The sequence below is a fragment of the Anomaloglossus baeobatrachus genome, chromosome 3 (assembly GCF_048569485.1).
Source record: "Anomaloglossus baeobatrachus isolate aAnoBae1 chromosome 3, aAnoBae1.hap1, whole genome shotgun sequence".
NCBI classification, from domain to species: domain Eukaryota; kingdom Metazoa; phylum Chordata; class Amphibia; order Anura; family Aromobatidae; genus Anomaloglossus; species Anomaloglossus baeobatrachus.
This window is the reverse complement of record NC_134355.1, coordinates 29,227,779-29,371,957: the sequence shown is the minus strand read 5'-3', so window position 1 is coordinate 29,371,957 and position 144,179 is coordinate 29,227,779. Positions and strand designations below refer to the sequence as shown.

Here is a 144,179-nt window from a genome sequence, read left to right as displayed (position 1 = left end):
GTAAAGAAATACAGACCCCAGACCAGGCCCTTGTAAAGAAAAACAGAACCCAGACCAGGCCCTTGTAAAGAAATACAGACCCCAGACCAGACCTCTATAGAGAAATACAGACCCCAAACCAGACCCTTGTAAAGAAAAACAGACCCCAGACCAGACCCTTGTAAAGAAATACAGACCCCAGACCAGACCCTTGTAAAGAAATACAGACCCCAAACCAGGCCATTGTAAAGAAATACAGACCCCAGACCAGACCCTTGTAAAGAAATGCAGGCCCCAGACCAGAGCATTGTAAAGAAATACAGACCCTAGACCAAACCCTTGTAAAGAAATACAGACCCCCAGACCAAACCCTTGTAAAGAAATGCAGACCCCAGACCAAACCCTTGTAGAGAAATGCAGACCCCAGACCAGACCATTGTAAAGAAAAACAGACCCCAGACCAGACCATTGTAAAGAAATACAGACCCCAGACAGAGCCCGGTGAAGAAATACAGACCCCAGATCAGACCCCTGTAAAGAAATGCAGACCCCAGACCAGACCTCTATAGAGAAATACAGACCCCCAAATCAGACCCTTGTAACGAAATGGAGACCACAGACTAGACTCATCAAATTACTACAGACTTTACACCACACTCCTTGTTGAAATATAGACAACAGTCAGGACCCTTGAAAACAATAAATGCCGTATATCAGCCCTCTTAACGGGAATTTTTCCTATGTAATCTGAAGACAGCATGCTGTAGGGATTAACACACAGAATTCAGGAATCCTTGTCCTTGCCCATGGGGTTGATTACTTGATGAGTGTTTTAGCACCAGGACCTTATCATTGCTGAACTACATCACCTCATGCCTGGTATCTGGACACTGCCCCTCCTCTGATAAGCACCTCACTGCTACTGTACAGTGTCTACACAGAGCCTGGTGTGGGCGGGGGCAGCTTTCTGAGCTCTGCTGCATGCTAAATCTAAAAACTCTGACTGTGTCAGAACAGCTGCAGCCAGTAATCTAAGTGATACATTGTTGTATTCAGGGTCTCTTTGCCTACATCATGCTGTTCTCAAAAACTGATGACAAATTCCTTTTAAATAATACAGACCTGGAAATAATGAGTGAGAAAAATACAGACCCCTGACCACACACCTTAATTAAGTACAGAACCCAGACCGGGCCCCTTAAAAACAATGTCCAATCCTCTAAATGAATACAGACTAAATAGATATATACAGTCCCCAGACGAGACCCACTAAATAAATTCTGAACTAAGACCAAAAACTGTAAGTAAATCCAGACCCCAGACCAGACCCACTAAACCAATCCAGATGCCCCTAAAACATGACTGAAAAAGGGGCAATCATGATTGAAAAGGCCTTCAGAAATAAGAAGGGTGAGAATATAGTCAAGCAGGAGACTTTGTTGAAGGTAGAACAAGTGGAGCACTCACTACCTGCCATTAAAATGTTAAATTTATTGTGGTTCCATAATAACAGGGAAAATTGACTAACAGGCGTTTCGCTTCATGCTTCCTCTGAGGGATCCAGGAGACTTGTCTGCTCTTCTGAGAGTCCTGGAGTTCTCTAGAATTTTAATTATCTATAAATATAATGATAATTAAAGGGAGATTATATGTGCATGTAAACATAACCAGTTTGTTCCTTCAGCCATTTCGCTTCACGCTTCCTCTGAGGGATCCAAGAGACTTGTCTGCTCTTCTGAGAGTCCAGGAGTTCTCTGTCATTTATCATTAGAATTATCTATACATTTAATAGTAATTAAAGGGATTCTCTCAGCAGAATTTCACAATTTATATGCACATGTAGTTCTTTCAGAGACAAGTCCCACCACACCTTTACATAACCAGTTTGTTCCTACAGCCGTTTCGCTTCACGCTTCCTCAGATGTATCCTTGGAGACTTGCCTGCTCTTCTGAGTTCTCTATAATTCTAATTATCGAAATACAATGGCAATTAAAGGGAGATTATATATGCATGTTAACTCTTTCAAAGACAAGTCCAACCACACCTTTAAATAACCAGTTTGTTCCTACAGCCGTTTCACTTCACGCTTCCTCAAAGGCATCCTGGAGACTTGCCTGCTCTTCTGAGAGTTCTGGAGATCTCTAGAATTTTAATTATAAATATAATGATAATTAAAGAGAGATTATATATGCATGTAAACATAACCAGTTTGTTCCTTCAGCCGTTTCGCTTCGCGCTTCCTCAGAGGCATCCAGAAGACTTGTCTGTTCTTCTGAGAGTTCTGGAGTTCTCTATAAATCTAATTATAAATACAATGGCAATTAAAGGGAGTTTATATGTGCAAACTCTTTCAAAGACAAGTGCAAAAACACCTTTACATAATCAGTTCGTTCCTTCAGCTGTTTCGCTTCACGCTTCCTCAGAGGCATCCAGAAGACTTGCCTGCTCTTCTGAGAGTCCTGGAGTTCTCTAGAATTTAATTATCTATAAATATAATGATAATTAAAGGGATATTATATGTGCATGTAAACATAACCAGTTTGTTTCTTCAGCCGTTTCGCTTCATGCTTCCTCAGAGGCATCCTGGAGACTGCCTGCTCTTCTGAAAGTCCTGGAGTTCTCTATCATTCCAATTATCTATAAATACAATGGTAATTAAAGGTAGTTTATATGTGTAAACTCTTTCAATGACAAGTTCAACAACACCTTTACATAACCAGTTCGTTCCTTCAGTCGTTTCGCTTCACGCTTCCTCAGAGGCATCCTGGAGACTTGCCTGCTCTTCTGAGAGTCCTGGAGTTCTCTAGAATTTAATTATCTATAAATATAATGATAATTAAAGAGAGATTATATGTGCATGTAAACATAACCAGTTTGTTCCTTCAGCCGTTTCGCTTCACGCTTCCTCAGAGGCATCCAGAAGACTTGCCTGCTCTTCTGAGAGTCTTGGAGTTCTCTAGAATTTAATTATCTATAAATGCAATGGTAATTAAAGGTAGTTTATATGTATAAACTCTTTCAAAGACAAGTCCAACAACACCTTTACATAACCAGTTCGTTTCTTCAGCCGTTTCGCTTCACGCTTCCTCAGAGGCATGCATCCAGAAGACTTGCCTGTTCTTCTGAGAGTTCTGGAGTTCTCTATAATTCTAATTATCTATAAATGCAATGGTAATTAAAGGGAATTTATATGTGACAAAATAACATATATCAAGTATTTGCCATGTGATATAATAGGTCAAGGGTGGCGTCCTGTGTATCCGGACACACTCTGAGTTTTGTTTATCTGCAAAGCCTACTCAGGTAATGTTGGTATCCTGCCTCTGTATGGCGACCCACTAGCTTGCTCTATGTTCTTGTGATAAGCTATATTTTAGGCATTATATTGTCACATTTGTAGTATGATTAGTACACCAATTGTTGGTGATCTGGTCGATCTAATGGTAATTACCATTCTTATATAATGCATATCCTTATGCTGTATTAAATCTCATATTGTCTGGCCTGTTTTTGCAATAGGTATAGTAGACCGCCTTTTTATTGATTGCCTTAATGATAACATCATATACCGCTGCGTTATTGGCTGGTTGTCCAATCAAATGGTGACTGCACATAATAATGGCAAATAATATAATCTATCTATATATGACCCTATTGGGTCTTGCAGCCCAATTTTGATTGGACGTTGATTGGTTTCCTCGGCGGTGATTCTATTGTCATTAATTAATACTGGCAGGTTGTGACAATCATGGGTTTGGAGCCCTATTATCACTATTGATCTTAATGGTCAATTGTTTGGGTTTGTGGAGATATCGGATGTAATAAATGGCATATTATCACTTGAATTTCTGAATATCTCCATAAGCCCTGCTGACTACATATATATATATATAATTTTGATTGGTGATCTGTGACTCCACCCTTGACCTATTATATCACATGGCAAATACTTGATATATGTTATTTTGTCAATATGGTCGCTGTATATGGCAGTTCTTCCTCTAATTTATATACCACAAGTATGATCTACTATAGTCAGTAATGTGTCCGGATACTTATGATGTTTTATGGTGTTTTTACTTTCACTTGATCAATAAAATTTTGCACAATTATTGGACTGTTTGATCGCCTCTCCTTTTTGTTTTTTCCTCTTGATATTGCGATTGTCCCTGATGGTTCAGATAACCCACATAATATATTGTATAGTATCCCATTGGATATGGGATTTATTATAAAATAATATATGGTTACTATTTATGTGGGTATTCGTTATGGTCTCTATGTATGTACTACAAATAGCTCTTCAGCCTCAGTTGAATATCCCAGACCAGACCACTTAAAAAACATACAGACCCTAGGCTGGACCTCTTATATAAATACAGACCTTACACAAGACCCTTTAATAAATACAGAGGCAAAACTGATTGGAGAATAGAGTCAGAGTGACAGAGGCTTCAGACCTACAAATAGCTCTTCAGCCTCAGTTGAATATCCCAGGCCAGACCCCTCCAAATAATACAGACCCCAGGCAGGACCTCTTATATGAATAGAGACCTCCCACAAGACCCCTTTAATAATACAGAAGCGGCGTTGGGTGGGGAACAGAGATGGAGTGACAGAGGCTTCAGATCTCCAAAGAGCTCTTCAGCCTCAGTTGAATATCCCAGGCCAGACCCCTCCAAATAATACAGACCCCAGGCAGGACCTCTTATATGAATAGAGACCTCCCACAAGACCCCTTTAATAATACAGAAGCGGCGTTGGGTGGGGAACAGAGATGGAGTGACAGAGGCTTCAGATCTCCAAAGAGCTCTTCAGCCTCAGTTGAATATCCCAGACCATACCCCTTAAAAATACAGACCCTACGCAGGACCTCTTATATAAATACAGTCCTTACATAAGACCCCTTTAATAAATGCAGAGGTGACGCTGGGTGGGGAATAGAGCTGGAGTGACGGAGGCTTCAGACCTACAAATAGCTCATCAGCCTCAGTTGAATGTCTCAGAACAGACCACTTAAAAAATACAGACCCTAGGCAGGACCTCTTATATAAATACAGACCTTACACAAGACTCTTTAATAAATACAGGGGTGACGCTGGGTGGGGAATAGAGCTGGAGTGACAGGGGCTTCAGATCTACAAATTGCTCTTCAGTCTCCGTTGAATATCCCAGACCAGACACCCTTAAAAATACAGACCCTAAGCAGGACCTCTTATATAAATACAGACCTTACATAAGACCCCTTTAATAAATACAGAGGTGACGCTGGGTGGGGAATAGAGCTGGATTGACAGGGGCTTCAGATCTACAAATAGCTCTTCAGCCTCAGTTGAATATCCCAGACCAGACCCCTTAAAAAAATACAGACTCTAGGCAGGACCTCTTATTTAAATACAGACCTTACATAAGACCCCTTTAATAAATACAGAGGTGACGCTGGGTGGGGAATGGAGCTGTAGTGACGGAGGCTTCACATCTACAAATAGCTCTTCAGTCTCAGTTGAATATCCCAGACCAGACTCCTGTCAGTTAAGCAAGAAGAGACAGCGCTGGGTGGGGAATAGAGCTGGACTGACGGAGGCTTCAGATCTACAAATAGCTCTTCATCCTCAGTTAAAGGGAACCAGTCATCAGAAATTTAGCTTGAAACCTAAAAGTTTCCCCTTCTGCAGCTCCTGGGCTGCATTCTAGAAAGGTTCCTGTACTTTTTGTGGCCCCTTTTAAACCAAATTAAATACTTTATAAACTTGTACCTTTTGCTATGTAAATTTTGTAAATCGTCCATGGGGGCGGGCTCTCTGCTGACCGTTGCTGTTCCTCCAGCAGATTTACGCCGCCCCCAACGCTGAATTTCATATCTCAGGAGTCAGACGCCACCCCTGGGCGCCCGTGGTCCCGCGCATGCGCTGTGCAACTGTAGCGGGACTGTGCACTGCGTGCATGTGTGACGGCTGGTGACGTTTTGCGCAGGCACGAGGTTATGGGCGGCGCTGTGAGTGTCATCAGCAAGTGCCGCCCATAACCTCGTGACCGCACTTTCCCCTCTTCCTCCAGCGTTCTGCGCAAGCGCTTGCTGGCCAGATGACCCGACGTCACCTCTTTCCCATCTTGCCCTGCTGCAGGGTAAGATGGGAAGGAGGTGACGTCGGGTCATTTGGCCGGCGAGCGCTTGCGCAGAACGCTGGAGGCAGTGGGGGAAAGCGCGTCCACGAGATTATGGGCGGGCACTTGGATGCAATCACAGCGCCGCCCATAATCTCGTGCTTGTGACACACGTCACCAGCGGTCCTGGCGTGGGCGGCACCTCGGGCGCAGTGGGCGGCGTCCTGATGGATGAAATGGAGCGTGGGGGGACGGCGTCAATGTGCTGGAGGAACAGCAACGGTCAGCAGAGAGCCCGCCCCCATGGACGATCTACAAAATTTACATAGCAAAAGGTACAAGTTTATAAAGTATTTAATTTGATTGAAAAGGGGCCACAAAAAGTACCGGAACCTGTTAGAAGCAGCCCAGGAGCTGCAGAGAGGGAAACTTTTAGGTTTCAAGCTAAATTTCTGATGACAGGTTCCCTTTAAATATCTGAAACCAGACCCCTGTCAGTCAAGTAAGAAAAGGTAGCGCTGGGTGGGGAATAGAGCTGGAGTGACGAAGGCTTCAGACCTACAAATAGCTCTACATCCTCAGTTAAATATCCCAAACCAGACCCCTGTTAGTCAAGTAAGAAGAGGTAGCACTGGGTGGGGAATAGAGCTGGAGTGACGAAGGCTTCAGACCTACAAATAGCTCTACATCCTCAGTTAAATATCCCAAACCAGACCCCTGTTAGTCAAGTAAGAAAAGGTAGCGCTGGGTGGGGAATAGAGCTGGAGTGACGAAGGCTTCAGACCTACAAATAACTCTACATCCTCAGTTAAATATCCGAAACCAGACCCCTGTCAGTCAAGTAAGAAAAGGTAGCGCTGGGTGGGGAATAGAGCTGGAGTGACGAAGGCTTCAGACCTACAAATAGCTCTACATCCTCAGTTAAATATCCCAAACCAGACCCCTGTTAGTCAAGTAAGAAGAGGTAGCACTGGGTGGGGAATAGAGCTGGAGTGACGAAGGCTTCAGACCTACAAATAGCTCTACATCCTCAGTTAAATATCCCAAACCAGACCCCTGTTAGTCAAGTAAGAAAAGGTAGCGCTGGGTGGGGAATAGAGCTGGAGTGACGAAGGCTTCAGACCTACAAATAGCTCTACATCCTCAGTTAAATATCCGAAACCAGACCCCTGTCAGTCAAGTAAGAAAAGGTAGCGCTGGGTGGGGAATAGAGCTGGAGTGACGAAGGCTTCAGACCTACAAATAGCTCTACATCCTCAGTTAAATATCCCAAACCAGACCCCTGTTAGTCAAGTAAGAAAAGGTAGCGCTGGGTGGGGAATAGAGCTGGAGTGACGAAGGCTTCAGACCTACAAATAGCTCTACATCCACAGTTAAATATCCGAAACCAGACCCCTGTCAGTCAAGTAAGAAGAGGTAGCACTGGGTGGGGAATAGAGCTGGAGTGACGAAGGCTTCAGACCTACAAATAGCTTTTCAGCCTCAGTTAAGTATCAATTCCTGATTTTTTTGTAATGGAGGAACAAACCAACCATGTAAAGGTGTTTTTGGACTTGTCTATGAAAGAGGCACATCCTGATATAAATAGGTGTGTGATATCCTGACTATTCCCTTTAAAAGTGAAAAAACCCTTTAAGAACAAAGCTTCCATCCTAGTATTGCATGTAATGACATAGAAATAATATATTATTGGATGCGCATCTGATACTTATTACGGAAAATTATAACATTTCTAATTCAATCCTGAAAAAGGGAAAAATAATAAAAGTAACAGCGGGTTCAGTCGAGGAGAACCCCCCCGGATATAACGAGGTGCCGCCAGACCTGAATCCTCGGGCTGTGAGATCAAACGCTGACCTGTGACCCCGCAGATCAGATATTGCTCTATGATACTTAGCACCTATTACCCAGCTGCTCATTAGGAGGCGCCGCTTCTCTCCACTAAATCTTACAGGACGGGGGGTTCACTTGGATTCTGTGGAAATTAATTTTGGTTACAATAATCTTTTCTCCTTTTTATCCTCCCCCCCCCCAAACTGATAACAGATGTGAGGCTTTCTGGTGTGTAGACGTGAACGCCACCGCTGAGCGGTCTCCATACACCTCCACGACTGGCACTATTAACCCTGTGATGTCAAAGTAGGCTTCTATGTTATCACGGACTAGAAAAAGGGGCATAAATCATTTTATACAACAGGGACACTGATATCAGAGAAAGAAATAATTCCACAATGAAATGTATGAAAACAGAAAATATGAAATAAACCAATTTTTATATCTGCTGCCATCTAGTGGCCAAACCAATTGTACTGCAGAGAGCAGGATCACATATAGCCCACAATGGACTGGTGATGTCACAGAGTGAGGGGCACTGTTATCTATGAGATTGGTGATGTCACAGAGGGAGGGGCACTGTTATCTATGAGATTGGTGATGTCACAGAGTTAGGGGAACTGTTATCTATGAGATTGGTGATGTCACAGAGTGAGGGGCACTGTTATCTATGAGATTGGTGATGTCACAGAGTGAGGGGCACTGTTATCTATGAGATTGGTGATGTCACAGAGTGAGGGGCACTGTTATCTATGGGATTGGTGATGTCACAGAGTTAGGGGCACTGTTATCTATGAGATTGGTGATGTCACAGAGTTAGGGGAACTGTTATCTATGAGATTGGTGATGTCACAGAGTTAGGGGCACTGTTATCTATGAAGGATTGGTGATGTCACAGAGGGAGGGGCACTGTTATCTATGAGATTGGTGATGTCAGAGTGAGGGACATGGTTATCTATGGAGGACTGGTGATGTCACAGAGTTAGGGGCACTGTTATCTATGAGATTGGTGATGTCACAGAGTGAGGGGCACTGTTATCTATGAAGGATTGGAGATGTCACAGAGGGAGGGGCACTGTTATCTATGAAGGATTGGTGATGTCACAGAGTGAGGGGCACTGTTCTCTATGAGATTGGTGATGTCACAGAGTGAGGGGCATTGTTATCTATGAGGTTGGTCATGTCACAGAGTTAGGGGCACTGTTATCTATGAGATTGGTGATGTCACAGAGTAAGGGGCACTGTTATCTATGAGATTGGTGATGTCACAGAGTAAGGGGCACTGTTATCTATGAGATTGGTGATGTCACAGAGTGAGGGGCACTGTTCTCTATGAGATTGGTGATGTCACAGAGTGAGGGGCATTGTTATCTATGAGGTTGGTCATGTCACAGAGTTAGGGGCACTGTTATCTATGAGATTGGTGATGTCACAGAGTAAGGGGCACTGTTCTCTATGAGATTGGTGATGTCACAGAGTAAGGGGCACTGTTATCTATGAGATTGGTGATGTCACAGAGTGAGGGGCACTGTTATCTATGAGATTGGTGATGTCACAGAGTGAGGGGCACTGTTATCTATGAGATTGGTGATGTCACAGAGTGAGGGGCACTGTTATCTATGAAGGATTGGTGATGTCACAGAGGGAGGGGCACTGTTATCTATGAAGGATTGGTGATGTCACAGAGTGAGGGGCACTGTTGTCTATGGAGGACTGGTGATGTCAGAGAATGAGGGGCACTGTTATCTATGAGATTGGTGATGTCAGAGTGAGGGACATGGTTATCTATGGAGGACTGGTGATGTCACAGAGTGAGGGGCACTGTTATCTATGGAGGACTGGTGATGTAACCGAGTGAGGGGCATTGTTATCTATGAGATTGGTGATGTCACAGAGTGAGGGGCACTGTTATCTATGAGACTGGTGATGTCACAGAGTGAGGGGCACTGTTATATATGAGATTGGTGATGTCACAGAGTGAGGGGCACTGCTATCTATGAGATTGGTGATGTCACAGAGTGAGGGGCACTGTTATATATGAGATTGGTGATGTCACAGAGTGAGGGGCGCTGTTATCTATGAGATTGGTGATCTCACAGAGTGAGGGGCACTGTTAGCTATGAGATTGGTGATGTCACAGAGTGAGGGGCACTGTTATATATGAGATTGGTGATGTCACAGAGTGAGGGGCGCTGTTATCTATGAGATTGGTGATCTCACAGAGTGAGGGGCACTGTTAGCTATGAGATTGGTGATGTCACAGAGTGAGGGGCACTGTTATCTATGAGATTGGTGATGTCACAGAGTGAGGGGCACTGTTATCTATGAGATTGGTGATGTCACAGAGTGAGTGGCGCTGTTATCTATGAGACTGGTGATGTCACAGAGTGAGGGGCACTGTTATCTATGAAGGATTGGTGATGTCAGAGTGAGAGGGCACTGATATCTATGACATTGGTGACGTCACAGAGTGAGGGGCACTGTTATATATGAGATTGGTGATGTCAGAGGGAGGGGCACTGTTATATATGAGATTGGTGATGTCAGAGGGAGGGGCACTGTTCTCTATGGAGGACTGGTGATGTCACAGAGTGAGGGGCACTGTTATCTATGAGATTGGTGATGTCACAGAGTTAGGGGCACTGTTCTCTATGCAGGACTGGTGATGTCACAGAGTGAGGGGCACTGTTATCTATGAGATTGGTGATGTCACAGAGTGAGGGGCACTGTTATCTATGAAGGATTGGTGATGTCATAGAGTGACGGGCACTGTTATCTATGAAGGATTGGTGATGTCACAGAGTGAGGGGTACTGTTATATATGAGATTGGTGATGTCACAGTGAGGGACACTGTTATCTATGGAGGACTGGTGATGTCACAGAGTGAGGGGCACTGTTATCTATGAGATTGGTGATGTCACAGAGTGAGGGGCACTGTTATCTATGAGATTGGTGATGTCACAAAGTGAGGGGCACTGTTATCTATGAGATTAGTGATGTCATAGAGTGAGGGGCACTGTTATCTATGAGATTGGTGATGTCACAGAGTGAGGGGCACTGTTCTCTATGAGATTGGTGATGTCACAGAGTTAGGGGCACTGTTCTCTATGCAGGACTGGTGATGTCACAGAGTGAGGGGCACTGTTCTCTATGAGATTAGTGATGTCACAGAGTTAGGGGCACTGTTATCTATGAGATTGGTATTGTCACAGAGTGAGGGGCACTGTTATCTATGAAGGATTGGTGATGTCACAGAGGGAGGGGCACTGTTATGTATGAGATTGGTGATGTCACAGAGTGAGGGGCACTGTTATCTATGAGATTGGTTATGTCACAGAGTGAGGGGCACTGTTATCTATGAGATTGGTGATGTCATAGAGTGAGGGGCACTGTTATCTATGAGATTGGTGATGTCACAGAGTGAGGGGCACTGTTGTCTATGGAGGACTGGTGATGTCACAGAATGAGGGGCACTGTTATCTATGAGATTGGTGATGTCAGAGTGAGGGACACGGTTATCTATGAAGGATTGGTGATATAACAGATTGAGGGGCACTGTTATCTATGAAGGATTGGTGATGTCACAGAGTGAGGGGCACTGTTATCTATGAAGGATTGGTGATGTCACAGAGTGAGGGGCACTGTTATCTATGAAGGATTGGTGATGTCACAGAGGGAGGGGCACTGTTTTCTATGAAGGATTGGTGATGTCACAGAGTGAGGGGCACTGTTGTCTATGGAGGACTGGTGATGTCACAGATTGAGGGGCACTGTTATCTATGAGATTGGTGATGTCACAGATTGAGAGGCACTGTTATCTATGAGATTGGTGATGTCACAGAGTGAGGGGCACTGTTATCTATGAGATTGGTGATGTCACAGATTGAGGGGCACTGTTATCTATGAGATTGGTGATGTCACAGATTGAGGGGCACTGTTATCTATGAGATTGGTGATGTCACAAATTGAGGGGCACTGTTATCTATGAGATTGGTGATGTCACAGAGTGAGAGGCACTGTTATATATGAGATTGGTGATGTCAGAGGGAGGGGCACTGTTCTCTATGGAGGACTGGTGATGTCACAGAGTGAGGGGCACTGTTATCTATGAGATTGGTGATGTCACAGAGTTAGGGGCACTGTTCTCTATGCAGGACTGGTGATGTCACAGAGTGAGGGGCACTGTTATCTATGAGATTGGTGATGTCACAGAGTGAGGGGCACTGTTATCTATGAAGGATTGGTGATGTCATAGAGTGACGGGCACTGTTATCTATGAAGGATTGGTGATGTCACAGAGTGAGGGGTACTGTTATATATGAGATTGGTGATGTCACAGTGAGGGACACTGTTATCTATGGAGGACTGGTGATGTCACAGAGTGAGGGGCACTGTTATCTATGAGATTGGTGATGTCACAGAGTGAGGGGCACTGTTATCTATGAGATTGGTGATGTCACAAAGTGAGAGGCACTGTTATCTATGAGATTGGTGATGTCATAGAGTGAGGGGCACTGTTATCTATGAGATTGGTGATGTCACAGAGTGAGGGGCACTGTTCTCTATGAGATTGGTGATGTCACAGAGTTAGGGGCACTGTTCTCTATGCAGGACTGGTGATGTCACAGAGTGAGGGGCACTGTTCTCTATGAGATTAGTGATGTCACAGAGTTAGGGGCACTGTTATCTATGAGATTGGTATTGTCACAGAGTGAGGGGCACTGTTATCTATGAAGGATTGGTGATGTCACAGAGGGAGGGGCACTGTTATGTATGAGATTGGTGATGTCACAGAGTGAGGGGCACTGTTATCTATGAGATTGGTTATGTCACAGAGTGAGGGGCACTGTTATCTATGAGATTGGTGATGTCATAGAGTGAGGGGCACTGTTATCTATGAGATTGGTGATGTCACAGAGTGAGGGGCACTGTTGTCTATGGAGGACTGGTGATGTCACAGAATGAGGGGCACTGTTATCTATGAGATTGGTGATGTCAGAGTGAGGGACACGGTTATCTATGAAGGATTGGTGATATAACAGATTGAGGGGCACTGTTATCTATGAAGGATTGGTGATGTCACAGAGTGAGGGGCACTGTTATCTATGAAGGATTGGTGATGTCACAGAGTGAGGGGCACTGTTATCTATGAAGGATTGGTGATGTCACAGAGTGAGGGGCACTGTTATCTATGAAGGATTGGTGATGTCACAGAGGGAGGGGCACTGTTTTCTATGAAGGATTGGTGATGTCACAGAGTGAGGGGCACTGTTGTCTATGGAGGACTGGTGATGTCACAGATTGAGGGGCACTGTTATCTATGAGATTGGTGATGTCACAGATTGAGAGGCACTGTTATCTATGAGATTGGTGATGTCACAGAGTGAGGGGCACTGTTATCTATGAGATTGGTGATGTCACAGATTGAGGGGCACTGTTATCTATGAGATTGGTGATGTCACAGATTGAGGGGCACTGTTATCTATGAGATTGGTGATGTCACAAATTGAGGGGCACTGTTATCTATGAGATTGGTGATGTCACAGATTGAGGGGCACTGTTATCTATGAGATTGGTGATGTCACAGAGTGAGGGGCACTGTTATCTATGAGATTGGTGATGTCACAGATTGATGGGCACTGTTATCTATGAGATTGGTGATGTCACAGATTGAGGGGCACTGTTATCTATGAGATTGGTGATGTCACAGATTGAGGGGCACTGTTATCTATGAGATTGGTGATGTCACAGATTGAGGGGCACTGTTATCTATGAGATTGGTGATGTCACAGATTGAGGGGCACTGTTATCTATGAGATTGGTGATGTCACAGAGTGAGGGGCACTGTTATCTATGAGATTGGTGATGTCACAGAGAGAGGGGCACTGTTATCTATGAGGTTGGTGATGTCACAGAGTGAGGGGCACTGTTATCTATGAGATTGGTGATGTCAGGGAGTGAGGGGCACTGTTATCAGTGGAGTATTTAGTGATGAGCTTAAGTGATCTCTGGAAGGCCAATGATGTCACATAATGAGGGGTGCTCATATAATTAATAATTACATTGAATTACTGTGAATTAATGGAGATGTCACTGATTGATCGAAGGAGGAATAGTGTTGTCACAGAGTGAGGGCAGTGTTATTTGGGAACCACTGGGGAATACACTTCCCATCTCAAATTCTAAACTCCCAAAAAAAGCACCCATCCCCCACACTGGGAAGAAAGTAGAAAAATCTATGCACTAATTGTGTGGGACCCAATTCTTCAAAGTGTTTAAACTAGAAAACTGACATTCAACACTATGGAAAGGTCCAAAATAATTGAGATTTTTGGTGCTTCAATGCCATTTTGGGGCCTTCTGGTGGAGTTGGGGGCCATGTCACAAATCTTACTCCAGTACTTACTAGAAGCATTCCCGGTGAGGCACACACCACTAAGAAAATACGTTGATTTAAGGGTACTTTACACGCTGCGATATCGGTATCGATATCGCTAGCGAGTGTACCCGCCCCCGTCAGTTGTGCGTCACGGGCAAATCGCTGCCCATGCCGCACAACCTCGAGTACACCCGTCACACGGACTTTCCTGGCCTGCGACGTCGCTGTGACCGGCGAACCGCGGCCGCCCAATAGCAGAGGAAGGGCGGAGATGAGCGGCCGGAACATGCCGCCCACCTCCTTCCTTCCGCATTGCCGGCGGCCGCAGGTAAGGAGATGTTCGACGCTCCTGCGGTGTCACACATAGCGAAGTATGCTGCCGCAGGAACGACGAACAACATCGGTACTCACCAGACAACGATATTTGGTGTTTGAACGACCTCTCCAAAACCAACGATTTTTACCACTTTTGCGATCGTTGAAGGTCGCTCATACATGTCACACGCTGCGATGTCGCTAACGGCGCCGGATGTGCGTCACAAACACCGTGACCCCGACGATAAATCATTAGCAATGTCGCAGCGTGTAAAGTAAAACGTGGATTTCTCTGGCATTAAACATCGGTCTGCAATGTCAGTCATTACATGTCTCACACTCGTAACACCCCCTTTCGTTTACAATAAGCTCTGGAAGCAGATTTTTGGAAAGCTCTATGGCTGGTGTAGAGATCCTTTCTTCTCATTTAAATATTTAGAAACAGGTACATTTCTCTGGCATTAAACATTGGTTCGCAGTGTCAGTTATTACATATCTCACACTGATAATGCCTTCTTTCATTTACAATAAGCTCTGGTGGCAGATTTTTGGAAAGATCTATGGCTGGTGTAGAGATCTTTACTTCTCATTTAAATATTAAGAAACACGTACATTTCTCTGGCATTAAACATTGGTTCGCAGTGTCAGTTATTACATGTCTCACACTGGTAATGCCTTCTTTCATTTACAATAAGCTCTGGTGGCAGATTTTTGGAAAGACCTTTGGCTGGTTTAGAAATATTAACTGCTCATTTACATATTAAGAAAAACGTGGATTTCTTTGGCATTAAACATTGGTTCGCAGTGTCAGTCATTACATGTCTCATACTAGTAATGCCTTCTTTCATTTACAATAAGCTCTGGTGGCAGATTTTTTGGGAGATCTATGCTCGGTGGAGAAATCTTAACTGCTCATTTACATATTAAGAAAAATGTGGATTTCTCTGGCATTAAACATCGGTTTTGCAGTGTCAGTCATTAGATGTCTCATACTCGTCAAGCCTTCTTTCATTTACAATAAGTGTGACGCCCTGGCAAAACCAGGTAGTCACAAATAGGCCCCCACACTACACATCTCCCTCACTAGGAAACACACAGCCAACCAGAAACCCTAGACAACCCCCCTTAGGGAAAGATAGACACACCAGTGGGCGTGACCAGGTGGTTGGGACACGCCCACCCAGGGGTCCAGACAGCCCAGGGCGGGAAAGTAAGCAGAAAGTGTTGAGAGCTCAGTTTGGAGAGGAGTGTGGGCTGGAGCTAAGTGTAGCTCCAGCAGGAAAGTTCCAGTTGAACGGTACCAGGGTAGGAGCCCTGATGCCACTGGCTAGGAAGCAGACGGTGGTCTCCATCAGCAGGAGACAGGAAGACGGCTCGGCAGAATCGAGGTGGACCGGGACATGGTTGTAGCCCGCCAGTACCGACACGGGGAACCGACCCGGAAACCGTAGCACAAAGGGGGTACTCGGACCCTGAAGCCAGAACCGGAAACAAGCGGACTGGTTAATTCACCGATTGAGGCCAGGACTAGGTCCTGTCCCACCCAAAGTCCCTCATAGAAGACAACAGCCCACCGATAGGGATAAGAGGTCACCGCCAGGGCCCATAGATCCCACGGGCCAGCCTTTGCGGGCACGGCTCCATGGGCCATATTCAGCCGGGAGCGGACTCCTGAGTTTCATGCTAGGAAGTCCACCTTACACAAAACAGTGCAGAGGAAAGGATAGAGACCACCAGCCGGGCGAGGGACCCGAATGCAACTGGCCGTGGCACCGGCCACCATCACCTTGGTTTACCAGAGACTTGTGTGGTTTATCAACTGTGAGTAACCAAAACACTCCCTGTGGTCATTATCCCCTGCTTCGAGCCACCGGGTCCTGGGGCCACCATCCCTACCCACGGAGGGGTTAACAACTGGCTGCACAACATTTCCCCCGGGTGCCCTCCAACAGCAGCCGTGGTGTCCCACTTCACCACACACCGTGGGTGGCGTCACAAACTTACTACGGCCTAGCCCGTACATCTAAGTCTCCCCCCTTTTTATTCGGCGTGCCCACGAGACCCCCGGGTCTGGAGACCCTCGATCCACCACCCCTGAAGGCCCGGATCCGAGCAGCGCCGGCTTCTGGCACGGGGGCGGCACATAAGCTCTCGTGGCAGATTTTTGGGAAGATGTATGCCAGGTGTAGAAATCTTAACTGCTCACTTACATATTAAGAAAAACGTGGAACTCTCTGGCATTAAAAATTGGTTCGCACTGTCAGTCATTACATGTCTCATACTCGTAATGCCTTCTTTCATTTACAATAACCTCTAGTGGCAGATTTTTGGGAAGATCTATGCCCAGTGTAGAAATCTTAACTGCTCATTTACATATTAAGAAACACGTGGAATTCTCTGGCATTAAACATTGGTTCGCACTGTCAGTCATTACATGTCTCATAGTCATAATGCCTTCTTTCATTTACAATAAGCTCTGGTGGCAGATTTTTGGGAAGATCTATGCCAAGTATAGAAATCTTAACTGCTCATTTACATATTAAGAAAAACGTGGAACTCTCTGGCATTAAACATTGGTTCGCACTGTCAATCATTACATGTCTCATACTCGTAATGCCTTCTTTCATTTACAATAACCTCTAGTGGCAGATTTTTGGGAAGATCTATGCCCGGTGTAGAAATCTTAACTGCTCATTCACATATTAAGAAAAACATGGATTTTTCTGGCATTAAACATTGGTTTGCACTGTCAGTCATTACATGTCTCATAGTCATAATGCCTTCTTTCATTTTCAATAAGCTCTGGTGGCAGATTTTTGGGAAGATCTATGCCAAGTGTAGAAATCTTAACTGCTCATTTACATATGGATTTTTCTGGCATTAAACATTGGTTTGCACTGTCAGTCATCACATGTCTCACACTGATAATGCCTTCTTTCATTTACAATAAGCTCTGGAAGCAGATTTTTGGGGAGATCAATGAGAGCCTCATTTTGGTTGTTCCTCCCTAGATTACATCATTACCTTGGCCGCAGACTAAATTTTATACGCATGTCCACACAATCTGGAAATCCTTCCAGTGATTCCTCCCTATTATGACAATCTCCTAATAAATGGAATCCATAACAAATGATTTCCATGCTCAGATGCAGATGTCCTCTGTTCCTCTGTAAGATATTATTTGATTAAAGTGTTACGGTGCCTCGTTATTAGGAGCCTTGTGGGTGGGGAGGTGCGAGGCGCATGAGGACAATCACTACCTTCAGGTCCAATATTACAATATGTACTGGTTCACAGAAAACACAATGATCGGGGAAGATTTTTATAACCAGTGAATAAATAGTGACGGTTTATGCTAAGACAAGAAGAGATCTTAGGATCCGTAAGGAATTAATGTGCAAAGTATATTGGGAAAACCGTGTCACTTTCCAGTATACAGAAAAATAATATTTATTTTGCTGAAATTGGAGACCCATTATTAAAATTTGGGTTGTAAATCTGACGTCAGTAGAAAATCTGTTTAGGGAATGAGTCATTAGAAAATTTATAAGTAAATTTTCTGTAGGTAACAACAGTCACCGATCAGTAGGACGTGCACCGGCCGTCGCTGTGAATGACTTCAGCACGTCTGCGGCCACAGGACATCACTAGTCTCTCACATTGCTCTGGTGGGATTTTGGTCCACTCTTCTTCCAGTCTCTTCCACAGTTTTTTGACTGTTGGGGGTTTCTTGGCGATAACTTTGTCACCGAGGATTTTCCAGAGGTTTTCTATTGGGTTTAGATCAGGACTCTGAGCTGTGGCCATTTCGTTTTCTCAATGTTTTCTGTTTCCAGGAACTGCTTTACCCATTTTGCTGTGACGGGGGCATTGTCCTGGCTGATTGAGTGATGAAGGTAAGTAAGGAACCGCGTGTTGTTGTAGAAGGTTCTGATCCACACTTGCATTTACTCTGCCGTGTAGCTCCATGAGAGGTCCAACTCCTGCTGCAGAAAAAATTCCCCAAACCATCACACTTCCTCCACCACCTGTCACTGACTTCTTAACACACTTCGGGTTCAGTCCACCAGTTTGTTGACGAACAAAATGTTTCCCATCAGACCCAAGTAATTAAACCTTGCTTTCATCACTAAAATGAACTGTGGACACTTCTCCACACAACATGCTACCTTTGATTCTTTCTGCTAATGAGAGTCACTGCAGAGTGGGCTTTCAGTCCAAATTCTCTTAAACGTCGTGACACTGTATGAGGAGACAGATCCTGTTCAGTGCTGAACTCGTGAGCAATTCCAGCTGCAGTGCTGAAGTGATTACCCATGGAGATTCTCCTCATTATCCTGTCCTCTCTTGCATTTGTCTTTCGAGGGCGACCAGTCTTCTTGGGGGACTGGAAAGAGTTTGTGATGTTGTAAAGAAGCAATAATCTCGAAATCACAGACTTGGAATAACCAACTTCTCTTGCTATGGTTGATAGGGTCACTCCTTTGGCCTTCATCTGGACAACCTGCTACCGGAGGGTTTCAGTCACTTTGGAACAGCAAAGTCATTGCAAACTGGAAAGTCAGGCTAATAGTTACATAGGGTTTGTCAGATAATTAAGGAAATTAGCACCAGGTGCAGATTACCACCAATAACTTGCAGGGATCTGAAAGTGTTCTCTAATTTTGATCAGTATTCTTTGTTTTTTTTCATTTATCTCATTTCCTTTTTTATTATTTGCTTTACAATAAATTCAATATATGAAATAAGCAAACAATCCTGCGAGTTTCCTCATGTTAGGATATAATTACATAGGATGACACAGTGACCGCAACATTTAGGAAATTGTGTGTTCTCTAATTTTGATCTCCACTGTATAGAGAATGATAGAAGTGTTATCAGTCATTGTAGAGAAGGAAGAGAAGGTGAGCTGTGATATCACCAATTGTGAATGATGAATCCTGTGCTATCAGCTGAGTACAGAAGTGCTACTTTTTATTGTAATTCTGCCTCTGATGATAATGAGGCTACTGAAAACTCCTCCTGGAATAATAAGAAGTATGAGTCTAAAATAACCCCAGTGGTCGGTATAGATTGTGATATGTAAAAAATATTGCCAAAAGCTATAGTCAGTCTTGTAGGAATCAAACGAGGGATTTTCTTCTGGTCAGCTCCAACTTTTGGCTTGAGGAAGACCAAAGCCCCACTGCTTCATCCAAGGGGGCCAGGCTTAACTGTGCTTTGTAAACACAGTAGTGGAAAAGGGGAGAGGCTTCTGCTGCAGACAGCTGTTTGAGAAGGACAGACAGATCAATAGTAGGAGGAGGACATGGCTAATCTTCTGCCACTCTTGAGTTTTAGCCATCATGGGAAAGGAGGAGAGTAATGGAGGACTTGGTGACATGGACCATCCTTCCCTCGGGTGTGAACAGAGAGCTGGAGCCCATTCTTTAATAGGATGGCAGTCTGGTTGAAGAACTGACATTTATCAGCCATGAATGTCTCAAATTTTAACTTTTCCCCAAAAGCCATTTTTCTTTTTGGTCAATAACAATATTGACGCCATTTTTGCGTCATTTTTTTTATAAGGTGTTCTTTTTCTTAAAAAAAGAAAATAAATAAATAAAAAAAAATAAAGTAAGAATAGCCTTATGCTTTCCATAAATCCCTCTCCTACGTATGACGTCTCGAGATACAAGTTTACTTCCATGTGTGAGGGAAGGACGAGGAGATCGTCTCTGGATGTCATTATCCAGCCCCAAGGATTCTCTTCTCTCTTCTTCTAATTGATATTCTTTGTTGAGACTCGAGGACATCTTCCCGCGGGACCAAGACAGGACGGCCCATTCCAGAGACAGAAAGCAGATGACCCCTCTTAAAATAAGAAGAACCGTCTGGACCAGGAAGGAGGCGCAGATAGAGTGTGTGGGCTGAGAGGGGAGCCTCGGAATTGTGGGGCTGAGAGGCCCCGCGTCTTTCTGTACTCATTTTTTAGTTTTCTTGTTGGAATTGATAAGGAAAAACAACCAAGAAATGTATAAGGCTGCAAGAGTTCAAAGGTAGCGGGAGTACAGGGGTGGAGAGGTAGCGGAAGTACAGGGGTGCAGAGGTAGCGGGAGTACAGGGGTGCAGAGGTAGCAGGAGTACAGGGGTGCAGAGGTAGCGGGAGTACAGGGGTGCAGAGGTAGCAGGAGTACAGGGGTGCAGAGGTAGCGGGAGTACAGGGGTGCAAAGGTAGCGGGAGTACAGGGGTGCAAAGGTAGCGGGAGTACAGGGGTGCAGAGGTAGCAGGAGTACAGGGGTGCAGAGGTAGCGGGAGTACAGGGGTGCAGAGGTAGCGGGAGTACAGGGGTGCAGAGGTAGCGGGAGTACAGGGGTGCAGAGGTAGCGGGAGTACAGGGGTGCAGAGGTAGCGGGAGTACAGGGATGCAAAGGTAGCAGGAATACAGGGGCGCAGAGGTAGCGGGAGTACAGGGGTGCAGAGGTAGCGGGAGTACAGGGGTGCAGAGGTAGCGGGAGTACAGGGGTGCAGAAGTAGCGGGAGAACAGGGGTACAAAGGTAGCGGGAGTACAGGGGTACAAAGGTAGCGGGAGTACAGGGATGCAGAAGTAGCGACAGTACAGGGGTACAGAAGTAGCGGGAGTACAGGGGTACAAAGGTAGCGGGAGTACAGGGATGCAGAAGTAGCGGCAGTACAGGGGTACAAAGATAGCGGGAGTACAGGGATGCAGACGTAGGAGTACAGTGGTGCAGAAGTAGAGGGAGTACAGGGGTGCAGAGGAAGCAGGAATACAGGGGTACAAAGGTAGCGGGAGTACAGGGGTACAAGGTAGCGGGAGTACAGGGGTGCAGAAATAGCATGAGTACAGGGGTATAAAGGTAGCAGGACAGGGGTACGAAGGTAGTGAGAGTACAGCGGTGCAGAGGTAGCAGTTGGCCTTCATGGAAAACTCATCAAAAGAAAACCTCTCCTGCGTCCTCACCGTAAAATTCAGCATCATAAGTCTACAAAATAACATCTAACCAAGCCTCATACATTTTGGAGACAAACTAGAAAAAACACACACTGCAGCCCCTCCAGTCATTAGCTGCTGCGCACACCACACAGTATAGCAGCACAAGGTTCAGTATCAAGGGATCACTTGATTCCACATACATCAGAAAAGAGAAAGATGACAGCGTCCTCTTGGGTTAAAATAACTTTTCTTCCTTTATTCCATCAGTATACAAGGAAAGCGACGTTTTGACAAACAAAGCTTGACAACGACAAACCTGTCGAAACGTCGCTTTCCTTGTATACAGATGGAATAAAGGAAGAAAAGTTTTTTTCACCCAAGAGGACGCTGTCATCTTTCTCTTTTCTGTGACATTTTGGAGACAAGTCCTGTGGACTGATGAGGTTAAAATAGAACTCTGACCACAATGATCAAAGGTGTGTGTGGAGAAAAAAGGGCACAGAATTTCAGGAAAAGAATATCTCACCAACCATTAAGCATGGGGTGGATCAATCATGCTTGGGGTTGTGTTGCAGCTAATGACACTTGGAACATTTCACGGGTAGAGGAAAGCATGGATTCAATGAAATTTCAACAAATTCTTGATGCAAACATAACACCATCTGTAAAAAAAACCTGAATTTGAAAAGAGGAGAAAAGAGAAAAAAAGAGGAGAAAAGAGGATGGCTTCTTCAAATAAATAAAGACTCTAAACACACATCAAAATGCACAATAGATAACCTCAAAGGTTGAAGATTTTACAATGGCCCCCTGATCTGAAGATCATTGAAAATCTGTGGCTGGACGTCATGGCTAGGCATGCAAGACAAGCCAGGGGTCTCACAGAACTGGAAAACGTCTGCAAGGAAGAGCAGAGGATGCAAGACGAGCCAGGAATCTCACAGAACTGGAAGACATCTCCAAGGAAGAGTAGTGCATGAAAGACAAGCCAGGAATCTCACAGAACTGGATGACATCTCCAAGGAAGAGCAGGGCATGCAAGACGAGCCAGGAATCTCACAGAACTGGATGACATCTCCAAGGAAGAGTAGTGCAAGCAAGACAAGCCAGAAATCTCACAGAACTGGAAGACATCTCCAAGGAAGAGTAGTGTCTGCAAGACAAGCCAGAAATCTCACAGAACTGGAAGATGTCTCCAAGGAAGAGTAGTGCATGCAAGACAAGCCAGGAATCTCACAGAACTGGATGACATCTCCAAGGAAGAGCAGGGCATGCAAGACGAGCCAGGAATCTCACAGAACTGGAAGACGTCTCCAAGGAAGAGTAGTGCATGCAAGACAAGCCAGAAATCTCACAGAACTGGAAGATGTCTCCAAGGAAGAGTAGTGCATGCAAGACAAGCCAGAAATCTCACAGAACTGGAAGATGTCTCCAAGGAAGAGTAGTGCATGCAAGACAAGCCAGGAATCTCACAGAACTGGATGACATCTCCAAGGAAGAGCAGGGCATGCAAGACAAGCCAGGAATCTCACAGAACTGGAAGACGTCTTCAAGGAAGAGTAGTGCATGCAAGACAAGCCAGGAATCTCACAGAACTGGAAGACATCTCCAAGGAAGAGCAGGGCATGCAAGATGAGCCAGGAGTCTCACAGAACTGGATGACATCTCCAAGGAAGAGCAGTGCATGAAAGACAAGCCAGGAATCTCACAGAACTGGATGACATCTCCAAGGAAGAATGGATGTAAATCCCTCAAACAAGAAGTAAAAGACTCTTGTCTTCTACAAAAGGCATTTACAATCTGTAATACTTGCCAAAGGGGGTGCTACTAGGTAGTAACCATGCAGGGTGCCCAAACTTTTGCATGCCACTGTATACTGTGGATAGGCGATGATGACTTATTTCACTGGACAATCCCTATAAGTCCAGTGTTCTTCCCTGTATTTCTTCTATTGGCATCTTTTTCTTACTGGAGGTGTATGGCACTGTTTTCCTGCACTGCCATCTAGTGCTTCAAACTGCACCAAAGGCCACTGCAGCCTATGAGACAGGATATGGGAGATGGAGAAATGCTGCCACCTGGTGGTGCAAAGTGATTTCATGGCTGATACAACTATAGTATGGAAATGATAAACTATTGAATGAGGACTTGTATTTTTGCCATTGTCTTGGTTTATAGATATTATACATTAGAAGCTGCACACCAGAGACCCCTCCCGTCAGTTTATACAGGTATACAGATATACAGTATATAAAGCCATCAGTGATCAGCCGTATGTGTGTGAGCCTGCTGCAAGGGGGAGGGGTAACAGATGACGAGGTGGCCGAGTGGTTAAGGCGATGGACTGCTAATCCATTGTGCTCTGCACGCGTGGGTTCGAATCCCATCCTCGTCGCAGGTTCTTTTTTTTCCCACTTTATTTTTCATTGGAGCGTTAACGATCTACAAAATATGAATGGACTTTTAAGGAGCATTGGTGCAAAACTGACTAAAGATTAAAGGGACGGGGTCTTGTTGAAGGTGTTGTCCGAGAATTACCAGATTCTGCGCCCTTGTCGGCCATTGTCTTTATCTGATATTACAGTTAATATTTCTGCACTGCAATACCAGTTACACCTCATTGTCAAGAGAGGCGCTGTTGCAGGAAAAAAAAAAATAGAATCCTAAGAAGCTCCGAAAGTTGTGTGTGAGTGGTAACAAGGAGACTTCCCACCTCCTTATTGGTCTTCTCAATGAGATCGGTGGTACGAGGTACTTTTACCTATTTCTACGGACAACTTTAGATAACATTTCTGACCTTGAGCAATCAGCACTTCACTACTTTTTATCTACTCTCAAAAATTCAAAAAGGTCCATTCAAAAGCATATATATATATATATAAAAAATGTTTATTTTCTTTATTTTTTTTATATATATATATATATATATATATATATATATATATATACAGTGCCTACAAGTAGTATTCAACCCCCTGCAGATTTAGCAGGTTTACACATTCGGAAGTAACTTGGCATTGTGACATTTGGACTGTAGATCAGCCTGGAAGTGTGAAATGCAGCAAAAAAGAATGTTATTTCTTTTTTTTTTTTTTTTTTAAATTGTGAAAAGTTTATTCAGAGGGTCATTTATTATTCAACCCCTCAAACCACCAGAATTCTGTTTGGTTCCCCTAAAGTATTAAGAAGTATTTCAGGCACAAAGAACAATGAGCTTCACATGTTTGGATTAATTATCTCTTTTTCCAGCCTTTTCTGACTAATTAAGACCCTCCCCAAACTTGTGAACAGCACTCATACTTGGTCAACATGGGAAAGACAAAGGAGCATTCCAAGGCCATCAGAGACAAGATCGTGGAGGGTCACAAGGCTGGCAAGGGGTACAAAACCCTTTCCAAGGAGTTGGGCCTACCTGTCTACACTGTTGGGAGCATCATCCGGAAGTGAAAGGCTTATGGAACTACTGTTAGCCTTCCACGGCCTGGACAGCCTTTGAAAGTTTCCACCCGTGCCGAGGCCAGGCTTGTCTGAAGAGTCAAGGCTAACCCAAGGACAACAAGGAAGGAGGTCCGGGAAGATCTCATGGCAGTGGGGACATTGGTTTCAGTCAATACCATAAGTAACGTACTCCACCGCAATGGTCTCCATTCCAGACGAGCCCATAAGGTACCTTTACTTTCAAAGCGTCATGTCAAGGCTCGTCTACAGTTTGCTCATGATCACTTGGAGGACTCTGAGACAGACTGGTTCAAGGTTCTCTGGTCTGATGAGACCAAGATCGAGATCTTTGGTGCCAACCACACACGTGACGTTTGGAGACTGGATGGCACTGCATACGACCCCAAGAATACCATCCCTACAGTCAAGCATGGTGGTGGCAGCATCATGCTGTGGGGCTGTTTCTCAGCCAAGGGGCCTGGCCATCTGGTCCACATCCATGGGAAGATGGATAGCACGGCCTACCTGGAGATTTTGGCCAAGAACCTCCGCTCCTCCATCAAGGATCTTAAGATGGGTCGTCATTTCATCTTCCAACAAGACAACGACCCAAAGCACACAGCCAAGAAAACCAAGGCCTGGTTCAAGAGGGAAAAGATCAAGGTGTTGCAGTGGCCTAGTCAGTCTCCTGACCTTAACCCAATTGAAAACTTGTGGAAGGAGCTCAAGATTAAAGTCCACATGAGACACCCAAAGAACCTAGATAACTTGGAGAAGATCTGCATGGAGGAGTGGGCCAAGATAACTCCAGAGACCTGTGCCGGACTGATCAGGTCTTATAAAAGACGATTATTAGCTGTAATTGCAAACAAGGGTTATTCCACAAAATATTAAACCTAGGGGTTGAATAATAATTGACCCACACTTTTATGTTGAGAATTTATTAAAATTTAACTGAGCAACATAACTTGTTGGTTTGTAAGATTTATGCATCTGTTACTAAATCCTGCTCTTGTTTGAAGTTTGCAGGCTCTAACTTATTTGCATCTTATCAAACCTGCTAAATCTGCAGGGGGTTGAATACTACTTGTAGGCACTGTATATATATATAGATATATATATATATATATTTATATATTTTATATTATATGTATTTTTTATTATATCATTATTTATTATATAATTGTTTAATATATATTTTTTATTATATATATTTTATTATATACACTTTTTATTATATATATACTTTATTATACATTATTAGTATATAATATTTTATTATATATAGTGATTACTATATAATATTCATATTTATATATATATATATATATATATAGAGTACAGACCAAAAGTTTGAACACACCTTCTCATCTCTAGAACAGCTGTTAGGAGGAGACTTTGTGCAGCAGCCTTCATGGTAAAATAGCTGCTAGGAAACCACTGCTAAGGACAGGCAACAAGCAGAAGAGACTTGTTTGGGCTAAAGAACACAAGGAATGGACATTAGACCAGTGGAAATCTGTGCTTTGCTCTGATGAGTCCAAATTTGAGATCTTTGGATCCAACCACCGTGTCTTTGTAGAAAAGGTGAACGTATGGACTGTACATGGCTGGTTCCCACCGTGAAGCATGGAGGAGGGGGTGTGATGGTGTGGGGGGGCAGGGGCGTAACGATCGCGGTCGCAGAGGTCGCCACTGCGACCGGGCCCGCAGGGTTATAGGGGCCCGACAGCCGCTCTGCAGAGCCGGCTGCCGGGCCCCTATGTGTAGTGCCACTTTGTAGTGGCCGACTGCGCAACCGTTAGGGGGCCGGCCTGTGAGTCAGGGGGGCCCAGTGTCTGCAGGGGGACAGAGGGGCCCCTGACCTGCTGCAGAGGAGATGTGCTCCTGCACGGCAGACGGAAAGCATCCCTACCAGGACCTGCGATGATGTCACGCCCATGTGACTGTGTGGGAGGAGACACAGGAGGCCGGGGAGAAAGCAAGAGAAGATGCTTCCAACACATGACTGGTAATGAGAAAAGAGGGGACATGAGGGGGAGGGGGGCTGCAGGGTGAGTGGGATATGAGGGCTGCAGACTGTGACAGAAGCATGTGAAGGGTGCAGAGTGTTTGAGAGGGGTAAGTTGGGGTACGGGCAGGGTGAGATATGTGGGTCAGGGTGTGTGTGTGATATGGGGGTGCAGGCTGTATAGGGAGCAGGGTGTGTAACATATGGGGGCAGGGGCATAACTACCGCAGTCGCAGGGGTCAGAAGGAGCTGAGAGGTACTTTTTATTTTTTTATTTTGCTGGCTGCATGACACATATAGGCCCGGGGAAGCTGCCTGCATGAGACATGGAGGCCCTGGTGGGGCTGGCTGGCAGGCTGCATGACACATGGAGGCCCTGGGGGCTGGCTGCATGACACATGGAGGCCCTGGGGAGGATGGCTGCATGACACCTGGGGGGGGGGCTGGCTGCATGACACATGGAGGCCCTGGGGGGGCTGGCTGGCAGGCTGCATTACACATAGAAGCCCTGGGGGCTGGCTGCATGACACATGGAGGCCCTGGGGGGGATGGCTGCATGACACCTGGGGGGGGGCTGGCTGCATGACACATGGAGGCCCTGGTGGGGATGGCTGCATGACACCTGGGGGGGGGCTGGCTGCATGACACATGGAGGCCCTGGGGGGGCTGCCTGCATGACACATGGAGGCCCTGGGGGGGCTGGCTGCATGACACATGGAGGCCCTGGGGGGGCTGGCTGCATGACACATGGAGGCCCTGGGGGGGCTGGCTGCATGACACATGGAGGCCCTGGGGGGCTGGCTGCATGACACATGGAGGGCCTGGGGGCTGGCTGCATGACACATGGAGGCCCTGGGGGGGCTGGCTGCATGACACATGGAGGCCCTGGGGGGGCTGGCTGCATGACACATGGAGGTCCTGGGGGCTGGCTGCATGATACATGGAGGCCCTGGTGGGGCTGGCTGCATGACACATGGAGGCCCTGGTGGGGCTGGCTGCATGACACATGGAGGCCCTGGGGGGGCTGGCTGCATGACACATGGAGGCCCTGGGGGGGCTGGCTGCATGACACATGGAGGCCCTGGGGGGGCTGGCTGCATGACACATGGAGGTCCTGGGGGGGCTGGCTGCATGACACATGGAGGCCCTGGGGGGATGGCTGCATGACACATGGAGGCCCTGGGGGGGCTGGCTGCATGACACATGGAGGCCCTGGGGGGGCTGGCTGCATGACACATGGAGGCCCTGGGGGGGCTGGCTGCATGACACATGGAGGCCCTGGGGGGGCTGGCTGCATGACACATGGAGGCCCTGGGGGGATGGCTGCATGACACATGGAGGCCCTGGGGGGGCTGGCTGCATGACACCTGGGGGGGCTGGCTGCATGACACATGGAGGTCCTGGGGAAGCTGGCTGCATGACACATGGAGGCCCTGGGGGGGCTGGCTGCATGACACATGGAGGTCCTGGGGAAGCTGGCTGCATGACACATGGAGGCCCTGGGGGGGCTGGCTGCATGATACATGGAGGTCTATGGGACTGCATAATAAACATGAAGGACACCTTATACATAGACTATAGCAGCGCATTATACATGGAGGTCTATGGGGCTGCATTATAATACATATAGGACTATGGGGGCTACATTATAATATATGGAGGACTATGGAGGCTACCTTACACATGGTCTGTGGGGGTGCATTATAAAGCATGGGGGACTGTGGTGCAGTATAAAATATGGAGAACTATGGGAAATGCATTATAATACATGGAGGACTATGGGGGTGCATTCTAATATATAAAGGGTTATGTGGGACCCTTTATACTATATGGAAGGCTATGTGAGGGCCATTATAGTATTTGGAGAACTATATTTGAGGGAGGAAAAAGATACAAGTATGGGATGGGAATGTTTTGTGCTGAGGGAAAAGGGCTCTTTCCCATGCTCTGATATACATCTCTCAGCACCCAGCTTTCCCATGCTCTGCTATACATCTTCTCTCAACACCCAGCTGTCCCATGCTCTGCTATACATCTCTCAGCACCCAGCTTTCCCATGCTCTGCTATACATCTCTCAGCACCCAGCTTTCCCATGCTCTGCTATACATCTCTCAGCACCCAGCTTTCCCATGCTCTGCTGTACATCTCTCAGCACCCAGCTTTCCCATGCTCTGCTATACATCTCTCAGCACCCAGCTTTCCCATGCTCTGCTATACATCTCTCAGCACCCAGCTTTCCCATGCTCTGCTGTACATCTCTCAGCACCCAGCTTTACCATGCTCTGCTATACATCTCTCAGCACCCAGCTTTCCCATGCTCTGCTATACATCTCTCAGCACCCAGCTTTCCCATGCTCTGCTATACATCTCTCAGCACCCAGCTTTCCCATGCTCTGCTGTACATCTCTCAGCACCCAGCTTTCCCATTCTCTGCTATACATCTCTCAGCACCCAGCTTTCCCATGCTCTGCTATACATCTTCTCTCAGCACCCAGCTTTCCCATGCTCTGCTATACATCTCTCAGCACCCAGCTTTCCCATGCTCTGCTATACATCTCTCAGCACCCAGCTTTCCCATGCTCTGCTATACATCTCTCAGCACCCAGCTTTCCCATGCTCTGCTGTACATCTCTCAGCACCCAGCTTTCCCATGCTCTGCTGTACATCTCTCAGCACCCAGCTTTCCCATGCTCTGCTATACATCTCTCAGCACCCAGCTTTCCCATGCTCTGCTGTACATCTCTCAGCACCCAGCTTTCCCATGCTCTGCTATACATCTCTCAGCACCCAGCTTTCCCATGCTCTGCTATACATCTCTCAGCACCCAGCTTTCCCATGCTCTGCTATACATCTCTCAGCACCCAGCTTTCCCATGCTCTGCTGTACATCTCTCAGCACCCAGCTTTCCCATGCTCTGCTGTACATCTCTCAGCACCCAGCTTTCCCATGCTCTGCTATACATCTCTCAGCACCCAGCTTTCCCATGCTCTGCTATACATCTCTCAGCACCCAGCTTTCTCATGCTCTGCTATACATCTCTCAGCACCCAGCTTTCCCATGCTCTGATATACATCTCTCAGCACCCAGCTTTCCCATGCTCTGCTATACATCTCTCAGCACCCAGCTTTCCCATGCTCTGCTATACATCTCTCAGCACCCAGCTTTCCCATGCTCTGCTATACATCTCTCAGCACCCAGCTTTCCCATGTTCTGCTATACATCTCTCAGCACCCAGCTTTCCCATGCTCTGCTATACATCTCTCAGCACCCAGCTTTCCCATGTTCTGCTATACATCTCTCAGCACCCAGCTTTCCCATGTTCTGATATACATCTCTCAGCAATCACCTTTCCCATGCTCTGCTATACATCTCTCAGCACCCAGCTTTCCCATGTTCTGATATACATCTCTCAGCACCCAGCTTTCCCATGTTCTGCTATACATCTCTCAGCAATCACCTTTCCCATGCTCTGCTATGCATCTCTCAGCACCCAGCTTTCCCATGCTCTGCTGTACATCTCTCAGCACCCAGCTTTCCCATGTTCTGCTATACATCTCTCAGCACCCAGCTTTCCCATGCTCTGCTATACATCTCTCAGCACCCAGCTTTCCCATGCTCTGATATACATCTCTCAGCAATCACCTTTCCCATGCTCTGCTATACATCTCTCAGCACCCAGCTTTCCCATGTTCTGCTATACATCTCTCAGCACCCAGCTTTCCCATGCTCTGCTATACATCTCTCAGCACCCAGCTTTCCCATGCTCTGCTGTACATCTCTCAGCACCCAGCTTTCCCATGCTCTGCTATACATCTCTCAGCACCCAGCTTTCCCATGTTCTGATATACATCTCTCAGCAATCACCTTTCCCATGCTCTGCTATACATCTCTCAGCACCCAGCTTTCCCATGTTCTGATATACATCTCTCAGCAATCACCTTTCCCATGCTCTGCTATACATCTCTCAGCACCCAGCTTTCCCATGTTCTGATATACATCTCTCAGCACCCAGCTTTCCCATGTTCTGCTATACATCTCTCAGCAATCACCTTTCCCATGCTCTGCTATGCATCTCTCAGCACCCAGCTTTCCCATGCTCTGCTGTACATCTCTCAGCACCCAGCTTTCCCATGTTCTGCTATACATCTCTCAGCACCCAGCTTTCCCATGCTCTGCTATACATCTCTCAGCACCCAGCTTTCCCATGCTCTGCTATACATCTCTCAGCACCCACCTTTCCCATGCTCTGCTATACATCTCTCAGCACCCAGCTTTCCCATGCTCTGCTATACATCTCTCAGCACCCAGCTTTCCCATGCTCTGCTATACATCTCTCAGCACCCACCTTTCCCATGCTCTGCTATACATCTCTCAGCACCCAGCTTTCCCATGTTCTGCTATACATCTCTCAGCAATCACCTTTCCCATGCTCTGCTATGCATCTCTCAGCACCCAGCTTTCCCATGCTCTGCTATACATCTCTCAGCACCCAGCTTTCCCATGTTCTGATATACATCTCTCAGCACCCAGCTTTCCCATGCTCTGCTGTACATCTCTCAGCACCCAGCTTTCCCATGTTCTGCTATACATCTCTCAGCACCCAGCTTTCCCATGTTCTGATATACATCTCTCAGCACCCAGCTTTCCCATGCTCTGCTGTACATCTCTCAGCACCCAGCTTTCCCATGCTCTGCTATACATCTCTCAGCACCCAGCTTTCTCATGCTCTGATATGGGAAAGCTGGGTGCTGAGGGAAAGATGTATGACAGAGCATGGGAAAGCTGGGTGCTGATAGAGGGATTTTAGATCATGGGAAACCTGGGTGCTGTGGGTAAAAGCCAAGTGTCAGCATCATTATCCCGTACCCTAAGTGTTGTGTACATGGAGGGGGGCCCCGGTCCAAAGTTTGCACCAGGGCCCATCAAACTCTAGTTACGCCACTGTGGGGCTTTGCTGGTGACACTGTTGGGGATTTATTCAAAATTGAAGGCATACAGAACCAGCATGCCTACCACAGGATCTTGCAGCGGTGTGCTATTCCATCCGGTTTGCGTTTAGTTGAACCATCATTTATTTTTCAACAGGATAATGACCCCAAACACCCCTCCAGGCTGTGTAAGGGCTATTTGACTAAGAAGGAGAGTGATGGGGTGCTACGCCAGATGACCTGGCCTCAGGGCCGCCATAAGGGCATTACTACTGGAACTCCTGTAGCGGGCCCAGTGAGCAGCAGGCAGGAGGGGGTCCGGACACGCTGACAGGCTCCTCCCCTTTCATTCCTCTGCTCACCGGGCCCCAGGGGCAGGGGGCGTGGACGTTGCACGTCACACTACATTTTGCAGGGCTGGCCGTGCACTGAGCTGAGCAGCAGCAGGCAGGAGGGGGGGCCCGGACACGCTGACTGCCTGGGCCCCTTCCCTTTCATTCCTGTGCTCACCAGGCCCCAGGGGACGGGGTCGCCATCAGAGCAGTGAGGGGGGCCCGGGTCGCTCATAGAGATCTGTCCTCTCTGCTCTGATCTATGTGATGATCGGTGCAGAGGAGTACTGGGAAGGTACTGGAGCAGAAGGAGGCTGAGATGAAGGACTTTGTCTGATCACATGACCGGTGATGTGGCAGGTCCTGGCAGGTCCTGTTATTCAGCTGCTGCAGCCTCCTTGTAGCTCCCAGTGTATCCTCTCCTGCGCTGCAACGGCCAAGAGCTGCAAGATGAGGTAATGTATAGTGTGTGTAAGGAAATATGCCTGTTGTAGGGCTGTGTGTGTGTATATGTGCATGCATGTAATCTGTCTCTTTCTCTGTCTGTCTCTCTCTGTCTTTCTATCTCTTTCCCTGCCTGGCAATCTGTCTGTCTCTTTCCCTGCCTGGCAGTCTCTGTCTCTTTCCCTGCCTGGCAATCTGTCTGTCTCTTTCCCTGCCTGGCAGTCTCTGTCTCTTTCCCTGCCAGTCTCTGTCTCTTTCCCTGCCTGGCAGTCTGTCTGTCTCTTTCCCTGCCTGGCAGTCTCTGTCTGTCTCTTTCCCTGCCTGGCAGTCTCTGTCTCTTTCCCTGCCAGTCTCTGTCTCTTTCCCTGCCTGGCAGTCTGTCTGTCTCTTTCCCTGCCTGGCAGTCTCTGACTGTCTCTTTTCCTGCCTGGCAGTCTCTGTATGTCTCTTTTCCTGCCTGGCAGTCTCTGTCTGTCTCTTTCCCTGACTGGCAGTCTCTGTCTCTTTCCTTGCCTGGCAGTCTGTCTCTTTCCCTGCCTGGCAGTCTCTGTCTGTCTCTTTCCCTGCCTGGCAGTCTCTGTCTGTCTGTCTCTTTCCTTGCCTGGCAGTCTCTGTCTGTCTCTTTCCCTGCCTGGCAGTCTCTGTCTGTCTGTCTCTTTCCCTGCCTGGTAGTCTGTCTGTCTCTTTCCTTGCCTGGCAGTCTGTCTGTCTCTTTCCCTGGCTGTCTCTTTCCCTTTCTCTCTTTCCTTTTCTGTCCGTCTCTCCACTGATATCATAAGCTTTATATACTAATAATGTCCTTCGTTGCCTATAGCAACCAATCACAGCTCCTATTAATGACCTGTAGCTTCCAGCTCCATTGACTTTAATATAAGGAGTTTTTTTGGTGAATAACTATAGCCCGGAGTTAAATTTTCCCCTCAAACATAGTCTATGACGTTCCCTGAGTTTAATGGGGTGTCTGTGCAAAATATCATGATTGTAAATGTGACGATGCGGATTCCTTTAGTGGACATACACACACATACATACACACACACATACATACATACATACATACATACATATACACACATACATACATACATACATACACACACACATACATACATACATACACACACACATACATACATACACACACACACATACATACATACATACATATACACACAGCTTTATATATTATATATACGCATATGGCTTACAATTCTGACTGGGCCTCATCATTTTGATGACCTGAGAAACGGAAAATGGAGGAGCGCATATGTGTCGCCCAGGGATAAGGGGTACTCAGATCCGGGCCAAGGGGTCACTTCTGTGAGTATCACGGTGGCGTGACCCGGTTGTGATCCCAGGCTCCACAGCAAAAAGGGGATTATATACAGGGGATATTTGGTAGTCTATGTTCTGTGACGCCACCCGTGGTGTGCGGTGAGGTAATGGAGCACCGCCGCTGCCGGTCACAGGATCCCGGGGATGGTAATGGGCAGCAAGGTGGTGATTTTCCCTCCACGGGTAGGGTGTTGATGTTCCGGGACCCCGGTGTGATGGATTGGGGAGTAACGGGTGCAGCCCACGGCTTGGACAGGGTGATGCAGGATTACTCACAGTATAAGACAATAACTGACACGAGTCCAAGAATTAACCAAGTTGCTGGTAACTGGTGCCCACGGCTGCTGTGAGGACGGGTCCCACACTCGTGTGTGTAATTCGGGTGTTTTTCTCCTGCCTGGTGTCTGTGTCTGCACCGTACACAGGAAGCGGCTGGCCTATTCCTGAGGCCCTCACTGCCACTTCTCCTAGCCCCACATAGGGGCTGCTTCAAGCCCTCTCTCCTCCTGCAGACTGACCACAGCTCAAACTCTGCTCTTTCCAAGTTTCTCTCTCCCCCCTCCCATTTTCCTCAGGAGGGGGCAAGTGGGGCCTGATTGGCTGGTGTGTATCTGTGTGGGAAACTCCCCAAGGGAGAGTGAGCTCTGCACCATAAAGATGGCTGCAGACCTCTGTGACATCCTGGTTTTGCCAGGGTGGCACACACACAGTGTACAGGCCGGAGACATCTGCCCACACCAATCCCAAACCCATATATTTTCACTACTACAATAAGGCCATATGCACACATTGAGTATTTGGTGAGGTTTTATTACCTCAGTATTTTTTACAGATACGGAGGTAAAATGCTGACCGTGCACACATGGCCTTACAAATAATGAGGTAAAAAACTAACCAAATACTCAATGTGTGCACGTGGTCCAAGGCCTTGTACACACGTTCAGTATTAGAGTTTTTGTTACCTTAGTATTTAAGCTATGTTCACATAGAGCGGTTTTGCAGTTTTTTTTTCTTTGATTTTTTTTTATTGGTTTAATGTAAATACATGCTAATAACAAACTTCAGCTTTTGCTCAGATTTTGCTGCAGAAAAAAAACACCCCTGTGTGAACAAAGCCTAAGGTCATGTGCCATGTTCAGTATTGGTGAGTTTTTATCTCAGTGTCTGTAAGGCTATGTTCACACATCTGTTTTTTGGCATCAGGCACAATCCGGCGTGTGCCTAATGCAACAGATCCGGCGCAGAATATGCAAAAACGGATGCGCCGGATCCTTTTTTTTTCTTTTTTATGGATTCGGTATACCAGATCCGTCAAAAAACGGATCCGGCGCATCCGTTTTTGAATCCGTTTCATCCGTTTTTTTGCTGGCACCGTTTTTTACAATAAATTGGAGCACGCTCAGTTTACAAAAACGGATCCGGTGGCCGCATCCGTTTTTTTTATCGCATCGCGCCGGATCCAGCATCCATAGGCTTCCATTGTAAATCACGCCGTATCGTGCCAGTTCCAGAGCGACAGTACGGTTGTGTGAGCGCGTGTAATAATCAGGGATATAATATTCCGTCCGCAGGCGCAGAAAACAGGCAGCGTCATAACACGGCGAAGGCGTCAAGGCGGCAAGCAGTAAGTCACCTGGCCTGGAGGCTACACAGTAAGTCAAGGCCCGGAGGCCGTGGGTTGTGTTTGGCGAGCGGCTCCTCTGTGTTTAGACCAGGTGTGTGTTAGGGCAAAGGGGCACCGAACATTCTGATACAAAAGCCTTGCTGGTGCTGTATTTTCCTAAGGAGATTCTTCGCTATTATCCAGGCTGTAATAAAGAATCTCCTTAGGAAAATACAGCACCAGCAAGGCCTTTGTATCAGAGACTGTTGGGTGCCCCCTGCCCTAATAGCCAGGCTGTAATAAAGAATCTCCTAAGGCTGCATGTTCACCATCAGTGTTAGTGCTGCAATGTACAGTACATGCACAGTGGATGGGATTTCTAGAAATCCCAAGCCCACTGTACGTGTACGGCCCGCAGCAATAACTGACCTGCGATGTGGCTTTCCGAGGCCACAGCATGTCAATTATTTGCTGTGGAGTTGCATGCATCCTCCATGCAACTGCAGGCAAGGCAGAAGTGACGTTTTTCCCAGAGTGGCGGTGAGACTATGGAAGATTCGTGGGGTGGAGGCGGAGCTGGGGCGGAACCTCAAGGGGGCCCCGAAATGTTGCCAGTATGGAGCCCTGAAATTCCTAGTGGCAGTCCTGCCTGGCCTCCACAGTCACCAGACCTGAACCCAATCGAGATGGTTTGGGGTGAGCTGGACCGCAGAGTGAAGGCAAAAGGGCCAACAAGTGCTAAGCATCTCTGGGAACTCCTTCAAGACTGTTGGAAGACCATTTCCGGTGACTACCTCTGACTACCAAGAGAATGCCAAGAGTGTGTAAAGCAGTAATCAAAGCAAAAGGTGGCTACTTTAAAGAACCTAGAATATAAGACATATTTTCAGTTGTTTCACACTTTTTTAAGTATTTCATTCCACATGTTTTAATTCATAGTTTTGATGTCTTCAATATGAATCTACCATTTTTAGAGTCATGAAAATAAAGAAAACTCTTTGAATGAGAAGGTGTGTCCAAATTTTTGGTCTGTACTGTATATATACATATCTTTATATATAGATATGTATGTGTAATAGCGTTATGAAGGGGGAGATTTATCAAACATGGTGTAAAGTGAAACTGACTCAGTTGCCCTTAGCAACCAATCAGATTCCACCTTTCATTTTCCAAAGAGTCTGTGAAGAATGGAACGTGGAATCTGATTGGTTGCTAAGGGCAACTGAGTCAGTTTCACTTTACACCATGTTTGATAAATCTCCCCCTTCATAACACTATTACACATACTATCCACCTACTTTTGGACCACCCTGTATATTTTTTATTATATATATATATATATATATATATATATATATATATATATATATATATATATATATATATAATATATTTATTATATATAAAAAATTATATTTATATAATTAAATAATATTTACCTGGTGTAAATGCCACTTTTCTTCTGAATCTACTGATGTTTTTCTTTTGTTCTTGCGCCTCTCCATTTTCAGATATGTTCCTCATACTTAAATCTAGTATTTTAGGCAATAGGGCGTGGTCTTCATGAAGACTTCATAGAAAAGAATTAAAAGTCCACAGCCCATTGACTATAAAAGACTACTGAGAACAGATATATACGGTATCATCAATGTAAAAGCGCATGAGTAAAAGAAAAACAACACTAGATTCAGGAGAATGACGGCATTTACAACAAATGAAACAACAACAAAGTATTTCATATGGAAAGTGACAGGTCCTCCTTAAAAGTCCAAATCCAGGTTTGGAAAAACGTGACTGCTTTCTTCTAGAAACAGGTTGTGTGAGATATTATAGCTCAACCCATTTTGCTTGATTATAGCTGAGCTGCAATACCACACACGACCTGTAGACAGGGGTGGTGCTGTTTCTGGAAGAAACTAGTCATGTTTTTCTAAAACAGGACAACCTCTTTGGGGAACAGAAGCTATTTAATGCCCAATGATCATGTCTGGGTCATGATTGTGAGAAACCTTATACTCCCCTCCTATGTTTGCGCCATTCCAGCAGTGTCAGTGCGTCTGTTCCCAGGGCTCACAGCCCCCAATCAGCGCCAGCTTCTCTCATCCTTAGGACAAATTATTAATCAACAGGAAGTGACCGGCCGCCGCAGATCTCATTTCCTGTTGATTAATCAATTGCCCGAAGTGGAGACAGTGAAGCTGGCAGTGACTTTGCACAGAGCTCGCATAATGTCACTACTTCACATGAGCTCTGGGAACGCTAGAGCCGACACCAATGGAATGGCGCACAAGAGGGGATTATAAGATTTTTAAAATTTTAATGGGGCCAAGCATGGTAAATGAGAAGGGATTTTCTAAGTATTGGACAACCCCTTTAATAAATGTAGGGGGTGCAACCCCTACAAAGGACTTTGATTCATTGTGTCTTGCTGAGCGCAATGGACTGGCCCGCACCTCCCTTTCTGTGAGTCTGTGTTGGTCTGCCCCAAGAAAAAGTGAGGGAAGAGCCAGAAGTGGAAAAGCTGAGAGTGTGCCAGGACATTTCGAAAGAAGAGGCCCGAGAGAGTCAGTGCCCGATCTAGGAGAAGACGTCACCTGGATGAGTCCAACTGCTTGTGACCCGAGGGAAGATAAGCCTCCTCCACCTATCTCGAGACAAGTGCGCACCAACATACCGTGTATTCGAAGAGGGAACTGGTCCTTCGGACAGTGTTGTCCATTTGCATCCAGGTGCATTGCTTAGGGAATAGTTTAGGCCTTCAGAGTTAGAGTGAGGTGTCCGCAGACCCTTCAGGGGAGACCAGTTAGGGTAGAGGTCAAAGTAGGAGAATCTGCTGCATATTGTTAACTTGCTGTTTACATATCTTTGAGTATTGTGATAGTTGAGATGACAGAGCGATTCGCCTCAGCTAAAGAGTTCAATTACATATTGTGTGTTTTTCCCACCTTTACATTACTCTTTTTTATCTGCTGCTCGGCAGGTTGTGCATGTAACATCCCCGTACTAAAAACCTACCCTGGTTTTATCCCCACCAACTCGTCTGGTACCGTAACTTACTCTGCACCGCGGTGGTCCCTCGGCCATCGCTTCATAAAGGAAACAAGTGAAGAGACTGTGTGGCAGGAGGCTTCAGAGATAGGAGGACGAGTGACAATGCAGAACTGGGACTCTTTGTCCAGCAGGGTAGAGTCATATCCCACCCGGATCCGTGGATTTTTTGTTGGGGGTCCTGCAGTCAACAGAAGCCAAACAGCCAACGTGGACACCTGGTGTACCAACAACACATCTGGCACCGTAAAAGTTCAGAGACTTTATTGTTCACTTTATTTATTTATTTTTGGAGTAGGGCTTCTATTTTAAATATACTCCAAAAATCCTACTAGGGCTTATTTTCGGGGGAAAAGGGTAATTCTTAGCTGGCTAATCCCTTTTTCTGCAATGTGGAAAATGACGGGAAATTTTTCAAATTGGCAGGCTTCAGTGAATTCCTAAAAAATCAAGATAGATATAAGAAAGATAGATAGAGAGATAGAAAGATAGATAGGTAGATAGAAAGATAGATAGGTAGATATAATGATAGGTAGTTGTACGATAGATAGTTTAGAAATAGGAAAGATAGAGATGATAGATACGAGATAAATAGATGTAAGATATTGGGCAAACTAAAAGTTTATCAGAGTCGGAGCAGCTGGGTATGTGCCGTACAGGATCAGAAGAGGCTGACACAGAAGATCTGGTCACTGGGGGTGTCGCTTCCAATGTCACCGGTGAATTATCATCTGAATTATATGTGATGACATGAAATCCTCAGTATTCTTTGCGGTTAGGATGCACGGAAAACCACATTTGAGGGTTGTGTGACTCCTTTGACTTGTAAGGAACGATCCGTATGATCCTGTGTCTTCAAGTGAGATGTAGATGACAGCTGGGGTATGGATCAGTTGCACAGATGAGAAGGATGGTGATACTTGTTTGTACCGGACCTCTGTGTAAGGGGCATAACTGCGCCTCTGGATACCTCTGTGCATGTATGGCAGTGTATACTATAAATATAATAAATACTGTATCCTGAAAAACGCAAAAAGAAGAAATTCCAGCATCCACGTCCAATGTAAAAACAAAATAAAACTCCTATTTATTGGTATGCATTAAAAAGGGTAAATCCTGAGCATTAAAATCCACGAGATCATGTGAGATGGTACATGTTTCGATCGTCTAGCACTCTTAATCCCGATCCATGGAACAGGATTAAGAGTGCTAGATGCTCAAAACGTGTACCATCTCACATGATCTTGTGGATTTTAATGCTTTAATTATTTTTACATTGGACGTGGATGCTGGAATTTCTTCTTTTTTCGTTGGACACTTTAGCTTGGCTGGTGGTTTCTCCGTGCACCTGTCCCTCATTGCAGTCTCCATGTGGATCGGGTGAGCTGAATCCTTTTCTCTTCATTGTACCTTGAAAAAGTATTCATACCATGTGAACTTTCTTACTTTTTTCTTTCTTACACCCACAAATTACATTCGTTTTATTGAGCTTTTATGTGATATACTGACACTAAGTAGCAAGTATTTGTAAAGTGCAAAGGAAATAATACAAGGCTTTCTAAATATTTTAAACTTATAATTCTGAAAATTGTGATGTGCATTTGTATTCAACCCCCTGTAGTGACTAAATGCCTTCAGAAATGACATAATTAGTCTGGGTTCCTGGGTTCAAATTCCACCAAGGACAACATCTGCAGGGAGTTTGTATGTTCTTCCCGGGTCTGCGTGAGTTTCCTCAAACACTCCGAAGAAATACTGATAAGGAATGTAGAGTGTGAGCCCCAATGGGGACAGTGATCATCACATCTGTAAAGCACAGTGGAATTAATAGTGCTATATAAGAGAGTAAATACGTTGAGAACACGTGTGTAATTTCTTTTCGCCATTTCTACAGCTGCTCTGTGAAGGCCTTGGAGGTATCATTGAGAACATTAGGGATCACACAGCTTCATGAAAACCAAGGAACACATCAGACAGGTCAGGGATGAAGTTGTGGAGAAGAGTTTACACTATCTGAATCCTTCTGGGGTCTCCATCAGATTCAAGCATGTGTCAACCAAAATCTGATCCCAGGTCTCTTCTACACGTTACCAATGCTGGTGCATGTTGGTCAGGTCTCTTCTCCATGTTCCTAGTGTTGGTGTATACTGGTCAGGTCTCTTCTCCATGTTCCCAGTGTTGGTATACAGGTCATGTCTTCTCCATGTTCCCAGTGTTGGTGTATACTGATCGGCTCACTTGGGGATGTATTCAGCTTTTACTTCAGCTCTACCCACAAGTGTTGGATTAGGTTGAGGTCTGGGGACTGTGGGGACAATCCAGCACCTCTACTTCATTGTCACTGAACCACTTCTTTGCCAATCTTGACTTATGTTTCAGGTCGTTGTCCTGCTGGAACTCTATCGTAGGCAAACAGGAGAAAGGTTCTGCACCACTGAAAAGTAAACTTCAACCCCCTAAGTGTGTGGAGAAAAAGCAGCAGGACCTCAGGTGTGGTGCACAGTACAAAAATTGCAAGGTACCGAAATAGCTAACAAAGAAAGAAGAAAGAAGGAAGAAAAAACATAAGAGTGGCACTCACCATAGCATGAAAACTCAGGTTTATTGTGCCAAACTTAAAACACAGCAGGTTGTACTAATAAATGTGGTCCATGGTGACGACGGCCGTTTCGTGCCCCAAGGGCATTCAACAGGTTCTGACTGAGAATAGCGTGTTACTACTTCATTTTTAAGAGGATCACATGATGGCAAGTCATTATGACATAATACTAAACGCACACTGTAACACAAAAAAACAGATAACAAGGGCAGGCTCTGTTTCACCAAGTAAACTGACTTTTTAAATGGTTTTGGACTAAAATATCCTTTAAGTTCTCACTCCGTCGGAAAGTCACTTAGGGTTTGTCTATGATTAAATCTCTGAAAACCGCATCACCGGACAGAAAGTGCCAATTTCTGTTGAGGGAATTTCTCATTTGTTTTTCTAACGGGCTATATTTAAAACTAAAAAGGAACCCTTTTTCCCTTTTTTGTCAATCTCCTTTTTGGCTTTACTACTTGATGTAGTGGCCAGATTGCTGGTATTCAGAAATAATATGCAGTTCGTTAGAAGGCTGGCCTCGGGTACCGGTCACTGCCATGCTGGTCCCCAGCCGATCCCGGGTAATGAAGGAACAACCGCCATGTCCTTGATCCCTCTCCTCTGTGCCTGCAGTGCAATGTGGATCCCCGTGGCGTGAAGTGACCCAGGGACTCCAGGTCCATGCCGTGTCCCACTCGAAATGGGGCCAGCCCAGGGAGTACCCAGTCTACCTGTGGCCCTGCAGAACTGATGAAACAACATGAAGCTTGGTCCATTCTAGGGTTCTGCAACCTGTCTGTGCCAGCCTCCAAGGCCTCAGGACTGCCACACCTGCCCATCAGCATCACCGCAGATCGACCCAGATGACATTATAGACCTGCGGATCAGCATCACCGCAGATCCGCCCAGATGACATCATAGACCTGCCCATCAGCATCACCGCAGATCCGCCCAGATGACATAATAGACCTGCTCATCAGCATCATTGTAGATCCGCCCAGATGACATCATATACCTGCCCATCAGCATCACTACAGATTTGCCCATTGGTTATCCCATGAACTGTCCCACTAAATGGGCACACCCCAACATATCCATGCCCCTTGCCTATATAAGATGCCGCTTGGCTCTCTTTCTTTCTTTCTTTCTTTCTCTCTCACTGCCGATGTGAAGCCCCACAGGTGTTGTGTCCGTGCTGGTGCATTACCTTCAGGGACTCCACGTGGGATGGTCTGGTCACAGGTAGGGAGCCTTCTCTTTAGGATTTTCGTGACGCCACTCTCGGTATTGTGGTCAGGGGACCGCCACTGCAGGTTAAGGGACGCCTGGGGTTGTTGGTAGGTGCAGTTAGATGGTGTGGCCCCCCGAGAGTAGGGCTGGCCCCAGGACCTGTTTTGATTGGGTGGAACCACAAGACGCAGAATGACACAAACACAGTCCAGGCAGTCTTTCAGGGTTTTTGCTCACAGTTGATGGCAGGGTGAGTAACCCGGGCGCAGCTGGGATGAACCAGGCTGGAACCAGGTATCCTTCCGGCTGGCTGATGAGGGTGACTACCAACTCGCCTTCCTAGCCCTGTGTGTTTTGGGGTGACCCCTACTTGAAGCCCTGCTAGGGTCGCCCAGGGAAGTTGCTGATGCCTCTCTCCCCTTCTTTTGGCCCGTTTGCTTGGAGCCTGGACCAGGTCACTCCGGCTGCTTGCCTCCTGTGAACTATGGGCCCTCTCTTTGCTACATGGCTGCGGACTCTGTGGTGGTGTGGCGTGGGTCTGAAGTGCTCCCACCGGCAGGTTTGGCAGGAGAAAATTGAATAAATCTGCACTGGGACCTGTTACCCTTTCAGGCCTGGTACCTCCCTGGCAGTCCTCTTACTCTGCCACCCCTTTGCTCTCTCTAGCCTTGGGTGGATTTCGGGTGGCACTACCAGGTGACCGATCTCCCCCGTCGGTAGTCACTGCGCGTTCGTTGTCTGACTAGTGGCAGCCTCAGGTCCTCTCTTTGCGTCTGCTCTCCCTGAGCTCCACTTCAGACTCGGCTCACTACTCCCTCCCCTCTGTGCCTGCCTACGCAACCTAGCAACCAGGCTCTCTACCACACCCCTTGAGTGGACATGGAGGCTACGCCCACTCCTGGATTCCCCAGGGGCCTCTATCAAAGGTAGATGTGTGAGACCTGATTACTATGCGCCTGTGTAGTCACACCTGGGTCAGCCTTCTGGTTACCTGTATTGTACTGCCCCCAGCCTGGGTGCAGTACTCAATGGTGCCTGACCAGGTCATGGGGCGCCACAATGACTGTGATCAAGAAGAGATTTCACATCTGACTGTGTCTAATGTTAGTTCTTTATGCATGCACTTGATCCAACACCAATTAGAATCAGGAGCAGGCAACACGTGAACCCTGGTTAAGAGTTCACCCTAACACAGTCATGGCTGAAAGTGTCGGCACCCTTGACATTTTTTGAGAAAATGAAGTATTTCTCCCAGAAAATTATTGCAGCGAAACACGTTTATATGCTTTGCGTGTATTGGAACAACACAAAAAAATAGAAAAAAAGGCAAATTAAACATAGTTTCAGACAGAACCCCAAAAATATACTAGACAAAATTGTTGGCACCCTCAACTTAATATTTGGTTGCACGCCCTTTACCCTTTGGAATAAATACCTGCAATCAGGCGCCTCCTATACCTGTCCACAAGCTTCTTACCTCTGTCACCTGGAATCTCGGACTCTTCTTTATAAATTGCTCTAGGTCTCTCATATTTGAAAGCGTCTTGTCCCAACAGCAATATTAAGATCTCTCCACAGGTGTCAGTGGGATTTAGATCCAGACTCATTGCTGCCACTTCAGAACTCTATAGCACTTTGCTTCAGACTGGTTGCCATCGTCCTTCATAAAGGGTTCTCTGTGTACTTGTGTGACTTAGCGTGGGCTGCGTGGATCTCACTTGTTCCTTGGAGACAGCGTCCATCTTCTCGACCTCATGTGTAGCAGCTACTGTGCAGGTGTGATGCCCTGGACTAGCTAGGTAGTCACAGACACAACACCACACACACCCCTTCCCCGGATAGGTGACAACAGTCACACAAAAATCCTTGTTGCCACCCTCCAGGGTCTGATGTCCACACCAGGTGGGGCGGAGCCAGGCGGTTGGTTAACAGGCCTGGAGGCGGGAAAACACAACAGTTGAGAGAGAACAGTTCAGTTGAGCAGTGGAGTGGAGAGTTGAGCTCAGGAGTGAGGAAGGAAGGTCGAGGGCAGACCTAAGACCAGGCCTGCCGCGGATTGTTTAGGTGTCTGGGTCGGAGCCCAGTCACCTCCAGCAAGGTCGGCAGACGGTGGTGGCCATCTGCAGGAGTTGGTGTACGGTCAGTGGAACCGTAGGACCGGGGTCGGGCGGTGGCCTGCCGGTACCGAACCGGGGAGCCGATTGGAGCCAAGCACCAGGCAGGATACTCAGACCCCGACTAGGCTAGAAGCCGCCCTGATAGTCAAATTTACTGATTGCGGTCTGGACCTCAGGGGTTCATTCCCACCCAAGTCCCCATTGAAGGCAACAGCCCAACCATCCAGGATAAGTGCCACCACCAAAGGCAAGAGATCCAAAGGGCCAGCGTCTGTGGGCAAACGGGCTCCTATGACACTTACATGCCGGGGAGCGGACTACCGGTGTCCAGGCACAGGAGTCAATATCTACATAACACAGGTACAGGGAAACGACAGCCATCACCAACCTGTCCAGGGAGAATACTGCAGCCGGCTGTGGGCCCCGTCCATTCTACTGTTTGGTTTACCAGAGACTCCGTTATTTTGTGTCAGAGTGAGTACACCAGTGCCATCAGGGACTGCACCGCACTGCACCGCAACACTGCGCCCTGCACCCTGTCCCTCACCTTCCCGCTGGCCCCCGGGACCATCGCCCCCTGCCCACGGAGGGGTTAACACCGAGCTGCATAGCACCGTACCCAGGAGGCCTAGTCAACGGCAGCGGTGGTGTCCACCATACAATCACCACAACCCGTGGGTAGCATCACGAACTTTACCAATTCCATCAAACAATCACCCAAACACCTGTGTGCACTGCCACTACCCCTTTCAGAGCAACGTGACCCCCGGGTCCGTGAGAGGCTCAAGCCACCACCCGCAGCACACGAGCACAGATCCGAGCGGCCCGGCGGCCGCAGCCGAGGCCGCGGGGCGGTACACAGGAATCACACATCAGGGTTTTCTTAACATAACTTCCTTTACTTGCATTCAGTAGTTTCTTTGCAGATATGGCATTCGGCACCCTCTCTTCCTCACTATAGTACTCTCTCACCTACAAGACTCCGACTATAGGTGCAGCGGCAGCCATCCTTCTTTTCCTCTAAGTTTCCACTATAGGTGCAGTGGAAGCATTCCTTCTATCCCTCTAAATTCCCACTATGGATGCAGCGGCAGCCTTCCTTCTGTTTCTCTAAGGCTACTTTCACACATCCGGTTTGAGCCGTGCGGCTCAATCCGGCTGTGAAACCTATGCAACGGATGCGGCGAAAACACCGCATCCTTTGCATAAGTTTTTACATGCGGCCGGTCCGTTTTTTTCCGGTTGCGGCACGCCACTGAGCATGCGCAGTGGAAAAAAACGCATGCGGCGGCCGGATGCGTTTTTTTCCGCATTGCGCCGCATCCGGCGTCCATAGGCATGCATTGAAAATGCGCCGCAGCGGCCAGATGCGGCGCGATGCGTTTTTTTTTTGCCGGAGCAAAAAACGTTGCAGGGAACGTTCTATCCGGCCGTGGCATCGGCTAAATCTGCCGCATGCGGCAAAAAACGGACCGAACGCAAGCCCCTGCGGCACAATACGGCACTAATGTAAGTCTATGCAAAAAAAACCACAACCGGCGGCAAAAAAAATGGTTGCGGTTTTTCTGCAGAGTGCCGTATTGTGCCGCAGAGCAAAAACCGGATGTGTGAAAGTAGCCTTAGTTCCCACTATGGGTGCAGTGTCAGTCTTCCTTCTGTTCTTCTAAGTTCCCACTATGGGTGCAGCAGTAGCCTTCCTTCTGTTTCTTCACGTTCCCACTATGGGTGCAGCGGCAGCCTTCCTTCTGTTCCTTTACGTTCCTACTCTGGGTGCAGTGGAGCCTTCCTTCTGTTCCTCAAAGCTCCCACCATGGGTGCAGCGGCAGCCTTCCTTCCGTTTTGGTAAGCTCCCAGTATGGGTGCAGTGGCAGCTTCTCCATCTCTATGAGCTTCCACTATGGGTGCAGTGGCAACTCTGTCCTCCATCAGTAACCGTTCGTTCTCCTTACATTGGTCCATGATACTGCCGAATTGTCCCCTTTTCCAACTCCTTGTCCGTTTATTACCATGATGGTTTCGCCAAGCATGCTGACATGAACCATAAACTGCAGACCTACAGAGATTGGCCTCAGGCTCCCGCCATCTCCATGTCCCCAATCTGGGACTCTGTTGAGATGGAGGAGATGCTGGTCTCTATGCTGTTATGACGAGCCCACCCCGCCAGCCTCGGGATTGTGGAAGATTTAAACTCTGGCAATCTCTGCTAGGACTGAATGTCATCCTGGGATGCTCCTCTCACCAGAGCACGGACCACCACGACCGCGTACCATCCTTGGGGCCGATACTCCTTTACAAACTGTACACGATTCCCCAGATCAGAGTGGGGTTCTCGTATATGGAGTTGTCATTCACATACACCTTGCTCCCACTGCCCTCCTCTTGAATGAACCCATAGCCCCACTCTAAGTTCAGGTGTCGGACTGTGCCGTAGGTAACTCTGCCACCTACTGCTCCTCCACCAGGAAGCACCAGCTGGCTTCACCAAGCCCACTGGGATGAGCCATGGGCTCCAGACCTACAGAGGTTGGCTTCGGGGTTCAGGATCGGCCCTTGCACCTAGGCCCATGTCCTTCATTCTTCCTTGCCTGAAGCCTTCTCTCTCGCTACCTAAAATGGCCGCACCCTACATACCATTTTATCCTCCCTCTAACTACTATTAACCCTACCATATCTAAAATCATATTACAACTTATCCTTCCTTGTATCTGACCGAACCACTAGATGGCAACATTTTTTTTTATCAAAAAATACATTCTAAACTATGTTACATCTTACAACTTGTCTCTTACCTAAAACCTAGCTAGCTACAGTATTACATACGACTTACACATTAATTCACAGTACTGTACAACACAAGCATAGAATATAAAATAGTCATTATTTACATTCCAGAGGCTCGGCCACTTACTACAGACGATCACACAATCCTTTCCATGATGAAGAAAAGCCTCTTCACAAAGTCCACCCAAATGAAGAACACTCTACAGGACTAGATGTTTCAGTATCTAAGTCTACCATAAAGAGAAGACTTCATGAGAGCAAATACAGAGGGTTCAACACAAGGTGCAAACCATTAGTCAGCCTTAAAAATAGAAAGGCCAGATTAGACTTTGCCAAAAAACATCTAAGGAACCCCACAGTTCTGGAAAAACAGCAGAGGACAGGTGAAACTAAGATCAACCTGTACCAGAATGATGGTGTAGGTGGTCAGCTTACCCCCCACTCCTATGGTTTTTACATGATATCTGACGTATTTTGTACTCAATGTACAGTAGATATGGTTGTGTTTTATAAAGTGAACATTTAAGTACTGTTGCTGGAGAATGCGTGCTGGCAATGTAGGAGAACTGGAGCAGTTCAGCGGTTGTCGCCAACTAGCGGCTGAGAGTTTAATGTGTTTTACTGCATAATGTTAATTTTATAATAATTGTATTGTAATGTATTTTAGGTCGGAGGAGTGATAGTTGGCCAGGGTGGTTGGCTGTAGTGATAGCCAAGAGAAAGATCAGTTCTGCAGTGGGGTTCCTGGAGTGTAGACAGTGCTTTGTAACTTGGGCCCGTTGGGGGAACACAGAGGTATCCTCCAAGGATTCAGAGCCTATGGCTCACCTTGGGACAAGCTTCGAAGAGTCCAGAGACTAGATGGATGTGCCCGTGAGAGAGAGTTCCTTGGAACAGGCCTAGGGAAGACAAGTGGGTGGAAGCTGTCCAAGGCAATGAGTGGACCATGGTTAGCTGCAGAGAGAAAAACAGAGGGAAGCAGAAGCTTAGGCTTGGCAGATGGAAGGCTAGGTCCCAGGCAGCGGGTTAGGCAAAGTACCCCGGGAAACAGCGGTAGCAGAACCGGATAAACTTGGCCATATCTGTCGTTTAGGTGAAGGCGTTAAATAAATGTTTACAGTTGTTTTGCCCAGCTCTCTCCGGTGTCCTGTGTTTAACTAAACCATCCAAGATGGTGACCGGCTGCAGGGTGATTAAAATTTCATGGCTGTATTCTTTCCAGACGATGACAGTGTGACATTGGTTGACTAAAATGATTGACCATTCTAACTGATATTGATTCTGATGATCCTCATAATCCATTCTCACTGGCTATAGCCTGATATGTTCGTCGACCTTTATCTTTTTATGACTTGCCATTGAGAATCTCGTGTACATGTTTGTTGGAATGTTTTACAGCGTTTAAGAAAATCCAATTGCAGTAATAAAGAATCTATGTAAAAATGGAAAAATCCAATTAATAAAGAATCTATGTAAAAATGGAAAAATCCATTTAATAAAAAATCTATGTAAAAATGGAAAAATCCTATTAATAAAAAATCTATGTAAAAATGGAAAGATCCAATTAATAAAGAATCTATGTAAATAATATGTGTATATATTTTATAGTGTTCATAGCTGCCATGCACTTAAGGGTCCATAACAACCAAAAAAGCGAGAAAACATGCAAAAAATGCTAAATGTGTGCCCACATCAACAGCTGTTGAGTGTGGAGAGTCCTGCGTGGTTGCGCGAGTTTCTAAATCGGCTGCGTCTCGCTTCTTTCATCTGACAAGGAGAACTCTTTCCAGGAATATTAGTTGTATAATGGGCTGCGGACAGTTAATCCATAGATTTCTACTGATATGAAAGCTGAGACTTAGAAAGATTAACCTATGGCATCTGGACTATAATATACGATGGACTGCTTCCCCAGGGGCTGTCACTATCACTAACTGTTCTTGGAACGGGAATATACTTGGTTATCTGACATATGTATATGATTTATTATAGAGTTAATGGGCCACTGTCCCTATTCCCAATGATAAAAAAATCAATCCCAAGATACTTTCCCAAAGAGTATGTTAAAAATTAGAAATTTTAAAGTGCTCATTGAGGCGCACAAACAAGCCACTTGGTCATAGACATGGTCATAGCCATGGTATATAGATACAAGGTTGGGGCAGTAAGGTAGCCTATAAATGATAAAGCTCATAAATTTATCCCAGATTAACGTCAGTGGTGATTTCTGAGCCTTACATTCTGTAGTAGCCCCCATCCAATCTTTGGGTCCTGGCCCCTACATGACGATTTCCGCATACAAGACGGGTGGACACTCATGCTTATAGGCTTCTCCACTTAAATTTTTGAGTTATGGAAGTAAAAAAGTTCAACATCTCCTTTAAACATTAAGATAAAGATCCATGAGCATCCGTGATCACCGCTCCACCACTTCTGGGTTGGACAGGATCACCGAAAGGCCATCTTGGAGGGTGTGTGGTAAAAGCCCCCTAGGTTCACAAGGTGGTGGCATGTAAGCTACTTATAATCCTGCACAAAGTCAATATTAGATTCTCTGTGATTACGGATTCGTTTTGTCTCATCACTCATTTGGTTGTCCTCCTTCGTCCCTTCTTTTGCTAGCTCTCTTTTCATCTGTGTTTTTTCATTTTGCTGTCATAATTTTTTTTTTTTTCCGTCTATGATACTGACCTGTTGTGTGTGAGGGGTCTGAACATATTATACCATCTTCTATAAATGATCCTCATCTTTGTATGAACAATCATTAATTATTTATTTAATTTTAGGAGTTCTTTGTCACTTTTTGATCTGGGAATTTTTCTCCAGACACTGTCCATATCAACTTTTCCTTATTTTCAAGATCCCTGTTTACTGCATACATTGTATAAAAACCCTGAATAACACAACATTGATAGAAACAAGCATAGATGGAATGAAGGACTTATTACGGAGTGTCAAGATGGAAAGCTCGAACATGGGACTCCTAACTCAATACAAAGAAGACAAAGATATTGACTGCTGCCAGGTGTAACTGGGGCACATTTGAGATGGACGGCGATGAACTGGAAGTTGTAAAGGATTTCAACCTACTCGGATCAATGATCAGTGATGATGCAGTGATGACACCGGAAGTCAATAAGAAAATAGCTTTGGGCAATTCAACAATAAAGTCACTGGACAAGGTCTTCAAATCAAAGAACATTTCATTTACAATGAAGACACGGCTCATACATAGTCTGGTCTCGGCTCGTACATACTGTAGTCTGTTCTTTTCTGTGGTAACATATGGATGAGAACCTGGACGATAAAAAAAAACAAGACAAGAAGAATCAACACCTTTGAAATATGGTGCTGGAGGAGGATGTTACGAATACCATGGATGGCAAGAAGAACAAGCAAATCAATTTTGGAACCAATTCATCCGGTCATGTCACTCAAAGCAAGGATCTCCAAGCTATGACTTCCCTAATTTGAATACATCATACGAAGAGAGCAATCACCGGAGAAGGAGATCATGGTTGGAAGAATAGAAGGAACAAGTCGGACAGGAAGACCAGCAACCCGATGGCTTGATACTATCAATTTAACGGCCAAGAAGACCTTGATGGACCAATTTGGCTTGCACAAGATCGATCTTCCAACAAAATGTTCATCCATTAATTTGCAATGGCTCGAGATAGAGCAGAAGGTCAGAAAAAATAAAAAGCAAAAAAACCCCACAATAATATCAAACTGATAATATGAGATCCAGGTAACTAGAGCTGTGTAGAATGTGCAATATGTTCTACTGGCAAGCAATGTTATCACTACACGGTTTTCAATGACATTTCACTCTATGCGTGTGCGCATAGGTCCGTTATAGACACACATTTACATCATGGATTCCTAATGGCAACATATGAATTCCATCACCGGTAACTTTTTATACTCTATTTACATGTCATATATACAAGCATCACTCTCCTCAATCTTTGTGCTTTTTCCCCCTGATGAAGCCTCTTTGACAGTGATACACATATGGTTTTCTCACTGACATCCTCATCATTCTATACAGCTTTCCAGTTACCTGGATCTTATGTTATGGGTTTTGGCACTCTTGAAATTGTCCCAGAAAATGAAGCAGTTCTCACAGAAAATTATTGTAATTACACGTTTTATTATACACATGTTTATTTCCTCTGTGTGCATTGGAACAACACAAAAAAACTGAGAAAAAAGGCAAATTGGACATAATTTCACACAAAACCCCAAAAATGAGCCAGACAAAATTGTTGTCCCCCTCAACTTAATATTTGGTTGCACATCATTTACCCTTTGGTAAATGACTGCAATCAATCGCTTCCTATAACCGTCCACAAGCTTCTTCCTCCTCTCACCTGGAATTTTGGACTCTTCTTTATAATCTGCTCCAGGTCTCTCATATTTGAAGGCGTCTTCTCTTCTCCCAACAGAAATTTTCAGATCTCTCCACAGGTGTCAATGGGATTTAGATCCGGACTCATTGCTGCCACTTCAGAACTCTCCAGCGCTTTGTTTCCATCCACTTCTGAGGGCTTCTTGAAGTGATTGGGGTCATTGTCCTGCTTGAAGACCCATGACCTAGGACTGATACCCAGCTTTCTGACACTGGGCACTGCATTGCCACCCAAAATCCTTTGGAAATCTTCAGATTTCATGATGTCTTGTACATAGTCAAGCCCCCAGTGCCAGAGGCAGCAAAACAACCCCAAACATCAGTTTGCGCTGACACTGATGCACCCTGAGCCTGCAGGACAGGTTGAACATCTTTGGACCTTAACTGGAGCTGTTTATCCACTATCAGGACTATCCTGAGTTGAAACCTTTCATCATTTTTTCTCTTCCGTCCTTGTACTGTGAGATTAGTTAGGGGTACTTGTCACATAGCGAGATCGCTGCTGAGTCACGGTTTTTGTGACGCAGCAGTGACCTCATTAGTGATCTCGCTGTGTGTGACACTGAGCAGTGATCTGGCCCCTGCTGTGAGATCGCTGCTCGTTACACACAGTGCTGGTTCATTTTTTGGACGTTGCTCTCCCGCTGTGAAGCTGTGTGTGACAGCGAGAGAGCAACGATCTGAATGTGCAGGAAGCAGGGAGCCGACTTCTGACAGCCTGTGGTAAGCTGTAACCAAGGTAAATATCAGGTAACCAAGCGAAGGGCTTTGCTTGGTTACCCGATATTTACCTTGGTTACTAGCATTCGTCGCTCTCAGGCTGACAGTGCCGGCTCCCTGCACACGTAGCCGGAGTACACATCGGGTTAATAAGCAAAGCGGTTTGCTTATTAACCTGATGTGTCCTCTGGCTAGGAGTGCAAGGAGCCAGCGCTTAGCGGTGTGCGCTGGTAACCAAGGTAAATATCAGGTAACCAAGCTTGGTTACCCGATATTTACCTTAGTTACCAAGCGCAGCATCGCTTCCACGTGTCGCTGCTGGCTGGGGGCTGGTCACTGGTCGCTGGTGAGATCTGCTTGATTGACAGCTCACCAGCGACCATGTAGCGACGCACCAGCGATCCTGACCAGGTCAGATCGCTGGTGGGATTGCTGGAGCATCGCTAAAGTGTGACGGTACCCTAACACTGCCATGGGTTGTAAATAGGGATGAGCACACATGTGGATGTTCGGATTTGCCGGGATCAGCCGAACTGTAGTTAAAAGTTCGGTTCAGTACCCGAACTTGACCCTGAACCCAATTGAAGTCAATAAGGACTAGAACTTTTGTGCTGTAAAATGGTTGTAATAAGGGTCAGGGGACTAAAAAAGGAAGCAAAATGGGAGTAAGAGAAGGATAATTGCTCTGCAAACAAATGTGGATAGGGAAATTACTTAAAGGGGTTCTGTTATCATAGCAATCATGGTTAAATATGTAAATGAATAAACTTAAAAAATGTAAAAGTGCCCCCCACAGAGCCTGTTTTCAGAGTTCCCCCACAGAGCCAAAAGTGTAAGAGTTTCTCCAGAGAACCTTGTGCAGACTGGCCACACAGAGCCTGTTTTCAGAGTACCACCACAGAGGTAGGTACAGAATATCCCCACAGAGGCTGGAGCAGAGTACCACCACAGAGGTAGGTACAGAATATCCCCACAGAGGCTGGAGCAGAGTACCACCACAGAGGTAGGTACAGAATATCCCCACAGAGGCTGGAGCAGAGTACCACCACAGAGTCAGGTACAGAGTATCCCCAGAGAGACTGGAGCAGAGTACCACCACAGAGTCAGGTACAGAATATCCCCAGAGAGGCTGGAGCAGAGTACCACCACAGAGTCAGGTACAAAGTATCCCCAGAGAGGCAGGTACAGAATATCCCCACAGACGCTGGAGCAGAGTACCCCCACAGAGGCAGGTACAGAGTATCCCCACAGAGCCTGTTTTCAGAGTACCACCACAGAGGCAGGTACAGAGTATCCCCACAGAGCCTGTTTTCAGAGTACCACCACAGAGGCAGGTACGGAGTATCCCCACAGAGGCTGGTGCAGAGTATCCCCACCGAGCCTGGCTCAGAGTACCCCCACAGAGCCTGGTGCAAGTACTCCCAGAAAGCCTTTATTAAGATTACCCCTGCAGAGCCTGGTGCAGAGTGGCCACACAGCCTTTTTTCAGAGTACCCCCCCAGAGCATTTTTTCAGAATACCCCCAAAGAACCTTTTTAATAATACCCCCACAGAGCCTGATGCAGAGTGACCGCACAGAGCCTGTTTTATGACTGTCAAAATGACTCTGTGATAGTGATGAACCAAGCTAGGGGCCCTATGCTATCCCTAATCTCAGGGATATACCTAATGGTGGGGATGCCTGAGTCTCATTCCTTGCCCCGATACTGACCAGTCCTGATCTGATTTCCCTTCCCCCTCCCCCCAGGGAGGGACGGAACAAGAGTGTAATGAAAGTCACAGATATAGAAAGACAAGGGTAAAACTCAAAACTTTGTCACACATCACACACACACAAAGGTAAAGACGGTAAGAGATTCAGGAGGAAACACAAGAGTTGGAAGGTTGGTACACTTCTAAACTGCATCAAGCAAAAGCACAATTTTCACCAGAGAATCTGGGACATCTCACCACACAGACCAACATAGAAACTGTAGCTGGCATGGGTAGAATATTTCCTCCAGCTTAAATAGGAAGGAAACAGATGTGATTGATCTTCACACTTCATGTGATCAAAGGAACCTAACAAGCAGACCAGCAGAGATTGACTCTTGCTAGCCTGCCTATGAATCAGCTCAAAGCAGGTAAGAGGAATAACCTAACTCTGTCCGTCACTCGACCACCGTCTTGTTCCTACACTAGTTAGAGCACAATGGCACCACTCATGATCCAGCAGTTTTACATGCTGGGTCAGGTGGTGCGCGCAGCCAATCAGAGCCATGCCAATACTTGGCATGGTTATGATGGCTGCGGAAGTGCCCACGACCAAGAAGATTGTTGATTGGCTGTGCTGCAACCTTTCACCAAACTTTATTCAGCTTTCGATCATCATCTGAACACTGAACACCACGGACTTCCGTGAGAAGTCCATGTTCAGATTTAAGAACCTAGTGTCCGGTAAGAACCACAAACTTTACAATTTGGGTATGTTCATGCTTGGTTGTAAACTTCTTGATTATGTCACGCACCGTGGACAAAGGAATATCAAGATCTCTGGACATGGACTTATAACCTTGAAATTTTTCCTATTTTTCAAGAAACTTGGTTCTCAAGTCTTCAGGCAGTTCTCTTCTCTTCTTTCTGTTCTCCATGCTTAATGTGGCAAACACAGACACACAATGCAAAGATTTAGTCAACTTCTCACCTTTTTTTTTATCTGGTTTTAGGTGTGATTTTCATATTGCCCATACCTGTTACTTGCCACAGGTAAGTTTGAATGAGCACCACATGCTTAAGTTGTTTACCCACAATTTAGGAAATGTGGCAACAATTGTCTGGCCCATTTTGGGGGTTTTGTGCGAAATTATGTCTAATTTGCCTTTTTGCCCTCTTTTTTTTTGTGCTTTTCCAATACACACAAAGGAAATAAACGTATATATAACAAAACGTGTAATTGCTTTAATTTTCTGGGAGAAATGCTTTATTTCCTGGAACAATTTAAATGGTGCCAACATTTTCAGCAACGATTTTATATAAATACTAGCTGTACTACCTGGGTTCGCCCGTGTTAATAACTGCTGTTAACAAAATAGAATGTATTAACAAAAATGTATTCTGCACACAAAAACCACAAAACAAATAGATAGAAATGTAATTATTAAAAGGCAAAAACTAAGCTAATAGAAGCATTTCACAACATATATATCAGCACCACAGATATTCCACACAGATTTAACTAAATTAGCCAAGTAATGTGCTCCATCTGTCTCTTTCCAGATCTGTCTCTTTCCCCGTCTGTCTCTGTTTGTCTCTTTCCAGGGGTGTCTCTTTCCAGGTCTGTTTCTTTTCAGGTCTGCCTCTTTCCTCGTCTGCCTGTCTCTTTCTTTGTCTGTCTCTATTTCTCTGTTTCTTTCCCCATCTGTCTCTTTCCAGGTCTGTCTCTTTCCCCGTCTGTCTCCCCGTCTCTTTGTCTGTGTCTTTTCCTGTCTGTCTCTTTCCCTGTCTGCCTGTCTTTGTTTGTCTCTATTTTTCTGTCTCTTTCCCCGTCTTTCTCTATCAAGGTCTGTGTCTTTGCCCATCTATATTTGTCTGTCTCTCTGTCTGTCTCCTCCTTCCCTGTCTGCCTGTCTCTGTCCCTGTCTGCATGTGTCGCGGGCGGAGGAGGGGACGCCGTGCTCTCCCACTGCTCGGGTCCGGCTGCCGCTGCTGCTGCGGCCTGCTGCTGCTTGGTGGCTCGAGCGATGGGCCGGATCCCGGGGACTCGAGCGGCGCTCCTCGCCCGTGAGTGAAAGGGGATTGGTTTTTGGGATGGTTCATTGTCCATGATGCCACCCACGGTTGTGGTGATTGTATGAACACCACCGCTGCTCTGTATGGGGATCCCGGGAGCGGTGACAGGGAGCAGCACAGTTGTTAGTTCTCCCCTCCGTGGGTAGGGGGTGGTTGTCCCGGGGACCAGTGACGAGGTGGGTGATAAGGGATGGTGGGGCCGGTGCAGGGCTTGGTGGGGTGCAGGGACGCGGGGGCAGCGCTGTGCCTGACGGCACTGTGGTACTCACTCAGCCTGAGACGGTGACACAGTTCTCGGTAAAACACACGGCTGGAAAGACGGTTCCCACGGACGGCTGCACTTGCTTTTCCCCAGTAGTTGACGGTGACGGTCCCTTTTCCTGCACCTGAGATGATGATGGTAGCGAAGGGTTCCCACCGGTAACCCGCTCCCCGACTTGGTTATGGGCCGGAGGAGCCCTACTTTGCCCGCAGGCGCTGGCCCTGAGAAACTGGTGCCCTGTCGGTGGCGGTGTCTCTCTCTAACGGTCGGACTGTTGCCTTCAATCGGGACTTGGTTGTTGGGAGACCCAGAGGTCCCCTTCACTGACGGATTTGGCAAATTCACGGCGACTCCTAGCCTTGCCAGGATCCGAAAGGCCCCTGCCAATGGTGCTGACTGCTCTTCGTATACCGCTCCGGTACCGCCGGGCCACCACCCGTCCATGGTCCTTCCGGCAACCTCCAAGCAGCCTCTCCTGCAGACAGTCACCGCCGTCTGCTGACCTTGCTGTTCTCAGTCCGGGGCACACACCTGGACCAACTTCAGGCTTCCTAACTGTCACTTTTTCTGTCACTCTTACTCTTCTCACTAGCTCCTCTACCACTTCCTTCTCTTTCACTCCCCTAAACTCATCTCCTACTACAACTCATCTGCCTGGTTTTCCCGCCTCCAGGGCTGTGAACTCCTCGGTGGGCGGAGCCAACCGCCTGGCCCACCCCCTGGTGTGGACATCAGCCCCTGGAGGAAGGCAACAAGGATTTTTGGTTAGCCTTGGTGTTCCTATCTGGGGTGTAGGGTGTGGTGGTGTTATGACCTGTGACCCCTGGCTTGCCCAGGGCGTCACACATGTCTGTCTGTCTCTTTCCCCATCTGTCTCTTTCCAGGTCTGTCTCTTTCCAGGTCTGTCTCTTTCTAGGTCTGTCTCTTTCCAGGTCTGTCGCTCTCCATGTCTGTCGCTCTCCAGGTCTGTCTCTGTCTGTCTCTTTCCCCGTCTGTCTCTGTCGTTTTCACCGTTTGTCTCTGTCTGTCCCTTTTCCTGTCTGTCTCTATCTCTCTGTCTCTTTCCCTGTCTGTCTCGGTCTGTCTCTCTGTCTGTCTCTCTCTGTCTCTCTCTATCCGTCTCCCCACCGACATCTTATTACCTCACACATAAGCTTCTTATACTATGAATGTCTTTTGTTCCTATAGCAACCACTCACAGCTCCTACTTATAACCTGTAGTTCCAGGCTTTATTTACTTTAATGAAGGCATGTCAAAAGTATTGAACACAAGAAGAAAAAGAGGTTCAAAAAGCCATGGAAAGTCCTGACACCAGCTGAAATCTATCAGTAATTAGAAAGCAATGCTGCCACTTAGTGAAAAATATTATCAGCTGATTCAAATGATGGCCTATAAAAAGGTGTCTAATTAGCAAAGTGCCACACAAGAAACATCACATGATGGATAAAACTAGTGAGCTGTCTGAAGACCTTCATAACCTTATTATTGCAAAATAAACATATTGATAGCATTGGTTACACAAGAATGTCTAAACTACTGAAGTTTTCAGGGAGCACTGTTGGGGTAATAATCCGGAAGTGGAAAGAACAGAATTTTACCATAAACCAGCCACGGCCAGGTCCTCCCCACAATATTTCAGACAATGATCCCAAACACACAGACAAGGAAACTCTCAATTGGTTTCAAAGAAAGAAAGTAAAGTTGCTAGAATGGCCTTGTCGATCACCTGACCTGAGTCCAATAGAAAATTTATTTAAGGAACTAATGTTCAGCGTTCATAGAAGGAGCCGGGACCTGCAGGATGTGAGGAGTGTGTGTGTGGAAGAATCGGCCAAAATCACTGCTGAGCAATGCAGGTGACTAGTTTCTCTATATAGGAGGTTTTTGGAAGCTTCATCACCAACAAAGGGTTCTGCACAGCGTATTAGATATATTTCAGTAAGTGTGTTCAATACTTTTTCCCTGTATCATTTCTCATTAGTACACAACATCACTAAAGTTATGGACATCTAAAGTTTGATTTTTTTTGCCTGTGTGGATTGGATGGGTTGTTACTGACCTCAGGTGAGAAATTAATTTCACAATCAGCTTTATAAATATATTTATTGAGAAAATTATTGACGAGTTCAATACTTATTTCACCCACTGTGTGTGTGTGTGTGTGTGTGTGTGTATGTATACACTCGGCATAAATAGATATTTCTATATGTTTCATATCAGAGAGATTGCTTAGGATACTTTGATGACTTCACAGTCATGTGACATGATGCAATCACTAAGTACCCCATGCTGTAATGTCTGTTTACTCTTTTTGTGTTCTCCCCGGCCCAAGAGCTGTGGTATGATCGGACCATGTTCCTGCACGGTCAGCAGGGCCGGCGTCAGCACCCGGCATACCCGGGAAAATGCTAGGGCCCTGGAGAGCCGGAGGGCCCACTCGGCCTCGTCAGTTCTGGTGCCCCTTGGCCGGGGCACACTCGCCTTAGTTCTGCTGCCCCCGGGCCAAGTTCTAGGGACCGCAGTCCTCGGCAGGAATCTGCAGCACCGACCCTTTAAGGCACGCAGACTTCCTGGTTTGAACTTCATCTGTGGGCGGAGCTACCGACCGGCGTTCTGCTCAGTCCCACAGATGGAGGCGCAGTGCCAGCCAGCGACTCCCAGCACAGCACTTCTTTCCGGCGCTGTGTGGGATACCCTCTCCACCGTGATCGAGCAGTATGTGCCCTCCCCGACCCCCGATTTATGGGCCCCGGTGAGCTGTATGGGCTTTTCTCCCCGTAGGTGTATGCCCTGCCCCCTTCCCCGATGCCGTATGTGCTGGCCCCCGGAGCTGTGTGTTTGGGCCCCGCAGAGCCGCGTGTGTGGGCCCCCCAGAGCTGCGTGTGTGGGCCCCCCAGAGCCGCGTGTGTGGGCCCCCCAGAGCCGCGTGTGTGGGCCCCCCAGAGCCGCGTGTGTGGGCCCCCAGAGCCGCGTGTGTGGGCCCCCCAGAGCCGCGTGTGTGGGCCCCCCAGAGCCGCGTGTGTGGGCCCCCCAGAGCCGCGTGTGTGGGCCCCCAGAGCCGCGTGTGTGTCTCTATATGTATGCAGCAGAGCAATGTGTGTATGTATGTAGCAAAGCTATGTGTGTATGTATGTAGCAGAGCTATGTGTGTATGTATGTAGCAGAGCTATGTGTGTATGTATGTAGCAGAGCTATGTGTGTATGTATGTAGCAGAGCTATGTGTGTATGTATGTAGCAGAGCTATGTGTGTATGTATGTAGCAGAGCTATGTGTGTATGTATGTAGCAGAGCTGTGTGTATGTATGTAGCAGAGCTATGTGTGTATGTATGTAGCAGAGCTATGTGTGTGTGTGTGTATGTATGTATGTAGCAGAGCTGTGTATGTATGTATGTAGCAGAGCTATGTGTGTCTGTATGTATGCAGCATAGCTGTGTGTGTCTGTCTATATGTATCCAGCAGAGCGGTGTGTGTGTATGTAGGCATGTATGATGTGTATCTATGTATGTCAGTGTATATGTCTATAGATGTGTCAGTTCTATATGTATTTTTGTGAGTTTGTCTTTAAATATGTATAGTATGTGTACGTATCTGTGTATGTGTGTGTGTGGATGGGGTCCACTGGGACTCTTCCGCCCCGGGCCCACAAAAACCTGGAGCCGGCCCTGACGGTCAGACACGGCTATTACACAGTACACAGCAGGGACACATATATAACATTATCTCCGCACAGGAACCTTTTTCTTTTAAGCACATCCAATTGTAGAACTTATTATTATTCCAAGATCTATTGATAATAATAATAATAATTTATTCATCGCTATTATTCCATAGCGCTTTGCATACATTGGGAACACTGTCCCCATTGGGGCTCACAATCTAGAGTCCCTATCTGTATGTCTTTGGAGTGTGGGAGGAAACCAGAGGAAACCCCGAAGGAAACCCACGCAAACACGGGGAGAACATACAAACTCCTTGCAGATGGTGTCCTTGGTGGGAATTGAACCCACGACTTCAGCGCTGCAAGACTGCAGTGCTAACCACTGAGCCACCACAAGACTGCAGTGCTAACCACTGAGCCACCGTGCCGCCCTGATTAAAATCAACTTTAAAATGACCTTTGTTCATGGGAAAATCCCTTTAAGCATTGATGGAGCCACAAACGTAAGGGTAAACCACAATATAAACATCGCCTAAATGTCTACATTTTTAAAAATTTTATTTTTCTATTTTTTAAGCCAAATTTAATTGCCTTCACCCAAAAAATGACATAATAAGAAATGCTAGTTAGGTACATGAACAAAAAGCAGTATGTAAAATTTGACTAGTAAAACAGATATGCAAAAAAGAATTGTTGGTGACGCGCACACTTTGTGATATAATGGTTGTAGTTAAATATCTGGATTTTAGGGAATTTTATTTCACATTTTTTTAAAAGCAATTATTCTTATTGCACAATAAGTACAAAAATCATCTCTAACTGACATGGATTTGGGAATTTTTTTTAATGCAAACATCGTGCTGGCTTGCTGATGATTTCTAATGCATTTACCCCTTCACGACTTATGAGATACAGTTTTGTCATTTGTTGTGTTCTTGACTTTTATGCGGACTCGCGCGCTGAGCCCACATCTTTCATGTTCTCCAGTTTTGCTGCTTGTTTTAGAGCTTTCTCTTGCTATCGCTATTTCTGAGCTGTGATCTCTGACAGGCTCTCATTATCCTAAAATGCTCTTAAAATGGCTGCTGCACTCCCTGCCTTGGCTTTTATACAGGCTCCGATAGTCCCTCTCGATTCTCCGCACTATACCATGTGATGCAATAGGGGCAAGTCAATATGGGAAAGTCTGTGTTGTTACGCCTGAGGTCATGTCACTGGTGTAATTGTCTGCAATGTATGAAAATGTGGTCTCCTTAAGGAGAAGAGTGTTCCCTCGTGGTCCCCATATAGCTTCTCATGAGCCAGATCAGACACCTCATACTTTGCACTGACGAGGGGCAAGCACCCCGAAACACCGTGACTGCAAATTGGGATTCTGATCTGGCTTATAAATCCTAAATCATATGCAAAGGATTGTTAAAAATCCACTTTTGACTTTTAGGATCGCTACTTCCAATAGGTGGCGCTGCGCTAGAGTTTGTCTCCTTTCCTGGAGAGACAATTTGAAAATGTAGGGGGATTTTTTTGTTGTTTTTTTCAAAGTATAATCTCAAATTGTTCAAATTCGCTAGAACATGAAAATTCATAAAATTTGACTTGAATTGATTCAGATCGAATATAGTCGATCACCTCTAATTCTGTCCCGGTACATTGTGCTTGTTGTTTGCCAGCACATCCGCAGTTTACACTAGAGTCAATGTGCTGACTACAATGGTTTTTTTTGTGCATATACTGCCTTTGTTCTCGGCAGCAGAGACAGGATAATGCGTTCATGATCAACGATGATTTTTTGCTGAAACTAAAAGATCATTTCACCCGACGAACAAGCATTTTGCTCATTTATCGGTTGGTCGGTAGAGCGCTTGTTCATGATATATGCCGTCTTTGGTGTGAATTGACCTGACACAGATTGTTTCTCTTAGGCCCCTTTCACACATCAGTTTTTTGCCATCAGTCACAATCCGTCAAATTTTGAAAAAAAAACAGATCCAGCGACAGATGCCACTAGATCCGTTTTTTTTCATTGACTTGTATTAGTGACGGACTGCGATGAATGGCCTCACGTTTCATCCGTCGGATCCGTTGAAAATTGTTTGTTCGTCAGACAGAGACAACGGGCAAAGTAACGTTTTTTGTTTACGTCGAAAAATTGGACAGCCACGGATCCGTCGCCGTCCGTCGTTTGGTAGAATGGAAGCCTATGGGTGCAGGATCTGTCGTAATCCATCAAATGACGGAATCTGGCGTCGGATTCGTTTTTTTTTTAACTGAGAACGCTCCAATTTATTTTATTTAGTATCAAATAGCCAGCCAGTGGGATCCATTGCATCAGTTTGTCCACAATCTGCGACAGATCCGTCGATCTGTCGAGCCAACGGATTGTGACTGACGGCAAAAAACTAATGTGTCGCCATCCGTCGTTTGGTAGAATGGAAGCCTATAAGCGCAGGATCCGGCATCATCCATCAAATGATGGAATCCGGCAACGGATTCCGTTTTTTTTAACTGAGCATGCTCCAATTATTATTTAGGCCCCTTTCACACATCATTTTTTTGCCATTGGTCACATTCTGTTTTCTCGACAGATCGAACGATCCGTTGCAGATTGTGGCTAAACTGATGTGACGCATCCGTTTTTCGACGGATCCAACTAGCTGGAGGCTAAATAATAATTGGTGCATGCTCAGTTAAAAAAAATGGAATCCGTCGCTGGATTTCATCATTTGATGGATGATGACGGATCCTGTGCCCATAGGCTTCTATTCTACCAAACGACGGACGGCAACGGATCTGTCGCTGTCCGTTTTTTTCGATGCACACAAAAAACATTACTGTGTTCGTCTTCTCCGTCTGACGGACAAACGAACGACGGATGAAACGTGAGGACTTCCGTCGCCATCCGTCGCTAATACAAGTCGATGAGAAAAAAATGGATCCAGCGGGATCCGTTGCCGGATCCGTTTTTTTTTCCAAATTAGACGGATTGTGACTGATGGCAAAAAACTGATGTGTGAAAGGCTAGTCCAATCCATCGAAAAATGAATCCATTGCAAAAGTTTAGCCACAATCTGTGACGGATCCGTCGAAAAAACGGATTGTGACTGATGTAAAAAAACTGATGTGTGAAAGGGGCCTTATGCATGGTATAGTCCGGTGTTCCCGGACCGGGCAGATTTACCATCTCCACTGCGTGCACCTGTAGCTCCCATGATAGTGACCTTTTTTTTCCAGCCCCGTAGTCTTGTGCACATATTTACACTCTTGTGACTAAGCTCCCAGATTTGCAATCTCCTCCCAGCAGTACAGGAGCCGGACTGACAGGCACCTGCCCCATATTTATACCTCCGGCTGCTGCTGACAGCAAGTCACATTCTATAGACTTGACCCTCGGGAGCGCAGGCATCATGTCAGGGGCTGCAGCCAAACTTGCCAAAGACAGGGCTGTGGCCGACGGGCTCGGAACAAACCAGAATCCGGTGAAGTATCTAAATCAGGACTATGAGGAGCTGCGGGCTCAGTGCCTGGCGACCAAGACCCTATTCAAAGACGACCAGTTTCCCGCATGTGTGTCTGCCCTGGGCTACAAGGACTTGGGACCAAACTCCGCAAAAACCAAAGGAATTGTGTGGAAGAGACCGGCGGTAAGAAAGCATGCACTGATGTCATATGTACAGATTTACACGTTGTACAGCAGAAAATATAGCGCAGATTTCAAATCGTGTTACATACAGTATGTTTTTTACGATTTGATGCATTTTACAGCCCTTCCACCAGAGCCCTTTATCTGGCTAATTTTGTAGATTCGGTCACACCAATTTTTTAATGTGGGTTTCAAGGCAGATCTGCTTCAAAATCTGCCTCAAAAACTGCTTCAAATACTCAAAATTCATCTTGAAAAAATCTCTGTAAACATAAACATAGATACAGTGGACCCTCGGTTAGAGTAACCCAGTTAACGAGTAACCCAGTTATCGCGTATTTCGCTTAACGAGCAAAGCTTTATGTAAATTTGTAACTCAGTTTACGAGAAAGCTTTGCTGTACGAGCAAATACTCACCGCACACACTTCCGGTTCCGTACATCCACCGCGCTCTAACTTGCTCTTGCAGTCCACACAAACACGCACAAGCACGCACAAACACACACAAACACACACAAGCACGCAAAACACACACAAGCACGCACAAACACACACAAACACACACAAGCAGGCAAAACACGCACACACACAAACACACAAGCACACACAAGCACGCACAAACACACACAAGCACGCAAAACACGCACACACACAAACACACAAGCACGCACAAACACACACAAGCACGCAAAACACGCACACACACAAACACACAAGCACGCACAAACACACACAAACACACACAAGCACGCAAAACACGCACACACACAAACACACAAGCACGCACAAACACGCACAAACACACACAAGCACGCAAAACACGCACACACACAAACACACAAGCACGCACAAACACACACAAGCACGCAAAACACGCACACACACAAACACACAAGCACGCACAAACACACACAAGCACGCACAAACACGCACAAACACGCACAAACACACACAAGCACGCACAAACACACACAAACACGCACGCACACATATTATGCTCACCTTACCTTCCGTTCCATCGCCGGCCTCACGATTCTTGTAGTCTGCCGCTACAGGATGTGTATCTGGTAACCATCGCAACGATGGAGGAACTTCCGCTGTCAGCCACTACTCAAAGGCAGCGCGCTGACCAATCAGAGGCAATCGGCTCCTGCCTTTGACGTCAGCGGTCTGGCAGCAGACGTTCCGGCATCGGTCGCGATGGTTACCCGATACAGATCCTGTACTGGCGAACTGCAAGAACCAGGAGGCCGGCGATGGAACGGAAGGTAAGGTGAGCAAAATATGTGTGCGTGCATGTTTGTGTGTGTTTGTGTGTGTTTGTGCGTGTTTGTGTGTGTTTGTGCATGTGTGGAATGACACAATAGGGGACCAGGATGGGACATTTAACAAGTTGTGGAACAAATTGTCTGCATTGCAATGATTACCTATGGGAAATTTTGCTTTTCTAGACGAGTAACTTGGTTATCAAGCACATTCCCAGAACGGATTGCTCTCGTTAACCAAGGTTCCACTCATAATTTGCGGTTTCTATTCTTTTGTGACTATTTTTTTTAATTCTGAATGAATTATTTTTAGCTGAATTCATGTAAATGGCGCAAAGTCCAAAATCATCTTTTTTTTGTTGTCTTTAATTGATTTTTCAACTTCTTAGCGGGAAAGGTCAAATGTTTCACAAAATGATAAAGCAGACCGGCTGTGCACCGGGGGCGTGTCGATGCACTTAGGAGAGACTGTCCATACGCGCTGACACGCCCCGGTACACATCCGGCCTGATTTGCATATGTCTTCTTTAGATTTTTGATAAATGGCATGTCGAATCTGTGCAAAAAAGGTATAATCATTATTGTGGCACAAGGGTCTATTATATAGCCATATCACAGCTAATATACAGTATATAAAGATAGAAATCCAGCACTCACAAGGATCAATTAAAAAAATAATTGAGTTTTATTTTTTTTGCAATCCAAAATAAAAAGGACCCAGGGGGGGTTAAATGTAGCCAGGAGCATGGGCAGTTTAGAAGGGGTGGGGGCTCCACGCCCCGATGTATCATGTTGACATGTCTCACAATCCCCTTTGATAGGTCATGTGATAAGTCAAGTGATTAACACACGGTGCTCTGGTGCACGTCTGTAGACGCAAAATCAGAGAGGCAGCGTTGTGCAAATTTTTTCTCTTATGTACATCGCTGTATATAACATACCACTATACACACTGGAGCAGGGGTAGGAAATTAATTTTTCCGAGGGGCCACATGAGGGACCGTGGCAGTGGTGGAGGCCGAACCAATAGGCTGAAATTAATTCTGCTCAATATTAATAATAATATTCAAGTAAAATAATAATTCTATAATGTTATTTGTAGCACTTAATATTGAGCAGAGTTAAGTATAATGACATCCCACTATATACCATATGAGTCCCCACTCTACCCCCTTTATACAGTAAGAGTCATCACACAGCCCCTTATGTACAGTATGAGTCCATACACAGCCTCTTATATACCGTATGAGCCTCATATAGCCTCCTACATACAGCATGAGAACCATATAGCCCCCTATATACAGTATGAGCCCCATATAGCCCCCTATATACAGTATGAGCCCTATATAACCACTTATATCCTGTATGAGCCCCATATAGTCTCCTATATGCAGTATGAGTCCATACACAGCCTCCTATATACATTACTAGCTGTAGTACCCAGCGTTGCCCGGGATAGTAACTGTCTCTTTGTCTCTCTCCCAGTCTCTGTCTGTCTCTATCTGTCTGTCTCTGTCTGTCTTTCTCTGTCTGTCTCATTTTGTCTGTCTCTTTCCCCATCTGTCTTTGTCTGTCTCTTTTGCTGTCTGTCTCTTTCCCTGTCTGCCTTTCTCTTTCCTTGTCTGCCTCTATCTGTCGTTTTCCCCATCTGTCTCTTTCCAGGTCTGTCTCTTTCCAGGTCTGTCTCTTTCAGGTCTGTCTCCTTCAGGTCTGTCTCCTTCCCCGTCTGTCTCCCCATCTCTTTCCCTGTCTGTCTTTGTCCATCTCTCTGTCTGTCTCTTTTGCTGCCTGTCTCTTTCCCTGTCTGCCTGTCTCTTTTCCTGTCTGCCTGTCTCTTTCCCTGTTTGTCTCAATCTCTCTGTCTCTTCACCTGTCTGTCTCTTTCCAGGTCTGTCTCTTTCCAGGTCTGTCTCTTTCCAGGTCTGTCTCTTTCCCTGTCTTTCTCTTTCCCCGTCTGTCTCTTTCCCCATCTGTCTCTTTCCCCATCTGTCTCTTTTCCCATCTCTTTCCCTGTCTCTTCCCCTGTCTGTCTTTCTCTGTCTCTTTTGCTCTCTGTCTCTTTCCCTGTCTGCCTTTCTCTGTCTCTATCTCTCTGTCTCTTTCCCCAACTGTCTCTTTCCTCGACTGTCTCTTTCCACATCTGTCTCTTTCCCTGTCTGTCTCTCTGTCTTTTTCCCTGTCTGTCTGTCTCTGTCTCTTTCCTGTCAGTCTGTCTCTTTCTGTCTCTTTGTCTCTTTGCCTGTCTGTCTCTTTCCTTGTCTGTCTCTATCCATCTCCCCACTGATATCATATTACCTCACACATAAGCTTCTTATACTATGACTATCCTTTGTTGCCTATAACAACCAATCACAGCTCCTATTAATGACCTGTAGCTCCTAGCTCCATTGACTTTAGTGGAGGCAGGTTTTTTGAAGAGTAACTGTAAAGCACGGGGTTAAAGTTTCCCGTTAAAACATAGTCTACGACGTTCCCTGGGTCACATGAGGCATCTGTGCAAAATTTCATGATTGTAAATGCGACGGTGCGGATTCCTTTAGAGGACATACACACATACATACACTCTGCTTTATATATTAGATAAGCCCCATATAGCCTCCTATATACTGTATGAGCCCCACATACAGTAATCTCCTATATACAGTATGAACCTCATATAGCCTCCTATATACTGTATGAGCTCCATATAGCCTCCTATATACAGTATGAGCCCCCATATAGCCTCCTATATACAGTATGAGCCCATACACAGCCCTCCTATATACAGTATGAGCTCCATATAGCCTCCTATATACAGTATGAGCCCCATATAGCCTCCTATATACAGTATGAGCCCATACACAGCCCTCCTATATACAGTATGAGCCCATGCACAGACTCCTATACACAATATGAGCCCATTCATAGCCTCCTATATACGGTATGAGCCCTATATAGCCTCCTATATACAGTATTAGCCCATACACAGCCCTCCTATATACAGTATGAGCTCCATATAGCCTCCTATATACAGTATGAGCCCCATATAGCCTCCTATATACAGTATGAGCCCATACACAGCCCTCCTATATACAGTATGAGCCCATACACAGACTCCTATACACAATATGAGCCCATTCATAGCCTCCTATATACGGTATGAGCCCTATATAGCCTCCTATATACAGTATTAGCCCATACACAGCCCTCCTATATACAGTATGAGCTCCATATAGCCTCCTATATACAGTATGAGCCCCATATAGCCTCCTATATACAGTATGAGCCCATACACAGCCCTCCTATATACAGTATGAGCCCATACACAGACTCCTATACACAATATGAGCCCATTCATAGCCTCCTATATACGGTATGAGCCCTATATAGCCTCCTATATACAGTATTAGCCCATACACAGCACTCCTATATACAGTATGAGCTTATACACAGCCCTCCTATATACAGTATGAGCTTATACACAGCCCTACTATATACAGTATTAGCCAGTACACAGCCCCCTTCATACAGTATGAGCCCGTACACAGTATGAGCCCATACACAGCCTCCTATATACAGTATGAACCACCACATAGTCCTCTATATATGGTATGAGCCACCACACAGCCTCACTATATACAGTATGAACCCACATATAGCCCCTCTGTATACTGTGTGAGCCCCCACATAGCCCCTATATGCGGGATTAGCCCCCACATAGCCCCTATATATGGTATGAGCCCCCACATAGCCCCTATATGCAGTATGAGCCTCATATAGCCTCCTATATACAGTATGACCCCCATACACAGCTCTCCTATATACAGTACTAGCCCATACACAGCCTCCTATATACAGTATGAACCACCACATAGTCCCCTATAAACGGTATAAGCTCACACATAGCCTGACTACTGTATATGAAAGTATGAACCCACACATAGACCCTCTATATACAGTATGAGCCCCACATAGCCTCCTATATACAGTATGAACCCCCACATAGCCCCTATATACAGTGTGAGCCCCCACATAGCCCCTATCTACAGTATGATCCCCCACATAGCCCCTCTATATACAGTATGAGCCCCACATAGCCTCCTATATACAGTATGAACCCCCACATAGCCCCTATATACAGTATGAGCCCCCACATAGCCCCTATATACAGTATGAGCCCCTACATGGCCCCTATATACAGTATGAACCCCCCACATAGCCCCTATATACAGTATGAGCCCCCACATAGCCCCTATATACAGTATGAGCCCCCACATAGCCCCTATATACAGTATGAGCCCCCACATAGCTCCCTATATACAGTATGAGCCCCTACATGGCCCCTATATACAGTATGAGCCCCCACATAGCCCCTATATACAGTATGAGCCCCCACATAGCCCCTATATACAGTATGAGCCCCCACATAGCTCCCTATATACAGTATGAGCCCCTACATGGCCCCTATATACAGTATGAGCCCCCACATAGCCCCTATATACAGTATGAGCCCCCACATAGCCCCTATATACAGTATGAGCCCCCACATAGCTCCCTATATACAGTATGAGCCCCTACATGGCCCCTATATACAGTATGAGCCCCCACATAGCCCCTATATACAGTATGAGCCCCCACATAGCCCCTATATACAGTATGAGCCCCCACATAGCTCCCTATATACAGTATGAGCCCCTAAATGGCCCCTATATACAGTATGAGCCCCCACATAGCCTCCTATATACAGTATGAGCCCGCACATAGCCCCCTATATACAGTATGAGCCCCCACATAGCCTCCTATAATCAATTCTGTGCTTTGAGCATTTTCTTTTTCTGCTTCAAGTGTTTGAAAAACACTGGGTGTGAGAGAAGAAAAGTGCATACCGTTTCTCCTGATGAAAAATTCTCCAAACTTGGCACGGTCCAATCAAAAGGCTGCAAAATTTTAATTCTTCCAAAACTCTTCAGAAAATGAAAAAAGTATAAAAAAACCCTCCCCAAATGAGCATTCGCTGAAGCAGTTTCCACTTGAAAATATCTCTGTGTAACTTCAAGGTTTGCGAGACCAAAGTGACCATCATGCATAGGTGTTACTTATCTGATATTCCGGGATGGTTAGAAGAAGTGATCCTATGATCAGTGAGGTCACCTCCTATACTCATTATTGTCCTCCATATATAAGTGTATTTCATAAGTGAAGCTCTTTTGATGGCAGATTTTGTGAATATTTGATCAGTCCCATCTCATTTGATCCCAAAAAGTGTTGCTACAGTATAAAGCATTTAGCAGGTTTTCGACAACTTCACACTCTCAAAGAAAAAGTCAATAAAGTAACGCAACATGCTAGGAGAACTCTTGACAGGATGCAATTCACATAACAACCACCGGGTGGACACATCACATAAACATCTCCCTACAGAGTATCGTAAAATCATGTTTTTCTTAAACGTTAGTCTTCATCTTGACCCACTCATGTTGTGGTAAGGTAAGGATGGATATGTGCCACCCCTAAGCAGGCGAACTGCTTGGATCCGGGATTGCTGTGACTCGAGGGTCCCCGAGGGGGATATTTACAGGGTAATAGTTCGTGACGCCACCTGCGGGTTGCGGTAAGAAGGGAGTACCGCCGCTGCCGAGGGGAGTACTGGGGCGGATGATGTGGGGGCAGCTAGGTGACAGTTCCCTCCGCAGGTAGGGAGGCCCCGGGACTCTGCAGGGTTGGTGGATGGTGTTGTGCAGGCTTGCTGGGCAGGCAGAACGCCGGGAGAGGGGCAGTGTACTCACTCAGGTTGTTGTGATGTTAGATGCGGCTAATGAAGCAGACTCACACACTGAAGTAAACCAAAGTCTCTGGGTACCACTGCAACTGCGGGGAGCCCGTCCGGGTGTCCTCTCCCACCGGTATCACTTTAATGATCCGGAGCCTGCCTCCATGCACTAATTTAGTTGTTCTTGTGACCCCTTCGCCTGAAGCTGTCAGGGTCCCGCTCCCTTTATTTAGTGGAGCAATGCTCTTGATGGCTGACACTTGGGATCTCAGTGGGCCCCATAAGCTGGAAAACCCTATCCCCCTCGTTGTGTTGCTGCCTTCGATCTCTGAACTCTTGGGGAAAGTTCATAAAGAGACTATCCTCCACAGGTTAATTATCAGGTTGCGTGAAGCTACTCCCTGATCCAGGGTCCTGTACCCCGCCGTGCTCAGTACCGGTCCGGTTACTGGACTTTCCAGTGCCGACCGTCCTCCAAGACTAAGTCTGGGCACCCTCTCCCAATACCCTGCGACCGGGTCTCCGACTCCTCTGGTCCCGGACCACCGTCTGCAACCCAACCTAGGTCACTCCAGGGAGCTACAACTCCCAGATCCTCACTCACTGAGGCTTACTACTGTTCTCGCAACTGAAACTCTAACTGACTTCCTCCCCTCCCACAAGTCTGCCTGACCCCTAGGTGGGTGGCCCTTTTCCAGCTAGACCAACCCACTGGTGTGTCTGACAGCTTATAATGTAAGGTGTGGTTGTGATTTGTGGTGCTGATGGGAGTGATACCGGTTTTCAGGAACCTGGAACCATGGGGGGGGTAGGTCCTGCATCATAGAAAGAGAGGATGCAGTCCCCTGTGACACCCTGAGATAGTCAGGGGCGTCACAGACACATCTGTGTATTTTACTTCTGCAGTTTCAGGCGGTGTCTGCGGTGGTAATGTGCCAGGTACAGGACGCAGATAGTGGAGCTCAGCATGAGGCTGAATTACAGGGTGTTTTTGGGGTGTGGTTGATAGCACAGATTTTCTGCATCCAGTAATGTGATAAGGAATGATTCTTGGCAGCAGCGCACAGTGCAGTAAAGACATGGATCGTTCTCCTTCTTTATTCTTTGGAGATTTTAAATGGACCCTCCCATTGATTTTTCCAAAGGAAAGGACATGGGGGTCAGTAATTTGTCAAAATCCTTTGAGATTGGTGGGATGGTGGGAAATTTCCATAACTTTTTTGCTTTAAAAGAGCCACTAATCACAATGGGCCCTCATTAGCCTCACTTAAAGGGTTTATTCCCAACTTCATAAATTGATATTATTGGATACTTCTTGTAAAAACAAGCACTTTTGCCATTTGCTGCTTATTAAAATTTTCAGCCGTTCTCGAGCTGTTAACACTTTTCTTTTGTTTATAATTTGTTGCCTAGGAGACCAACCACTGCGGCTGTCTAGCTTGTAAGCACTGAGCTGAATCTGGCTGGGATTAGGAGGTGACAGCGCGCCCCAGCAGTCCTGACCAGCTTCAAAACAGCTTCACTATATACAGCTTCTAAGCCCTGTGCGCCTGTTGCTGTTTAGTAGTGATGATTGGTCTCCATGGCAACAAACTGTAAACAAAAGAAAAGTGTTAATATCTCAAGAACAGATGAAAATTTTAATAAACTGTAATTTGGAAAATTGCTTGTTTTTACAAGAACTATCCAAAAATGTCCATTTATAAAAATGGGAATAACCCTTTAAAAACACATTAAATTCAACCAACCAATTTATTCAGCATCTAATATGGATGGGACTAGTTTGAATTGAAACTTCAAGGAGAAAAAGTACTTATTTTGCTGACAGGAAATGTGTATAGGAATTTTTAGCCAAAGATGTGTTGGGTCCTCCAAATTGAAAGACACTCATTGGATGTGGGCCGCCCCTGCAGCGGTCGAACCGCTCGGATCCGGGGTTTCTGCTGTGGCTCGAAGGTCTCCGGACCCGGGGGTTTGCGGCTACTACTCAATGTAAAAGGGCACTATTTACAGGGGATAAGATTTCGTGACGCCACCCGTGGTTCGCGGTAAGGGGAGTACCGCTGCCGATGGGAGTACCCGGGGGAGATGGAGGGAGGCAGCCAGATGATGTTCCCTCCACGGGTAGGGGGAGGCCCCGGGACTCTAGATGGTGAGATCCTGGTGTAGGGGAGCGCAGCACTGGTTGGAAGCAGGGGAGGACCAAGTACTCACTCAGGCAGTGTTAGTGATGATGCGACCGCAAAGCAGACGCTGACAACAAGGGGAACCAAGTCTCTGAGTGCCGCTGCCCTCTTGGGGGAGCTCGTCCAGGTATCCGTCCCCTCTGGTACTGCCTGATGGTCCGGAGCCTGCCTCCGTGCACAAATTAGAAGTGTTCTGGTGGCCCGTTGGCTTAAAGCTGTCCGGACCTCGCTCCTTACTTGTTGATAGTGGAGCTGCGCTCTTTAGGGCTCACACTTGAGATTTCTGTGGGCTGCGTGGGTTGGAAAGCCCACTCCCCCTCGTTGCGCTAGTGCCCCTGATCTCCGAGCTTCTTGGGGACAGTCCATAAAGTCACTATCCTCCACAGGTTAATTGCCGGGTTACCTGAAGCTACTCCCCGACCTAGGGCCCTGTACCCCACCGTGCTTTCGGTCCCGGACTGGTTATTAGACTCGAGCTGCTGACCATCCTCCAAGACCAGGTCTAGGCACCCAGCCTCAATACCCTGCGACCGGATCTCCGACTCCTCCGGCCCAGACCACCGTCTGCAACCCAACCTGTAACACCCAGGGAGCCACACACTCCCTCAGCTCCTCACTACTCGAGGACTACCACTACACTGCTCTACTTCCTTCCCACAAGTCTGCCTGACCCCTAGGTGGGCGGCCCTATTCCAGCTAGGCAGCCCACTGGTGTGCCTGACAGGGTGTGGTGTGAGGTGTGGTTGGGATTTGGATGCTGATGGAGGTAGTACCATAGGTTGGGAACCCAGAACCATGAGGGGTTGAGCCCTGCACTAAAGAGCAGAAAGTGCAGTACCCTGTGACGTCCTGACTAGTCCAGGGGCGTCACACATCCGTCATGATGATCGTTCAGTCAGTCACATTCAGTAGTGATGATTGCTTCATGTATAGGAGCTGAACAATTAAAAATCAACTTCCTATATCATTGATCAATATTTATTTGCAGGGTTGTCTCCATCACTTGGTGAACATGAGCCGACCACCCATGAAGGTCCACTCACCCCAGAGCGCACCGCATACAAGGAGCAGGCTCAGGACCTGACCCCACTCCATACAGTGTGGGTGACGGCTGTCTTCTACAGCAAGCACCCAATTCTAAGACCCTGTGCACACAATGAGTATTCCTAAAGATCTTCTGGAAAAATATTTGAGTTCCCCTTTGACTTCCATGATACTCAGGTACTCAAGTTCAGCCCTCCCGAGCATCTGACCACTCATCACTAGTACCGAGGACCCGAGCATGGTAGTGCTCGCTCATCACTAGTTACAAGTACAGAGCACCCGAGCATGGTAGTGCCCACTCATCACTAGTTATAGCTACTGAGCACCTGAGCATGGTAGTGCCCGCTCATCACTAGTTACAAGTACAGAGCACCCGAGCATGGTAGTGCCCGCTCATCACTAGTTACGAGTACCGAGCACTTGAGCATGGTAGTGCCCGCTCATCACGTTACAAGTACTGAGCACCCGAGTATGGCATTGCCACCGCCCAGCCCCGGCTACCTACGGTTCCACCAGCTGTCTCCCCGGCTCCCTGCAGACGGCCACTACCGTCTGCCTGACTCTCTGCTGCACGAGGGCCCTAGGCTCCAATCCTAGGCCCCAGTCTGCGTCTGCCTCTCTGCAGACCTCCTCTCTCTTCCTCTCCTAGGACTTGACTGGGCTTGTTTCCTGCCTCAGGCCAGCTAACTCCTGGGTGGGCGTCTCCATCTCCTGACTCCGCCCACCTGGTGTGTCAGTCTGAGCCCGAGGAAAGGAATCAAGTTTCACTGGGGATGTCTGCTGTGAAACTGCTGGGGGTGGGTGTGTGTGTGTGTGTGTTATCTGTGGCCCCTGGCTTGTCCAGGGCGCCACATGCTCATCACTAGTTACGAGTACTGAGCACCCGAGCATGGTAGTGCTCGCTCATCACTAGTTACAAGTACAGAGCACCCGAGCATGGTAGTGCTCACTCATCACTAGTTACGAGTACTGAGCACCCGAGCATGATAGTGCCCACTCATCACTAGTTACCAGTACTGAGCACCCGAGCATGATAGTGCCCGCTCATCACTAGTTACAAGTACTGAGCACCCGAGCATGGTAGTGCTCACTCATCACTAGTTACGAGTACTGAGCACCCGAGCATGATAGTGCCCGCTCATCACTAGTTACAAGTACTGAGCACCCGAGCATGGTAGTGCTCGCTCATCACTAGTTACTAGTACTGAGCACCCGAGCATAGTAGTGCCCGCTCATCACTAGTTACAAGTACTGAGCACCCGAGCATGGTAGTGCTCGCGCATCACTAGTTACTAGTGTAGTGGGTGGGCCTACCCCCTACTAGTTCAGCATAGTTACCCGGCATTGTTATTATTAAAAATGTTGAATTTTATTACTGTATGTGATTTTGTGTATTAGGGCACCCCCTAGTGGCCGGGTGGGACGGCTGTTGCCACCGGGGAGGAGGAGTCGGCCGGATATCTAGGGAGAGATTGTGTGTGTGTGGAGAGAAGGATCCGGGACAGCAGGCAGTGAACATCTGCAGCGGCAAGTGTGAGTGTGTGAGCGGAACATCAAGGGACACCGGAGTGAAGGAGGTGGACGCAACCTCAGAGTCTATTCCGCTGGTGTGGGTCCAGTGTGTGCTTGACCGGAGAGTGGGAGCCCAGAGAAGAGGAGTATCTAGGGCATATCCCCACCAGAGGGCGCGTTTGGGCAGGTTGTCCCTAGCTCCACCAAGATTGCCGGAACCTGCTGTCCGGAGTGTTGTTTTTTATGTGAGAATAAATGTCAGTTTTTATGCATCTCAACTTTTGCCTGAAGACTCTTTGTGCATCGGCCGATGAAGATACTGACACACACTGTCCCAGCATCGAAGAAGTGATGAAGTCAGGGATGTGCCTTGAATACAGAGCTGCCAGGACTACACAGCCAGAGGCCTCCCTGCCCACTCACTTCATGTGGCGTAGTCGGCAGGATCCGAGTCCCCTGCCAGGGACCCAAGAAGCGGGAGATCAGGTCATGCCCGGAGCACAGGATCCGGACCATGATGTCAGATTTCCAGTCCCGTGGTGGGAAGAGAACACAGTGCCCGTAGCGTTGGACCGGGTACAAGATGGCGGCAAGGAGGCCGTTATCTGTAAAGAAGAAAAGGCGCGAAAAGTTGGCGCCAAAAGAAGAGCCTGGGGCTGGCCGGCGCCGAAGAAAAAGTACAGAGTACTCCGCCCAAAGAGGGGAGGCGCCAGCTCCAGGGCATTGGAGAAGAAGAAAAAGAAGTACCTCAGCGGAGGAGTCAAGATGATGCGTGGGGCTGGGGGTGGAGTCCGTTTAAGAGCGGGAAACGAAGGCCCGCCTCCACTCTTCCCAGCCTCAGCATTGACATCACCGCCGTTACAAGTGAGATTGTCAGAGACAGCGATGGAAACCTTTGGCCAACCAGAGGAGTTAGCTACCACGATGGCTTTAATCAGCCTAGGCCGGGGCCGACCCAGGTTCGCTCCTGCCGGTGAGGCAGCGTTGGCGGACCTTCCTATCGGACCGGGAGGTTCTACACGCCCGGATAAAGTCTCCTGGAAGACCTCCTGGGACGCGCAGACCGGGAGAACCATCACGGAAGTGAAGGCGACTTATGCCACGCCACCAATGCCAAGCCGTCCGGGAGTTGCAGTCTTCCCGTGGGAGGTTCCACAGCTTGATGTCGCCGCCCCGTCGCCTAGTCATGTACCGGAGCCGGGTGAAGTGGCTGCCCCGATACTGGAGAAAGATCACCGGGGCTTTATGTGGGACCCTGTCATTGTTCCGCCCACGGTACCGTATCCCAGAGCTCCGTCCCCGAAGCCTGACCCAGTTCAGGAACGTCTCCTGGCCGAGACCCTTGTCCGGGAGATGCTGTCCGGTCCTGGCGGTGAAGACCTGGCCCAGCAGTTTGTTACCGGAGTGGTTGTTAAGTTCAACCAACAGGAGGGGTATGGATTCATCCGAGAAGCAGAGACCGGGGATGACTATTTTTACAACAGAGTTCATCTGGACGTGGAAGGGCTGCCCAAGCGACTCCATACCCTGTGGCCGGGCGAGAGGGTTCAATTCCTGCCGGACGCAGGTAGCCGCGGCCTGTTTGCCGTTTGTGTCTCTCGCATGCCAACCACCCGGGAAGCGGAGCAGTGGCAACAGGAGATTGACTGGGAGGAACAACAAGAGCGGCGCCGGAGCCATGCCAGACCGATCCCGTCCGAGCCCTCTCACCACCGACGCATCACGGCTGCTGCCCCGGAAACAGCGACTGAACCGACCCTTGACCCGGAGAGGCTTCCATCCGTGGTAGCGGTAACACAAAATGTTACCAACAGGCCGGTCATCATGCTAGACGCGTCGCCATCCGCACCACCACCGTCCCGGGCCGAGACGCCATCACCCCCGCGAGGAGCTGCAGCAGCTGAGCCCGTGGAGCCGCCTTACGCCCCTGTGTCCTTTAGAAGAATCCGCCGCCAGCCGGGACAATCTTTGGGGGCCTACATCCAGGCTCAAGCGGAGGAATGGAAGCGGGCCTGGCCCCAAGAGTAAGTGCCTACTGCTCATCTGATGTTTAAGTCCGGTGCTGTTAACCGGCAGAAGTTCTGTTCAAAGGTTTACGGGCCTGTTGCCCTCCAGCAAAGACCGGGAGCGCTGCTGAGCCTCCGGGCGCCCATCTAAGACCGGGAGCGCTGTTGAGCCTCCGGGCGCTACGTAGAGACCGGGAGCGCTGCTGCGCCACTAAGCGCCCCTACAGATCGGGAGCGCCGCTGAACTGGAGTCGTTGTTGTGGACTGACCTAAAAGGTTTTATTGTCTTAATCTGTTTATAGTTAAGAGCCTTGCCGGGAGGCTCGGATTTTAAGAGGGGAGGCATGTAGTGGGTGGGCCTACCCCCTACTAGTTCAGCATAGTTACTCGGCATTGTTATTATTAAAAATGTTGAATTTTATTACTGTATGTGATTTTGTGTATTAGGGCACCCCCTAGTGGCCGGGTGGGACGGCTGTTGCCACCGGGGAGGAGGAGTCGGCCGGATATCTATGGAGAGATTGTGTGTGTGTGGAGAGAAGGATCCGGGACAGCAGGCAGTGAACATCTGCAGCGGCAAGTGTGAGTGTGTGAGCGGAACATCAAGGGACACCGGAGTGAAGGAGGTGGACGCAACCTCAGAGTCTATTCCGCTGGTGTGGGTCCAGTGTGTGCTTGACCGGAGAGTGGGAGCCCAGAGAAGAGGAGTATCTAGGGCATATCCCCACCAGAGGGCGCGTTTGGGCAGGTTGTCCCTAGCTCCACCAAGATTGCCGGAACCTGCTGTCCGGAGTGTTGTTTTTTATGTGAGAATAAATGTCAGTTTTTATGCATCTCAACTTTTGCCTGAAGACTCTTTGTGCATCGGCCGATGAAGATACTGACACACACTGTCCCAGCATCGAAGAAGTGATGAAGTCAGGGATGTGCCTTGAATACAGAGCTGCCAGGACTACACAGCCAGAGGCCTCCCTGCCCACTCACTTCACTAGTACTGAGCACCCGAGCATGGTAGTGCCTGCTCATCAATAGTTACGAGTACTGAGCACCCGAGCATGGTAGTGCCCGCTCATCACTAGTTACAAGTACTGAGCACCTGAGCATGGTAGTGCCCACTCATCACTAGTCACGAGTACTGCCCACCCGAGCATGGTAGTCCGGTAGTCCTCGCTCATCACTAGTTACGTGTACTGAGCACCTGAGCATGGTAGTGCCCACTCATCACTAGTTACGAGTACTGAGCACCCGAGCATGGTAGTGCTCACTCATCACTAGTTACGAGTACTGTGCACCTGAGCATGGTAGTGCCCGCTCATCACTAGTCACGAGTACTGAGCACCCGAGCATGGTAGTGCCCGCTCATCACTAGTTACGAGTACTGAGCACCCGAGCATGGTAGTGCCCGCTCATCACTAGTTACGAGTACTGAGCACCTGAGCATGGTAGTCCTCGCTCATCACTAGTTACGAGTACTGAGCACCCGAGCATGGTAGTGCTCGCTCATCACTAGTTACGAGTATGGAGCACCCGAGCATGGTAGTGCTCGCTCATCACTAGTTACGAGTACTGAGCACCCGGGCATGGTAGTCCTCGCTCATCACTAGTTACCAGTACTGAGCACCCGAGCATGGTAGTGCCCGCTCATCACTAGTTACCAGTACTGAGCACCCGAGCATGGTAGTGCCCACTCATCACTAGTTACCAGTACTGAGCACCCGAGCATGGTAGTGCTCTCTCATCACTAGTTACGAGTACTGAGCACCCGAGCATGGTAGTGCTCGCTCTTCACTACACTGTGTGCAGAATTATTAGGCAAGCTGTATTTTAGAGGATTTTTTTTTTATTATTGATCAACAACTATGTTCTCAATCAACCCAAAAGACTCATAAATATCAAAGCTTAATATTTTTGGCAGTTGGAGTGGGGTTCTTTAGATATGGCTATCTTAGGAGGATATCTGTTTGTGCAGGTAACTATTACTGTGCAGAATTATTAGGCAACTTAATAAAAACCAAATATATTCCCATCTCACTTGTTTATTTTCCCCAGGTAAACCAATATAACTGCACAAAATTTAGAAATAAATATTTCTGACATGCAAAAACAAAACCCCAAAAAATTAGTGACCAATATAGCCACCTTTCTTTATGATGACACTCAGCAGCCGACCATCCATAGATTCTGTCATTGCTTGATCTGTTTACGATCAACATTGCATGCAGCAGCCACCACAGCCTCCAGACACTGTTCCCAGAGGTGGACTGTTTTCCCTCCCTGTAGATCTCACATTTTATGAGGGACCACAGGTTCTCTATGGGGTTCAGATCAGGTGAACAGGGGGCCATGTCATTATTTTTTCATCTTTTAGACCTTTACTGGCCAGCCACGCTGTGGAGTAGTTGGATGCATGTGATGGAGCATTGTCCTGCATGAAAATCATGTTTTTCTTGAACAATACCGACTTCTTCCTGTACCACTGCTTGAGGAAGTTGTCTTCCAGAAACTGGCAGTAGATCTGGGAGTTGAGCTTCACTCCATCCTCAACCCGAAAAGGTCCCACAAGTTGATCTTTGATGATACCAGCCCATACTGGTGCCCACCTCCACCTTGCTGGCGTCTGAGTCAGGAGTGGAGCTCTCTGCCCTTTACTGATCCAGCCTCTGGCCCATCCATCTGGCCATCAGGGGTCACTCTCATTTCATCCCGAGCATGGTAGTGCTCACTCATCAGTAGGGCTCAGGAACACAACAACTACAAATTTTACATTGCCAGAAGTCCCCTTTAAGCCTCGACACACTGGAAATCTGTACTTCATAGACATTTAAATCTGCAATAACCTTGACAGGACAGGAGATATTAGATCATACAGGATTTGTGTGTATTGGCCCTTTAAATCGGAAACCGTTCTCCTTCATCTATTTATACCAGGCATTACTTTCTGAACATGGACACGGGATATATGGCTGCTCTATGTATAGTCGTTTTATGGACGGGTATTTCAGGCATGGTACATTGGACAGTTTTATTGGTATGGTATAGGCTTGTAAAAGCCTCCGATGTCCCCTCCTCCACAGCCCACCACTCAGAATATCATTCTTGGAGGGAAGATCAAAGACAATTTGGGGGGATTACTGCAATAAAGGTGTCGGTGGTATCAAAGGGAACTAGCCATTGTCTGCTCCCATAATACAGCAATGACTCAGGGAAAAAAATGTACATTGTGGATTTCTATAGCAGTCTGGAAATGATAGGGTTAAGTGCACTACACGTGCTATTATTCACTACAGCCCCTGCCGGCAAAATATTTATTTATTATGTCTATTGTCTATTATTATTATTATTATGTCTTTTGTATATTTTTGAAATTTGTAAAAATAAATGTTGAAATTTGTAAGAAAAAAAAAATTGGTTTCTGAGACTCGTGGCTTTTTAATTTTTCCCTCACTGAACCTTTGCAAGGACTTTTTTGCATGGCCCATCGTGGTATGGGGTGCATATGAGATCCTCATTACCTTGTATTACAAATTTTGGGAGAGGTAGTGGGCGAGACTGAAAAAAAAAATAATAAAAATAAATAAATAAATCCTGGCCATTTTTTTCTAAAGGTAAAGTCAGACTAAAAATTACACATAAGGAATAGGGATGAGTGGACCTGTGGAAGTCCGGGTCTGATGGGTTAGGTCGGGCTTTAGTTAATAGAACCCCATATAAGTCAATAGAGACCTAAACTTCTGTGTTGTTCAATGGCTATAAAATGGTGATAGTAAGGCAGCAAAAGGAAGTAAAATGGGGGCAAACAAGTGTGGATAGGGAATAACTTAAAAAAAGAGAGAAACAGGATCCCCCACTTTCTGCAGCCCTCAGCTGTTAGCTTTTACTTTGGCTGGTTATCAAAAAAGAGGAGATTCCATGCTGTTTGTTTGGTTTTTTTTTTAAATTTTTAAATAAATAAAATAATAACATGGCTTGTGGTCCCCTCTATTTGTGATAACGAGCCAAAGAAAAGCAGGCAGCTGGGGGCTGGTATTATCAGGGTGGGAAAGACAATGGAGATTGGCCCCTTTCCAGCCTGAAAATAGCTGCCCGTAGCCACCCCAGAATTGGAGCATCCATTAGATGTTCCAATGCTGGTGCTTTAGCCGACTCTTCTCGATTACACTGGTGTGGCGGCAATTGGGGTAATACTTTTGGGGTTGATGTCAGCTGTGAATTGACAGCTGGCATCAATCCCAGGAGTTACTAATGGAGAGGTGTCTATCAGACACCCTCATTACTAACCCGGTAAGTATGGAGTTAAAAGCACACACACACACACACACACACAGCAAAAAAAAAAGTTTATTTGACTAAAGACTACCCCAAACGCCCTCATTCACCAATTTGTTAATAAAAATATCCTTGAAATTCCAACATAATCCGGATGATGAATAAAGACTCCCCCACATTCCCTTATTCATCAATTTATTAATTAAAAAGAAATCCTTGAAGTTCTGATGTAATCCAATGGAGTAATGTCCCACGGCTCCCATCAATTCTTATGGAGTTTCATTCTGAAAACGTTCTCAGAACAAGGCTCCATTGGTCACTTCCAGTCAGTGGTATGCATGGAATTTCTCACAAGCAGTCACGTGACTGCTGCTGACCGGCAGTGACCTCTGGAGCCTCATTCTGAGAACATTTTCAGAATGAAGTTCCATATAAATTGTTGGGCATCGTGGGACATTACTCCATTGGATTATGTTAGAACTTCCAGGATTTCTTTTTAATTAATACATTGGTGAGGGAGAGTTTATTCAAATAAATATATTTTTACCAGTATGGTTTTTATTTTTAACTCTGATAGACACCTCTCTATTACTAACACCAGGGCTTGATGCCAGCTGACAATTCACAGCTGCCATCAACCCCACAAGTATTACCCTGATTACCACCACACCAGGGCAATCGGGATGAGATGAGTAAAGCACCTGAATTGGAGCATCTAATATATGCACCACTTCTTGTGTGGTTGTGTGTTGCAATTTTTACGTTGGAAGGTCCAAATAACAATGGACCTTCCCAGCCTGATAATATGAGCCCCCAGAAGTCTGCTTTACCTTACTGGTTATCTAAAATAGGGGGTCCCCACCCTGTTTTTTAAATTATATATTTAACTAATTTTAAAAACAGCGTGGGATCTCCTCTATTTTTGATAACCAGCCAAGGTGAAGCTGACAGCTGAGGATTGCAGCCTCCAGCTATCTGCTTTACCTGCTCTGGCTATTAAAAATAGGTGACATCAAAATACGAAATACTATAATAAAATGAAAATGACCAACAGAAATTAGGAGTCACAATGGCTGTTATTAGATCCACTAGGTACTGTACATACAACAGTTAATAAAAACATATGTCCAGGTAATTAGGTGTAAATATACATGACATGAGCAAAAAATAACCCTACACCAGAGGCGGCATAAAATAGTGAAGTACCAGACACTAATTATACAATAGCTAGACGATGATGGCCGCATTCACTTATGTCACTCATCAGTGGAAAAATGGCATTGATAGATCACACTTACTAATGTTTAAAGGCACAAAATTAAGAACTATAACTCCAGGAGCTAATTAATGTATAGATATTGACTAGGAACAACCCTAGAGTCCCCAATACTAGATGGAATTTGCATATGTCAAGTCCTGTGCCAGTGGGACCGAAGTAGGAAAATCAGGACTGTTGGCAAGTATGATAAAGGTGAAGAAGTGAGTACAGGCCCCATATGCAAGGTATCCCACAAACAATCCAGTATAATAGAACATATACTGTATGTGCATCTTAAAGGGATATTCTGTCTCTGCTCATATCAGCATCTCTCTCTTCCTTTATCCCTCTTTTTCTTTTCTTTCTCTCTTTCTTCCTTTTATTGTCCCATCCTCCCTTCTTTTCTTCTTTCATTATTCTTTCTTTCCTTCCTTTCTTGCTTCCTTCCTCGCTTTCTTAATCCCTTCCCTCCTTCATAACTTCCTTTTCATTTCAATTATTCTTCCCTTCCTCCTTTTCTCCCCGCTTCCTTCCTCTCTATCTTCATTTCATCCTTTCCTTCCTCAATTCCTTTCTCCCTTCCTTTGTCTCCATCTTCCTTCCTCCCTTCTTTTCTCTCATCCTTTCTTACTTCCTTCCTCAATTCCTTTCTCCCTTCCTTTGTCTCCATCTTCCTTCCTCCCTTCTTTTCTCTCATCCTTTCTTACTTCCGTCCTCTCTTCCTTTCTTCATTATTTATTCCTCTTCCTTTCTCCAATCCTTCCTCCCATTTTCTAATCCCTTCCTTCTGTCAATCGTTCCTTCATTTCTCCCTTACTTTTTTTCCCTTCTTTATTCCCTTTATCCTTTCTTTTCTAGCTTCCTTTCTCCTTTCCGTCATAAATTTCTTTTTTCTTTCAATTTTCCTTTCCTTCCTCACATTGTTACCCCTTCATTTCACTCTTCCTTCCTCACTTAATTTCCTCCTTCATTTCTTCCTTCATTGCTCTCTTCCTTCCTCCCTTCTTTCCTCCCTTACTTTTTCCCTTATTCCTTCCTTCTTTCTCCCTTCCTCCTGTCTTAACACTATCTTTCCTTCCTTCCTTTTGTCTCCCTTTCTAACCTCCTTCTTCCTTCCTTCCTTCCTTCCTCCCTTTCTTCTTCCATCATTTATTCCTTGTTTCTTCTTCCCTTTTCCTCCATCCATTGTTTCTTCTTTTTGTCCCCCTTTCTACCCTCCTTCTTCCCCTTTTTCCTTCCTTTCTTCCCCCCTTCCTTTCTCCCTTTATGTCACCCTTAGTTCCAAACTTCCTTTCCTCCCTTCTTTCCTCCCTTACTTCTTCTCTCATTCTTTCCTTCTTTCTCCCTTCCTCCTGTCTTTACCCCATCTTTCCTTCCTTCCTTCCTTCCTTCCTTTTGTCCCACTTTCTAACCTCCTTCTTCCCTCCTTCCATCTTCCCTTATTTATTCCTTCTTTCCTCTACCCTTGACCTCCATCCATCCTTTCTTATTTTGTCCCCCTTCTTCCCCTTTTTCCTCCCTTCCTTTCTTCCCGTTTCCTTTCTCGCTTTATTTCACCCTTAATTCCAAACTTCCTTTCCTCTTTCATGGATCCCTTCCTTCCTAACTCCCTTTTTTCATTCCCTTACTTCTTCCATCTTTTTCCCTTTCTTCCTCCCTTTTACTTTCTTTCTTCTACCCTTCCTCCCACCCTTCCTTCCTTCCTTCCTTGCTCCCTTCCTTTCTTCTACCCTTCCTTCCTTCCTTTCTTCTACCCTTCCTTCCTTCCTTCCTCCCTTCATTTCTTCTACCCTCCCTTCCTTCCTTCCTTCATTTCTTCTACCCTTCCTTCCTTCCTTCCTTACTTCCATCCTTCCTTCCTTCCTTTCTTCTACCCTTCCTTCCTTCCTTCCTCCCTCCCTTCCTTTCTTCTACCCTTCCTTCCTTCCTTCCTTCCTTACTTCCTTCCTTCCTCCCTTCCTTTCTTCTACCCTTCCTTCCTTCCTTTCTTCTACCCTTCCTTCCTTCCTCCCTTCCTTTCTTCTACCCTTCCTTCCTTCCTCCCTTCCTTCCTTCCTTCCTCCCTTCCTTCCTTCTACCGTTCCTCCCTCCCTATGGAAGGTGAGCAGGGCTGGTGATGTCACGTCTATAGATATCTCGGGCTCGCGTGTGTGGGCGGCAGGTGTCCTGCACCTGTCCTATTCATTATCTATGGAGGTAACCAGCCGCGCTCACCTGCTGATGCTGAAGTGAGTGGAACCCATTAACCCTTTAATATGATATACAGTAGATTCCCTCCGCATCCTACAGGTAAGGTTCATTCTGTTCTACCCTATGCACGGTGATTATTACGTCTTTATACTTATAGATCATTTTCTTTATAATTTTATAGGAAATTTGCGAGAGCCCCCACTTCATTGTAGATGGCGCGACACGTGGAGACATCCGCCAAGGAGCGCTCGGTAAGTGTATAATAAATATGCCTGTCAAATTGCATTTTATCTAAATTTCCCAATTAAAGGACGGCTAATATACCATATTTATCATCTCCTGCTAATTTATCACTAAGATATTCCTTACCACTTTATACAGATTTTCACCTCTCCTCAGTCTTCAGTCCGTCTGTGTGTCCAATGGAGATAACATTAGAGCTTTCTAATTTCCTGATCATATTGTGGACAATTTCATTGAAATCCAATAAAAAGAACGCTCACGGAGAAACTGCAATATCTGAGAGGGCGGAGCAACAATGACAATGTGGGTGTCATGCTCCGCCCCTATGGACCTTCAGAATATTATACCAATATGCAAAAGATATTGCCAAGGAATTTCAAGAACATTCAAAATCAATATCCTGAAGGTTCCGAGGGGGCGGAGCATAAGACAGATTCTCCTTCTATTGGATGAGAGTGCTGGGGGTGAAGAATACATTTTTTCCATCTCTACCCCACCCAACCCCCAAAAAAAGGAATAAAAATGTACCTTAGAATAGTCTCTATGAATACTTCATCCCCCACCACATAGCTCTGTGTTACTAAGGCCAAAATAGCTAAAATGGCTGGAGTATCCCAAGACAAGGGCAGGGCTAATCCAGTGTCATGTGTTTAGGGAAAGTCTCAGGTCTAGCTTTTACCTTACCATTTGGGATCATGCACTCTATGCGTAGTTTTTCCCTGGGCACATTGAGGGTTAATTCCTTCTCTGTTGCAGTAGTAGACTTACTCAGCTGGCAGAAGTTAATCATCTTCAGGCCGTGATTTAGTCCCTCTCCTTCCTGGACTTGGCGCTGGTTATTCTATTCAGTTCGGAGCTATTCTGGGAGCAGAGAGGATGTGGTTGTTGCTGCTGTTGCTGTCTGATGCGGTATATATGTCGCGGGCGGAGGAGGGGACGCTGCGCTCTCCCACTGCTCGGGTCCGGCTGCTGCTGCTACTGCTGCTCGGTGGTGGCTCGAGCGGTGGTCCGGATCCCGGGGACTCGAGCGGCGTTCCTGGCCCGTGAGTGAAAAGGGGAATGGTTTTGGAGATTTATTGTCCGTGACGCCACCCACGGTTGTGGTGAGGTGGTGACACCACCGCTGCTCTGGACGGGGATCCCGGGAGCGATGACTGGGAGCAGCTTGGATGTTGGTTCTCCCCTCCGTGGGTAGGGGGTTGGTTGTCCCGGGGCCCGGTATCGGTGGTAGGGATGGATGGCAGGCGGGTTATGGGGCCTGGCGAGGTGCAGGGTCGCGGGGGCAGCGCTGTGCCGCACGGCACGGTAGTACTCACTCAGCCAATCACGAAGACACAGTCCTTGGTAAAACACACGGCTGGATGGACGGGGCCCACTGACGGCTGCGGTGGTTTCTGCTCCCGGTAGGTTGATGGTGACTGCCTTTCCCTGCACCTGTGTAGTGTGTACGGTTCCAATGGGTTCCCACCGGTAACCCGCTCCCCAGCTTGGATGGGTGCTGAAGGAGCCCCTTTTGCCCGCAGGCTCTGGCCCTGGGAACTTTAGCCTTGGCGGTGACTGTGTTTCCCTTCACAGTTTGAGCTGTCGCCTTCTATCGGGACTTGACTGCTGGGAAACCCAGGAGGTTTCCTTCGCTAATGGATTTGACAAATTGGACGGCGACTCCTAGCCTTGTCGGGGTCCGTAAGCCCTGCCGGATGGTGCTGGCTTCTCTTTGCTCGCCGGTCCGGTACCGCCGGGCCACCGCCCGTCCACGGTCCTTTCGGTTCGCTCCAATCGGCCTCTCCTGCAGACGGTCACCACCGTCTGCCAACTTTGCTGTACCGTCCAGGCCACACACCCAGACGCCTCCGATACATCTTCGTCAAGGGGCCGCGGTCTCGGCGGCTCCCACAGGAGCGGTTCAGGGCGGTCCTGAGCGTCTGCAGCCGGTCGGTCCGCCGGGGCGGATTGGCAGGGTATCGCTACCGGTTGGACGGGCAGCGGGCCTAGTGGCGGGGCGGCAGCGGCTAACACGGGCAGCGGGGGAGGCAGCAGGGTGAGCGGGTGGAGGCCGGGCCCCTCAGCCGCAGTGGCCGATCCCTCGGGAATACAGGGGCGTGGGTCTCTTACCCGCTCCTCCAGATCTTCCTCCACCTCGCGTCTCCGCATAGCAGCCACCACGTCCGCCATGTCGGTCTCCCACTCCTCCAGGAGGAGCTGCATGCGGGCCTGCAGACGGTTACTCAGCGGGGCGGTCCGGCCCCTCACCCACGCCGCGGTGCCCGGCGCGGGGACTATGGGGTTGCTGGTGGGGCTGTGCATCTCGGCCATGGTGCTTTCCAAGAACCCAGTATCGCTGCAGAGTCCTGGCGTCCCTGCTTTTATAGCCGCGGGCTACATGCGGCCAGACGCCATCCGTCCCCCTTAGTCTTTTTTTACCGGCTCCTCCTCTACAGGGGCGGGGTTTAGGCCTTCGCGCCTCCACTGCTCGAGGAGACGCTCGAGCGGGAATTTTTCATGCCCAAGATGGCGGCTTCTCCAAATTTTCGACCGGCACCTCCGGCGGTCACAAGGTGCACCTCTACCAGACGGCAGAGCGGTAAGATCCTGTTCGTGACGCCAAGTTGTCGCGGGCGGAGGAGGGGACGCTGCGCTCTCCCACTGCTCGGGTCTGGCTGCTGCTGCTACTGCTGCTCGGTGGTGGCTCGAGCGGTGGGCCGGATCCCGGGGACTCGAGCGGCGTTCCTCGCCCGTGAGTGAAAAGGGGAATGGTTTTGGGGATTTATTGTCCGTGACGCCACCCACGGTTGTGGTGAGGTTGTGACACCACCGCTGCTCTGGACGGGGATCCCGGGAGCGATGACTGGGAGCAGCTTGGATGTTGGTTCTCCCCTCCGTGGGTAGGGGGTTGGTTGTCCCGGGTCCTTGTGAGGGAGGTAGGGATAGATGGCAGGCAGGTTACGGGGCCTGGCGAGGTGCAGGGTCGCGGGGGCAGCGCTGTGCCACATGGCACGGTAGTACTCACTCAGCCAATCACGAAGACACAGTCCTCGGTAAAACACACGGCTGGATGGACGGGGTCCACTGTCGGCTGCGGTGGTTTCTGCTCCCGGTAAGTTGCCCTGCACCTGTGTAGTGTGTACGGTTCCAATGGGTTCCCACCGGTAACCCGCTCCCCAGCTTGGATGGAGGCTGAAGGAGCCCCTTTTGCCCGCAGGCTCTGGCCCTGGGAACTTTAGCCTTGGCGGTGACTGTGTTTCCCCTCACGGTTTGAGCTGTCGCCTTCTATCGGGACTTGACTGCTGGGAAACCCAGGAGGTTCCCTTCGCTAACGGATTTGACAAATTGGACGGCGACTCCTAGCCTTGTCGGGGTCCGTAAGCCCTGCTGGATGGTGCTGGCTTCTCTTTGCTCGCCGGTCCGGTACCGCCGGGCCACCGCCCGTCCACGGTCCTTTCGGTTCGCTCCAATCGGCTTCTCGTGCAGACGGTCACCACCGTCTGCCAACCTTGCTGTACCGTCCGGGCCACACACCCGGACGCCGTCAGACAGTTGCTCTCTTGCCACTTCACTCTTCTCCTCTCAAACTCCAACCCTCAACTCCTCTCTGCTTTTCCCGCCTCCAGGACTGTGAACTCCTCGGTGGGTGGGACCAACTGCCTGGCCCACCCCCTGGTGTGGACATCAGCCCTTGGAGGAAGGCAACAAGGATTTTGTGTTTGGCTTTGGTGTGCCTAACCGGGGTGTGGGGTGTGTTGGTGTTGTTCTGTGACGACCTGGCTTGTCCAGGGCGCCACATATATATATGGCTTTCTGACAGCAGACTGACCTTTGATGAGACCTTATAGCCATTATTGCGCGGCTATTACATGTCTATAGGCAAATATAACATGAGATCAGGGTTGGCCTAATGGCACCAATACATATTCATCTGAACTGGCTGACCATCTAATGTATATGGGGCTCGTATGCCTTTTCCCCGACAGATGATGTCAGTGAGAGAAGGATTGGGTAGTTTTTAAAGGAGGTAAGTGTGACACCCTGGCCTATCAGGTCATCACAGGGTATTGTGCAATCTGCCCTTCTGGGCAATATCCACCTCCTCCTTGGTTAAGGGTCCCTCACCATTGGTGTTGCCAAGAACAGCTAATCAAAATCCTAGGAACACCCTGCACCACACCCACCAGACACACCAGTGGACTGCCTGAGTGGAATAGGGTCGCCCATTTGGGGGGGTTGGTTAAGGGGGGTCAGGAGTGTCAGGAGCAGAACAGTAGTAGCCTTGTGATATCACCGGGCAGGGGCCAGGGCACGACAGGGTATGTGGACCCTAGGTCAGGGAGTAGCTTCAGGCAACCTGACAATTTCCCGACGAGGACGGAGCCTTCAAGATCCGTTCTCCACCCGCTCCAAAATCAGGTACTAGCACAATGAGGGGGATAGGACTTTCCACTACACGGTCCAGAAAATCCCAAGCATGAACCCTTAGAGCAAGCTCACCCGGTTAGCCACACTGGGGAGCGAGACCCGATTAGTTTCAGACTAAAGGGACCAAATAGAAGACAAGGTGCCAAGGGAAAGGTCACAGACTAACAGGCAACCCCAACGGGCACGGGATCCAGGTGTGCTCCCTCTCAGCAGCAGCGGTGTCCAGAACTTTGGTTTACTACAGTTGTCGGTGTCAGCGTTATTGGACTGAGTGAGTACGCAAGTGACCCTTACTGTCCCAACGGCACATGCCCGTCACCTTCACCGAGTCCTGGGGCATCCCCCTACCCGTCGGGGGTTAAACGCCTGGCTGCCCCCACCATCGCCACCGGGTACTCCCAATTGCAGCGGTGGTACTCCACCTTACCACACACCACGGGTGGTATCCACGAACGTTCCACACCATCAAATGTACATAACCACCCTTGGTTTGAGGAGCTGTACGACCCCCGGGTCCGGAGTTCCTCGAGCCACCGCGGATCCAGATCCGAGCAGCCCGACTGCTGATGCGGGGGCGACACATAAGCCACTGCCAGAGCTATTTGGCAGCAACTTTTTCCTCTCTCCCCATGAAAAATAAAGGAACACTTGGCCTAGTCAAGATTTCATGTGTATTGGTGAAGTTGGATGAGAGAATTGTCTGCCAATTGTTCAGCCGATGGTTATCTCATGTGTATGGCCAGATATAGATGGAGCTTTCTGCCCCTACAACCTGGTGTGACTGTTACCTCTGCCCCCCCTTGTCTCTGCCACTGTGTTGGTCTGAATAATATATGATGCACAGTAACTGTTCTCACTTTGCTTTTTGACATCGAAGGAAAAGGAACAAGGATCGAGTTAGTCACAAATCAAACACTGATGAAGTGAGGCGGAGAATCTGGCCTTGTTTAATAAAGGTGTATAATGGCGTTCAGGAGATTAGCTCCGCGTAATTCCTACAAGTTCATTATCGACACAGTGAATATATACATATGGGAGATTTCTGCAACTGTCTAAAAGAAAACTTGTATTTATTGCTCATAGCATCCAAACGCAGAGCAGCATTTATTGTTCTGCAGCAGTGTAGAAAAAGAATGCTGCGTTGTGATTGGTTGCTTTGGGATACAAAAGCATGGTGGTGTTTTAAGAAATGTAGACTGTACAGCCACTAAGGGGCACTTTGCACACTGCGACATCGCAGGCCGATGCTGTGATGCCGAGTGCGATAGTCCCCGCCCCCGTCGCAGCAGCGATATGTGGTGATAGCTGGCGTAGCGAAAATTATCGCTACGCCAGCTTCACACACACACTCACCTGCCGTGCGACGTCCCTGTGGCCGGCGACCCGCCTCCTTGTTAAGGGGGCGGGTCGTGCGGCATCACTGTGACGTCACACGGCAGGCGGCCAATCGGAGCGGAGGGGCGGAGATGAGCAGGATGTAAACATCCTGCCCACCTCCTTCCTTCTGCATAACCTACGGAAGCCGCGGTGACGCCGGTAGGAGATGTTCCTCGCTCCTGCGGCTTCACACACAGCGATGTGTGCTGCCGCAGGAGCGAGGAACAACATCGGACTGTCGCGTCAGCGTAATTATGAATTACGCCGACGCTGCACCGATGATACGATTACGACGCTTTTGCGCTCATTAATCGTATCATCGAGACTTTACACACTGCAATGTCGCATGCGATGCCGGAAGTGCGTCATTTTCAATTTGACCCCACCGACATCGCACCTGCGATGTCGCAGTGTGCAAAGCCTGCCTAAGTCTATGGCCAAACAGACATTTGTGGCTTCAGGAAAAGTAGTAGACCCATTAAAATCAATGGGTCTGCGCTCACGTGCGTATTCTGCCATGGACCGTGTGCCCGTGTGCTCACCACGAAGACAGGTCCGTTTTTCTCCGGCATCATGGGTGTAACACGGAACGCAAACAGACCACACAGATGTGTTCCGTGTGACACGCACCGGAGAAAACACACGTGTCTGCGAGAAAAAAAACAAACTTTACTCACCTTCTCCAGCCCTCCTGTCTCTGCCGCTGCTGGCACTTGCTTCCCACCGCTGCTCATTATGCTCATTGCATATTCACTTTACTGCGGCCGGAAGCTGCAGCAGCGGGGAGTCGGCAGGACCGGAGACCGAAAATCAGCACCACGGACAGTAACGCCAGGGACAGGTGAGCAGAAAGTTCCCGTTCTACGTGTGTTATCACAGATAACACACGGAGAACACACGTGTGCCATAAACACGGCTCACGGAGGGCAATACGCACCTTTGACACGTCCGTGAAAAGCGTGTGTGATTTTCACAGACGTGTGAAAGAGGCCTAATAAAGACAGGATGACTTTTGGGCAGATAATGGGGTCTCTACAGGGAAGCCCCCTCTGCAGGTTTCCACCTCTTATGGTCCAGACTGATAAATACTGTCTAATATGAGGTCCACTATTCCTGGAGCTCAGAAGTTCCAGACCGAGGTGGACATATGAGGAGGGCTGTAGATAAGTATATGTCGCTGCTGCTCGGTGGCTCGAGCGATGGGCCGGATCCCGGGGACTCGAGTGGCGCTCCTTGCCCGTGAGTGAAAGGGGATTGGTTTTTGGGGTTGTTTATTGTCAGTGACGCCACCCACGGTTGTGGTGATTGTGTGGACACCACCGCTGCTCTGTATGGGGATCCCGGGAGCGGTGACAGGGAGCAGCAAAGTTGTTGGTTCTCCCCTCCGTGGGTAGGGGGTGGTTGTCCCGGGGCCCTTTGATGAGGTGGGGGATGAGGGATGGCGGGGCCGGTGCAGGGCTTTGGGGGTTGCAGGGATGCGGGGGCAGCGCTGTGCCTCACGGTACTGTGGTACTCACTTAGCCTGAGACGGGGACACAGTTCTCGGTAAAACACACGGCTGGAAAGACGGTTCCCACGGACGGCTGCTGTTGCTTTTCCCCAGTAGTTGACGGTGACGGTCCCTTTTCCTGCACCTAAGTCTATGTTGGTAGCGATGGGTTCCAACCGGTAACCCACTCCCCGGGTTGGATATGGGCCGGAGGAGCCCCTCTTTGCCCGCAGGCGCTGGCCCTGAGAAACTGGTGCCTTGGCGGTGGCGGTGTCTCTCTCCTACGGTTGGACTGTTGCCTTCAATCGGGACTTAGCTGTTGGGAGACCCAGGAGGTCCCCTTCACTGACGGATTTGGCAAATTCACGGCAACTCCTAGCCTTGCCGGGATCCGAAAGGCCCCTGCCAATGGTGTTGGCTTCTCTTCGTATACCGTTCCGGTACCGCCGGGCCACCACCCGTCCACGGTCCTTTCGGCAACCTCCGATCAGCCTCTCCTGCAGACGGTCACCGCCGTCTGCTGACCTTGCTGTCTCAGTCCGGGGCACACACCCGGACAAACTTCAGGCTTTCTCAGCTGTCACTTTCTCTTCCACTTTAACTCCTCTCCTTTGCTCCTACACCACTTCACTCTTCCTTTAAACTCTATCTCAACTGAACTGCTTGGTTTTCCCGCCTCCAGGGCTGTGAACTCCTCGGTGGGCGGAGCCAACCGCCTGGCCCACCCCCTGGTGTGGACATCAGACCCTGGAGGAAGGCAACAAGGATTTCTAGTGTAGCTTCGGTGTACCTATCCGGGGTGTAGGGTGTGGTGGTGTCATGACCTGTGACCCCTGACTTGCCCAGGGCGTCACATATACAGTACCTCCAAATATTAATATTGGCAGTTTCGGGACCCTCATATCCCACTCCTGACCCCTTATAGGAACACCCCGGCTAGTAGCCTTAGTTTGTGTAAACCTCACCGATTTTCAATCCAACATGTCCTCGAATTGAATCTGAAAAATAGTCTAAATTCTGGACTAGTGGCAACTATGGGTAAGGAAAATACTGACACCTCAAAGCAGGTTCCAGTTTGTCCCCTCTCACAAAATACCGATCGTTGGTTGCAGTTTATTATGAAAATAATAAGCCATGCTTTACTCACCATCCCCAGGTCCACTGGTGAGTCTTGGTGTCTGGCTGTCAGGTTGATAGCAGCCAATCACTGATCTCAGAGGCTCTGCCCCACTCTGACTGGCTGAGCTCAGTGATTGTCTGCCATGCTGTGGATGTGAAGTCAGCGCTGCAGCCAATCTCCGACACCGGGAGTAATGGCGGAGACTCACTGGTGGACCCAAGGATGGTGAGTAAAGCACAGATTGTTTTTCTGATAATAAACTGCACTATTCTGAAAGAGGACAACCCCTTTAAAAGGCGATCTAATCCTGTACCTCCTCTTGGCTTTATGTAATGGCTCCAACTTTCTGCAGCTTCCTGACATTGAGAATGTGGCTGCAGGTGATAATACACTAAATCCTATGTCCGCACTATACAGGGGACTGCTGGCTCCTGGCTGCCATTGCCTCCCTCACATTGGACCCGGACATCTTGGCACGAGTTGTTCCAGAAAACCAAAGCTTTGAAAAGGGCTATGCCGGCATCTTCCACTTCCAGGTAACAGGATCGTGCTCAGTGTCCGCTAATACCTCAAGAAAAATGTCTAAAAGTCTTGTACTTCATCTTGTCTTGTTGTTCTATCACAGCAGCCACTAGGGGGAGCTCACTGTATACAGGTCACACATTAACCTCAGTTATATCTATGTATACAGTGAGCTCACAGGCTCCCCCTTGTGGTAGCTCAGCCATACAATGATACCGTATATTCACAGTTTTGGCTAATTCTTACACATGAGCGCTGCTCTGAATTTTTAATGCAGCTCTGAATGTAATACCGGATGTGGCTAGTTTTTCATAAGATAAATAAAGCATTTATGAAGATTTAAGATTCTGTTTCCAATACTGCCATTTACTTTGCAATTTCAGTTCTGGCAGTACGGTGAGTGGGTGGATGTGGTCGTGGATGATCGTCTGCCCACAAAAGATGGACACCTAGTGTTTGTCCATTCGGCAGAGGGGGATGAATTCTGGAGCGCGCTGCTGGAGAAGGCGTACGCCAAGTAAGTGTCATTACGCCACCATTTACCCCCAGGAAATTCTTCTCACAGCCATAGAGGTAAATGGTAAAACTGTAGGTGCGTGTAGCCACCACTAGGGGGAGCTAGAGAGCTTGCTAAAGACAGATTTATTATTTGAATATGCAGATGGCTCCCTCTAGTGGTGGCTGTATAAAGCTAGAATTTTATAAGTTACCTCAATGGCTACCTCTAGTGGAGAATTGAAGGTACTGCAACCTGGAGTTAAAAAAATAAGAACAAAAATTGCCCAGCTCACTTTCATTAATTCTACCGATGACTTGTGCTGACAGGTTGAACGGATCATATGAAGCCCTGACAGGAGGGAGCACAATCGAGGGTATGGAGGACTTCACTGGAGGAATCTCGGAGCAATACGACTTGAAGAAGGCTCCGGCCGACCTTTACCAGATTATACAGAAAGCCCTAAAGGCGGAATCACTGCTCGGATGCTCGATTGATGTATGAAGGAATTATATAATGTATAGTAGCTCTTAGGGGTATACAAAGTCATGCAGGCAATGCATCTTGGGAAAAAAAGAGGCAAATTAGCTCTCTTCAAGAAGGATGTACAATGTAGCACTACTGCCACCTAGTGGAGGTCGCAATCAAGTCAATATCTGACCCCGTACTGAGCCGTGTCACATGACTGGTGCTACTATGAACTGCGGTTATAATAGAAATAACTAATACCATTAGAAGTTCATTGTCTCCCCCTTGTGGAAAAGCTTTGAATTACAGCCTTGGTATTGTCATTGCAAGTTATAAACTATAGACTATAGACTGCATCAATTATAGAGATCTAGAAGGGAGTAGGATGGTTCTCTGTCTCCCTCATGTGGTCAAAGTATAAAATGCAGCCACAATGTAATATTTACAGCATTGGCTCCTTCAAACTGCAGCTCTTTGAAATACCCCAAATGATAAAGAAATACTAAACAGATAATAATATTAATTTTATTTAACTGTATTTCTCAAAAGGTACAATATTTTTTCTGAATAGATCACAAATGCTTATGAAACTGAAGATATCACAAGCAGGAAACTGGTGAAAGGCCACGCGTATTCAGTGACTGGAGCTGAAGTGGTAATATACAGAGATAATGAGCTTTATATATGATATAATGAGCTTTATAATATTACTAGCTATAGCACCTGGCGTGGCCCAGGATAGTAAATGTCTCTCTGTTTCTCTCCCAATCTTTCCCTGTCTGTCTCTTTCTCTTTTCCTGTCTGTCTCTTTTCCTGTGTCTGTCTCTTTTCCTGTGTCTGTCTCTTTCCCTCTCTGTCTCTTTCCCTGTCTGTATGTCTCTTTCCTTGTCTGTCTCTTTCCCTGTCTGTCTATCTCTTTCCCTGTCTATCTCTTTCCCTGTCTGTCTCTTTCCCTGTCTGTCTCTTTCCCTGTCTGTCTCTTTCCCTGTCTGTCTCTTTCCCTGTCTGTCTCTTTCCCTGTCTGTCTCTTTCCCTGTCTGTCTCTTTCCCTGTCTGTCTCTGTCTGCCTGTCTCTGTCTATCTGTCTCTGTCTGCCTGTCTCTGTCTATCTGTCTCTGTCTGTCTGTCTCTTTCCCTGTCTGTCTGTCTGCCTGTCTTTGTCTGTCTGTCTCTTTCCCTGGCTGCATTGTGACTCTTTCCCTGTGTCTGTCTCTTTCCCTGTCTTTCCCTGTCTCATTCCCTGTCTCTGTTTCTTTTCCTGTCTCTTTCCCTGTCTCTGTGTCTCTCTCTGTCTCTCTGTCTGTGTTTGTCTGTCTCTTTCCCTGTCTTTGTGTCTCTTTCCCTGTCTGTCTCTGTCTGTCTCTTTCCCTGTCTGTCTCTTTCCCTGTCTGTCTCTTTCCCTGTCTGTCTCTTTCCCTGTCTGTCTCTTTCCCTGTCTCTGACTGTCATTCCCTGTCTGTCTCTTTCCCTGGCTGCATTGTGACACGCCAACATTCCATTTAAGGGCGTGGCTGCACATTCTTCTGAAGTTCTGGCTGCACTGTGGCTCGCAGCTCCATTGACTTTAATGGGGGCAGTTTTATTGGACAGTAACTGTAAAGTGCAGGGTTACCCCTCAAAACATAGCCTATGACGTTTCCTAAGTCAAATGGAGTGTCTGTGCAAAATTTCATGACTGTAAATGCGAATTCCTTTAGCGGATGTACACACACACACACACACACACACACACACAGCTTTATATATTAGATGGTATATTGTATAGCTGCTTTCTAATCTGTCTCAGTATGGGGGACAGGGGGTGCACATAGATCTGTATTCCCCAGTGACTGGTGTATTACACACTTTTAGCTCCAAACTACACTCTATTTTAGTTCCCCATAGTTTAGGGGATCATTGAATATAATATTTACCATTCTTACTCTCTACTTTAGGTTCAATACCGAGGAAAGCCCGTGCAGCTGATAAGAGTGCGGAATCCGTGGGGAGAGGTGGAGTGGACGGGAGCGTGGAGTGACGAGTGCGTATACAGTACAGTATAGGGAAATAATGGGAGGTGTGAGCGCCACCTGGTGGTGCACTGTAGGTACTGCAAGGTTGCAGAGTTTTGATTTTAGACTATTCCAAGTAGCTGATAACTCTTACATATGTGTATTACAATTTATCTTCAGGGTAATTAAGCACGTTGCGATCCACAAGCGCTGTTTACTAACTCTGTACATATTACATGTAATCGGTGTCACCCCCTCGTTGTGTATGGATATGTGAGTGAAGCTGATTTTACACATTAGATACCTGTCAGACAAGCCTGACCCACTCCATTAGGGGCGCCCCCTTCAGATTGAGTCCAGCAGGTACAGCCAGCGAGCACAGACTACACACATAAGAGGAAATGTGCCCCCTGGTGTTTAAAAGTTAAAAATATGAAAACTTTTTTATCATTTTTCCTATTTCATACCTTTAAAAATATTATATAAGTAAAAAATAATGACACATTCACTGTAAGTGTCAGGTCAGTGTGGCTCTAAGGGAAGTCTCAGAATCAGCGCTTATCTATACCAAAAAGTCTAAACCTATAGCAGGTTTATAAAGTGATACACACCCGAGCATGGCAGTGCCCGCTCATCACTAGTTACCAGTACTGAGCACCCGAGCATGGTAGTGCCCGCTCATCACTAGTTACCAGTACTGAGCACCTGAGCATGGTAGTGCCCGCTCATCACTAGTTACCAGTACAGATCACCTGAGCATGGTAGTGCCCGCTCATCACTAGTTACCAGTACTGAGCACCCGAGCATGGTAGTGCCCGCTCATCACTAGTTACCAGTACTGAGCACCCGAGCATGGCAGTGCCCGCTCATCACTAGTTACCAGTACTGAGCACCCGAGCATGGTAGTGCCCGCTCATCACTAGTTACCAGTACTGAGCACCCGAGCATGGTAGTGCCCGCTCATCACTAGTTACCAGTACTGAGCACCCGAGCATGGTAGTGCCCGCTCATCACTAGTTACCAGTACTGAGCACCCGAGCATGGTAGTGCCCACTCATCACTAGTTGCCAGTACTGAGCACCCGAGCATGGTAGTGCCCGCTCATCACTAGTTACGAGTACTGAGCACCCGAGCATGGTAGTGCCCGCTCATCACTAGTTACGAGTACCGAGCACCCGAGCATGGTAGTACCCACTGATCACTAGTTACCAGTACAGTGCACCCAAGCATGGTAGTGCCCGCTCATCACTAGTTACCAGTACAGAGCACCTTAGCATGGTAGTGCCTGCTCATCACTAGTTACCAGTACTGAGCACCCGAGCATGGTAGTGCCCGCTTATAACTAGTTACGAGTATTGAGCATCCGAGCATGGTAGTGCCCGCTCATCACTAGTTACAAGTACTGAGCACCCGAGCATGGTAGTGCCCGCTCATCACTTGTTACGAGTACTGAGCACTCGAGCATGGTAGTGCCCGCTCATCACTAGTTACGAGTACTGAGCACCCGAGCATGGTAGTGCCCGCTCATCACTAGTTACCAGTACTGAGCACCCGAGCATGGTAGTGCCCGCTCATCACTAGCTACGAGTACTGAGAACCTGAGCATGGTAGTGCTCACTCATCACTAGTTACCAGTACTGAGCACCCGAGCATGGTAGTGCCCGCTCATCACTAGTTACCAGTACTGAGCACCCGAGCATGGTAGTGTCCACTCATCACTAGTTACCAGTACAGAGCACCCGAGCATGGTAGTACCCGCTCATCACTAGTTACCAGTACTGAGCACCTGAGCATGGTAGTGCCCGCTCATCACTAGTTACGAGTACTGAGCACCCGAGCATGGTAGTGCTCACTCATCACTAGTTACCAGTACTGAGCACCTGAGCATGGTAGTGCCCGCTCATCACAAGTTACCAGTTATGAGCACCTGAGCATGGTAGTGCCCGCTCATCACTAGTTACGAGTACTGAGCACCTGAGCATGATAGTGCCATTGTCTACATATCTGCATGTCAATGCAAGATATGTTTTATTAGCCTTACAGATTAGATTAAGATATGGGATAAAAGGGATAAGTGAAATAAGATGTCACTAAAAACATCCATAATTTCTGCATTTTTCTAGCGCCCCAGAGTGGAATTACATTGATCCAAAAGTGAAAGCCGCTCTGGACAAGAGGGCAGAGGATGGAGAATTTTGGTAAGAATTGTAACTTTCTATGATACTTTAGACCTGATTCATTTTTTTTAGTTGATTTTTTTCTGGAGTAAAAATTATTCTAATGGAGACATTTTTATTATTTATCTTTTAAATGAACTTTCCTTGGTTTTATTTTTTTCTTTGGCTGACAATGTGGATGATGAGGTTTCTTTATGATCATGTCCTATCCTCACTCATCATCTGCAGCTGTGCGAAATGTCACCAAACCTTTGGGAGTTTTGCCCTAGTAGCCTACGGGAGAACAAAATCTGTGTTATATTTGCACAATTGTAATCTAACGCACAATATTTTAAAGGACCCTGCGATGTTTTGCTCAAAAAAAGTGCAAATAAAGCTAAAAAAATTAAAAAAAAAGGCTCAATGGTCACATCTGAGCGACTGTCTCTCACGGTTGCAGGATGGCGTATACGGACTGGGTGGAGCAATATTCCCGCCTGGAGATCTGTAACTTGACCCCGGACACCCTGAGCGGCAATGATCAGCAGAAGTGGAATATAACGCTATTCAACGGGAGCTGGATCCGGGGGTCTACAGCCGGCGGATGTCAGAATTACCCAGGTAACATCCCGCAGGGGACGGGGACTGCTCTGCTCTAACAATGCTTAGGCTTTGTCACAAAAAAAAATGCAGTGACGGCTCCCAGCACAATTTTCCAGGCTCCAGAGCTGAATTTTTAAAGCAGCAATTCTCAGTGAGTCACAGACTGCTAATACACGATTAGTGGATGACAGTAAAATTAAAAACATAAAGATATATAATAATAATAATATTTATTCATTTATATAGCGCTATTAATTCCACAGCGCTTTACATACATCAGGAACACTGTCCCCATTGGGGCTCACAATCTAGAGTCCCTATCTGTATGTCTTTGGAGTGTGGGAGGAAACCGGAGACCCCATAGGAAACCCACGCAAACACAGGGAGAACATACAAACTCCTTGCAGATGGTGTCCATGGTGGGATTTGAACCCAGAACCCCAGCTCTGCAAGAATGCAGTGCTAACCACTGACCCACCCTAAAGTGCTAACCACTGATCCACCATGCTGCCTTCTAAGATCCCAATATACTGAGCATGTTTTTACTAGATGGTCTTGGATGGAATAGTGCAGGCTACCATGCTATTCCATACTGTTAAAAAAAAATAAAGTTGAATAGTGAATGCAGCTCTGGAGTATAATACCGGAGGTAACTCAGGATCAGTAATGTAATGTATGTACACAGTGACTGCACCAGCAGAATAGTGAGTGCAGCTCTGGAGTATAATACAGGAGGTAACTCAGGATCAGTAATGTAATGTATGTACACAGTGACTGTACCAGCAGAATAGTGAGTGCAGCTCTGGAGTATAATACAGGAGGTAACTCAGGATCAGTAATGTAATGTATGTACACAGTGACTGCACCAGCAGAATAGTGAGTGCAGCTCTGCAGTATAATACAGTATAAGTAATGTATGTACATAGTGATTGCACCAGCAAATTAGTGAGTGCAGCTCTGGAGTATAATACAGGAGGTAACTCAGGATCAGTATGGGATATGTAATGTAATGTAAATAGATTCATCAGGGGGTGGGGTCATCTATAATGTGTGCGTCTTCTATTGTGGTATATTCACAATGAAATATAGGGGGTATGTGAGTGGTGCTTGCGCACACAGAAGGCCCAAGATGAGTGCCACCCCTGTGTCATGCAACCCTCGACATTGCGGTCATAATACAGGAGGTACCTGAGGATCAGTACTGGATACGTTTAGACAATATAAATTTAGTGACTTAGATTTTAGCATGCATCACCAATTGATACCCAAAGGCCACTATATTAAAATATCACTTCCAAAATACAAAACCCCCAAAAAAATAAAGTGAAAAAACTTTAATTTGAACAAATAGTACATTTTATTAATTATTTTTTTTTATAAAATGCAAGAATACCCTGAGAGAATAGACTGGACAATCGCAGCATATATTTAAATAAAGTAACACCAAAATAAATATTTGTAAAAATAAAGCCAAATTTTGCAAAGTAATTGCTGTGTTCCACCACTAGATGGTAGCAGTGTGTAGCTATGCCTATAAGTAATAAATAAGCGTGAAGTAATCCATAAGCATACTACACAATTAGTGCTCAAATAAATAGATCTTATATAATGTAAGAAAATGACTAAAGTTGTAAGATGTGGTATAGGATCATAAGTACATAAGATATTTAATAAATAAATATACAAAATCCAAGTGGATCCAACAAACAAAAGAAATATACCAACCACAGTATAATAAAAAGCCCAGGACAGCCAGGACCAGACCCCGACGCGCGTTTCACGTTAGCTTCCTCCGATTGGTTGACTTTCTGTGCATGTTTATTTTCCAGTAATTCGCACCCTCTTTCTATCTAGACCATGATCCCATGACAAGAATATCAAATAAAATGTCTGAAACAATACTTTTTGTATAATGAATCCTGTTTAATACCTCTCACTTTCTTTATATACAGCCACATTTTGGACCAACCCCCAGTTTCGGATTAAGCTGGAAGAACCAGATGACGACCATGATGGAGCATCACATGAACCTTGCTGTACAGTAATTGTCGGACTAATGCAGAAGAATCGGAGGCGTCAGAGAAAATTAGGAGAGGATTTGCTGACTATAGGCTATGCCTTGTACAGGGTAAGCAAAATGTAGTAACCTTAAAGGATGTAATAAATGGCCCCTTCACATTATTTGAAAGGCAGCTTCTCCTGCTCACATATCAGGACGGGCTGCAGTCTGAAGAAACACAGCTCCTGAAACCTTTGTCTCAATGACAGAGGAGCGGCTACTTAAACACACATACTAGAGAAGAGCTGTGACAGGAGCAGAAATTAATCTTCTTCTCGCTGGCTGAGCTAGCTGAGTAGGTTTATTTAGTCTCCTATCACAGCCTTTCTCCAGCATCTCTATGTGTACTTACAATAAAGCTGCTCTGTCAGTTGAGACACAGATCTCAGGAGCAGTGTTTCTTCAGACAGCAGCTCTCCTCTTCCTGACACGTGACTAGGATGAGCTGCCCTTTTAATTATGTGCTGGTGCACCCATTTTATTTTATTCTTGGAGAACCCCTTTAATTCCAAATAATATTTACACAATTTGTCTTAATTCATCCATAACTAATGGTTTCTATTATGTGTTACTGAATGATTGAATACTGTTCTTAGGCTTCAATCCTAATGCGGGCGTCACACGGGACGAACTATCGTGCGATCGCACGAGCGATCGTACCCGCCCCCATCGTTTGTGCGACACGGGCAATTAGTTGCCCGTGGCGCACAAAGTCATTTACCCCGTCACACGTACTTACCATCCAAATGACGTCGCTGTGGGCAGCGAACATCCTCTTCCTGAACGGGGAGGGACGTTCGGCGTCACAGTGACATCACATTGCGGCCGCCCAATAGAAGCGGAGGGACGGAGATGAGCGGAATGTAACATCCCGCCCACCTCCTTCCTTCCTGATTGCTGGCGGGAGGCAGGTAAGCTGTGTTCATCGTTCCCGTGGTGTCACACGGAGCGATGTGTGCTGCCACGGGAATGATGAACAATCGGCGCAGAGAAGGAGAAACGACATTTTGAAAATGAACGACGTGTCAACGAGCAACGATAAGGGAAGTGTTTTTGCTTGTTAACAGTCATTCCGAGGTGTCACATGGTACGATATGTCTGACGATGCCAGATGTGCGTCACTAACGACGTCACCCCGACGACATATCGCCCAATATATCGTACCCTGTGACGCCCGCATTAGTCATATGAAAAGGCACGTTACAGGGTCAGTTTTGATTTTTAGGATTGTTACTTCCAATATGTGGCACTAGAGTTTGTCTACTTCCTCCCTGAAGAGACAATATGCATAGGATTCAAATGAAATGGACATTTGGGAGGAGCATTGGGTGCTATTGGTTGCCGACCAAGTGCCTCAGCCAATCAGCATCACTACTTATGATTTCTGAAATGGTGATTGGCTTAAGCCATGACTTACAGACATCAGCTAAATAGGTTTCTTTGAACCCTTAACAACCGCGTGTGGTAAAATTACTTCCTAGCGGTCATAGTGTTAATCCCCACAGGCAATCAGTGCACATATGAGCCGATTTATACAGCTGACATGTGCCTGCCAGGCACAAGTGGAATCACATTCTACCCGTGCCTTTGAACTCCTTAAATGGCTCTGCAAATATGTGACAGTGCCAGATCGCGCTATAATTTTTTTTATATATAAACTGGGCATATTGCAAATGGAAGGTTTGGATACTGTAAAGTCCACTTCTTCCTCTACTTATGGGGGGCACCATGCAGAAATAGCAATTGGTACTGTGATCGGTTGGCTTTCTCCAGATCATTGGTACTTTAGAAGGCATAGATTGCTTCTGTTACGGGGGGACCGGCAGATTAGGAGCAGGGGTATATATCCCAATCGCCAGTCGGGGCCCACCGTGCTCCAGATGGTACAGGAAATGCTCTTGCGACTCGAAGACCTAGCAACACCAACCCTAGCGATGTCCATAGGGACAGAGATGTCCTCTAATGGAGGTGCAGTAGGAGAGACCACTACAGTGGCTGAACGACCCTCTGACCTGCGCTCCAGCTGACGTTCGGAGGTCCGCAGGTCAATGCGTGTAGCCAGAGTCATGAGGCCCTCAAAGGTAGTTGGTACCTCACGCGACGCTAATGCGTCCTTCACGTGCGAGGCTAATCCCCTCCAGAACAGTGGAATGAGAGTCCTCTCTGACCACCCCAGTTCTGCAGCAAGTGTCCTGAAACTCACAGCATATTGACTTGAGGAGGTACGCCCCTGCTCCAAAGTCAGTAGCTGTAGGGCCGAGTCGTGAGTGACCTGAGGCCCCAGGAACACTTGTCGCAAGGACTCCAAAAACTCCTTAGAGTCCTGTATTACGGGGTCATTCCTCTCCCACAATGGTGTAGCCCACTCCAGTGCTCTATCAGAGAGCAAGGAGATGATAAACCCCACCTTTGACCTCTCTGTAGGAAACCGTGCAGCCAACAGCTCTAGATGGACTGAGCACTGGTTCACGAATCCCCTACATGCCTTGCTGTTCCCCGTAAACTTGTTGGGCAGCGAGAGGTGAGGGAGGGTTGGAGTAGGCTTGGTGACTGACACCATTGCAGCCGCTTGAGCCACCACATCATCCATATCAGCAGCAAGAGCAGACTTCTCCAGAGACCTCACTCTGGCATCAAGCTGCAGCATGAACTGACGTAGCTGCTCCATCTCCGCCATGCCAGCCAGACCCTGGCGCAGTCTTACTGTTACGGGGGGACCGGCAGATTAGGACCAGGGGTATATATCCCAATCGCCAGTCGGGGCCCACCGTGCTCCAGATGGTAAAGGAGCTGCTGGCACCCTGTGGGTTAGGCGGAGACTATAGAGCTGGATGGCTCTGAGATAACTCAAGGAACCGGTCACGTGTGTAGGGACACGTCAGACCGGACGACAACCCAGTTAGCGTTTCGGTGGAGCGGACGCTACTCCGACCACGTGTGTAACAACACATCAGGCCGGATGGTAAACAGTTAGCATTGACCGAGAAGACCGCTGCGACAGCGCCCTGTCGGCCACGTGTGTAAGTCACGTCAGGCCGAGCGGTCCTCCGATTAGCGTTTCTGGCCACCACTCGACTGGCCACGTGTGTAAAGGACACGTCAGACCAGGTAGTCACACCATTAGCATTTGACTGGGAAGCCGAGGATGATAATAGGGTTCACACACCCAATCCAGGAACACCCTGTTAACTTCACAGGGGTTCTGGGGTGCACTGTCCGTGCGCGTAGAGGGCACAACCGGACAGGTGGCGCAGCAGGTACACTCTCTGTGTGCGTAGAGGGTACTCTCGGACAGGTGACGCAACAGGTATTCTGTCCGTGTGCGTAGGAGGCACAACTGAACAGGTGACGCAGCAGCCGCAGCCCAGTTAATGCCACTGGACTGCTCTAGCACAACAGGAACGGTAGCAAGGAAGCACGGCGCCTGACCCTCATGTGCTGAGCCATGAATCTTGGCGTGACAGGCACCATTCGCCTAGCCCTACCTACCTCTTCAAACAAGGCTTATGCCACCAAGAACTCTAAATGAAGACTGCGCACCTCCATGTTGTCTCCAGCCCCTTTTATAACCTGGGTCCGCCCCAAACCCAGGGTGGAACCACCAAGGTACAATAGCAGAGTGACGTCATCAGTGACGTCACATGCGACCTATCCGGAACCGCCACGTCATTGATGACCTCATGGCAGCCACGACCCAAACACTTCACCAGTCATCATCTGACGACCAATGGTGAGGTGCCAGATCATAGGGGCGGGCCTCTGCGAGCCAGTCCGGAGTTGCCACGTCATCAGGACACCTGACACCCTCTGCCCTATCAGGGCCTGCCACCTCACGGACATGCTCAGTGAGGTCCTTACCAGACCTAGCCTCTGATGCACTAAGTGCCTGAGCATGCTCAGTTGGCTGAGCAACAGGCTTAGAAAGCAGACTATCAGTTTGAGCATGCTCAGTAGGCACATCCCAGAACTTAGACACAGCACGAAGTCCAAGTACCTTTGTAAAGAGGCTGTTAGGGTTAATTGTGGGAGCATGCTCAGTAGCCTGAACTGAGGACTTAGTCTCAGACATAACACAAACAGGCTGAGCATGCTCACTAGGCAAAACACCGGGCTTAGACTCTGGCTGGGGTAAATCGGCGCACGCATGTGCACTAGCCGCCTCTCCACACTTAGACGTGGTGGAAGGAACAGCCAACTGGACGACCCGAGGCACGGCCAAGAACGGCAGCCGGCGCCTGGGCGCAACAGGAACCGCAGTAGACTGCTTGCGGCTATGGCGGCGCGGGTTCGTAACAGCTTCTTTGCATGCAACCACAGGGTAAGATGTGATGCTCGTCTATAGCAGCAGATATGTGGAGCTCAACTCCTGTCCTGATCTCCTATTCTGCAGCCAAAACACAGGTAGTAGTTTGTCCTTGTAGTCCAGTTTTGCCTTTCTGATGCAAAAGTGACTTCTCCACACATGTAGCAAAAACTATCCGATTTGTTCACGCAAGAAAGAGGCATATCTGGAAAAACATAGAGAAACATATCAATATGCTAAGAAATCCTAAAACTATATACCTTACACAGAGAGCATTTACAAAAGTAGGTGATACAATTTTAATTAGGATTGCGTCATCGGAGCTGAGTTGGCGCTTTTGATTGGTCACCCTAAGAGTACAGAAAGCTGAAGGCTCAATAGACTAAAAAGATGTAATAGACTAGCTACCAAGAATGCATGATGAAATAATAAAGAGTAAGATTTTCTGTACAGTAAGCCTGAAGGAAAAGTGTCATAAGTAATTACAACCTCCTCTGGATTTGGATCTGGATCTTCTGGATGTTTCCATCTCTGAACCAATTTGGCTGTAGAACAGTGTAAATGCTGAATGTCATACAAATGAATAGACAGAGAAGAGCACGTCAGTGGCATATAATGGTGCCCCGTTCTAATTTTTTGTCCCCCAGGTTTACAGTTTGTAACTTGTTCCTAGTATCAGACTTTTCCCGTGTAGTATTGTAGTAATGCATACATTGTGTTAACTCTAGTATGCTCCTGCCTTCACTATCTCTCATGTATCAGCACACCTTCATTCCTGGACTTCTTACCCCTGTTAATATAGCGGCTGTGCAATCTTCTGTCTCTTGAGCAGTGACACTGCCCACATGTCTGATTTCTCCTTTACCATTTGCAGACTGTGGGTTCTCTCCTCCAATAATTTAATCTGCTGTTGTCTACAACTTCTTCCCCTCCCTTTCATTATCTCTCTCAATAGTGGAAGGGGGCAGACAGAAGCAACAGCACAGTCAGCAATGTGAAGGAGTTGCACAGACTTTACAACAGAAAATTTGTTGAGATTTTTTTTTAATGATGACTATATATGTATATATAAATTTCCAAAAAATCAGAAGGCAGCTCTCCACTTCTCTTTCAAATAAAATCTTCTTTAATGGCCCATATCACAGGATGTTTCGGTCAAAGGCTGACCTTTCTCCAACACTGGAAAAAGGTCAACCTTTGACCGAAACGTCCTGTGATATGTGCCATTAAAGAAGATTTTATTTGAAAGAGAAGTGGAGAGCTGCCTTCTGATTCTTTGGAAATATTGAGGAGCGGTAGGAGGCTGTTGTGAAGGATTGTTGCACCCAACTAATGTTTAAGTGCTAATTGTTTATATATATATATATATATATATATATATATATATATATATACAGTGCTGGCCAAAGTATTGGCACCCCTGCAATTCTGTCAGAGAGTACTCAGTTTATTCCTGAAAATGATTGCAATCACAAATTCCTTGGTATTATTATCTTCATTTAATTTGTCTTCAATGAAAAAAAATAAAAAAAATTGTCATAAAGCCAAATTGGATATAATTTCACACCAAACATAAAAAAATAAAAAAGGGGGTGGCCAAAAGTATTGGCACTGTTTGAAAAATCATGTGATGCTTCTCTAATTTGTGTAATAACAGCCCCTGTAACTTACCTGTGGCACCTAACAGGTGCTGGCAATAACTAAATCACACTTGCAGCCGGTTGACACGGATTAAAGTTGACTCAACCTCTGTCCTGTGTCCTTGTGTGCACCACATTGAGCATGGAGAAAAGAAAGAAGACCAAAGAACTGTCTGAGGACTTGAGAATCCAAATTGTGAGGAAGCGTGAGCAATCTCAAGGCTACAAGTCCATCTCCAAAGACCTGAAAGTTCCTGTGTCTAAGGTGCGCAGTGTCATCAAGAAGTGTAAAGCCCATGGCACTGTGGCTAACCTCCCTAGATGTGGAAGGAAAAGAAAAACTGACGAGAGATTTCAACGCAAGATTGAGCGGATGGTGGATAAAGAACCTCGACTAACATCCAGACAAGTTCAAGCTCCTCTGCAGTCCGAGGGTACAACAGTGTCAACCCGTACTATCCGTCGGGACTGTATGGTTGGATACACAAGAAGACCCCACTTCTGTCCCCGAGACATAAAAAAGCTAGGCTGGAGTTCGCCAAAACTTACCTGAGAAAGTCTAAAACATTTTGGAAGAATGTTCTCTGGTCAGATGAGACAAAAGTAGAGTTTTTTGGGAAAAGGCATCAACAGAGGTTACAGGGAAAAAAAGAGGCATTCAAAGAAAAGAACATGGTCCCTGCAGTCAAACATGGCGGAGGTTCCCTGATGTTTTGGGGATGTTTTGCTGCCTCTGGCACTGGACTGCTTGACCGTGTGCATGGCATTATGAAGTCTGAAGACTACCAACAAATTTTGCAGCATAATGTAGGGCCCAGTGTGAGAAAGCTGGGTCTCCCTCAGAGGTCATAGGTCTTCCAGCAGGACAATGACCCAAAACACACTTCAAAAAGCACTAGAAAATGGTTTGAGAGAAAGCACTGGAGACTACTAAAGGGGCCAGGAATAAGTCCAGACCTGAACCCCATAGAACACCTGTGGAGAGATCTCACAATGGCAGAGAAGGCCCCCTTCAAATCTCAGGGACCTGGAGCAGTTTGCCAAAGAAGAATGGTCTAAAATTCCAGCAGAGCATTGTAAGAAACTCATTGATGGAACCGGAAGCGGTTGTTCGCAGTTATTTTGGCTAAAGGTTGTGCAACCAAGTATTAGGCTAAGGGTGCCAATACTTTTGTCTGGCCCATTTTTGGATTTTTGTGTGAAATGATCAATGATTTGATTTTTGTTTCATTCTCTTTTGTGTTTTTTCATTGCAAGCAAAATAAATGAAGATAATACCAAAGAATTTGTGATTGCAAGAGGAAACTGAGTATTCTCTGACAGAATTGCAGGGGTGCCAGTACTTTTGGCCAACACTGTATATATATATATATATATATATATGTATGTATACACTCTATATATATTTAAAATGTATACATCTAAATTATGATAATTAATGCAAAACAATGCTTAAAATTATTTTTTTTGTTTTTGCAGGTTCCCAAAGAGGTACTGTGATTTCCATTATTCTGCTTTGATCTTGGGCTGTTTATGATACTCACTGGTGGAGACCTTTTCTATTATTGTTTTATTCTATCACTAGAAAACTGGCGAAACGGTCCATGAAACAATTTCTTTATTATAGAGAATGCAAGAGATGGTAGAAATCATGTTTGAGAAACAGCACCAATGTTCTTCATAGATCGTGGCTAGTGTTGCATCTACTGTATATTCATAAGGATAAGCGGCAATATCAGGTGCAGCCGAAAGAAATGCTGTTTCTGGAACAAATCTCTAATCACTTAGAATCCCTTGTATTCATGTATTTCTGTTTACAAGGAGCTCCCCCTAGTGGTGGCTGCAGACAGAATCACATCATGTATTTCTGTATACAGGGAGCTCCCCCTAGTGGTGGCTGCAGACAGAATCACATCATGTATTTCTGTATTCAGGGAGCTCCCCCTAGTGGTGGCTGCAGACAGAATCACATCATGTATCTCTGTATTCAGGGAGCTCCCCCTAGTGGTGGCTGCAGACAGGATCTTATCATGTATCTCTGTATACAGGGAGCTCCTTCTAGTGGTGACTGCAGACAGAACCTTATCATGTATCTCTGTATACAGGGAGCTCCCCCTAGTGGTGGCTGCAGACAGGATCTTATCATGTGTCTCTATATACAGGGAGCTCCCCCTAGTGGTGGCTGCAGACAGGATCTTATCATGTGTCTCTGTATACAAGGAGCTCCCCCTAGTGGTGGCTGCAGACAGGATCTTATCATGTGTCTCTGTATACAAGAAGCTCCCCCTAGTGGTGGCTGCAGACAGGATCTTATCATGTGTCTCTGTATACAGGGAGCTCCCCCTAGTGGTGGCTGCAGACAGGATCTTATCATGTATCTCTGTATACAGGGAGCTCCCCCTAGTGGTGGCTGCAGACAGGATCTTATCATGTGTCTCTGTATACAGGGAGCTCCCCCTAGTGGTGGCTGCAGACAGGATCTTATCATGTATCTCTGTATACAGGGAGCTCCCACTAGTGGTGGCTGCAGACAGGATCTTATCATGTATCTCTGTATACAAGAAGCGCCCCCTAGTGGTGGTTTCAGACATAATCTTATCCTGTATCTCTGTATACAGGGAGCTCTCTCTAGTGGTAGTTGCAGTTAGTATCTTGTCATATATGTCTGTATACAGGGAGCTCCCCCTAGTGGTGGCTGCAGACAGGATCTTATCATGTATCTCTGTATACAGGGAGTTCCCCCTAGTGGTGGCTGCAGACAGGATATTATCATGTGTCTCTGGATACAGGGAGCTCCCCCTAGTGGTGGCTGCCGACAGGATCTTATCATGTGTCTCTGTATACAGTGAGCTCCCCCTAGTGGTGGCTGCAGACAGAATCTTATCATGTATCTCTGTATAAAGGGAGCTCTCCCTAGTGGTGGCTGCAGGCAGAATCTTATGTATATCTGTATACAGAGTGCTCCCTCTAGTGGTGGCTGAAGAGTGACAGTATATATGTATAGTAGGGGAATAGGAGCTCTATAAAATGATAGGCTTTCACGTGTTTTGTTTTTCTCATATAGTTACAAAACCAAACAGATGTTCATGTCAACAAAGAATTTTTCCAGAGGACTCCATCAGCCGCCCGCTCCGACACTTTCATCAACATGCGGGAAGTGTCTAAGCGCATAAAGTTACCAGTTGGCGATTATATGATTGTACCGTCTACCTTTGAGCCATTTAAACCGGGAGACTTCTGCCTGCGAATCTTTTCAGAGAAAACTGCCATGTACCTGTACGTATGGGGACTGCACGTGCCTGTATGGTTCTTCTTACTCTATGGATAATTGAATCACTTTTATGTCCAATTTTGAATCCAATTGAGATAAATAGGGTTTGTCCAGGGACAGTGCCAGCACATGCCCAATTTACATGGCCGTCTGCTTGAGCCCAAAGTCTCAGCAAAGAGGCAAACACAGGTTCTTAAACTGGTATGCTCACCTTTAGGAGATGTGCAACTAAGGCTTTGTCATTGGAATCTCAGCTCCTGCTGTTCCCATACACATGGACTCGGCAGGGCACCGCGGTCTCATAGGTATATAGTTACAAAAATAAAAACGTAATACAAAGGAAAAAAGGGCTTGTGAATTAGAGAATCCGTCCAGGTTCTCGATCGTCACTTTTAGTGGATCAACAAAATCAGGCCACAAGGCTACACGTTTCAGTCTACATTTATTTCATATCACAATCTGTATTAAAACTAAAAATGAGAACGCCTGCAATTCTTTAGTAAACACTCATATTTCCTATTTAAGAAAAATGCACATGTTCATTAGCAGCAATAGACTGACTCAGGCCCTATCTTTTGTATTGAAGCATCTAATAAGCGTGTGCAAATGTCATTATGAGGAGAGGATGGCAAGGGACAGGTGTGACATCACCTATTGTGATTGGTGGATTCTGTCTTATCCTACCTGTCATTGTAATCATGTCTCTAATGACAAGGAAACAAGGAAGTAGGTAAAATTCCATGATGACATTAAAAATTTCCTAGAAGTCCATTAAATAAGTACGAGGCAGATAACTTACGCATTTCGGACATACACCTCTCTAATCATACAGTCCCTAACAGACGTTCTGTCGCTTATCCATGTTATGTAAATAAAAGCTTATCACCTGACTTTAAATTCATCCATTGGTTTTATAAATTACTCTTTTGAAAGCTGAAACCCTCCCAAATTTGGTTAAGGTTATGAAAATAAATTTGCTGCAAAGTGGAAATATTGATCATTTAATGAACACAGAAAGGTCAGATTTTGGCAAGGCAAAAGTTTTGTCGCCCACAGAAAGTAATGTGAAATTCAAACCAATTAACTTCTAATACAAAGATATGTTACATAAGATTGGTGAATGAAGTTGTGGTGCTATTAGAGCCATATTTAATATTTATTAAGTTTTGTCGCCTTCTCATATAATGCACCCAATCCTAGTTTACATCCTCACCTGTGCTCACTAAATCGGTTAATTAGTGGGTGTGTATAAAAAGAAATCCAGCACCCCAGACCTTCACTTGAACTGCAACTTGACCTCTGACCACATGCCAAAAATCCACACTGTGACCAAAGCCTTGATTATCAAGAGGCTGAAGACCAGATCCACTGCAGAGGTGGATGGCATCTTTAATGTGTCTCAGCATCAAGTACAAATAATTTAAAAAAAAGATTTGAAGAGACTGGAGATGTATTTGACAAGCCCAGGTCCGGCAGACCCCACACTGCTCAGGAGGAACGTTTGTTTGTTAGAAAATCCAAAGCCAGCCCCTCTTCCACTGCAGCAGAGCTTCAAAAGGCCTGGTCACCTCAAGTCCCTGTGTCAACTGGAACAGTTTTTAGGATTCTGTCTCGAAATGGCCTCCATGGTCGAATCAGTGCCTAGAAGCCAGCACTAAACACAAGGCAATTAAAAAACCATGTAGCCTTTGCCAAGTCCCACAGCCTGCTAAACAGATGGACGCTGGAAAAGTGGCAGAAGGTGGATTTTTCTGATGAATCTTCAGGTGAATTACACCACAGCCGCCGCAAATACTGCAGGAGACCTACTGGAGCCCGTATGGATCCAGAAAACAGTTAAGTTCGGTGGTGAAAGATCATGGTCTGGGGTTATATTCAGTATGAGGGTGTGCGAAATATTTGCAAGGTGGAAGGCAATATCAAAAGCCTAAAATATCAAGAAGTATTAGCTACCTCTTACATTCCCAATCATAAAAGGGGTCAAATTCTGCAGCAGGATGGTCTCCATCTCATACATCCATCTCTATAACAAAGTTCCTCCTGGCAAAGAAGATCAAGGTGCTCAAGGACTGGCCAGCCCAGTCACCAGACATGAACATCATTGAGCATATTTGGGGTAGGGTGAAAGAGGAAGCTTGGAAGACAAAACCAAAGAATCTAGATGAACTCTGGGAGGCATGTAAGACTGCATTCTTTGCTATTCCTGATGACTTCATCAATAAATTGTATGAACCATTGTTGATCCGCATGGATACAGTCCTTCAAGCTCATGGAAGTCACACAAAATATTAAATATGGCTCTAATAGCACCACAGCTTCATTCACCAATGTTATGCAACATATCTTTGTATTAGAAGTTAATTATTTGTTTGAATTTCACATTACTTTCTGTGGGCGACAAAACTTTTGTCTTGTCAAAATCTGACCTTTCTGTGTTCATTAAATGATCAATATTTCAGCTTTGCAGAAGCTGTATTTTCATAACCTAAACCAAATTTGGGAGGGTTTCAGCTTTCAAAAGAGTAATTTATGAAACCCATGGATAAATTTAAAGTCAGGTTATAAGCTTTTATTTACATAACATGGATAAGCGACAGAACATCTGTCAGGGACTGTAGGAGCATACTGAAAGGGCAGGATGAATAGGGGTAATTTAAACCCCCATTGGCCTGTGTAAAAATTGCGAAATTACTAATTTTTTAAAAAAAAAAAAATATATATATATACAGATAGTGATATGAGAAAAAAAATTGCCAAAAATTAATTAAAAATCCATGCAACACAAAAAAAATGATGCACAATAAGTCATTTTCTTATGACTAGAGATGAGTGAATTGATTTGCAAAATCCTGGTTCAGCGACTCACCTTCTGATTAAAATGTCCTACAAATCTGAAGAGGCGCCAGGATAGTATGAGTAGGGCTGAGCTGCGATACCACACATAAACTGTAAAGGGATTCTGTCAGCAGGTTTATGCTATGTAATCTGAAGACAGCATGCTGTAGGGGATAACATGAAGAATTCAGAGATGCATCACTTATCACAAAGTGTGTAGTTGTTCACCTGCAATGTTTGTTTTAACACCAGTAGATTATTATTGCTCTGACTAGCTGGTGAATGGGGCACTTGTTTGCTGTGATTAGCAGCTCACTGTCTATAGACATTGTACCTAAGGAGCCTGGTGTGCACAGAGGCAACTTTCTCAGCTCTGTTTTATTGCTATATCTGAAAACTCTGAGTGTATCAGAAAGGCTGCAGCCAGTAATCTAAGTGAGACATCATTGAATTTAGGATCTTTTTTCCTACATTATGTTGCTCTCAGATGAGGTTGCAAAAACCTGGTGACAGATTCCCTTTAATAGCTATGGGGCTATTTGTTCAAGATAACAGCCATTTTTTGTAATCCTGCTGGGCATATGCATTACACTGCCCCCTATTGGTCTATGCTGGTAAAGATGCACGCTTGCATTGGATGATCATGCATATTTCTTGTGGTGCTGAACTTCTGGATCTTTGTTTTTTCTTTTCCTGCTACCAGGGAAGTTGGTGACGTGGCAAAAGCTGATCCCTATGAGGTGAGATATGTTTTTATATGTCCTTATATTTTGTTAAATGGAGTACATCTGCCCAAACAAATACTATAATAGATTGTAGGAGCTGAAAAGACAAAAAGGTGCAGATAGCATCGTACCTGAGTGGGGGTAATATGCACTTGGGGCAAGTGTCGCTCACCTGAGGTAGGTGTGAAAGTCAGAACTACTATAGACGCATGAATATAGAGTATCCAGCTGCCGCAATCCCCATAGAAGATAATTAGGATCAGTTGTGGAAATGAAAGGGTCAACACCGCGTAGGAACAAAAACTTTGAAGGTTCATAGAAGATCAAAAGTGATTTTTCTTTTTATTGTACGTGTTTCGGAGCAAGAAAGCTCCTTCTTCAGGAGGAAAAAAATCACAGCTGCTCATCAATGATTTACTCCTGAAAAAGGAGCTTTCCTGCTCCGAAACGCGTACAATAAAAAAAAAAAATCACTTTTGATCTTCAATGAACCTTCGAAGTTTTGTTCCTGCATGGCAGGGTGGTGTTAACCCTTTAATTTACAAAAAATGATCCAAACAAATTCTATAAACTAATTATTTAGCCTTGAAGGGGGGAATAAAGCTCTTATATAAATTTCACCCTTAGGGATCTGGCTCTGTTTTACATTAGCTAAAGATGAATAAAATATGCTAATTAGCCTACTTGTTGCCACATGGGTGTGGCCAAGAGTCTCAGTGCACCATCCGCCCAAGGGATTTTGCATACCCCGCCCCCTCAGTGGTGATTGACATTGCCGAGTTGCCAGGAACGAGCGTGGCCTGCAGAAAAAAGCTCAGGCAAGCAAATGCTGTCAATCAACAGGACATGCAAAACCAGTAGGCAGAACCGGGCAACCCAGGATTCCCATTATATAGTGCTGTAGGGATTTCATGTGCTGCCATACAGACGATGTATGTATATGACTTCACCCAAGATGCACTTTAAGTATAGCGTCTTTTACATGTTTTGTTCCCAGCCGAAAGTATCAGACAAGGACGTCAACATTGACTTCAAGAACATCTTCCAGAAACTGGCCGGAGACGTAAGAAAATTCCTCTAAATCCCTAATCCGCAGTTTATATTATTATGATCACCGGCTCTTTAATAGTTGCCATTTTCTTCTGCAGATTTGACGTATTCCTCTTTTTTCTTGCAGAAAGGTGAAGTCACAGCGAAGGATATTCAGACGATCCTGAACAGGCTCCTGTCCAAAAGTAAGTGCACCGCCCATCACTGACCAAACCTGGAAGGGGAAGGGTTAATATCATTTTTAAGGGATGTTTCAGTCACTTTTGGAAGTTACTAAGTAGTTGTTTTTTTTTTACTTATAAAATGGTCTTTTTTTTAAGGAACAGACTTGAAATCCACTGGTTTTACCCTGGCTACCTGCAGAGAGATGGTCTCCCTCATGGACGTATCCTTTACAAAATAGCAAGAGCAGAGATTGTAACCTAAAGACAAAACGTGAACTCATTTCTACACATTAAGATCTGGATCTGTGCTTTGTATTTAGGCAAAAATAAGAATATATCAAAACTGACACTGAGTTTCCATGGTAACAGACTACAATCACACCCTGTGTAGTCGGATCCTGCTGTCATGTTCTTGCAACCTTACAGACATCAGAAGATGGGGCAGATGGATGAGAGTAGAGGCCCCTGTGTAGATTAGAAAGCTATCCGATTCCCTCTTACACAGGAGTGCTCAGCTCGACCAAGAGCTCTTGTGTTCTCTGAGATCCACTGCAAGACTCCTCTGATAATGGCTTATCTCCAGGGAAAATGTGACGCCCCTGGACTATCAGGTCGTCACAGGGTATTGCACAATCTGCCCTCCCGTGCAGTATCAACCTCCTTATTGGTTTTGGGTCCCTAACTACATGGTGTTGCCTACATCAGCTAATCAAATCCTTGAGACACCCTGCACCACACCCTCCAAACACACCAGTGTACGGCTTGAGTGGAATAGAGTCGCCCACCTGGGGGGTTGGAGAGGAGAGGTCAGGAGTGTCAGAAGGAGAGAGTAGGGTCTGAGAAGTGAAAGTGAGAGGAGGTCAGGAGCAGGGCTCCTGGGAAGTAATCTAGGTGGCAGACAGTGGTCTGGGCCTAGAGGAGCTGGACCCCCGGTCGCAGGGGATCATGGCAAGGGGCACGGATCTGTCGAGGAGGACAGCCGGCGGCCTTGCAACATCATAGGGCTGGGACCAAGGCACGATGGGGTACGTGGACCCTATGTCTGGGAGTAGCTTCAGGCAACCCGATAATTTACCCGAGGAGAACAGAGTCTTCAAGATCCGTTGCCACCCCCTCCAAAATCGGGACACTAGGGCAACGAGGGGGATAGGACTTTCCACTCAAAATGGTCCAGAAAATCCCAAGCGTGAACTCTAAGAGCAAGCTCCCTCACTTAGCCATACTGGCGAGTGGGACCCGGCAAGTTTCATACTACTGGGACCATCAGAGAAGTAAACTTAGTGCCAGGAGGCAGGTCACGGATCACCAGGCAGCATCATTGGGGACGGGACCCGAACTAAGCTTCCCTCAGCGGCAGCGGTGTCCAGAGACTTGTTTGACCAGGTGTTGGTGTCAGCTTAATGGACTGAGTGAGTACAACAGTTACCCCCTTGCATCCAACGGCACTCCCCCTACCTTCACTGATTCCCGGGGTATCCCCCCTACCCGTGGAAGGTCACAACACCTGGCTGCTCCATTCCATCATCCCCGGGTACTCCGAACTGCAGCGGTGGTACTCCTAATTACCACACACCATGGGTGGCGTCACGAACTCTATTTCATTCCTTTGTTTATTCCCCTCGAGCCACTGAGAAACCCGGATCCGAGCAGATCGGCTGCTGGCACGGGGCGGCACAAAAACAACCCCACATCATCTGTTTGTGGAGAGTCTATAGACTCCCATATGCAATACTGCATACTGCATCTGTAAACATGTTTGTGGATGCAACAGCACAGAAAATGCAGACTCAGTGATAACAACACAATCTACATCACGGACTTTAGCTATATGATTCTCCAAACAATATTTAAAGAGGATAGACTGTCCGTTGTTCGTCAAAGTCCATACCATTACTGTAAGGGCCTTTACTCAACTCCTTGGACTCTTTAACGGTAACCACGAGAGGCCAGGAGACAACTCTGTTTTCATGTTGGCTCTCAAGTCCTGCACTTTAGTCCACTGGTAATTTCCTGAACCCACAACCTATTTCAGCTGCCTCTATCTCTTAAGGGCGCTTTACACGCTACAATATATCTTACGATGTGTCGGAGGGGTCACGTCGTAAGTGACGCACATCCGGCATCGTAAGTTACATTGTAGCATGTAACAGCTACGTGCGATTGCGATTGAACGGTAAAACGTTCATCGCATGCACGTCGTTCATTTCCTAAAAATTGAACGTCAGGTTGTTCATCGCAGTGTGTGACACCCCGGGAACGATGAACAGATCTTACCTACGTCCTGCGGCTCCCGCCGGCAATGCGGAAGGAAGGAGGTGGGCGGGATGTTTACGTCCCGCTCATCTCCGCCCCTCCGCTTCTATTGGCCGGCTGCTGCGTGACGACGATATGACGCCGAACGTCCCTCCCACTCCAGGAAGTGGATGTTCGCCGCCCACATCGAGGTCATATGGACGGGTAAGTACGTGTGACGGGGGGTTATTCATTTGTGCGACACGTTCAACAAATTGAACGTGCCGCACATACGATGGGGGCGGGTACGATCGCATACGATATCGTATGCTGGATCGTATGGTATAAAGCAGGCTTTAGAGCGCAGCTCAAGTACCTTTGCTTACCATTATCTAGGCTTTCTGGCCTCCACCTGTCTCTTTTAACTGTCTAAGTAGGCCTCTTGGTTCACTTGATCAATCATCTCTTTAAGTACACCTCTTGGCTCTCCAGCTCACTCGATCTATCATCCTTTTAAGAAGGCTTCCTGGCCCTTTAGCTTATCTAATCTAACATCCTTTCAAAGTAGGCTAACTGGACCTTTAGCTTACCTGGTCTATTATCCTTTTAAGTAAGCCTCCTGTTCTTCAGCACAAGTGTTCAATCTTCCCTTTAATTAGGCCTCCTAACCTCCAACTAAAGGTACCGTCACACTAAGCAACTTACCAGCGATCCCAACAACGATAGGGATCGCTGGTAAGTTGCTAGGAGGTTGCTGGTGAGATGTCACACTGCGACGCTCCAGCGATCCCACCAGCAACCTGACCTGGCAGGGATCGCTGGAGCGTGGCTACACGAGTTGCTGGTGAGCTCACCAGCAACCAGTGTCCCAGCCCCCAGTGCCGCATGGAAGATGCTGCGCTTGGTAACTAAGGTAAATATTGGTAACCAACCCGATATTTACCTTGGTTACCAGTGCACGGAGCTACACGTGCAGAGAGCAGGGAGCAGCGCACACTGAGCGCTGGCTCCCTGCTCTCCTAGTACAGCACACATCGGGTTAATTACCCGATGTGTGCTGCAGCTACATGTGCACAGAGCAGGGAGCAGCGCACACTGCTTAGCGCTGGCTCCCTGCTCTCCTACTTACAGCACACATGGGGTTAATTAACCCGATGTGTGCTGCAGCTAAATGTGCACAGAGCAGGGAGCAGCGCACACTGCTTAGCGCTGGCTCCCTGCTCTCCTAGTTACAGCACACATGGGGTTAATTACCTGATGTGTGCTGCAGCTAAATGTGCACAGAGCAGGGAGCAGCGCACAATGCTTAGTGCTGGCTCCCTGCTCTCCTAGTTACAGCACACATCGGGTTAATTAACCCGATGTGTCCTGCAGCTAGCTACATGTGCACAGAGCAGGAGCCGGCACTGACAGTGAGAGTGGAGGAGGCTGGTATCGAAGGTAAATATCGGGTAACCAAGGACAGGGCTTCTTGGTTACCCGATGTTTACATTGGTTACCAGCCTCTGCAGAAGCCGGCTCTTGCTGCCTGCACATTTAGTTGTTGCTGTCTCGCTGTCACACACAGCGATCTGTGCTTCACAGCAGGACAGCAACAACTAAAAAATGGCCCAGGACATTCAGCAACAACCAACGACCTCACAGCAGGGGCCAGGTTGTTGCTGGATGTCACACACAGCAACATCGCTAGCAACATCACAAAAGTTGTTCGTTAGCAGCGATGTTGCTAGCGATGTTGCTTAGTGTGACGTGGCCTTAAGGACCTCATCTTCCTGCTCTCCTGAGTGATTCATCCGTTCCATTGTTTAGGCTTCCTGGCCTTGGCTAAGGACCTTGTGTTGCTGCTCTATTGAGTAATTATTCTGCTCTGTTGTTGGGCCTTCATGATCTGGGCTAAAGATCTTGTCCCTTGTTCTGCTGCTTTCCTGAACGATTTCTTGTTCCGTTAATGGGCCTTTCTGTCCTGGGCTAAGGACCTCGTCCCACTGCTCTCCTGCTCCTAAATATGACTATAAGCCAGCTCAGTTTACTCTGCATGTTGGACTTAATACAAGTCTGGCCGATGACTTTCGCTCTGCCGTGGCCTCAGGGGGTTTAATATTATCTAACTGCGTCAAGGTTGATGACATTTCCTTGTGCATCTGGACTCACTCCTCCCCTGGAAATCCCTGGGAGTTAATTCTCATAATTTGGTTCCTACATGGTTCTGTTAGTTCCTACTCTTTTATCTTTGGCCAGTAGATGGCGATACTCATTCACACAAGTTCCACTTTGCATATATGAATCACCAGCTCCCTTATATTTTGAATAATTGTTTGTCACTTTAGTCTAATGAGTGCCAGGGCCTTAACTTCTGACTCCAGGATCTGACTACACAGGAGTTTTTTGTGCTCTGTATATATGGAGACACATAAATACACACAGAACAGCTCATTAAGTTTAATCACGACTATGTGTAAAGTTGCATAAAGAAGTTTTGGGATATGTTTAAAGTATAACTGTTGTTTCAGGAGAACTTGCTGCAGAAAGTCTGTGTCTCTGTTGGGATTCTCCACTGTTGATTGGGTGGGAGATCATCATGTGACCGCTGATTTGGCATTCCATACTGGCGGTCTCGTGTCAATGAGCAATTTGCATAAAACCCCGTTCAATTTTTTATTTTATTTTTCTACGCACTTGACCAATGAAACTATTGGTTGCATACAGTAAATATCCATACCCTTTTCAATCTGGCGTTATTATTTATTTTCAATGTAAAGATAAAGATGTATTTATAATTCATATTCTTAACTAAAAAAATCGAACAGATGGATGGAACCGGAACTCTGAACCTCATAGAGTTCAAAACTCTATGGATGAAGATACAGAAATACATGGTACGGCCAATTCCCCATCATCAATTCCCTCTACCATGAATTTTATTCGGTGAAGGCAACCATTTGTTTGAAAGACACGCTGGAGAGCTGTAAAAAGCATCACTTAAAGGGGTTGTCCATGGTTATGTACCATTTAACTAGCAGATATCCGAAATCTACGTAATTGGTAATTACATTTTCGGCTTATCTGAAATGGCCAAGAACCTGCAGCTACATGGGAACTATACGGCTACGTTGATGAGTTGCCAATTACTAGAGCCATCGGCAATACGGAGAAAATAGCAATTTTGGCAAACCTAGCCCATTCATGTATCACAATGGTCGGGTTTTTATTTTTTTTAATGCTTCAAGATCTTTCAGATCTTATTTCCAGGGGTTTCTGAAGTCGAACTCACCCTGATAAATTGCTGGCGATTAAATTATTCTATAAAAGGGGTTTTGATGGTGAGAAAACCCCCTTTAAATCACTTAATAATTGACCCATGTTGTCACATGCTTTAGCTCCTAAATATCCCATAATTTAGAACTTAAAGCGGCGGGGCTTAAGGTAATATGTCCTAATATGGACATTTCTGGGAAATTTTAGGAAAATTTAAGCTCTAATTTCATTTTTTGTATCCAATAGGATATCTTTATAAAAGTTGATAGGGATAAATCAGGAACAATGGACGCCCATGAAATGAGGACCGCTTTACAGGATGCAGGTGATTTTTTTTTTCTTTTTTTTTTACCATATATATATATAAAAATATTTTAATATGGCATTCAAACACCAACAGATAACCACATCATATACTGTATATACACAGTAATGTCATGACCGGTTAGATGTACCTTGTCGGGGGCCACAGTGTGGAGCCACTGAGAATAGTCCTAGTCCTTTCACGTGTTGTTCAAGTAGACATTTATAGAGTAAGGTCAGGTGTTAAGACTTTAGACATTGAAGTTACTTGATGTTTGTAGGTAAAGGATAAAATAAATTCTAATCTTGTTTTTCCTATACAAGATAGGACTACAAGACTCTGTAACTACTTACATTTTTCCTTCCAAGGTTTTACTCTAAACAACAATATCCAGCACAGCATTGCCCAGCGTTACGCCTCCAGTGACCTGACTATCAACTTTGACTCTTTCATATCATGCATGATACGTCTGGAAACCTTATTCAGTAAGTATAGTTCTTCTGCTCATCCTCAATAGACTTAATCTTGGGTCTACATCTTGGTGGCTGTTAGGCACAGATTGTATTTAGACTGTGCCCATCTGGTTGCAAGAACCTTAAGTCATGAATGCCTGTAAAATTCTTGTCCGCACCTGCAAAATATGGCAGAATGTTGCTTTGAACTTCTCACATCTGCCACTGCCCATTTGTATAAAGTCCTCCTCAGTCAGTGAAAAAAATCATTCTAGTGTAAAATAGTATCTCACATCTGCCACTGCCCATTTGTATAGAGTCCTCCTCAGTCAGTGAAAAAAATCATTCTAGTGTAAAATAGTAACTCACATCTGCCACTGCCCATTTGTATAGAGTCCTCCTCAGTCAGTGAAAAAAATCATTCTAGTGTAAAATAGTAAAAAACAAAAGAAACATGGAGTAATAAATAATGCAAAACAATAACAAATTTTATTCAGTTATATGAAATAGACAAGACACAAAAAAAAGGGGAGGGAATGGCCATGTAAACACAATAAAATGCAAAGAATGGGGGGATGGGAGTAGATGGTGACCCCAGGGGAAGAGGCAGCAGCATGTATGGAAACAATCCAAAAATGTCAGTATATTAACCTGACTGGCAGTTATTACAGACAAAATACCAACATGATAGCATGTAATAAATAAATAGTCATAAAGTGCTACAGTCAGGGCCAGAAATATTTGGACAGTGACACAAGTTTTGTTATTTTAGCTGTTTACAAAAACATGTTCAGAAATACAATTATATATATAATATGGGCTGAAAGTGCACACTCCCAGCTGCAATATGAGAGTTTTCACATCCAAATCGGAGAAAGGGTTTAGGAATCATAGCTCTGTAATGCATAGCCTCCTCTTTTTCAAGGGACCAAAAGTAATTGGACAAGGGACTCTAAGGGCTGCAATTAACTCTGAAGGCATCTACCTCGTTAACCTGTAATCAATGAAGTAGTTAAAAGGTCTGGGGTTGATTACAGGTGTGTGGTTTTGCATTTGGAAGCTGTTGCTGTGACCAGACAACATGCGGTCTAAGGAACTCTCAATTGAGGTGAAGCAGAACATCCTGAGGCTGAAAAAAAAGAAAAAATCCATCAGAGAGATAGCAGACATGCTTGGAGTAGCAAAATCAACAGTCGGGTACATTATGAGAAAAAAGGAATTGACTGGTGAGCTTGGGAACTCAAAAAGGCCTGGGCGTCCACGGATGACAACAGTGGTGGATGATCGCCGCATACTTTCTTTGGTGAAGAAGAACCCGTTCACAACATCAACTGAAGTCCAGAACACTCTCAGTGAAGTAGGTGTATCTGTCTCTAAGTCAACAGTAAAGAGAAGACTCCATGAAAGTAAATACAAAGGGTTCACATCTAGATGCAAACCATTCATCAATTCCAAAAATAGACAGGCCAGAGTTAAATTTGCTGAAAAACACCTCATGAAGCTAGCTCAGTTCTGGAAAAGTATTCTATGGACAGATGAGACCAAGATCAACCTGTACCAGAATGATGGGAAGAAAAAAGTTTGGAGAAGAAAGGGAACAGCACATGATCCAAGGCACACCACATCCTCTGTAAAACATGGTGGAGGCAACGTGATGGCATGGGCATGCATGGCTTTCAATGGCACTGGGTCACTTGTGTTTATTGATGACATAACAGCAGACAAGAGTAGCCGGATGAATTCTGACGTGTACCGGGATATACTTTCAGCCCAGATTCAGCCAAATGCCGCAAAGTTGATCGGACGGCGCTTCATAGTACAGATGGACAATGACCCCAAGCATACAGCCAAAGCTACCCAGGAGTTCATGAGTGCAAAAAAGTGGAACATTCTGCAATGGCCAAGTCAATCACCAGATCTTAACCCAATTGAGCATGCATTTCACTTGCTCAAATCCAGACTTAAGACGGAAAGACCCACAAACAAGCAAGACCTGAAGGCTGCGGCTGTAAAGGCCTGGCAAAGCATTAAGAAGGAGGAAACCCAGCGTTTAGTGATGCCCATGGGTTCCAGACTTAAGGCAGTGATTGCCTCCAAAGGATTCGCAACAAAATATTGAAAATAAAAATATTTTGTTTGGGTTTGGTTTATTTGTCCAATTACTTTTGACCTCCTAAAATGTGGAGTGTTTGTAAAGAAATGTGACAATTCCTACAATTTCTATCAGATATTTTTGTTCAAACCTTCAAATTAAACGTTACAATCTGCACTTGAATTCTGTTGTAGAGGTTTCATTTCAAATCCAATGTGGTGGCATGCAGAGCCCAACTCGCCAAAATTGTGTCACTGTCCAAATATTTCTGGACCTAACTGTAAGTGCATAAGTGGATTCAGTGCAAAAAATAGCACCATACAGAGATTATAAAGTGCCAAGTGCAAACATGAAATCGTAAAGCTGCTATGAGCACAATACATGTGTAAAATCCACTATATCACCTGCCATCAACATAGTACAATATATAACGATGTACAAAGGGCTGCTTGCAAGATGCTAATTGCAAAAAAGAAGCCAAGATCCCCAGGTAGGGAGACCCCCCATAGAAGAGAGCCCCCTATAACCTCCAACGTACGTTTCGCAGGATAGATACTACCACTGTGGGTACCGCTTCATCAGGGAGGAAAGGCGAGGGTGGTAGAGATAGGAAGTATAACAAAGGAAGATAATTGAGTCCTGCACCACTGCACATTACCTGCAGTAACGTCTGCGGTATCGCCTGTGCCCGAGTCCGGGTGGAGAGCCTGGAAAGTCCAACAATCCAGGAGCGGGGTGCTCGTCATAGAACAAAATCCATGGATAAAGGTGAGAATAAAGGATGACCGCACTCTGTCCGCTGTGAAGGATTTTCTTTTATTCAAACACGTGCATAGTAGAAAGCCGGAGGCACACTGTGAGCTGGCTCCTCAAGACTGGACAGTCTTGAGGAGCCAGCTCACAGTGTGCCTCCGGCTTTCTACTATGCACGTGTTTGAATAAAAGAAAATCCTTCACAGCGGACAGAGTGCGGTCATCCTTTATTCTCACCTTTATCTATCGGTAGAGATAGGAAGCCTCACTCATTTATAATGCCCGCTGTGTATGCGGCTTCCTGGAGTGACGCCCACCGGAATGACGCGCACGGGAGCCGGCGCCACGCCTCCCCACTGAAGGAGCGCCGTCAGACCAGGAACGCGCACGTGGGAGCAGGGACGCGTAACCCATAAACCTTATTCAGTAAGTATAGTTCTTCTGCTCATCCTCAATAGACTTAATCTTGGGTCTACATTTTGGTGGCTGTTAGGCACAGATTGTATTTAGACTGTGCCCATCTGGTTGCAAGAACCTTAAGTCATGAATGCCTGTAAAATTCTTGTCCGCACCTGCAAAATATGGCAGAATGTTGCTTTGAACTTCTCACATCTGCCACTGCCCATTTGTATAAAGTCCTCCTCAGTCAGTGAAAAAAATCATTCTAGTGTAAAATAGTATCTCACATCTGCCACTGCCCATTTGTATAGAGTCCTCCTCAGTCAGTGAAAAAAATCATTCTAGTGTAAAATAGTAACTCACATCTGCCACTGCCCATTTGTATAGAGTCCTCCTCAGTCAGTGAAAAAAATCAATCTAGTGTAAAATAGTATCTCACATCTGCCACTGCCCATTTGTACAGAGTCCTCCTCAGTCAGTAAAAAAAAAATCAATCTAGTGTAAAATAGAAAAATGTCAGGCAGGAGGGGAATGCAGCAGAATGTTTTCTTTGTGTCTTTGAGACCGCATGCTCTGATAGGGAAGAAAGGCCAAATTGATTTCTGATTTCTCTAGTAGTGAGTACAGCAGCAGTATCACATCAAGAAAAGACTAAGTGGATGGGCATGGAAAAAAGAATATGGATTCTTATAGAAATAGTTATAGTTCTATAAAAATTGCATACTTTAAATGGTTGAATAAAAATAAAAAAAAAATCTTACACATATAAAATCATAAAGCTATGTTAACTGTCACAAATCTAATTGCAGTGAGTCATAATAGGAAAAATGTTGTTGTGTTTTTAATGGGTTAAACTTGCGGAAGATGGAAATAATTTAAAAATATTATTTTTTAATTTGTACATTTTATTATTCTTTTACAGAAATGTTTAGTCTGTTGGACAAGGAGAACAGTGGAAGAATTGATCTTACCCTACCGGAGGTATATTGACGATTTATTTTTCCATTAAAACCATTATTGTCCTGATATCACTTTAATTGGTTTTCCAAAACTATAATTTAGCACATGGCCAGTGGGATAGGCACCGATCACTAGATCTTATACACACTACTATATATTCATATTCTATGGGACTGTGTGAGACTGCTAAGCAGAGCACTTACCTGTTCCTGCCAGCTCCATGGGTCTCAGGAGGAATTCTAAGTAGAGCGCTCAACTGTTTCTACCAGCTCTACGGGCCTGGCGGAAAATGAGAAGTAGTGCACTCATCTATGTATGCCAGGTCTATATGACTTTTAGGATACTGCCCAGTAGAACGCTCATCTGTTTCTGCCATCTCAATGGGACTAAGGGTGAATGCTAAGTGGAGCGCTCATCTGTTTCTTCCAGCTCAATTGAACTGAGGGTGAATGCTAAGTAGAGTTCTCATCTGTTTCTGCCAGCTCAATGGGACTGAGAGTAAATGCTAAGTAGAGTGCGCATTTGTTTCTGCCAGCTCAATGGGACTGAGGGTGAATGCTAAGTAGAGATCTCATCTGTTTCTGCCAGCTCATTGGCACTGACGGTGAATGCTAAGTAGAGCACTCATCTGTTTCTGACAACTCAATGGGACTGAGGTTGAATGCTAAGTAGAGCGCTCATCTGTTTTTGCAAGCTCCATGGGCCTGAGGTAGAATTCTAAGTAGAGCATGCAACTGTTTCTGACAAGTCTATGGGCCTTAGGTAGAATTTTAAGTAGTGCACTCAACTGTTTCTACCAGCTCTATGGGACTAAGGTAAACTGAGAAGTAGAGCGCTCAACTGATTCTGCCAGCTCAATGGGACTGAGTGAGACTTCTAAATAGAGTGCTCCTCTGTTTGTGCCAGATACAGTGCCTACAAGTAGTATTCAACCCCCTGCAGATTTAGCAGGTTTACACATTCGGAATTACCTTGGCATTGTGACATTTGGACTGTAGATCAGCCTGGAAGTGTGAAATGCACTGCAGCAAAAAAGAATGTTATTTCGTTTTTTTTTTTTTAAATTGTGAAAAGTTTTCTCAGAGGGTCATTTATTATTCAACCCCTCAAACCACCACAATTCTGTTTGGTTCCCCTAAAGTATTAAGAAGTATTTCAGGCACAAAGAACAATGAGCTTCACATGTTTGGATTAATTATCTCTTTTTCCAGCCTTTTCTGACTAATTAAGACCCTCCCCAAACTTGTGAACAGCACTCATACTTGGTCAACATGGGAAAGACAAAGGAGCATTCCAAGGCCATCAGAGACAAGATCGTGGAGGGTTACAAGGCTGGCAAGGGGTACAAAACCCTTTCCAAGGAGTTGGGCCTACCTGTCTCCACTGTTGGGAGCATCATCCAGAAATTGAAGGCTTATGGAACTACTGTTAGACTTCCACGGCCTGGACAGCCTTTGAAAGTTTCCTCCCGTGCAGAGGCCAGGCTTGTCCGAAGAGTCAAGGCTAACCCAAGGACAACAAGGAAGGAGCTCCAGGAAGATCTCATGGCAGTGGGGACATTGGTTTCAGTCAATACCATAAGTAAGGTACTCCACCGCAATGGTCTCCGTTCCAGACGAGCCCGTAAGGTACCTTTACTTTCAAAGCGTCATGTCAAGGCTCGTCTACAGTTTGCTCATGATCACTTGGAGGACTCTGAGACAGACTGGTTCAAGGTTCTCTGGTCTGATGAGATCTTTGGTGCCAACCACACACATGACGTTTGGAGACTGGATGGCACTGCATACGACCCCAAGAATACCATCCCTACAGTCAAGCATGGTGGTGGCAGCAACATGCTGTGGGGCTGTTTCTCAGCCAAGGGGCCTGGCCATCTGGTCCGCATCCATGGGAAGATGGATAGCACGGCCTACCTGGAGATTTTGGCCAAGAACCTCCGCTCCTCCATCAAGGATCTCAAGATGGGTCGTCATTTCATCTTCCAACAAGACAACGACCCAAAGCACACAGCCAAGAAAACCAAGGCCTGGTTCAAGAGGGAGAAAATCAAGGTGTTGCAGTGGCCTAGTCAGTCTCCTGACCTTAACCCAATTGAAAACTTGTGGAAGGAGCTCAAGATTAAAGTCCACATGAGACACCCAAAGAACCTAGATAACTTGGAGAAGATCTGCATGGAGGAGTGGGCCAAGATAACATCAGAGACCTGTGCCGGCCTGATCAGGGCTTATAAAAGACGATTATTAGCTGTAATTGCAAACAAGGGTTATTCCACAAAATATTAAACCTAGGGGTTGAATAATAATTGACCCACACTTTTATGTTGAAAATTTAACTGAGCAACATAACTGGTTGGTTTGTAAGATTTATGCATCTGTTAATAAATCCTGCTCTTGTTTGAAGTTTGCAGGCTCTAACTTATTTGCATCTTATCAAACCTGCTAAATCTGCAGGGGGTTGAAGACTACTTGTAGGCACTGTATATGGGACTAAGGTAAACTGCCAAGTAAAGCGCTTGATTGCTTCTGCCAGGTCTATGGAGTTTGGTTGAATCAGGCAGGACATAGGTCCCCAATTCTAGATATCAGTGGAGGATCTCAACCTATGGTGGGTTGGGAGACCTCTTTAAAAGGTTATTTATAACTGGACAAATGAAAATGATAATTACTAGAGACTTGACATCTGAGACTTTGACAGTCATTGATATACCTATGAGACTGCTGGACAAAGCCAAGTACAGTCCCATAGACAATGATTGGAGCTCCATTCTAATGGGACATTTTGCAATTTATTTTTGATGGGGTTTCCTGCAGTTAACCCATCAGCAAGCAGCAAGCTATCACCCATCCTATGTATATTTCACAACTTTTCTGGTTGGGAAGAGCCTTTTCAGACATTTTGTGATCTTAGGCTCTGTGCGCACTTGCCGGTTTTTGCCGCAGATTTCCTGCGGTTTTGCTGCATGTTTCGCTGCATGTTATGTTCAGAACATCTCTGCAGTGATTCACCAGCAAATCCTATGGGAAAAAAAATGCTGTGCGCACTATGCGTATTTTGATAGCTGCATGTTTTCCTGCGGAATTCCCGCAGCAAAAACAATTGCATGTCACTTCTTTGCTGCAGGTAGCTGCGGGATTTCACTCCATTGACTGCAATGTAATCGGAAATCCTGCAGGGAATAACGCAGGCAGCAAATTCTGTGCGGTTCATTGCGTTTTCCTGCGTTATTCCCTGCGGTATTTTGCATTTTCGGGACATAATGTTCATCACTGCCTGCGTCTTGCAAGGAAGTGATGTCATTATGACAGGAAGAGGAAGCAGAGTAAACACACACACATCACAGACACAGACATAGAACACACACAGATCACACTCACACACACTCTATATGAAGTAAAAGCTGCACACCAAATTCAGAGTAATATGAACAAGCATAACTGCTTTATGATACATAAAGAATGAAAAATACAACTAGCCATATGAAAAATGGAAAAAAATTTTTTGGTGATATTGCATAACTGCTGAGGATTATTTTGAAAAAAAGAGATATTTAGCTAATGTATTGATCAATTCATTGCTGCCCCATAACCACTTCACGGTAATCTTTTATTTATGGGGTCCCTAACAAAATGTTACCTCTATATGCGGTTAGCAAGGGACCTAGCAGCAGTCATTTTGATTGTTATGCAGTTTTTTTCTGTCTGAGAACCCAGTCCCGCCCTTTAGCCATGATTATTCAACTTCCTATATAGCCAGGTCCCTTGCTTCCCATACACAGCAGGTTTCAGCCGCACATAGAGGTAACATTTGGTTAGGTACCCATGCACACAAGCAGGTTTTAACCGCATATAGAGGTAACATTTTGTTAGGGACCCCATAAATAAGAGATTACCGTGAAGTGGTTATGGGGCAGTAATGAATTGATCAATACATTAGCTAAATATCTGTTTTTTTCAAAATAATCCTCAGCAGTTATGCAATATCACCAACATTTTTTTTCCATTTTTCATATGGCTAGTTGTATTTTTCATTCTTTATGTATCATAAAGCAGTTATGCTTGTTCATATTACTCTGAATTTGGTGTGCAGCTTTCACTTCATATAGATTATGTATTTTTTGGCTAGCACCCTGTTCACATTTACAATGGTGTTCCAGCAGTCATTTTGATTGTCACACTCACACACAGACACAGACATATAGAATACACACAGATCACACTCACACACAGACACAGACATATAGAATACACACAGATCACACTCACACACAGACACAGACATATAGAATACACACAGATCACACTCACACATAGACACAGACATATAGAATACACATACAAATCAAACGGACATATAGAAAAAAAAACACGCGGGCTCTGCCGTATTTCTCCCGTCCAGCCGAGGTAAACACACAGCGGCGGCCTGGTATTCTCAAACTGGGGAGGGCGAGGGCCACCGTTAATATCCCCCCCCCTCCCGCAGCCGAGAATATCAGCCCGCAGCTGCCCCGGGACTGTCGCATCCATTATGGGACAGTACCGGAGTGTCCCGGCTCTTCCAGATTGCCGTGATGCGGTGGTAATCAGGGTAATAATGAGTTAATGGCAGCGGATCGCCGACACTAACTCCAGGCTTTAATCATGGCAGCGCCTATGAGACAGCTGACATGATCAACCCGTAAGTGAAGTGAATAAACACACACCACGAAAAATCCTTTATTTTAAATAAACACAAAAAAGCCCCTGTTTCACCCCTTTATTAACCCCTCCCAAACACACAGCTCCGATGTAATCCAGGAGGTCCTACGACACTTGCATCCAGCCGCGACTGACACTGTATAGAATGCAGCCTCGTAAGGAGCCTGCAGAGAGGTAACCACAGGTCATTTCTCATGGCCGGTAATGTCAACACACTACCGCTCAGGAGAAATGAAGCGTGTCAATTGTTGATTGATCTGTCCTCTATCTATCCCTCTATCTATTCTTCTATCTGTCTATTTATCTATCTACTATCTATCTCAGAAGGAAATTACTTTTTTTTTTTTTTTTTCAATGTGCTTTATTGCATTGAATGCATTAAAACACATGTACCAACCCGCACGCGCAAAACCGCGGCTATACCGTGAACAATACCACGGTAAAACCGCAGCAAACCGCGTGCGGTTTTCGGGTGCCGTTTGGCGCGTTTTTTTTACCGTGGGTGCGGTAATCTTTCAGACCCTGCGGAATTTTCTTAAGAAAATTCCGTTTTCCAGTGCGCACAGGGCCTTATACAGCATTCACTTTTCTTTGTGCTAATTTGGATTCACTAATTAATTCTTTAATTTATTTTTTTTACAGTGGCTGTCCGCAACGCTAGTCTAGAAGATGAAGATACCAATGGCAATGACCCACCCTCATCATGTTTAATATTTTATAAATAAGAATTTAATTTCTTTTATAGGGCTATTCTGGATAGTGTAAGCTGTTGTACTGATGGTATTGCTGTGCTAAGTACTAATTGGGTGCAAATATCTAAAGAACAGTTCAGTTGATTCATGAATATCTCCATAGGCTGATAATGAATACTAAGAGTGTACTAAACAAAAAAGTAAATTATAAAAAATAAAAAATAAAATAAAAAAAGCTATAAATTATAAAATATTAGTTGTTTTCAGTTACCAGTAGGGGGAGCTCAGGAGCATGTAGAAGACAGAACTATAGAAATCTTTAAGATTGTGTCAAGCATTGGGATTCAGATATAGTAAAAATAAAACTTCAAATGAATATAAAGATATGTCTGGAAAGAGGTGTTGTAAGACAATGAATGGACATTAATATAATGCAATTTTTTTTTACCAGATTGTATATAAATAGATTGTACTCCATGGAATTAGAATCACACTTAAGAATTGTGTAACCAAAAAATAAGAGTAATCACAATCTCAGATCCACTAATAAATAAGCTGTCAATATGATTCCAACTCAACACATGCAAACTATTAGTGATGAGCAAGTAGTGATGAGCAAGCACTACAGCGCTTGGTGCTCGGTACTCGTAATGATGAGTGAACACTATGATGCTCGAGTGCTCTTTAGTCGAGTTGAGCAGGTCAATCGCTTCGTAAATGCTTGACTCGAGTAATGAGTATGATGGAAGTCAATGATTGGCCAGTTCAGTTCTCCGCCGACATACAGCCGGCCATAATTGAACATTTCCGGGAAAGGGAGGGCGTTTGGTTTTTTTTTGGCCACACTACATCTGAAAACATTGTTTTAACCCCCAGTGACAGCTATTTAGAGACTACAAGTGGCTCTCACTGGGGTGCCGGCTCCCATCATTCACTGAAGCAAGTCCGTGGTTTGTGTTAGTTAATTTACAACCAACACATCCGAGCACCTGTGATACTCAGCTGAGCACTAAGCATAACCGAGCACCCCAATTTTCGATCATCTATCAAGCAGTTGTGAACATGATCGCCCACCATTACTGGTACTCTTAACGAGCAGTTAATTGTCAGATGAGCACGACTTGAGTACCGAGTATGATGGAAGTCAATGTAGAACTCGAGCATGTTTTTTTTAGAAGATTTCCTGAAAAAATGCTGGAGTTCCCCATCAACTTCCATTATACTTGGGTACTCGATTTACTCTCATCTGAGAATTAACTGATCATTACCAATAATTGGCCAGCATGCCCACCACTGCTCTATACTTGATCGAGCATCGGGGTGCTTGGGTACACTCGATGTGTCATTCATGAAACAATGAACACAAAGAACAGGTTTGTTTCACTGAATGATGGGAGCTGGCAGGGTCGGTCTGGGCCAGCGGGGTGTTGGGGAATCCCCCGGTAGGCCCCGGGTCCTTATTGGGCCCCCAGTACTTCACATAGGGCCCCAGGCTGGTAACCGCAGGCTGGGCTAGGGCAGGTTGACCAAGGCGGCACCACCAGCGGCAGTGCTGAGGCCGCCTTATTCTATGTTGTCCGGGTCTGCACTGCATCGGCAATGTCACAGTTAACAGATGCGGCCGCATCTGCTAACTGTGACATCACGCAGCGCACTCTGCACCCTGCACTCAGCACTGATGCTTACCGAGGATCTGGGATCTACTATGGAGCCTGGGTTGTAGCTAAATCCCAGTGGCTAGCAGGACCTTCCTAGTGGGCGTGATTGGCTTAGTTGGGGGCGTGGCCGGCCATGTTTCCTGCCATCCACTATATGGTACAAGGGGGGAATTTCTTCCTGGTATCAGCTATGTTTATCCCGCCCCTTCTGATCACATGGAAATGACGTCAGCACAGGTCCTTTAGCTCACTGGAATTTAGACTCTACCATGGAGTCTGTGGACCAGACGTGAAATAAGCCAGGGGAAGGTAAGAACTCCTCTAATGTGTGTATGTCTGTGTACAGTGTCGGACTGGGGTGTCTGGGTGTGCATATATGAGCCCATCTATGAGTGGCCTGACTATGCTCTGTGTGCATGTATGACAGGTATGTTCCTGTGTATTAGTTCTTGTCTATGAGTGGGCCTGGCTGTGCTGTGTGTGCATGTATGACGTGTATGTGCCTGTGCGTCTGTGTATTAGTGCTTGTCTATGAGTGGGCCTGACTGCGCTCTGTGTGCATGTATGACATGTATGTGCCTGTGTGTCTAGGTATTTGTGCTTGTATATGAGTGGCCTGACTGCGCTCTGTGTGCATGTATGACATGTATGTGCCTGTGTGTCTAGGTATTTGTGCTTGTCTATGAGTGGGCCTGACTGCGCTCTGTGTGCATATCTGACATGTATGTGCCTGTGTGTCTAGGTATTTGTGCTTGTCTATGAGTGGGCCTGACTGCGCTCTGTGTGCATGTATGACAAAAAAAAAAAACGTGTTGAACAGCTGAAAATACCTAAGCCATAATAAAAGACTTGCTTCATGCTGGTGAATTACCAAGTGGAGGGAAAGAAAAAAGCGCCAGCATATGTACAGTATACCGTATATAGACCACACCACTAATAAATGACAATAAAAAAACTTTATTAAACACCACACATGTTACAAGTATACAAATAAAACCATTTAAAACTGTCATGGTTCGCCTCCCTGTCCACATGGCTAGGGGGCGGAGCCTTCTCTTGAGCCTCACTTCCAGACCCTGGATGCCTTAAAAGCTGGCATTTCCAGTGAACCAGTGCCGGCTATAAGCTTAGCACTGCTTTGCCTGTGATTGCTGGTCCTGTGAGTGATATCCTGATCTGTCTGTTCCTGTGCCCCCGTGCCCTTGTCTGTGTTCCATCCCCTGGTCGTCCCTCCTGTCCTCTGTCCCCTCTCCTATTTCCCCACTCGGTTGCTTCCTCCGGTACTGACCTTGGCCTGACTTTGACTCCGCTTTTGCTCCTTCCTTCGGTCCTGCTTCTGCCCGTACGGTGTTTGACCCAGCCTGTGTGACTATTCCTTGCATGCTCTGCAGCTCTGCTTCTCAACTGTGCTTTGAGGTAATGCATGAGAACGCTGTGAATTCACTTCCTGGTTCTCATTGCTCTGTGTAGTGTATTATGCTACAGAGCTCTGGCTCCCCCTGGTGGCAGCATTACAGTATAGCCGGCCTCTATAGGCTTTATCTCCCATAGGGAAAAAAAAACAATAAACAAAAAAGACATTTATTTCTTGGTAGTGGGATCCAACTTTACAGCATAAAAAACTGTAATGGATCCACTCAGTAACTTGTGCGAGCAAATAGCCAACCTTACGCAGCTGGTGCAGGATTTGGCTGCAGAGCATCGCACCCTGGTAGCTTCACACAATATGCTGCAGAGTGAGGTCTCCGCTTCTGCGAGGGCCACCTCAGTGGCAGCTACCTCACAAATCGTAGGACAGCATAGTCCCACGGATGTCCAACTGACCTCCCCCGAACCCACGGTGATGCTCCCCGATAAATTCTCGGGGGAGAAAAACCTATTTCGGACATTTAGGGAGAGTTGCAGGCTCCTTTTCACTCTCCGTCCTCGGGGAATGAGACCCAGCGGGTGGGGATCATCATGTCGTTACTTAGAGGGGGTCCCCAGACCTGGGCGTTTTCCCTACCTCTTTCGGCCCCGGAATGGCATTTGGTTGACCTCTTCTTTGACTCCCTCGGGGTGATATACGACAAACCAGACCGTGTACGAGTGGCTGAGGACAGGATCATGTGTCTCACTCAGGGAAATCACACTGCTGAGCTATATTGTTCTGAGTTTCGGCAGTGGTCCACTGAGGTACGGTGGAATGATTCTGCACTTAGGTGCCAATTCCGGAGAGGTCTTTCGGACTCACTGAAAGACGCTTTGGCTCTGCACCCACCTCCCAGCACCTTGGATGATGCAATGACTGAGGCAGTTCGTATGGACCGCAGATTACGGGAAAGAAGGGGCACCATGTATGAGATTCCGCCCCCTCTACCCAGGCCACCTTCTTTGCCGGCTACGAAACACATGGAAGTTGGAGCCATCAGTCCGGATGAGAAGGAGAGGAGAAGACACCGGGATCTCAAGCTGTGCTTCTATTGTGAACACCATGGACACTGGAGGAAAGACTGCCCGACTTTCCCCTCCGCTAAACAGTCGTCGGGAAACTTCTAAGTCTGGGTAACGGTCGAGGAGGTTGCCCAGACTATCAGGTACCTTTCCTCTCCTCCAATAAGATACTTCTGAATGTTGACCTCCGAGTCAAGGAGTCGGTCTGGTCTGCTACTGCCTTTGTTGACTGTGGGTCCGCTATGAACTTCATTGACTCTGAGTTGGTCCAAAGATTAGAGTTAGGGACAGTGAGGTTAGAAAGACCCATTCAACTCCTGGCAATTGATAAAACACCGCTGCCTCAAAACCTCATTCGGTTTGCTACTGAAAAATTTACTCTTGTGATCAGGTCTCTGCATTCTGAAACGATTTCTTGTTTTGTAATGGCCAATCTCCCTGCTGGATTAGTGTTGGGGTATCCATAGTTGATGTTACATAATCCCGTTATTGATTGGGAGTGTCATACCATAGTCAAATGGAGTCCTGCTTGTCATAAAAGGTGTTTACAATCTGTACCTGTGTTCTCCGTAAGTCCTGAGGGTCTTCCGGAATACCTGAGGGACTACGGAGACGTATTCTCGGAAACAGAGGCCGAGGTTTTGCCGCCTCATCGCCCATTAGACTGTGCCATCGATTTGCTTCTCAATACCAAATTGCCCAAGGCCCGTTTATATCACCTCTCGGGTCCAGAAAGGGCTGCTATGAAATCGTACATATCTGAGAGTACAGTATATGTAAAGGGCATAGCCGTCCTTCTTCTTCCCCTGTGGCCGCTGGGTTCTTTTTTGTAAAGAAGAAGGACGGAGGATTAAGGCCATGTCTCGATTTCCGAGAATTGAACAAAATTACTGTGAAAATCACGTATCCGCTTCCACTCATCCCTGATCTCTACAACCAACTCTCTGAAGCCCGGTGGTTTACTAAACTAGATCTCAGGGGGGCCTATAATCTTATCCGTATTAGAGAAGGGGATGAGTGGAAAACGGCCTTTCTGACATCAGAGGGGTTATTCGAGAATTTGGTGATGCCTTTTGGTCTAACAAATGCCCCTGCGGTGTTTCAAAATTTCATCAATGATATCTTCTCTGATTTTCTTGGTCGTTTTGTGGTCATCTATCTCGATGACATTTTGATTTATTCTGCCGATAGAGATACGCATATTATGCATGTTCGCTCAGTATTACAGAGATTACGTGATAACCATCTGTTTGCTAAACTTGAAAAATGTGTTTTCTCTGTTCAGGAAATAGCCTTTCTTGGGTTACTCCTTTCTCGTGATGGGTTTAAAATGGACCCAGGAAAGGTGCAGGCTATCGTGGATTGGGTGCAACCCAGGGATATCAAGGCGCTACAACGCTTTTTGGGTTTCGCAAATTATTATCGAAGGTTCATTAAGGGGTTTTCTCAAATTGCCAAGCCATTGACTGACCTTACACGGAAAGGGGCGGATCTGCAGAACTGGTCGCAAATGGCTGTCCAGGCCTTTCTTGAGCTAAAGGACCGGTTCATGTCCGCCCCGGTCCTGGTACAGCCTGACCTCGAGGCGCCGTTTATTGTGGAGGTGGACGCCTCAGAGGTGGGGGTGGGAGCTGTTCTCTCTCAGGGCCATGCTACTCTGACTAATCTGCGACAATGTGCGTTCTTCTCCAAGAAATTCACTTCGGCTGAGAGGAATTATGATGTGGGTAACCGTGAATTATTGGCAGTAAAATTGGCATTTGAAGAATGGAGGCATTTTTTGGAGGGTGCTGTTCACCGTATTACTGTCATCACCGATCATAAAAACCTCGCGTATATTGAGTCCGCCAGAGATTGACGCCTCGACAAGCGAGGTGGGCTCTTTTTTTTTCTAGATTCCATTTTTGTATTACTTTTCGGCCGGGGTCTAAAAACGTGAGGGCAGATGCACTGTCCCGTAGTTTGGACCCGGTGTCACCTCCAGAGCCTCCTTCCTCCATTCTTCCGCGAGGGGTGGTGGTTGCTGCCTTGTCATCCAAGTTGGAGGCTGAGGTCAGGGAGGCCCAGTCCTCAGCGCCATCTTCCGCTCCAGACACTAAACTGTTTGTCCCTTTCCACCTCCGGTTACGGGTACTTCAAGAGTTCCATGAGTCCATACTCAACGGCCATCCTGGAATTACAGCCACTCACAGGGCTGTTGCTCGACTGTTTTGGTGGCCAACTCTTCACTCAGATGTTGCTCGGTTTGTGTCTGCCTGTGCTATATGTGCCCGTGCTAAGGTATGTCGTAACCGGCCGGCCGAGGAACTGGTTCCATTACCTGTTCCTGAAAGACCATGGACCCACTTGTCCATGGATTTCATTACGGACCTCCCTGTCTCAAATGGTATGACTGTGATCTGGGTGGTGTTGGATCGTTTTAGTAAACAGGCACATTTTGTTCCCCTCTCCGGTCTACCTAATGCTGCGGCCCTTGCCAACCACTTTATTGACCAGGTGGTTCGGTTACATGGGTTGCCCGTGAATATTGTGTCTGACAGGGGGTACAATTCATTTCTCGGTTTTGGAGGGCCTTGTGCAGGCGGTTGGGAATTGAGTTGTCCTTCTTGTCCGCCTATCATCCCGAGTCCAATGGGCAGACGGAAAGGACGAATCAGACCCTGGAGCAAATCCTGCGGTGCTTGGTTTCTGCTCAGCAGGAGGATTGGTTTTTGTCCCTTGCGGAGTTTGCATTCAATAGCAGAGTCCATCAGTCAACAGGAACTTCTCCCTTCTTCTGTAATTACGGGTTTCACCCTCACTTCGGGACCTTCTCTAGAGTGGATTCGGGGTGTCCAGGGGCCGAGTCCGTCGTTCAGCATTTGGGGAAGGTGTGGAAAGAGGTACAACGGTGCATCGAGACGGCTCAACAGTCCCAGAAACGCCAAGCGGACAAACGCCGTTCTCTGGGACCCCCCTTTCGGGTGGGGGACAAAGTGTGGCTGTCCACTCGGAATATTAGGCTTAGGGTTCCATCTGCTAAGTTGGGTCCTAAGTTTATAGGTCCCTATGAGATCATCGAAGTGATCAACCCGGTGGCCTTTCGGTTGCAACTGCCCCGGACCTTGCGTATTCCTAATGTATTTCATACCTCCTTGCTTAAGCCATTTGTTCCATCGGTGGTGGATTCTCAGACCCCTCCGGCTCCGATATTGGTGGACGGTGAGGAGGAGTACGAGATCCAGCGTATTATCGATTCTCGTTGGGTTCGTCGTTCCTTCCAGTATCTGATCCATTGGAAGGGTTACGGTCCGGAGGACAGGTCATGGGTGCCGGCTCGATCCGTTCGGGCCGATCGGTTAATTGTGACTTTCCACCGGAAGTATCCTGGGAAGCCTGGGGGTCCGGTGGCCCCCCCTTGAGGAGGGGGTACTGTCATGGTTCGCCTCCCTGTCCACATGGCTAGGGGGCGGAGCCTTCTCTCGAGCCTCACTTCCAGACCCTGGATGCCTTAAAAGCTGGCATTTCCAGTGAACCAGTGCCCGGCTATAAGCTTAGCACTGCTTTGCCTGTGATTGCTGGTCCTGTGAGTGATATCCTGATCTGTCTGTTCCTGTGCGCCCGTGCCCTTGTCTGTGTTCCATACCCTGGTCATCCCTCCTGTCCTCTGTCCCCTCTCCTATTTCCCCACTCGGTTGCTTCCTTCGGTCCTGCTTCTGCCCGTACGGTGTTTGACCCAGCCTGTGTGACTATTCCTTGCATGCTCTGCAGCTCTGCTTCTCAGCTGTGCTTTGAGGTAATGCTTGAGAACGCTGTGAATTCACTTCCTGGTTCTCATTGCTCTGTGTAGTGTATTATGCTACAGAGCTCTGGCTCCCCCTGGTGGCAGCATTACAAAAACCATGGGGTATGAAACCCCAATAAGACCATCAGTCACCAGCCAAAACACAAACAATGTGAAAAACTGGAACCCCAGAGAAGTCAATAACGCTGCACAATAAACAATGCAAATATAAAGGCATCAATAGTGTGTAAGGCACGTACAAATAATCATGACTACAAGATCAGGGCTGTTAGGCTGGAGTCACACTTGTGAGAGACTCGTGCAAGTCTTGCATCACATCACCCGACATGGACTGCAGCTCTCCTGACAGGAGCATCTGCAGCTGACCCGTTCCTGTCAGGAGAGTGTGTGGCCATGCCGGGTGATGCACGAGTTTCTCGCAAGTGTGACTCCAGCCTTACACCCAAAATCCACATGATATGGAATAATAACTAACATAGCCAAGGGTCACATAGAGGATGAAATGCCCTATGATACCTCAAGGTGTATATGGAGACCAGCAAAATGAGAAGGTCCACAGATAAGGCTGCTTTCACACTTGCGTCGTTTTGCATCAGTTGTAATCTTTCTGCTATGAAGTGGTGTCCATAACTGAACTGCATATTCCAGATAAGGTGACATTAACTTTGTAAAGTGGTAATATTATGGCCATGCCTCTCTAGGCACATAGCAATAGCCTTCTGGTTTTAGAAACCACTGACCGACATGCTTTCATCCACTCCTCATCACCATTATTTAGGGGACCCACCTGCGCAGAATTTGTTTTCCCCCACAATGTACACACGTAGTTAAAATTGTTGGTACCCCTCATTTAATGAAAGAAAAACCCACAATGGTCACAGAAATAACTTGAATCTGACAAATATTATAATAAATAAAACATCTATGAAAATGAACAAATGAAGGTCAGACATTGCTGCTTTTCTGCTTCCACAGAATTAAAAAAAAAAAATAAAACTCATGAAACAGAAATGATGGATTTGTTAAAAAAAATCATAAAAAAGGCCAGACTGGACTTTGCCACACTACATGTTGACAAGCCACAAAGCTTCTGGGAGAATGTCCGATGGACAGATGAGACAAAAATTGAACTTTTTGGCAAGGCACATCAATCAGATTTATAGTCACAGGTGGAAAAATGAAGCATATTAAGAAAAGAACACTGTCCCTACTGTGAAACATGGAGGAGGCTCAGTAATGTTCTGGGGCTGCTTTGCTGCAGCTGGCACAGGGTGTCTTGAATCTGTGCAGGGTAGAATGAAATCGCAAGACTATCAAGAGATTCTAGAGAGAAATGTGCTGCCCAGTGTCAGAAAGCTTGGTCTCAGTCGCAGGTCATGGGTCTTCCAACATGATAATGACTCAAAACACACAGCTAAAAACACCCAAGAATGGCTAAGAGGAAAATATTGGATTATTCTGATGTGGCCTTCTATCTAATATCCAAAATCCTATGGAGCATCTTTGGAAAGAGCTGAAACATGGTGTCTGGAAAAGGCAATCTTCAAAGATGAGATAACTGGAGCAGTTTGCTCTTGAGGAGCGGCAAAAATACATGTCGACAGGCGCAGAAGTCTCATTGACAGTTACAGGAACCGTTTCACTGCAGTGATTGCCTCAAAAGGTTGTGCAACAAAATATTAAGTTAAGGAAGAGAAGGATGAGGAAGAGGAGGAGGAGGGCGCCATCATTTCTGTCCAGGCCCATTTCATGAGTTTGATTTTTTAAAAATTATGTGAAAGTAGGAAAGCAGCAATGTCTGACTTTCATTTGTTCATTTTCATAGTTTTTTTTATATGTATTACTTTTGTCAGTGTTAAGTTATTTCTGTTACTATTGCGAGTTTTTCTTTCATTAAACAAGGGGTACCAACAATTTTGACCATGTGTGTATCCCCAGGGGCAAATGTTTTTCAGCCCTTGCACTTAGTGCTACCTAACAATTTTAAAAGTATGTGTATGAGGCACTCCTTTATGTCTAAGACTGGGTTATATCATAGTCCAAATTATTTCAAATTTTGCCAGTTTTTGTATTGTGCGCCAAGGCTTTGTGCATTTCAGAGTCCCTCCTTGATAAAATAAATAGGATGTGTCTGACCGGTGAGTACCCATGGGTGTAGTTTTATTTCCCGCCCCACTACTATGTCATCTACTGTAATTAGAGGTGATAGAGAAATATGCTGAGAAATGGCCTGGCTATTAAGGGGTGGAGGAGGTGGATTTTTTTCCCCTACTTTTATATAGGAAAAAATATTTTTTTCCTGTAAAATACATGTTATCTTTGGTTTGGTATGTTTTATTTTTAGTCCATAAGAGTGAAGTAAGGAAATAAATCCTGCCTATATGCCTCTAATCCAAAATTATCCCTCTTCCTGCTGCTAGCCCTACAGAGAATGCAGGTAACAGAGGTTTGACTCCAAGAAAGGACAGTAATTATCCGTGAAAAGGACTTGGTTTTAAGTTGCAGCAGCACATACTGTGAGCCTTTAATTCCTGGTTATATGCCTTTAATGCAAAACTAATACACTGTCCGTACTACATCATCTCTCCCTACACTAGTTCTAGCTAAGAGCAGTATTATTAGAGAATATAATACATTTAAATTAGACCTTAAAAGGACTATTGGTTTAATATTGCAGCAGCAGTAATGTAATGCAATGAATCCTGCCTAATACACAATCTATCCATCCCCCACCAGCTAAGCCTACACTAATTCCAGCTAAGTGAAGTGTTATTAGAGAATAGAATCTATTAAATTATCACTCAAAAAGACTGTTGGTTTAATTTTGTACCAGCAGGTACTGTGAAGTGACAACACACTGTCCCTTCTCCAGCAGAAACTCTCCATACATTATTTCTGGGTGAAGTGCATGGTGCATGGAAAATAGCGTCACTGGGTCTTATATAGAATTGATTATGCTATGCGCTTGGACAATCACAGTAATGTTGGGAGCCAACATGGCTACACCATTACCATGATTGGAAGGCAATCCCCATATATTTATATAGTACCCAGATACTCGATCAAGTATCAAGCAGGGGCAAGCATGCACACTCATCACTAGTTTCTAAATGTTTCATAAGTGAACCTATAAAAACGAATGAATAGAGATATGTCAACCCAGTGCTCGATGCTTGAACTCGAACATGGGGTTCCCACAGAAGTCTGTGGTCGAGTTCAAGTTAGTTGAACAACTGCAGGGCAATTAACCAATAAGCTTTTCAGCTATGGGCAATTCCTCAGCCATCAAAACCTTGCAGAGTACTGGCATGCCTATGACTGACTGCATTGTGTCATCGAGTCTATATAGGACCCGGTGACGCCATGCTTGGAACACACTGCCCTCTGGAAGTTGACAAAAGCAAAGTTCCCCCACTTACATATTGTAAACTTGCATCCTTTAGTACCTTTCATAGAGCCCCAAAGGGTAATTTTAGCCTTGTTTAACTAATAAATAAATAATTAAAAAAAACGACATGGGTTTCCCCCCATTTTTGTTAATCAGCCAAGGTAAAACACACAGATGCAGGTTGGTATTATGAGGCTGGGAAGGCCCATGATTATTTAGCCCTTCCCAGCCTAAAAATGAGAGCCCGCAGCCCCCCCCCGCAGCCTCTGAGGATGGGTCGCCATAGGATTCAATGGACGGCGTGGGAAATTAGACCATTGGATTATGTCAGCACTTTTAGGATTTTTTTAAATTAATAAATTGATGAACAATAGAGTGTGAGGAAGCAATATATTATTTTTTCCCAGTGTGTGTGTTTTTTTACTTTACACCTACTGGATTAGTAATGGGGATGTCTCATAGACACCTATCCATTACTAGCCCCTGGGCTTGATGCCAGCTGTCAATTCACAGCTTCCAGCAACTGAAATAACCATTACCCAGCTTGCAACTGGACCAGGGCAATTGGGAGAAGCCTGGCGAAGCACCTGAATTAACACATCTAATGGATGCGGCAATTCTGGGGCAGATGCGGGCTGCTCATTTTAGTCTGGAAAGGGCCAAATAACCATGGGCATTGCCAGAATGATAACACCATGGGCAATCACAGCTGTTTGCTTTTTCTTGGCTGGCTATTAAAAATACAGGGGACCTCAAGCCATTTTTTTTATAAATTATTATTTATTCCTTATCCCCGTTAGTTTGCAGGGCAATTGTCCAGCT

At 46.3% G+C, this 144,179-nt stretch overlaps 1 protein-coding gene and 1 non-coding gene across 2 annotated transcripts; both read left to right on the top strand.

The window, feature by feature from the left end:
* Positions 1 to 23,862: 23,862 nt before the first annotated feature.
* On the top strand, positions 23,863 to 23,944 carry TRNAS-GCU (transfer RNA serine (anticodon GCU)). Its single transcript has one exon. It is a non-coding gene; the product is annotated as a tRNA-Ser (tRNA).
* A 39,643-nt stretch (positions 23,945 to 63,587) lies between these two features.
* Positions 63,588 to 132,490, top strand: LOC142294906 (calpain-8-like). The gene is made up of 20 exons (XM_075337969.1): positions 63,588 to 63,864; positions 85,521 to 85,590; positions 94,396 to 94,514; positions 94,884 to 95,017; positions 95,326 to 95,494; positions 96,036 to 96,119; positions 97,399 to 97,484; positions 99,579 to 99,653; positions 100,072 to 100,232; positions 102,167 to 102,342; positions 111,281 to 111,492; positions 115,026 to 115,062; positions 116,045 to 116,110; positions 116,225 to 116,282; positions 116,418 to 116,482; positions 121,301 to 121,369; positions 121,995 to 122,073; positions 122,421 to 122,537; positions 126,671 to 126,729; positions 132,045 to 132,490. The coding sequence occupies exons 1-20, from the start codon at positions 63,628 to 63,630 to the stop codon at positions 132,066 to 132,068; spliced, it is 2,097 nt and encodes a 698-aa protein (XP_075194084.1). The 5' UTR covers positions 63,588 to 63,627; the 3' UTR covers positions 132,069 to 132,490.
* Positions 132,491 to 144,179: the final 11,689 nt, after the last annotated feature.

Bases quoted from the DNA above. Each gene is read 5' to 3' on its own strand.
- LOC142294906 (XM_075337969.1), top strand. From the start codon at position 63,628: ATGTCAGGGGCTGCAGCCAAACTTGCCAAAGACAGGGCTGTGGCCGAC. The intron at 95,495-96,035 runs GTATGAAGGAAT...TTTTCTGAATAG, and splicing joins TGCTCGGATGCTCGATTGAT to ATCACAAATGCTTATGAAAC. The intron at 111,493-115,025 runs GTACGTATGGGG...TCCTGCTACCAG, and splicing joins GAGAAAACTGCCATGTACCT to GGAAGTTGGTGACGTGGCAA.